At 45.8% G+C, this 121896-nt stretch overlaps 1 protein-coding gene across 2 annotated transcripts; it reads right to left on the bottom strand.

Moving 5' to 3' along the window:
• Positions 1-18311: 18311 nt before the first annotated feature.
• Positions 18312-81393, bottom strand: TMEM198 (transmembrane protein 198). 2 transcript variants are annotated; one of them, XM_089660627.1, is made up of 5 exons: positions 78902-81393; positions 47753-48015; positions 41711-42286; positions 30041-30240; positions 18312-20860 (listed from the first exon to the last, which is right to left on the bottom strand). In XM_089660627.1, the coding sequence occupies exons 2-5, from the start codon at positions 47913-47915 to the stop codon at positions 20717-20719; spliced, it is 1083 nt and encodes a 360-aa protein (XP_089516753.1). In that variant the 5' UTR covers positions 47916-48015; positions 78902-81393; the 3' UTR covers positions 18312-20716. The 2 variants fall into 2 exon arrangements, with proteins under 2 accessions (XP_089516753.1, XP_089516754.1); XM_089660628.1 differs by having other exon boundaries at positions 79067-81393.
• Positions 81394-121896: the final 40503 nt, after the last annotated feature.

Raw genomic sequence — 121896 nt, 5'->3', positions numbered from 1 at the left:
TGGCCAATGGCAGAGTGTGGCGATGAAGACAGCAGCAATGGGAGGCCGTTCAGAGACCCATGAGACACTCTGGACCTGGCAGCAGCATGAGGAGGCGGTACTGGGGCCCATGGCAGATTACGGGCCTGGCAGCAGCAATGGGAGGCCCGTAATCTGCCAGCACCCTATGACAAAAAATGGAACACACCAGCAGTGTGAGGAGACCTGAAAGTGGCACATGGCAGAGTGTGGCGATGGAGACAGCAGCAATGGGAGGCCGTACAGGGACCCATGAGAGACTGTGGACCTGGCAGCAGCATGAGGAGGCGGTACTGGGGCCCATGGCAGATTACGGGCCTGGCAGCAGCAATGGGAGGCCCGTAATCTGCCAGCACCCTATGACAAAAAATGGAACACACCAGCAGTGTGAGGAGACCTGAAAGTGGCACATGGCAGAGTGTGGCGATGGAGACAGCAGCAATGGGAGGCCGTACAGGGACCCATGAGACACTCTGGACCTGGCAGCAGCATGAGGAGGCGGTACAGGGGCCCATGGCAGATTACGGTCCTGGCAGCAGCAATGGGAGGCCCGTAATCTGCCAGCACCCTATGACAAAAAATGTAACACACCAGCAGTGTGAGGAGACCTGAAAGTGGCACATGGCAGAGTGTGGCGATGGAGACAGCAGCAATGGGAGGCCGTACAGGGACCCATGAGACACTGTGGACCTGGCAACAGCATGATGAGGCGGTACAGGGGCCCATGGCAGATTACGGGCCTGGCAGCAGCAATGGGAGGCCCGTAATCTGCCAGCACCCTATGACAAAAAATGGAACACACCAGCAGTGTGAGGAGACCTGAAGTGGCACATGGCAGAGTGTGGCGATGGAGACAGCAGCAATGGGAGGCCGTGCAGGGACCCATGAGAGACTCTGGACCTGGCAGCAGCATGAGGAGGCGGTACAGGGGCCCATGGCAGATTACGGGCCTGGCAGCAGCAATGGGAGGCCCGTAATCTGCCAGCACCCTATGACAAAAAATGGAACACACCAGCAGTGTGAGGAGACCTGAAAGTGGCACATGGCAGAGTGTGGCGATGGAGACAGCAGCAATGGGAGGCCGTACAGGGACCCATGAGAGACTCTGGACCTGGCAGCAGCATGAGGAGGCGGTACAGGGGCCCATGGCAGATTACGGGCCTGGCAGCAGCAATGGAAGGCCCGTAATCTGCCAGCACCCTATGACAAAAAATGTAACACACCAGCAGTGTGAGGAGACCTGAAAGTGGCACATGGCAGAGTGTGGCGATGGAGACAGCAGCAATGGGAGGCCGTACAGGGACCCATCAGAGACTGTGGACCTGGCAGCAGCATGAGGAGGCGGTACTGGGGCCCATGGCAGATTACGGGCCTGGCAGCAGCAATTGGAGGCCCGTAATCTGCCAGCACCCTATGACAAAAAATGGAACACACCAGCAGTGTGAGGAGACCTGAAAGTGGCACATGGCAGAGTGTGGCGATGGAGACAGCAGCAATGGGAGGCCGTACAGGGACCCATGAGACACTCTGGACCTGGCAGCAGCATGAGGAGGCGGTACAGGGGCCCATGGCAGATTACGGGCCTGGCAGCAGCAATGGGAGGCCCGTAATCTGCCAGCACCCTATGACAAAAAATGGAACACACCAGCAGTGTGAGGAGACCTGAAAGTGGCACATGGCAGAGTGTGGCGATGGAGACAGCAGCAATGGGAGGCCGTACAGGGACCCATGAGACACTGTGGACCTGGCAGCAGCATGAGGAGGCGGTACTGGGGCCCATGGCAGATTACGGGCCTGGCAGCAGCAATGGGAGGCCCGTAATCTGCCAGCACCCTATGACAAAAAATGTAACACACCAGCAGTGTGAGGAGACCTGAAAGTGGCCAATGGCAGAGTGTGGCGATGAAGACAGCAGCAATGGGAGGCCGTTCAGAGACCCATGAGACACTCTGGACCTGGCAGCAGCATGAGGAGGCGGTACAGGGGCCCATGGCAGATTACGGTCCTGGCAGCAGCAATGGGAGGCCCGTAATCTGCCAGCACCCTATGACAAAAAATGTAACACACCAGCAGTGTGAGGAGACCTGAAAGTGGCACATGGCAGAGTGTGGCGATGGAGACAGCAGCAATGGGAGGCCGTACAGGGACCCATGAGACACTGTGGACCTGGCAACAGCATGAGGAGGCGGTACTGGGGCCCATGGCAGATTACGGGCCTGGCAGCAGCAATGGGAGGCCCGTAATCTGCCAGCACCCTATGACAAAAAATGTAACACACCAGCAGTGTGAGGAGACCTGAAAGTGGCACATGGCAGAGTGTGGCGATGGAGACAGCAGCAATGGGAGGCCGTGCAGGGACCCATGAGAGACTCTGGACCTGGCAGCAGCATGAGGAGGCGGTACAGGGGCCCATGGCAGATTACGGGCCTGGCAGCAGCAATGGGAGGCCCGTAATCTGCCAGCACCCTATGACAAAAAATGGAACACACCAGCAGTGTGAGGAGACCTGAAAGTGGCACATGGCAGAGTGTGGCGATGGAGACAGCAGCAATGGGAGGCCGTACAGGGACCCATGAGAGACTCTGGACCTGGCAGCAGCATGAGGAGGCGGTACAGGGGCCCATGGCAGATTACGGGCCTGGCAGCAGCAATGGAAGGCCCGTAATCTGCCAGCACCCTATGACAAAAAATGTAACACACCAGCAGTGTGAGGAGACCTGAAAGTGGCACATGGCAGAGTGTGGCGATGGAGACAGCAGCAATGGGAGGCCGTACAGGGACCCATCAGAGACTGTGGACCTGGCAGCAGCATGAGGAGGCGGTACTGGGGCCCATGGCAGATTACGGGCCTGGCAGCAGCAATTGGAGGCCCGTAATCTGCCAGCACCCTATGACAAAAAATGGAACACACCAGCAGTGTGAGGAGACCTGAAAGTGGCACATGGCAGAGTGTGGCGATGGAGACAGCAGCAATGGGAGGCCGTACAGGGACCCATGAGACACTCTGGACCTGGCAGCAGCATGAGGAGGCGGTACAGGGGCCCATGGCAGATTACGGGCCTGGCAGCAGCAATGGGAGGCCCGTAATCTGCCAGCACCCTATGACAAAAAATGGAACACACCAGCAGTGTGAGGAGACCTGAAAGTGGCACATGGCAGAGTGTGGCGATGGAGACAGCAGCAATGGGAGGCCGTACAGGGACCCATGAGACACTGTGGACCTGGCAGCAGCATGAGGAGGCGGTACTGGGGCCCATGGCAGATTACGGGCCTGGCAGCAGCAATGGGAGGCCCGTAATCTGCCAGCACCCTATGACAAAAAATGTAACACACCAGCAGTGTGAGGAGACCTGAAAGTGGCCAATGGCAGAGTGTGGCGATGAAGACAGCAGCAATGGGAGGCCGTTCAGAGACCCATGAGACACTCTGGACCTGGCAGCAGCATGAGGAGGCGGTACTGGGGCCCATGGCAGATTACGGGCCTGGCAGCAGCAATGGGAGGCCCGTAATCTGCCAGCACCCTATGACAAAAAATGGAACACACCAGCAGTGTGAGGAGACCTGAAAGTGGCACATGGCAGAGTGTGGCGATGGAGACAGCAGCAATGGGAGGCCGTACAGGGACCCATGAGAGACTGTGGACCTGGCAGCAGCATGAGGAGGCGGTACTGGGGCCCATGGCAGATTACGGGCCTGGCAGCAGCAATGGGAGGCCCGTAATCTGCCAGCACCCTATGACAAAAAATGGAACACACCAGCAGTGTGAGGAGACCTGAAAGTGGCACATGGCAGAGTGTGGCGATGGAGACAGCAGCAATGGGAGGCCGTACAGGGACCCATGAGACACTGTGGACCTGGCAGCAGCATGAGGAGGCGGTACAGGGGCCCATGGCAGATTACGGTCCTGGCAGCAGCAATGGGAGGCCCGTAATCTGCCAGCACCCTATGACAAAAAATGTAACACACCAGCAGTGTGAGGAGACCTGAAAGTGGCACATGGCAGAGTGTGGCGATGGAGACAGCAGCAATGGGAGGCCGTACAGGGACCCATGAGACACTGTGGACCTGGCAACAGCATGAGGAGGCGGTACTGGGGCCCATGGCAGATTACGGGCCTGGCAGCAGCAATGGGAGGCCCGTAATCTGCCAGCACCCTATGACAAAAAATGGAACACACCAGCAGTGTGAGGAGACCTGAAGTGGCACATGGCAGAGTGTGGCGATGGAGACAGCAGCAATGGGAGGCCGTGCAGGGACCCATGAGAGACTCTGGACCTGGCAGCAGCATGAGGAGGCGGTACAGGGGCCCATGGCAGATTACGGGCCTGGCAGCAGCAATGGGAGGCCCGTAATCTGCCAGCACCCTATGACAAAAAATGGAACACACCAGCAGTGTGAGGAGACCTGAAAGTGGCACATGGCAGAGTGTGGCGATGGAGACAGCAGCAATGGGAGGCCGTACAGGGACCCATGAGAGACTCTGGACCTGGCAGCAGCATGAGGAGGCGGTACAGGGGCCCATGGCAGATTACGGGCCTGGCAGCAGCAATGGAAGGCCCGTAATCTGCCAGCACCCTATGACAAAAAATGTAACACACCAGCAGTGTGAGGAGACCTGAAAGTGGCACATGGCAGAGTGTGGCGATGGAGACAGCAGCAATGGGAGGCCGTACAGGGACCCATCAGAGACTGTGGACCTGGCAGCAGCATGAGGAGGCGGTACTGGGGCCCATGGCAGATTACGGGCCTGGCAGCAGCAATTGGAGGCCCGTAATCTGCCAGCACCCTATGACAAAAAATGGAACACACCAGCAGTGTGAGGAGACCTGAAAGTGGCACATGGCAGAGTGTGGCGATGGAGACAGCAGCAATGGGAGGCCGTACAGGGACCCATGAGACACTCTGGACCTGGCAGCAGCATGAGGAGGCGGTACAGGGGCCCATGGCAGATTACGGGCCTGGCAGCAGCAATGGGAGGCCCGTAATCTGCCAGCACCCTATGACAAAAAATGGAACACACCAGCAGTGTGAGGAGACCTGAAAGTGGCACATGGCAGAGTGTGGCGATGGAGACAGCAGCAATGGGAGGCCGTACAGGGACCCATGAGACACTGTGGACCTGGCAGCAGCATGAGGAGGCGGTACTGGGGCCCATGGCAGATTACGGGCCTGGCAGCAGCAATGGGAGGCCCGTAATCTGCCAGCACCCTATGACAAAAAATGTAACACACCAGCAGTGTGAGGAGACCTGAAAGTGGCACATGGCAGAGTGTGGCGATGGAGACAGCAGCAATGGGAGGCCGTACAGGGACCCATGAGATACTCTGGACCTGGCAGCAGCATGAGGAGGCGGTACTGGGGCCCATGGCAGATTACGGGCCTGGCAGCAGCAATGGGAGGCCCGTAATCTGCCAGCACCCTATGACAAAAAATGTAACACACCAGCAGTGTGAGGAGACCTGAAAGTGGCACATGGCAGAGTGTGGCGATGGAGACAGCAGCAATGGGAGGCCGTACAGGGACCCATGAGAGACTGTGGACCTGGCAGCAGCATGAGGAGGCGGTACTGGGGCCCATGGCAGATTACGGGCCTGGCAGCAGCAATGGGAGGCCCGTAATCTGCCAGCACCCTATGACAAAAAATAGAACACACCAGCAGTGTGAGGAGACCTGAAAGTGGCACATGGCAGAGTGTGGCGATGGAGACAGCAGCAATGGGAGGCCGTACAGAGACCCATGAGAGACTGTGGACCTGGCAGCAGCATGAGGAGGCGGTACTGGGGCCCATGACAGATTACGGACCTGGCAGCAGCAATGGGAGGCCCGTAATCTGCAGCACCCTATGACAAAAAATGGAACACACCAGCAGTGTGAGGAGACCTGAAAGTGGCACATGGCAGAGTGTGGCGATGGAGACAGCAGCAATGGGAGGCCGTTCAGAGACCCATGAGAGACTGTGGACCTGGCAGCAGCATGAGGAGGCAGTACTGGGGCCCATGGCAGATTACGGGCCTGGCAGCAGCAATGGGAGGCCCGTAATCTGCCAGCACCCTATGACAAAAAATGGAACACACCAGCAGTGTGAGGAGACCTGAAAGTGGCACATGGCAGAGTGTGGCGATGGAGACAGCAGCAATGGGAGGCCGTACAGGGACCCATGAGACACTCTGGACCTGGCAGCAGCATGAGGAGGCGGTACTGGGGCCCATGGCAGATTACGGGCCTGGCAGCAGCAATGGGAGGCCCGTAATCTGCCAGCACCCTATGACAAAAAATGGAACACACCAGCAGTGTGAGGAGACCTGAAAGTGGCACATGGCAGAGTGTGGCGATGGAGACAGCAGCAATGGGAGGCCGTACAGGGACCCATGAGAGACTCTGGACCTGGCAGCAGCATGAGGAGGCGGTACAGGGGCCCATGGCAGATTACGGGCCTGGCAGCAGCAATGGGAGGCCCGTAATCTGCCAGCACCCTATGACAAAAAATGGAACACACCAGCAGTGTGAGGAGACCTGAAAGTGGCACATGGCAGAGTGTGGCGATGGAGACAGCAGCAATGGGAGGCCGTACAGGGACCCATGAGACACTGTGGACCTGGCAGCAGCATGAGGAGGCGGTACAGGGGCCCATGGCAGATTACGGGCCTGGCAGCAGCAATGGGAGGCCCGTAATCTGCCAGCACCCTATGACAAAAAATGGAACACACCAGCAGTGTGAGGAGACCTGAAAGTGGCAAATGTTTGGGGCATGGTTCATGGCGGATTTAGTCAGTTGTGTCAGGAACTGGTGGTTTGAAATCCAGACTAATCCACGCCTGATTCATTTTCACAAACGTGAGTCTCTCCACACTTTGGGTGGACAGTCGTGTCCTCCGCGGAGTTACAATACCTCCTGCCGCACTAAACACGTGCTCCGATGCCACGCTACTGGCCGGGCATGACAGCCTTTCAAGGGCAAATTCAGCTAGTTGGGGCCAAAGGTCAAGTTTCGTTGCCCAGTAGTCAAGGGGATTGTCTACCTCGGTTGGCAGGGTGCTGTCCAAGTAGGCCCAAGCCTGTTTTTGAGGTCCTGCTCCAGGTCCACCTGATGCTGCTGCTGCTGCGGCTGGTTAGTAGTTTCCTCACTGCGTTGGTGAAGAAAGCTACTCATCATCGACTGCAGACTGAGGCAGCCGCTGCTGGTGGAGCTGCCACTGCTCCTACCACCCCACCCCACCCCTCCCCTGCTGCCATGGCAGCGGAACGCGAGCGCACAGGGCCCACAGTGTCTGAGGATGGACGTTGGCGCAGAAAGGCAGAGACCAACTGACTACATAGGTGGTTTTTATAGTACGTTATTTTGGCCTCCCTCTCAGCAGGTGTGAAAAAGGCCACCATTTTTGAACGGTAGCGAGGGTCCAACAAGGTGGACAGCCAAAAGTCATCCCTCTGTCTGATGGTTATTATTCGGCTGTCGCTACGCAAGCAAGCGAGCATGCTATGGGCCATTTGTGCCAAGGAATGCGAGGGACTCCCTGCCTCCATCTCCACAGCATACTGCCACGGTGCGTCTGGGTCCTCTGTCTCCTCCTCCTCCTCCTCCTCTACCAGATGCTCCTGCTCCTCCACTCCTGTCCGCTGAGTGGAAAAACCACCCATTTCACTCAATAATTCCTGAGCACCAATGTCCTCCTCTACCTCCTCCTCTTCTTCCTGTCCTGCCCCCACAGGGGTCATGTGGCGTTGAGATCTGTGCGCCACGTCTACCGCACCCTCACCAGCCATTGTTAACAGCATTTGTTCCAGGACGTGCAACAGAGGAATGACGTCGTTCATCCCATAGTCCTGCCGACTCACGAATAGCGTGGCCTCCTCAAAGGGCCTGAGCAAGCGGCAGGTGTCACGCATGAGCTGCCAATGGCTGACATCGAAGTTACACAGGGGAGTACCTTTATCCGCTTGTAACATCAGGAAATCGGTGATGGCCTTTCGCTGTTCGTAAAGGCGGTCTAACATGTGTAGGGTTGAATTCCACCTTGTTGCAACGTCGCAGATCAGGCGATGCTGTGGAATTCCGTTCTGCCGCTGCAGCTCAAGGAGGGTGTGCTTTGCGGTGTAGGAATAGCTGAAATGCATGCAAAGTTTACGTGACATTTTAAGGATGTCTTGCAGTGGGATGGTGGATTTTAGGAACCGCTTGACAACCAGATTGAACACGTGAGCCATGCATGGCGCATGGCACAACCTTCCTTGACGCAGAGCAGACACCATGTTCTTTCCGTTGTCGGTCAACATGGTTCTGATTTTCAGTTTGCGCGGAGACAGCCATCTGTCGATTTCTCTGTTCATTACACTCAGAAGTTCCTCCCCTGTGTGACTACGTTCGCCAAGGCATACCAGGTGCAGCACAGCGTGACACCGTTGCGCCCTGCACATGTGATATGCCGGTCGGGTAATGGGACTTGGCACGGGGGTGGCGGCTGAGGACACGGCGGAAGAAGAGGTGGTAGAGGCGGACATCTTTTGTGGACCAAGGACGTGCAAACGTGGAGGCAAAAGCGGCGTGACCTGTCCAAGTTGCTGGTGCGGCTGTGCCGGCACCACGTTCACCCAGTGGGCCGTAAATGACATGTACTGTCCCTGACCGTAGTTACAGCTCCACACGTCGGCACTGCCGTGCACTTTGGCAGAGACCGACATGCTCAAAGACTGGCCCACCATCTCTTCTACATGTGAATGCAGGGCTGGCACTGCCTTTTTGGCGAAGAAATGACGGCTTGGCACTCTCCACCGCGGCGCGGCACAAGCCATCATTTCTCTGAAAGGTGCTGAGTCCACCACTTGGAAAGGGAGGGACTGCAGCACCAGCAACTTGGACAGGAGGACGTTCAGCTTTTGCACCGTCGGGTGCGTGCTCGCAAACTGTTGTCTCTTGGAAACGGATTCCAAGAAAGACTGCTGACGGAATCCGTGAAGAGGAGTAGCAGGAGAAGGAGCATCTGAACGAGCGGAAGATGCCAACGAGCGACAACTCCCCTCAGCAGAGGTGTTGGAGCCTTGACTGGCTGATAGAGGGCGATTGACGTCGGGTGACGGAGCAAGTAACGGAGCGGGTGATGGAGCGGGGGCTGGGGCAGGCAGAACCGCCGTATCTTTATCACGGTTTTCCCAGGCCACCAAATGGCGACGCTGCATATGCTGACGCAACGCTGTAGTCCCAACATTGGCCCCCTGGCCACGCTTGACTTTCTGGCCACATAGTCGACATACGGCTACGTTTACTTCCTCGGGCGGCTTGACGAAAAATTGCCACACCGCAGAGTAGGAAACTTTGCCCCCGATACTCCTCACTGGCTGACTGCTACTTCCTCCGTGCACACCGGCACCACTACTGGCCGTGGTGGTAGGCTGCAGTGGAGCTGGTGCTCTACTCCGTGGCCGTTTGCCTCCACTGACACTGCTGCGACCCTGCTGCCTCCTGGGCAACCCACCGACTGTTTTGCTCGCTGCCAAGCTGCCACCCTCTTCTCCTGATGATGCGGAAGCAATAGCCTGATGACGACGAGGCTGCCAAGTGCGATCAGCCTCATCATCATCAATTAGGGTCTCTGCCTCACTACTAGCCCCCTCGGCTGCGTGTGGGTCAGGAGACAGACTTGTCTCTAGACCGGCTACCGAGCCACTCTCCTCGCCACTACTTCTTCGCCTGGCTGCTGAAGAGGCGGATGTCTCCCCCCGTTCCTGACCGCCCTCTGTTAGCTCTTCCTCACTGTACAGTGGGGCTGAGCCCACAGCATGCGATACTTCGCTTGGTGAGGGAACACCAAAGGACAGGGGCAGGTAGAGGACACGTGATTTCAGTGGGCTTGCTCCCGGGCCATGCCAACTAACGGTTGTGTCTGACGTACCCACCGACCGTTGGCTGTAGGTGTCAGAGGTGACCTGGGAAGAGGAAGACGACCGAGCCAACCAATCGATGACGGCAGGGTTGTCGGTGGAGACACGACCGCTGGATGACACCGGGAGCACTGGCCTCTGGCTGCGACTAGTGCTGCCTCGACCCCTTCCTCTGCTGCCACGTCTGCTCGCTCCTAAGACATTGCCTCCTCTGCCACTCCTCTGCATGTTGTCTGACATACTCTTTAATTCAATGATTATGTGTCCCTGAGTAACAATTCTGTGTCCCTGAGTAACAATTCTGTGTCTGTCCCTGAGTAACAATTCTGTGTCCCTGAGTAACAATTCTGTGTCTGTCCCTGAGTAACAATTCTGTGTCTGTCCCTGAGTAACAATTCTGTTTCCCTCAGTAACAATTCTGTGTCCCTCAGTAACAATTCTGTGTCCCTCAGTAACAATTCTGTGTCTGTCCCTGAGTAACAATTCTGTGTCCCTCAGTAACAATTCTGTGTCCCTCAGTAACAATTCTGTGTCTGTCCCTGAGTAACAATTCTGTGTCTGTCCCTGAGTAACAATTCTGTGTCCCTCAGTAACAATTCTGTGTCCCTCAGTAACAATTCTGTGTCCCTGAGTAACAATTCTGTGTCTGTCCCTGAGTAACAATTCTGTGTCCCTCAGTAACAATTCTGTGTCCCTCAGTAACAATTCTGTGTCTGTCCCTGAGTAACAATTCTGTGTCCCTCAGTAACAATTCTGTGTCCCTCAGTAACAATTCTGTGTCTGTCCCTGAGTAACAATTCTGTGTCTGTCCCTGAGTAACAATTCTGTGTCCCTCAGTAACAATTCTGTGTCCCTGAGTAACAATTCTGTGTCTGTCCCTGAGTAACAATTCTGTGTCCCTGAGTAACAATTCTGTGTCCCTCAGTAACAATTCTGTGTCCCTGAGTAACAATTCTGTGTCCCTCAGTAACAATTCTGTGTCTGTCCCTGAGTAACAATTCTGTGTCCCTGAGTAACAATTCTGTGTCCCTCAGTAACAATTCTGTGTCCCTCAGTAACAATTCTGTGTCTCTCAGTAACAATTCTGTGTCTGTCCCTGAGTAACAATTCTGTGTCCCTGAGTAACAATTCTGTGTCCCTCAGTAACAATTCTGTGTCCCTCAGTAACAATTCTGTGTCTGTCCCTGAGTAACAATTCTGTGTCTGTCCCTGAGTAACAATTCTGTGTCCCTGAGTAACAATTCTGTGTCCCTCAGTAACAATTCTGTGTCCCTCAGTAACAATTCTGTGTCCCTCAGTAACAATTCTGTGTCTGTCCCTGAGTAACAATTCTGTGTCTGTCCCTGAGTAACAATTCTGTGTCTGTCCCTGAGTAACAATTCAGTGTCTGTCCCTGAGTAACAATCCTATGTCTGTCCCTGAGTAACAATTCTGTGTCTGTCCCTGAGTAACAATTCTGTGTCCCTCAGTAACAATTCTGTGTCCCTCAGTAACAATTCTGTGTCTGTCCCTGAGTAACAATTCTGTGTCCCTAAGTAACGTTTCTGTGGCCCTAAGTAACGGTTCTGTGTCCCTAAGTAACGATTCTGTGGCCCTAAGTAACGTTTCTGTGGCCCTAAGTAACGATTCTGTGGCCCTAAGTAACGTTTCTGTGGCTCTAAGTAACGTTTCTGTGTCCCTCAGTAACAATTCTGTGTTCCTCAGTAACAATTCTGTGTCTGTCCCTGAGTGACAATTCTGTGTCTGTCCCTGAGTAACAATTCTGTGTCCCTCAGTAACAATTCTGTGTCTGTCCCTGAGTAACAATTCTGTGTCCCTCAGTAACAATTCTGTGTCTGTCCCTGAGTAACAATTCTGTGTCTGTCCCTGAGTAACAATTCTGTGTCTGTCCCTGAGTAACAATTCTGTGTCCCTCAGTAACAATTCTGTGTCCCTCAGTAACAATTCTGTGTCTGTCCCTGAGTAACAATTCTGTGTCTGTCCCTGAGTAACAATTCTGTGTCTGTCCCTGAGTAACAATTCTGTGTCCCTCAGTAACAATTCTGTGTCCCTCAGTAACAATTCTGTGTCCCTCAGTAACAATTCTGTGTTTGTCCCTCAGTAACAATTCTGTGTCCCTCAGTAACAATTCTGTGTCCCTGAGTAACAATTCTGTGTCCCTCAGTAACAATTCTGTGTCCCTCAGTAACAATTCTGTGTCTGTCCCTGAGTAACAATTCTGTGTCTGTCCCTGAGTAACAATTCAGTGTCTGTCCCTGAGTAACAATTCTGTGTCTGTCCCTGAGTAACAATTCTGTGTCCCTCAGTAACAATTCTGTGTCCCTCAGTAACAATTCTGTGTCTGTCCCTGAGTAACAATTCTGTGTCCCTAAGTAACGTTTCTGTGGCCCTAAGTAACGGTTCTGTGGCCCTAAGTAACGATTCTGTGGCCCTAAGTAACGTTTCTGTGGCCCTAAGTAACGTTTCTGTGGACCTAAGTAACGTTTCTGTGGCCCTAAGTAACGTTTCTGTGTCCCTAAGTAACGATTCTGTGGCCCTAAGTAACGTTTCTGTGGCCCTAAGTAACGTTTCTGTGGCCCTAAGTAACGTTTCTCTGGCCCTAAGTAACGTTTCTGTGTCCCTAACTCTCTCCCTCAATACAGCCAGGTCTGCCTCTCTTGAATGACTGGAGGCAAATGGAGAATTCTAAAATGGCCGCCATTTATAGCTCGACCATTACACAGTGCTAGCTGGCTGGCTGCTGATTGGTTAATGCGATCACATGTCATGAATGAATGCATTATGGGTTAGCGCGCCTTGTCTGCGCGCCTTCCCAGACATCCCCGCTCCGTCGCCGCACATGTCGCCGCCATTTTAGGAAAAATTTCGATTCGCGCATCTGAAGTCTGCTAATTTTCGGATTCGTCGCGAATCGAAATTTTCCTAATATTCGAAACGAATTCCACTTCGCTGGGTTCGATTCACTCATCTCTAGTGGACATCTCTACTGGCTTCTCCTTCTCTCTGCTGTGCAAGAAACAAAATGTTGGCTTCCAACTATGAACCAACTCTACCCTAAGGGATGGGTAGGAAAAGTAATTTTGTTCAATGATTATAATCTAAATAGTTAGTTCATATTTGGAAAAGGTTTTGTAACCAATGACAAAGGATAACTGTGTTTTAATTGGTTGCTTTGGGCAACAAAAATGGACCATCCTTCAGGACATTTGATAAAGTAAGTCCAGGGACCTATGAGACCTTCATTTATAACATAGGCAATTTTTTTTTAATAAATACATTGTCAACCATCACAAAAGTGAAAAAGAGACAAAGAAACGGGACGCATCAGAGAAGAGCTGAAATAAATTACTTTAACAATGAAGAACAGGGTCATATTTACAAAGGTCCCAGGGTTTGGCACAGATAAAAATATTTGAAACAAGAGAAAAGGTCACCCTCCCCAAACAGAACGTTACCGATCACCTTCTCACAAGCAAGCCAAAGGCCTCTCATCCGCAGACACAGCAACACAGCCCGCTTATCCTACCAATGCCTTGGCCTTTCACAGCACAATGGTAATGACAGCAGCCATTTTGTGAGTTGGGCAAAGGCTTATGAAATAACGGAAACCTCTCTAGATATATCGTACTTAACCGGTCATCATAATAAAGTCCAAATGGAAGATGAACCCATCACAGCACATGACCTTTTAATAATCGGTTGGTGCTCAAAGTGATTGTTATGGATAGAGCCATTCCAAAACCAAATAGGAAGATACGAAGCCATCAGCACTCCAAAAAATTATGATTCAAATATTTATTGTAAAGATTGGGTCACACAAGTCATAAGAAACCAACATTTTGTATCTTTGCATGGTCCCTCCCTCATAGTGTCACCTTGAGGAAGGGACCCTGTGAGGCCCTAAAAGGTTGGGTTCTCATGACTTATGCAATGCTGTCTTCAGAATATGTGAAACGCATTTATTTGGAGTTCCGGTGAAGTCGTGTCATCATGACTTCAATATAAATTGTGTGTTTGCATGGTATTTTTTCATGGATGTTTTATCTATGGATTGGAAGCTATGGAGCAATACAGGCCTGTCAGTTTCTTACACATATTAAAATGTTATAATTGAAACCAGGGGCGGACTGACCATTTGGAGACTCGGGCACTACCCGAGGGCCCGGGGTCTGTAAGGGGCCCCATGAGATGCCCCTGGTACCTTTTTCATAGGCTTTTTTGAGTTTGGGCAAGGACACAGGGGCACCATGATCCCCTATTGCCCGGGGGCCCCATGAGTTGTCAGTCCGCCCCTGATTGAAACCGTTTATGTGAGGAATTCTTTGGGCAAGACCTGTAACTGGGAAGACTTATCTATGCTAATTGTTTGAATTATCCATCTTGTTTATATTAGTTAACTCACAAAATGGCTTCTTACCTCATATGTAGGCAACACATACTATTTTTGTAAGTATGCTCACCAATAGTAAGAGCCGCCATTTTGTAGGCTACAAAAATACTTTTTTTTTTTATGTGCAAGCAACAGCGCACCACTTTGTGCGCCAATCCTCCTGTCTTCTCACCAAGATCTCTTTAACCAAAATATGTTCTGTACCATAGAATCTCTCTGTCTCCTTTGATCTTCCAGTGTCCCAGAGAACACATTAAATTCGTAAACCGAGGTACACCTGTATGTATCTTTTATGATCGCTGAGAATCAGGGGCGGACTGACAACTCATGGGGCCCCCGGGCAATAGGGGATCATGGGGCCCCTCTGTCCTTGCCCAAACTCAAAAAAGCCTATGAAAAAGGTACCAGGGGCATCTCATGGGGCCCCCTACTGACCCCAGGCCCTCGGGCAGTGCCCGAGTTTCCAAATGGTCAGTCCGCCCCTGCTGAGAATTCATGAAGAAGCGGGGAGGAGATTGAGCACGTTGATTGCATGATTTTGAAAAGGCTTGACAAGACATGCAGGGTAAGGTGCATGCCTGAAGGGGAAGGGATCGAGCACGTTTGATTTGCTTCGCACACAGGTGATGGATGGAGCATGGTCACGTGTACTTTGGATGCTATTCACAGTTACCCCTGGTTCACATATATGTGGCCGTGCGGGCCGTGTTTTGTGCGGACATGAGAGCCCATTCATTTGAATGGATTCCCGTGCCCCGTGACACGCAGAGAAGAAGTTCCTGCACTTCTTCTGAAAACGTAGCCCGCACGGGAACCTCGGTCCCCAGTAGGGTTGCTTTTTCCAGTGCGGGCGGCGTGCCATTAAAAATAATGGCACCCACCCACTGGTCCACATTCCTCTGTGCAGGTGGTGCGGCTGCATGGATTTTCATGTGGATCCACAGCGTCACCACCCGCACATATGTGAACCAAGGCTAAAAGAGTGAAATGCACATTTTCACCCTAAGAGGGTAAGAGTATTTAGGGGAAGTGTGGTGGACACTTTTGTATATTGCATATTACTCATTGCACACAGGTGCACATATAGCAAATTTGTATAAGAAATACTACACTATACCAGTTTTTTTCTTTTGGAGATTTGGATCAGTACACTGGAAGTAGGGGCAGACTGACCATTTGGAAACCCCGGCACTGCCCAAGGGCCCGGGGTCAGTAGGGGGCTCCATGAGATGCCCCTGGTACCTTTTTCATAGGCTTTTTTGAGTTTGGGCAAGGACACAGGGGCCCCATGATCCCCTATTGCCCGGGGGCCCCATGAGTTGTCAGTCCACCCCTGACTGGAAGAGCAAAGGAGAGAGATATATTCTATAGTATACAACATATTCATGTTAAAGAGATCTTGGTGAGAAGGCAGGAAGATTGGCACACAAAGTGATGCGCTGTTGTTTGCATATAAAGACTTTTTTTTACCCAGGGGGGTATTGGTATCAGCTGCACTTTTGTTTATGTTGTATTTTGTGGCACTTTATATAATTTCAAATACAACAATACTTATCCTAGTACTGACTACTGAAATAAAAGTCAATGGTACCCAATTGTCCTGTTGACCGTAACCAACCACTTGTACTGTGCCCAGTACGTCATTGCTGTCATACTCTATTTTCAAATTCCATGGTCCAACGTTCCTCATGGTTTTCCATTTACAAAATGGCTGCACTAAATGTGAATCAAATAAGGCCTATTCAATAAAAGGTGCAAGAAGCCAAGGACAGGAACCTATAATGACCAATTGGAGTTTACTTCACACCAATACAGGATTGGTTGCCAATGGTACTGGCAGGGGCGGACTGACCATTTGGAAACTCAGGCACTGCCCGAGGGCCCGGGGTCGGTAGGGGGCCCCATGAGATGCCCCTGGTACCTTTTTCATAGGCTTTTTGGAGTTTGGGCAAGGGCACATGGGCCCCATGATCCCCTATTGCCCGGGGGGTCCCATGAGTTGTCAGTCCGCCCCTGGGTACTGGATTTTCTTCTTGAACCGTTAAATTGAATAAGATGGATTCTAATGATTCTAATGAAATCCCAAGAAGAGGAAAACAGTCTTCGTATATAAAACAAGTCCTAGCTTGTTGATATCTTACCTGTCATATACTGTAGGGTACATGTTATGAGGACAATATGCAGGTCTGTGGTTTGTGCATATCTGGATGAAGGTACCACATGTCAACTACTATGGATATATGGGGTAGAGCCCTGTAACAACTGTTTGGGGACCATATAAAATTACGAGGTACAAAATATGCATTTTTGAAGAGGTATCCATGTTTTTTTTTCTTTTCTATTTTTTGCATAATTTTATTTGTCTCACTGGGCATAGTATACAGATCTGAATCCTGAAACTGGCTTCACATCTGTGCGTTGCAGTAACGCAAATTTGCAATTTACTGCGTGATAGCGCAACGTAGAGTAACGCATGATCAGCTGTGTAGTACATTGTGGTGCAAACACATTCAACGCACTTGCTTCACATTGTAGGGAATCATCTGTGCATTGGAAAAAAGGGGACCTGTCGGTTTTTCATGTGCTGTGGTGCATTTTTGCAGTATTTTCACCCTTTTTTTTAATTCCCGTTTGGCATCTCAGTGCTGCCAATCACTTCCAGACTCTTTTGGTCACTTTCTAAGTGCAATTGCTCCAGTGACGGCAGCTCATCATTGCTCGTGACCGGCTTGCTGAGGAATGTGTGTTGGCACAGCTGCTTGTAATCTCCACAAGGGGCACTTGTGACAGGGTGATAACACAGAAGCACAATCAACAGACAGTTGTCACTCCTTAACAGGAAGTGCCTGAAGACCCTCACAGCAGGATCACCAGATAATATTTAACGACAATGGCTTTTGAAATGACATCAACTTATATAAGATTTCAGCAATTGGGTTCAGATCTCTATTAAGCTGGCTACACACGTTACAATATGACGGATTAGTAAGGACATTCTTCTGCAATAGGAGAAATATGGTGCTGTCTGTAGCAAAAAAAAAAAAGACAGCACACTGGATTAGGAGTGAGCACTATTGCCTTGGAGCCCTCAGTTTGAATCCTGATCAGAATGCTTTCTGCATGGAGTTTGCATGTTCTCCCTGGGCTTTTGTGGGTTCCCTCCCACACTCCAAAGACATGCTGGTAGGTAATTGGCAGCTGTTTAAATGAAACCTAGTAGACTATACATTCCCTGGCAGCAGGGATTTATGTGAATGTACGGTATATAACATATTTCATAAATTGACAGCACTGAATAAATATCTGAAACAATAAATGGAGTTGGGGGCTGCTTTGCAAAATGAACTGCGCTTGGTTCTATAATATATACGATTGTACAGTTTATTAACAATCGCCTTTTAATCTGAACTCCGGGATAAGCAAAAATTGTCTAAATCCATTCATCATGTTTCTTCTTCTTGAATCTCGGTGTACTTTGTGTATTTCTTCCAGATATGTTCAGTGATCCAGTGTGAGACGTTCCCTCTGTGCGGGAGCTTCCTGTAATAAAGACCGCCCCCTGCTGCCCTCTCTGCTTGTGCAGGGTGACTGGTCTTGTCTCCGCCCCCTCCTGTAATTGTCTACAGGCAGCTTGTAGTGAGTGGAGCCTGCAGAGCCCCTCCCACAGTTCTGCTCTCTGCACAGGATATGCGCAGCACTATGATGATGTCACTGCTGCTTTTACAAGGTAATTTCTGGGTTTGCAAAGGCATTTGGTGCACATAAAAGTGGATTTACATTCTTTGTGGCTATCGGGAAAATGTTTAAATGGAAAATCTGATGCCTGGAGTTCAGTTTTAAATTTAATAACAACCTTAGATTGTACACCCCTTGAGGGTTAGGGACTGATGTGAATGTACAATATATATGTAAAGAGCTGTGTAAATTGATGGCTCTATGTCAGTACCTGAAATAAATGTATTTATTTATTTCAGGTACTTATATAGCGCCGTCAATTTACGCAGCACTTTACATATATATTGTACATTCACATCAGTCCCTAACCCTCAAGGGGCGTACAATCTAAGGTCCCTAACTCACATTCATACATACACATACTAGGGACAATTTAGACAGGAGCCAATTAACCTACCAGCATGTCTTTGGAGTGTGGGAGGAAACCAGAGTACTCGGAGGAAACCCACACAGGCACAGGGAGAACATGAAAACTCCAGGCAGGTGATGCCGTGGTTGGGATTACGAACCAACGACCCTAGTACTGCCAGGTGGACGTGCTAACCATTTAGCCACTGTGCTGCCCAATAAATAAATAACTTTTAAGTGGGAAGACCAATCCAAACAATCCACTTGATATACATCCAATCTGCTAGGTCAGCGGCCTCCAAACTTTTCAAACAAAAGGCCAGTTTACTGTCCTTTAGACTTAAGGGGGGCCGGATTGTGGTCAGTGGGAGTAGAAAATGGCCTGGTGTAAGTGGGAACAAATAATGCCCCTTTGGCAATGATTTGTGTCCCATCATTGGTGTCATTGAGAGGAATAATGCCCCATCCCTGGGAGGTCAGTGGGAGGAATTATTTTTGGTGTCACTGGATGGAATAGTGCCCCAAGGGCTGGATAAAAAAAAGCAAAGGGCTGCATCCAGCCCCAGGGCCGCAGTTTGGAGATCAATGCGCTAGACCCTCACCCTGTCTTGTGTTGATAATAAATCTAATAAAGTCTGTACAATCTCATTGTAACATGTGTGGCCAGCTTTAGTCTCAGAGAAATAGATCAGACATCAGCATTCAACAGATTTGCATTGTCTAATAAAAGCTAATATTTGCATGGTACCCAAAGATGGCCATAGATGGACCGAATCTCTGCCGATTCAGTAGGGACTGGATGAGTATCGATCCATCAATGGGCAGGCTGATTGTACCCAAGTGGGTCCATCGATCGACTTTGGTATAACCAGCCTGTTTGATTTTTCACATGTGATTACTGCCGGCGGTTATAGCCACTAGTAGTAATCGAGTTCTGTCAGCTGGGAAGGCTCCCACCAGGCAGAACACAATGGCGCTTGGTGGAAGGAAAGAAAATCGCATAATCTTTGGGCTGCTTAACTAGACCCACATTCATCAAAGTGTCTGAAAACAACCTTCCACACTGCCAGCTTTTTCATTTCTTTCTCTTCCATGCTGAACTGCAATGGTTATCCATAGGCGTTAAAGCCAGTTCCTCTTCCGGTTGTTTGATAAATAAAGCTGAGCTATACACTAGTAGAATTTAAAAAGAAAATTCTCAGTAGTTGGCTTGGTGAACGTCCTTTGAAAGCTCAAAATTTAGTTCACTGTTAATATACAATTTGGAATGGACTTTACTGAATGAAAACCACATATACTGTTAAAAATGTGTTCATTCGAGAAAATTTTCCAGCCTGGTCCTCCAAATTTTCTCCTATTGTCAAAAACATAAGTCAAATTGACTCTACTAACATTGAACAAATATTAAAATGAAAAATTTCATACAAAATTCTATTAGTGTATGGCCAACGTAAGCAGTATATACCACAACATGCACCTTTCCTTGCAGCATGTACTTATTCCCAGATTTATACGCCATCGAGCCATTTCCAAAGCAGACCTCCATTTTGTGCTGCATATCGTAAAATATGAGTAAACTTCCTATATGAGGTCAATGAATGAATTACATGGGACTGGTAAACTGTGTCTGCGTCTTTTTTTGGGTGATGTCCCCACGTCAACAACCACACCGCAACACGCATCTGAAACATGCCACGTTCTGCTACCCTCCCCACCCATAACAATAATTTAAAAATCATCCATTGAAAAGCTCCAGAAAAGTCAAATACACCCGACCAAATCAGTCTTGTGGCTTTTTTTTCCTGAAATGAAGATTTTCGTCTCTCCTGTTAGATCCTTCTAGTTCTGAGTCTCCTTATAACTTGAATATACATGACGTACACGAGTCTGTTTTGTACACTGAAATAAAAACATGCCCCGGAGTTGCTATACTTGGCCAGCAGATGACATTATAATAGGCTCAGGAAAGCAGAAGCTTGGAGACGAAGGTCGATGAGGGTGTAGGCACAAAAGAGTACTGCCTGGCTGGGTCATCCAGTGGATTCAGTCTCAAAGACAGGGGGGTTTGGAGAAGGCCCACATAGGGAGAGATCTTGAAGTAGCAGTGCAGGGAGGTAGGTAGGAATGGCTATGTGATGAGTGACTGTAGAGAGGTAGGTGGGGGTCAATGCAGAGTGGGCGCAGTTTATGGAGTGTCCTGAAGCTCCTCCTTGTGCCGGCACAGTTGTCGGAATGTCGGGATGGGTGATGGATCTCCCTGATGGAGTTCCTACAGCGCAATGCCTGAGTGTCAGACTGACCACCATTTTTTTTCTTCCTGCCCTTCCTCCCCGCTTTCTTCATTCTGTGCTATACACGGACAGCCGATGCCGCTCCCGCAGTCAGCGGCACACGAGATCCACAGTCATAGTCCAGGTCCACCACTGTGTGAGCTCCAGTGATCCGGCCCCGAGAAGAACCTGACTGCTGGTCTCGGAAACTCTGAATGTAGCTCTGCAGAGGAAGAGAGAGATTTGTTAGAAATAATAAAATATGTTTTTAACCTCCCTAGCGGTCTGATTATGTCAGTATTTCTGTGCTTAAAGCGGTACATTTTTTTGCATGTAAATATGTCATTTTTTTTATTGTAGGCCTGTAATTTTTAGGAATAACTTACTGAAATCTGTCCGAACAAGAGTCTAGTAAACATCCCGGGTATGATAAAACTTGAAACACAAAATCATAAATTATAATTTAATAAGTAATCATAAAAAATAATAATATAATAATACATTTAATTCAATAATTAAATCAAACCAAAAACACTGAAATTTGAACTATAGCGCCAAGTTCGCACATGACTGAGCAAAGTCGCAAAATCGTTTTCAGTGTCTGATGATGAATTTCCCCCACGAATCATTATCACTCAATTCTGCAAGTGGTTCTGATTTACTATCGCTGTTCTCTAGCCGGTCTAAAACCGATTTTGACCTAAAGGGACGCTTTTTGGACGCCATGGACGTTTCTCAGTTTCCAGGCAGAAAGAACAGTAAAAATGCAGGCAGGGCGCAGGACAAAGCACTCGGGACAAAATGTATGTGAAATGATTTGATACAGGAATGTTATACTATGTGACTTTAGTGATTTTAGTGAATGTCACTTTTTGTCATTTTCAAATTTCCCGCCATTCCGTCCCCGTACGTCCCGACGTCACAGTGGACGGAACCCAGAAGACAGATGCCGGCATCCGCCGGATTACATTGGCGGGGACACTGCAGGAGGGACATCGCGGGAGCGCAGGACAAGGTAAGAGATCAAGGGATCCCGGAGCAGCGCCGTAAGATAAGCCCGAGTGTAGCTCGAGGTTACCACTTGTGGTACTGAAACTTTACCCCGAGCTACACTCAGGAAAACCGCCAGGGAGGTTAATCCCTGCTAAGTACTCGCTCATCAAAAGAATGTTCTTTAATGTATATTAATCCATCCCAGCTGATGGGACCTGGCCCTTGAAAAGTTCATACTGTTGAAGGCATTACATGGGCTTCTCAGTCATGTGGTCACTGTAATTGGCTTTCACAGTCATCACATAAATGGGAGACCATCCTACTGACTCTTGATTGAGAATAGTGACCGGGAGATGTTGATGACAGTGACTTGCAGCGCTGGGAGCCACCGTGACCAGTTAGAAGTCGTTGCAGCACCCTTTTAACAACAGGGCCAGTTCCAGCATGGTCTAGGAGAAGAACATATTTCTTGCCATTACATGACTAGGAGGCTGGCTGTGTTGTATATACACTCACCGGCCACTTTATTAGGTACACCTTGCTAGTGCCAAGAAAATCTTCCCCGCACCATTCCACCACCACCACCAGCCTGGACCATTGTTACAAGGCAGGATGGATCCATGCTTTCATGTTGTTTATGCCAAATTCTGACCCTACCATCTGAATGTCGCAGCAACCAGTCTGCCCGTTCTCCTCTGACCTCTGACATCAACAAGGCATTTTCATCCACACAACTGCCACTCACTGGATATTTTCTCTCTTTCGGACCATTCTCTGTAAACCCTAGAGATGGTTGTGTGTGAAAATCCCAGTAGATCAGTCAGCAGTTTTTGAAATACTCAGACCAGCCCGTCTGGCACCAACAACAGTGCCACGTTCAAAGACACTTAAAGTGTTACTAAACCCACAGCAGTAAAATCAGTCTGTATATGCAGTGTAGCATGCTTGATCTACTCACTGTGGAACCTAAGAGGTTAATCCTCTGCGTTGTTGAAAAATGCTATTTCATCCTGACTTCTTTTATCCTCCCCTTCTTCCAGTGTCCCCCTCTTATCTCCCGATAAGACATATCATGTAGAGTCACTCTGCACATGATCAGTTTGGTGTGTATTGCTAGAGAGGTTTTTTTTTTCCTTAGGAGAGTGCATGTGATCAGCACAGGCCAATCAGTATTGTTGAAACAAAGGTCAGGGGTTCTCCATCCTCCTGGAGCAGAAATAAAACTCCTACAAGCTTTAACCAGTGCTCTGCTGGACACTGATAGAAGTCACAAGACTGCTATATACAGCTGATGAGAAAAGGTATTTAGCAGTTTATATTTACTAAAATAATTGCATTTCCATGTTCTGTGTACTGTGGGAGACCAGATATAATGAATGCAGGGTCCAGGGTTTAGTAACACTTTAAATCCCCTTTCTTCCCCATTCTGATGCTCAGTTTGAACTTCAACAAGTCATCTTCACCGTGTCTAGATGCCTAAATGCATTGAGTTGCTGCCTTGTGATTGGCTGATTAGCAATTTGTGTTACCAGGCAATTGAACAGGTGTACCTATTAAAGTGAGCTAGTGAGTGTATATTGCAGCATGGTGATGAAGCTCACTGCTGTGCTGTCATATATGCACATGGCTGGCGGGGAAGCAGATAAAGAATAACTGGCTCCTTTAACTTTCTGGTCTCTGGGAACCCCTACTAATGATTACTACCGTATATACTCGAGTATAAGCCGACCCGAATATAAGCCGAGGTACCTAATTTTACCACAAAAAACTGGGAAAAACTATTGACTCGAGTATAAGCCGAGGGTGGGAACACCAGTGGGAGGAATAGTGCCCCATCATTGGTATCAGTGGGAAGAATCGTGCCTCATCATTGGTGTCAGTGGGAGGAATAGTGCCCCATCATTGGTGTCAGTGGGAGGAATAGTGCCCCACCATTGGTGTCAGTGGGAGGAATAGTGCCCCATCATTGGTGTCAGTGGGAGGAATAGCGCCCCATCATTGGTATCAGTGGGAGGAATAGTGCCCCATCATTGGTGTTAGTGGGAGGAATAGTGCCCCATCATTGGTGTTAGTGGGAGGAATAGTGCCCCATCATTGGTATCAGTGGGAGGAATAGTGCCCCATCATTGGTGTCAGTGGGAGGAATAGTGCCCCATCATTGGTATCAGTGGGAAGAATCGTGCCTCATCATTGGTGTCAGTGGGAGGAATAGTGCCCCATCATTGGTGTCAGTGGGAGGAATAGTGCCCCATCATTGGTGTCAGTGGGAGGAATAGCGCCCCATCATTGGTATCAGTGGGAGGAATAGTGCCCCATCATTGGTATCAGTGGCAGGAATAGTGCCCCATCATTAGTATCAGTGGGGGGAATAGCACCCCATTATTGGTGTCAGTGGAATAGTGCCCCATCTTTGGTGTCAGTGGGAGGAATAGTGCCCCATCATTGGTGTCAGTGGGAGGAATAGTGCCCCATCATTGGTATCAGTGGGAGGAATAGTGCCCCATCATTGGTATCAGTGGGAGGAATAGCGCCCCATCATTGGTGTCAGTGGGAGGAATAGCGCCCCATCATTGGTGTCAGTGGGAGGAATAGTGCCCCATCATTGGTATCAGTGGCAGGAATAGTGCCCCATCATTAGTATCAGTGGGGGGAATAGCACCCCATTATTGGTGTCAGTGGAATAGTGCCCCATCTTTGGTGTCAGTGGGAGGAATAGTGTCCCATCATTGGTGTCAGTGGGAGGAATAGTGTCCCAACATTGGTGTCAGTGGGAAAAATAGTATCCCATCATTGGTGTCAGTGGGGGGGGTGGAGGAATAGTGCCCCATCGTTGGTGTCAGTGGGGGGGAGGAAAAGTGCCCCATCGTTGGTGTCAGTGGGGGGGAGGAATAGTATCCCATGATTGGTGTCAGTGGGGGGTGGAATAGTGCTCCATGATTGGTGTCAGTGGGGGGTGGAATAGTGCCCCATCATTGGCGTCAGTGGGGGGGGAGGAATAGTGCCCAATCGTTGGTGTCAGTGGGGGGGAGGAAAAGTGCCCCATCGTTGGTGTCAGTGGGAGGAATAATGCCCCATCATTGGTATCAGTGACACCAATGATGGGGCACTATTCCTCCCACTGACACTTGCTGACCCCTGTTCCAGTATGGTGCTGCTGCAGCCAGCATATGTGGTTGCAGCAGCACCTAAGCACGGCACACTTACCTGCATCTCCTTCACTCGATTTTCGCGGGGCCGCTCAGCTCCGCCTCCTCGCCGGTGATTGGCCGCCTGTGTGCCTTTCCTGAGCTACAGTTCTGGCGGCCAAGCAGCCGCGCAAACATCCAGTGGACGAACCGAATGAAGGAGCAGCCGCGCTTCCTGGACCGGATCATCGTGGGACCGGAGCCAGGTAAGAGACAGCAGCCCCCTGCAGACGTTGACTCGAGTATAAGCCGAGGGGGCCGTTTTTCAGCACAAAAAATGTGCTGAAAAACTCGGCTTATACTCGAGTATATACGGTATATCTACAGCTCATGGTACATTAGTACGATGGTCAGTGGGAAGAATGCTTCTTACATTGGTGGTCATTGGGAAGAATGCTTCTTACATTGGTGGTCATTGGGAAGAATGTCTCTTACATTGGTGGTCATTGGGAAGAATGGTTCTTACATTGGTGGTCATTGGGAAGAATGTCTCTTACATTGGTGGTCAGTGGGAAGAATGTCTCTTACATTGGTGGTCATTGGGAAGAATGTCTCTTACATAGGTGGTCAGTGGGAAGAATGTCTCTTACATTGGTGATCAGTGGGAAGAATGTCTCTTACATTGGTGATCAGTGGGAAGAATGCTTCTTACATTGGTGGTCAGTGGGAAAAATGTTCTTTAATCTGCCCAAAGATGGTTCGAAATTTGGTCAGTTCAGTAGGGATCAGACGAAATTCGATTGCATCTGTGGGCAGGTTGTTTGTACTGAAGTCAATCCATCGATTGGTTTCAGTACAACCAGCCTGTTTGGTTTCTTTTGTTCGATCACTGCCGGCGTTATAGCAAAAAACTAAAAACAAACGTCAGGAGGCTGCAGGATTGCCTCCTAAATCCCTGTCTGCTGCACCACCCTCTGGAAAGCAATCAAGTGCGGATCACTTTTTAGAGGACATTTTGTCATGTTACAACCAAAAACGTAAATGTCTTTTTATTGGGATTTTATGTGATAGACCAACACAAAGTAGCACATAATTGTGAAGTAGAAGGAAAATGATAAATGGTTTTCAAAATTTTTTAGAAATAAATATCTGAAACGTGTGGTGTGCATTTGTATTCAGCCCCTTTACTCTAATATTCCTTACTAAAATCTATTGAAACCGATTGCCTTCAGAAGTCACCTAATTAGTAAATAGAGTCCACCTGTGTGTCATGTAATCTCAGTATAAATACAGCTGTTCTGTGAAGCCCTCAGAGGTTTGTTAGACAACATTAGTGAACAAACAGCATCATGAAGGCCAAGGAACACCCCAGACAGGTCAGGGATAAAGTTGTGAAAACGTTTAAAGCAGGGTTAGGTTATAAAAAATTATCCCAAGCTTTGAACATCTCACGGAGCACTGTTCAATCCATCATCCAAAAATGGAAAGAATATGGCACAACTGCAAACCTACCAGGACATGGCCGTTCACCTAAACTGACAGGCCGGACAAGGAGAGCATTAAGCAGAGAAGCAGACAAATGGTAACTCTGGAGGAGCTGCAGAGATCCACAGCTCAGGTGGGAGAATCTGTCCACAGGACAACTATTACCCGTGCACTCCACAAATCTGCCCTTTATGGAAGAGTGGCAAGAAGAAAGCCATTGTTGAAAGAAACCATAAGAAGTCCCGTTTGCAGTTTGAGAGAAGCCATGTGGGGGACACAGCAAACATGTGGAAGAAGGGGCTCTGGTCAGGTGAGACCAAAATTGAACTTTTTGGCCTAAAAGCAAAACGCTGTATGTGGTGGAAAACTAACACTGCACATCACCCTGAACACACCATCATGTTGTGGAGATGCTTTTCTTCAGCAGGGAGAGGGAAGCTGGTCAGAGTTGATGGGAAGATGGATGGAGCCAAATACAGGGCAATCTTAGAAGAAAACCTGTTGGAGTCTGCAAAAGACTTGAGACCGGGGTGGAGGTTCACCTTCCAGCAGGACAATGACCCGAAACATCCAACCAGAGCTACAATGGAATGGTTTAGATCAAAGCATAATCATGTGTTAGAATGGCCCAGTCACAGTCCAGACCTAAATCCATTTGAGAATCTCTGGCAAGAATTGAAAATTGCTGTTCCCAGACGCTCTCCATCCAATCTGACAGAGCTTGAGCGATTCTGCAAAGAAGAACGGGCAGAAATGTCCATCTCTAGATGTGCAAAGCTGTTAGAGACATCCCCAAAAAGACTTGCAGCTGTAATTGCAGCGAAAGGTGGTTCTACAAAGTTCAGGGGCCTCAATACAAATGCCGCCACACTTTTCACAGATTTATTTGTAAAACATGTTGAAAACCACTTATCCTTTTCCTTCCACTTCACAATGATGTGCCACTTTGTGTTGGTCTATCTCACAAATTCCCAATAAAATACATTGACGTTTTTGGTGGTAACATGACAAAATGGGGAAAATTTCAGGGGATATGAATACTTTTTCAAAGCACTGTATTTTCATTGCAGTTATATAAAGCTTCCCAAACATTACATATATTCATTTATTCCAAATGTATTTGTCAGATGTAATTGCTACCTATTGAAATCACTGTGGGTCCGTCCCGTGCTTCTAGGCCCCATAGCAGTTGCATGGTCTGCTATAGACATAGTTACATCTTTTGAAGGGATTTCATTAGAGAAACTTGGAACTCATCCCCATGATGGTGGGAAAACAGAATTTAGTGCACTGTATACACAGTTATTTTATTTCTTATTTAAAAATGAGCAGATTTGACAGACTGGTCGTCTTCTGCCATCATCCTATGTTCCTATAGATACATATATGGTAAGGCTGAATAAAGACATCAGTCCATGTCTCTACCATTTATGTCTACCATTTATGTCTCTACCATTTTCCATATCCTTGTATATTGCATTCGCTTAGATGCCCATCTAAAACATTTCTTAAGTTATTGGTACGCCCCAGTGACACCACCAATTGTAGAAGGGAGTTCCACATCCTTTTCTTACCACTCTAGCAGTAAAGAACCCCTCCATAGCTTAGGGCTAAACTGCTTCTCATCCAGCTTCACTGAGTGTCCACATGTCTTCTTATAGTCCCTGAGACTGAATAGTTTTCTCCCTATGCTAGAATCACTATTTAGATATTTGAATATTGCAGCCATATCTCCTCTTAAGTGTTTCTTCGCCAGGGAGTAGAAGTTATCTGTTTGCAGCCACTTCTATTAACTGAGGTCCTCCAGACCTCTTATTGCTGCGTTGCTCTTCTCTGGACTCTCTCCAGTTCCAGCAGATCCTTTCTGAGGACTTGTGACCCTTTTTAATGCATGCTAACAGTATTCTAACTTTGCTTGCTGTCAATGCATACTATTGCTAAACCTGTGTTCTACTTGTACTCCCAGATCATTTCCTATCCTGGATTCCCCCAGAGGTTCTTCCCTTAGTGTGTAACTTACATTCATATTTTTAGCCCCGGTTCACACCAATGGGACCCCAAAGTCGCGAGATTGTAAGTATGATAATGCTGTGCGACTGCTTTGCCACTTGCTGCCACTTCAATGATACATCTCAATGCAAGTCACAATGAAGTAGCACAAACAAAGTGCAGGAACCTTTTTTGGAGTTGCTGCAACTTGGGTTGCAGTTATTAGAACAGGGCCATTGAAAGACATGGGATGCAACTTGTCAAGTGAGTCGCAAATCGCATGACATGTCGCATGAACCGGGGCTTAGTCACCAAGTGCATTATCTTACGTTATCTGTATTAAACCTCATTTGCCATGCAGTTGCCCACCCCTTTATTTAATCAAGTCTTCCTGTAAAGTTTCTATATCCCAAACACAAGAGGGGGAGCAAATAGATACATAATAATACAGGATTTATATAGCGCCAACAGTTTGCGCAGCGCTTTACAATGTAAGGGAGACAGTACGATTACAATACATTTCAGTACAGAAGGAATATGAGGGCATGTTACATAGTTACATATTTAGTCTGGCTGAAAAAAGACAAAAGTCCATCCAGTTCAACCAAAAAAAAAAAAAAAGTTATAATCCTACACCCACAGTTGATCCAGAGGAAGGCAAAAAAAAACCCAACAAAGCATGATCCAATTTGCTCCTGCAGGGGAAAAATTCCTTCCCGATTCCCCGAGAGGCAATCTGATTTTCCCTGGATCAACTTTACCTATAAATGTTATATCCAGTTATATTCTGTGTATCTAGGAAAGAATCCAGGAGATACATGGAGATCATATCCCCCCTTATGTATTATACATGGATATCATATCCCCCCTTATGTATTATACATGGTGATCATATCCCCCCTTATGTATTATACATGGTGATCATATCCCCCCTTATGTATTATACATGGAGATCATATCCCCCCCTTATGTATTATACATGGTGATCATATCCCCCCCCTTATGTATTATACATGGAGATCATATATAATACCCCTAATGTATTATACATGGAGATCATACCCCCCTTATGTATCATACGTGGAGATCATATCCCCCCTTATGTATTATACGTGGAGATAATATCCCCCCTTATGTATTATACATGGAGATCATATCCCCCCTTATGTATTATACATGGAGATCATACCCCCCCCCCTTATGTATTATATATGGAGATCATATCCCACCTTATGCATTATACATGGAGATCATATCCCCCTTATGTATTATACATGGAGATCATATCCCCCTTATGTATTATACATGGAGATCCTATCCCCCCTTATGTATTGTACATGGAGATCATATCCCACCTTATGCATTATACATGGAGATCATATCCCCCCCCTTATGTATTATACATGGAGATCATATCCCCCCTTATGTATTATACATGGTGATCATATCCCCCCTTATGTATTATACATGGTGATCATATCCCCCCTTATGTATTATACATGGAGATCATATCCCCCCTTATGTATTATACATGGAGATCATATCCCCCTTATGTATTATACATGGAGATCATATCCCCCCTTATGTATTATACATGGTGATCATATCCCCCCTTATGTATTATACATGGAGATCATACCCCCCCTTATGAATTATACATGGAGATCATATCCCCCCTTATGTATTATACATGGAGATCATATCCCCCCTTATGTATTATACATGGAGATCATATCCCCCCTTATGTATTATACATGGAGATCATATCCCCCCTTAATATCCTCTTCTCAAGAACATAACAGATCACTTACTGGGGAAATGACATCGCCATCAAATCGGCGGATAGGGGTGGGCTTCCTCCGGAAGGCGGGCTCAGGCGGGTGGGGTGTTTTGTGCTGAGGATGAGGATGATGGTGGTGAGGCCTCTTCTTCTTCTTCTTTTTCTCCTTACGCTCCTCTCTCTGTTTTATTTTCATGAGTTGGACCCGGCGCTGCTGCCGGCTAATGATAACTGGTAGGGACAAGGAAAACACATAGGTTATGTTGTGTGCCTTATATGAATATTGTACATCCTTTATAAATACAAGCCCCAACTGTCCCACATTTGGAGGAACTATCCTTCTGTTTAACTAAATCCCTCTGTCCTCCTTTCCCTTTCTTGGCCCTCATTGTGGTCTGATTTATACACCTGTATACACAAAATATCTAAATGTTACAGATGTGCTCAAAAATTGGCATACCCTGGCAGAAATCCTGAAATTTTGGCATTGATATTGAAAATATGACTGATCATGCCAAAAATTGTCTTTTATTTAAGGATATTGATCATATGAAGCTATTGTCACACAGTTGTTTGGCTCCTTTTTAAATCATAATATTATAATCATAAATCAAACAAAATCACCCAAATGGCCCAGATCAAAACTTTCCCTCCCCTGGAATGTTTGGCCTTGGTACAGACACACAAGGTGACACACACGGGTTAAAATGCCAATTAAAGGTTAATTTCCCACATCTGTGGCTTTTTAAATTGCAATTAGTGTCTGTGTATAAATAGTCAATGAGTTTGTTGGCTCTCATGTGAATGCACTGAGCAATCTAGATACTGAGCCATAGGGAGCAGAAAAGAACTGTCAAAAGACCTGTGTAACAAGGTAATGGAAATTTATAAAGATGGAAAAAGGAAATAAAAAGATATCCAAAGCCTTGAACATGCCAGTCAGCACTGTTCAATCACTTACTAAGAAGTGGAAAATATGGGGATCTCTTGATACCAAGCCAAGGTCAGGTAGACCAAAGAAGATTACAGCCACCACTGCCAGAAGAATTGTTCAGGATAGAAAGAAAAAAACACAGGTAACCTCAGGAGAAATAAAGGCTGCTCTGGGAAAATCGGTGTGATTGTTTCAAGGAGTACAACACCACAATATTGAGCTGCATGGTTGAGTTGCCAGAAAGAAGTGTTTACTACACCAATGCCACAAAAAAGCTAGTTACAATATGCCCGACAACACCCTGACACACCTCACAGCTCATGGCACACTGTAATATGGAGAGACAGGACCAAAGTAAAGCTTTATAGTTACAATTATTATTATTATTATACAGTATTTATAAAGCGCCGATAGTTCACTCAGCGCTATACATTACAAAGGGGGACAGAACATGTGACAGAACAATACCAATACAATGCAAAACATGAGGGGATCGAGGGTCCTGCTCTTTCGAGCTTACAATCTAGAAGGGACGGGATAGTGGTACAGGAGGAGATAGCTGTGGGGGATGGAGTGGTAGGAAGAGTGGAGGAGGTCGGTCAAGTTAGCAGGGGGTAGGCTTCCCTGAAGAGATGGGTTTTCAGGGTGCGCCTAAAGGAGAGGAGAGTAGGTGATAATCTGATAATCATAAGTGCTATGCTTGGAGAGGGGTCAACAAGGCCTATAGCGACAAGAATACCATCGCAACCGTGAAGCATGATGGTGGCTCACAGATGCTTTGGGGGGGGGGGAGGTGAGCGCTAAAGGCACAAGGAATCTTTTGAAAATAGATGGCATGATGAATGCAGCATGTTATATACAGTTTTATATATATATATATTTAAAATACTGGCAGACAATTTGAATTCTTCTGCATGAAAGCTACGCATGGGATGCTCTTGGACTTTCCAGCACGACAGCTAGCCTAAGCACAAGGCCAAGTTGACCCTCCAGTGGTTACAGCAGAAAGAGATGAAGGTTCTGCAGTGGCCATCACAGTCCCTTGACCTTAATATCATTGAGCGGCTCTGGATACATCTCAAATGAGTGGTTCATGCAAGACACCCAAAGACTTTGCATGACCTGGAGGCATTTTGCCAAGATGGATGGGCAGCTACACCACCGGCAAGAAGTCAGGGTCTAATAGACAACTTATACAAAAGACTGTAGGCTGTCATCGATGCTAAAGGGGGCAATACACAGAATTATGAACTAAGGGGATGCAGACTTTCAAAGAGGGGGCATTTCGTTTGTTTACTTGCCATGTTTTGTTTTATGATTGGGCCATTCTGTTATGACCTACAGCTGAATATGAATCCCATAGAAAATAAGAGAAATGTGTTTTACCTGCTCAATTATGTTTTCTTTAAAATGGTACATACTGTATAATACCAAGGCCTATAGCGACAAGAATACCATCCCCACCGTGAAGCATGGTGGTAGCTCACTGATGTTTAATGTGTGAGCTCTAAAGGCACGGGGAATCTTGTGAAAATTGATGGCAAGATTAATGCAGCATGTTATATACAGTTATATATATATATATATTTATATATATATATATATATATATATATAGTTAAAATACCGACAGACAATTTGAATTCTTCTGCATGAAGCTGTGCATGGGACGCTCTTGGACTTTCCAGCACAACAGTGACCCTAAGAGATGAAGGTTCTGGAGTGGCCATCACAGTCCCTTGCCCTTAATATCATTGAGCCACTCTGGAGACATCTCAAATGTGCAGTTCATGCAAGACACCCAAAGACTTTGCATGATCAGGAGGAATTTTGCCAAGACAAATGGGCATCTATACCGCCTGCAAGAATTCAGGGCCTCATAGACAACTATTACAAAAGACTACAAGCTGTCATCGATGCTAAAGGGGGTAATACACAGAATTATGAACTAATGGGATGCAGACTTTTGAACAGGGGGGCATTTCATTTATTTACTTGCCATGTTTTGTTTTATGATTGGGCCATTCTGTTACAACCTACAGCTGAATATGAATCCCAAAGAAAATAAGAGAAATGTGTTTTTCCTGCTCAATTATGTTTTCTTTAAAATGGTACATGCTGTATATTACCAGTTCTCTAGGGGTATGCAGACTTGTAAGCACAACTGTATATAGAGCTCAAACATAAAATAGCTCAGAACATGCTCTCACTGAAAATACACAATAGTTCTCCTTGAATGATTGTGAGCGATCACAATGATGGGCACGACATGATCACAATGATGGGCCACGGCTCATTGTACATACAATTGAAAAGCCAAATATTCTCTAGAGAATACCTTCAATTTGTGAATAACATTTGTATGCTCTTTTATGATCCTTTGCCTTCTCGTTTGTTTAGTCTAACCTTCCTCAGATCGGTCAGGACAGTCTTTCCCTTTATGGCCAGTCTTACCGGCCATAGATGAAACAAATCTTGGTCAGTTCAGCAGGGACTGGCCAAGATTTGATCCATCTACGGGCAGGCTGGTTGTACTGAAGTCGATCCAATAATCAATCCAATAATCCAATAATAACTTGAGTACAACCAGCCAGTCGTATTTTTAGCAAGCGATTACTGCCAGTGGCTCTAGCCCATAGCAGTAATCATTGTGTTCCATGGGAGGGATTCCCCCATCAATGACCGTGGAGGAATCAAGTGATTTCTTTCCTGCAAACCGTGATTGCAGGAAAGGTAATTGCATAATCTATGGCTTGCCTTAGCATTTACCGAGTAAGGACTAGATCCCGCTGCACCATTTATCAGCCGCTCCCACAATAGAGCGTGCCCTGACGCCCAATCTTTATCTGAACTGCTGAATTCATGAAAGAGGCCTCTGCATGGTCTGTAATTGACATATCACCGAGTCTCTGATTGCAGCCAATTCAAAAGGCCTTTCATCACGCTAAAGATTAAGAGATTTGTTTCTTAAAGGAAAGGGCCTGGAGGGCGAATCGTTAGTGGTTCCGGAGAGGCTTGGACGTCGTGCCTGGTCATTGATTCTGATTAGATTCAGATCTGAGAGCCATCAGGGCGCTGCAATGTTAACCGAGTCCAGACAAATTAGCCAGCACTGTGCGCAGCTTGTGGACAGCTGGAACAGCGTAAACCTACCAGCGGGTTAAAGCTGAACTTCGGGGAAAGTGAAAATGCTGGGGCTGCCCCTGCACTGCAAGGGTTAAATGCTTGTTTAGGCCTAGGGGACCAGATAAAGCAATTTTAATTAAAGTGGTTGTAAACCTTTATATATACCCAGTGAAGTGACTGACCTCGAGTGATGCAAAGCGGTGAAACAAATTCTCCTACATAAGTTGTACCGTTTTATCTGAAGACTCCTCTTCTCTACATCCATTCAAAGTGCAGAATTTACACAGGATCTCTCAGCTCTGAAAATCAGGGGGTGGAGATCTGACATTGCACTCAGTGAGGAGAGTGCTGAGAGCTGATTGGAGGTAAGGGAAACACCCCCCTTCACACAGCACACAGGAGCAGAGCTGAGGCTGTCAATCACAGGCTGTGTGCTGGAGATCCCTCAGTTTTCCTGACACCAAGAGAAAAATGGGGACAAGGGAGGAACCTCCAGCAGACTGTAAACCTCGGCTCTGTGAGCTGTGTGAAGGGGGGGATCTCTTCCCTCCAATCAGCTCTCAGAGCTCTTCTAACTGAGCTCTGCAGAATGTCAGGTCAGCTTTCCAACCCCTTTTTTTGACAACACTACAAGCTGTATAAATTCAGCACTTTTAAATGATGTAGAGGAGAGAAGACTGCAAATAGATACCACTCCTGGTGTAACACTGCAGACCCCAGATAAATCCTCTTCTTTACCCAGCTGCCTGGAGGAATCCCTGGACAAGGGGATCCAGTGGCTGCTACTTTAAGTTGAATAATCCCAGCTAAGGAGCTAATCAGGTTTCCCACCAGAGTGCTATTTTCCCCTTAGCTGGCCCAGGGAGTGTAGGATTACTCACTCTCTTTTCTTTGAGCTGGTTTAGGTTGGTGGCTGCCTTCAGGCCTTCTGCTAGGATGGCTCCTTTCCTGGCTCCATAGGTAGTCCTCCCTTTAGGGACTGGTGAGGCTGAATGATCCTCTTGTCCAAAACCCAGCCTGTAAGTAGGCCCCTTCCCATTGGGTCCCCTCCCAGGCTCCTGCATCTCTTCCTCTCACTCCATCTTTCACCCAAACGTTCCTGTTGCTGAGCAGGCTCAGTCATACTTAAAGGCTGGCTCCATGCCAACCCTCCTGCTTGGGGATTGACCAAAGTCCTCTGAGTGTGCAGGCCAACCCCTCCTCACCCCTGCCCACTGCTTCTAGAATCTTCTCCAAAATTCTAGAGCAGGGGGAGGCATCAAGGAACTGACCTGCAGATCCTCTCAGCCCTGAGACCATTCTTCAAGCTGCTGCTCAGCCTCTCTATTTAAAAAAATAATCATTTAGCTCCTGCTAGTTAACTAGGACAGTACAGTATTTGTCTGTAAAAAATCAAGTGACCACGCAAAACCAAGACCACGCAGGCTCAGAAACAGACAGGAGACATTACAATACAATACATTACATCACTTCCGAAGTGGTATTCTGTCTTACGAGAATTTTTTTAACTATAGTAACTTCTTCATTTTCGATACGAGACTAGCATGCAAATAAATAAATGGACAATCATTTGTCCGATATTCACATCACCAGGCTTAAGATTGACACAATCACATGTACAGTATAACGAAAACTAGAGAGCCAACAGCTAGATAAGAAGAGTACATAATATTATATGCATGATATTTACTAAATTATTTTTAAAAATTTCAAAAGGTATTAGATTTTTTATTTTAGTCCTGACCATAATAGAGAAATATGGAAAAAAATGTTACTGATACTATATAATGCAGGCTGTAGCTTTAAATTACCTTTTAGCAGGCTTTAGCAAGCTTCAAGCAGCCCTGGAAAATGTTTTTCACTCCCAGCCTGGAGCTGAAAAGTATTTTAATGGCTTTAAGAATGCTTTCGAAAGCTTGTTAAATGCTTTTGTAAATGTTTGTTGAAGCTGCTGCTCTTCAGATCAGTGTTTACAAGCTAATGCCAGCATGATCCAGACATAAGAACTGACTGCTCCCCTTTACGGTACATAAATAATCAAAATAGGTCTAAAGCCTGGATCCCATAGCAAATCCACACTTCGCTAAAGCCAACAACTGTCCTACCTGTAGAATCATTCCTAATGGTTAATGCGATTAGCTCGGTCCTTAATCTAAATGTGAATCGTAATCCGGCCTTTAATCTTGCTCCACCAGCAATGTAGATAATGCACAATTCTACAATTATTCTATCAAATATTTATTTAGCAAATTGTGCTATTATTCATCACAGACATCTCAAAATTTGTTATAAAACTTTTGAGAAGTGTAAATTGATGCAGTACTTTGTAGTCACCTCAAGGTGACGCTCTACACTTCCTGCATTATGGACCATGTTCCACTGACAGCACATACTAGTAAAAATAAAAGCTCTCTTCCAGTAGTTACCATAGCACTACAACCCTCTAAATTAGCCATCCTCAATCTGGTTCTATGGAACCCTAGAGTTCCTCCAGTGGTTCCAAGGGGTTCCTTGAGTTGTGGCTGATTGGACTCCCATCTGCCTGCATGGTTCCAGCTCCAATGCCACTTGGCAGAGGCAGCGGTAGGACACCAGAGAAATTTTTAGCTGTCTGTAAGAGAGAAATAGGACCACGGCTGTTAGGGGGGCATTCTTCCAATTGGCTATCAATGAATGGGTAATTTTTTCACTGACTCCCTCAATAAACTGTTTTTTTCAGGGGTGTCACATACCTGGTTGAGGACGAGCTCACGAGAGGGCTTTCCCTTACACTTCCTGACCTGTTTCTCCTGTAGGTGATGACAGGACCAGGGGCGGACTGACAAATCATGGGGCCCCCGGGCAATAGGGGATCATGGGGCCCCTGGGTCCTTGCCCAAACTCAAAAAAGCCTATCAAAAGGGTACCAGGGGCATCTCATAGGGCCCCCCACTGACCCCGGGCCCTCGGGCAGTGCCCGAGTTTCCAAATGGTCAGTCCGCCCCTGGACAGGACATAACAGCACGGGTGGCACGGGTGCCTTGTAGGAGATCCTGGCTGGAAGATACTTGTAGCAGGCAGACTGGTGAACTGGCAGATGTGAAGACACGGTAGCAGGTGCAGAACAGTAGGCAGCAAGCAAGCTGGCGAGCAAGATCTGAGGTGGTCAGCCCACCAAGAACCGAAGGGAGAGCCAGGCCAGGATCAGTGTCGGGGTGAGCAGAGAAGGTACCAGACCAGCAGACAAGCTGGAGTCAGCAACAGGGCAACAAGCAGGCCAGGTAAACACGGAAGCAAGCACAGAATCAGGTCAAAGGTGGCAGAAGCTGATGACCACTTATAATACTCTGGTCTCTAATGCAGCTTTAAAGTGGTTGTAAAGGCTCAAAGTTTTTAACCTTCATGCATGCTGTGCATGAAGGTAAAAAATCTTCTGTGTGTAGCCCTCTTAATAATTACCTGAGCCCCATCACGATCCAGCAATGTGCACGAGAGCTTTGGCTGTCCTGGGTCGCTGCTTCCTCATTGACTGAGACAGCAAGCAGGAGCCATTGGCCCCCGCTGCTGTCAATCACAGCCAGTCAGCAAATGAGGAGGAAGGGGGGCAAGCTGCGGCTCCATGTGTGAATTGACACACGGTGCAGCGGCTTGGGAACACACCTGCTCGGTTGCCCCCTTACCAAGCTGCTTGCTATGGAGGCACCTGACAGAAAGAAGGAGCCAGGAGAGCCGACATGAGAAGGCTGCTCTGTACTAAACCACTGCACAGAGCAGGTAAGTATAACACGTGTGTTATTTAAAAAAAAATAAAAAATTAACCTTTAGTATCGCTTTACATAGTGAAGTGGACACCAAACACCCACGCTTGCTCAGGCTAATGTGTGTGCACAAGCGCGCGAGTTAGAGCACATCCGGTTTTCACTCCAGAAGTTAGGGCACATCTAGTTGTTACTTGAGTTGTATTATACATATATCTTCTTGCACGATCGCACACATGATTCGCCTGATAAGGGGTAATCTGAGACCTGGAAATAGTTTTAGGGTTCCTCTGGGGTAAAAAGGTTAAGCCCAACCCCCCCCCCCCAAGTCCCAGTCGGCCATTTGTACCCCCAACCCCCCTTACGGCACCCTTAACACCATTAAAAATGTACTATTTTTCCAGGCACTTTTGACCCGGTTGGGTGACGTCACAGGTCCTCTTTGCCCTCTTCTTTCTATGGGCAGATCCCAAATGCTCTGTAAGGATGTGCTCTCTGCACCATTCACCTGCCTTGACACCCCAAGCTCAATAGAAATAACCCAGAAGGTGAGCAGCGCTGGATTGGTGAATGGGTGAGTCTGTAGGGAACTGCAGCAGAATTCAGGTAAGTATACCAATCAGGATGCTTTTCTTCTTCAAGATCCGCTGGGATTGCGTTGCAGTGATGCATGGGGGATATTTACTAAAACTAGTGCACTCAGAATCTGGTGCAGCTGTGCATGGTAGCCAATCAGCTTCTAAATTCAGCTTGTTCAGTTAAGCTTTGGCAATAAAACCTGGAAGCTGATTGGTTTCTATGCAGAGCTGCATCAGATTTTGCACTCTCCAGTTTTAGTAAATAACCCCCATGGCTTACTGTGCATTACTGCATATGTGTGTTTCAGTGCCATTTACTTAGAATGGTACCCCAATGCACATGTACAGTAGTTGGCAACAACCCTGCACTTCAACACACCACAAAACTAAGTTGTTGAATTTCTGGCCGAGACCCTATCCCCAGACCATTAATTTTAGCAAAAATATTCCCATAAGATTATATTGGTATTTAACATATTTTAGGCATGTTATTTATTTGCTGGCAGGGGGTGTAGCTGGAGTAAAAAAAAATGCAAAGCAAAAAAAAATGACCATTTCAAATGGCAGAGGTTGGGGGAGTTGCAGGGAGGAGAACGCCCTTTTCAAGACTTAAGGTCTGCCTAAAGGAACAGCCATGATTTTGGAAGACAGAGGGAAAGGTAACTTTTGACCTAAGAGAAGAATTATGCCTTCACAATGACAATGTCCGGTAATCTATTATTTTCATTCCTGATAAACTGCCACTAATGGATACGGCACATTCCCAACAAACAAGCGGAAAAACAACGTTCTAAAGAAATTCCAGCTTCGTGTCTTGCTGGGAAGTGCAGAGAAGAACAACGACACCACGTGACGTACTTAATTGCACCTGCTACCCGGTAGACGTATCTCTGGAAATAATTATAATTAGCTGGCAATTATGGATTGTACAGAACAATGTATGAAGAGCTGATTATAGTGTCACATATTTTTGTGCTGTATTAAAGACTTCACATTGTTTCAAGATACACTGTCATTTCATAATGCGCCGATTCTTCCTTCTGGGTGAAACCATTGTTATAGTAATACACGACACTGATAGACTGATTCAAATTTCCTTGAAAAAATCCAATTAAAGGTAAAGAGAATTGTTTCCATTTATGTTATGTAATATGTACCAGTGATTATTTTATACTGTATGTTTTCAGTGTAATATTCTCTTGCTCAGGCTTGTTTCTAGTATAGGCCTCGCTTGTTCTTTTTCCTGCCGATCAACTGCTGTGACAACATCAAGACGATCCACCATCCAAATAACGGGACGCACACTGAAGACATTCAACTCCAGCCAAGGTTTATGGCAATGATGGCACATCGCTCTCTGCCACCCAAATCCAAATCCCTATGATTAAGCCGTGCTGTGGGTGGAACATGTTGAAGGCATGGCCTTGGGTGGAAGTGCGTAGTGTGCTGTGACTAAATAAACTTCGGCTGGAGTTGAATGTCTTTGATGTGGATGGTGGATTGCAGTGGGGAAAGAACGGACTCCAGGACCTTGGCACCTGGAGGATTGCAGGCAATCAGATTCAGCCCCCGGTTGTGCCCTCCGCCATGACTTTTCCATCAAGATGAATAATGCAACTATCAGTCCCTCCCTTCAGCTCAGGGTACTATGTATAATCCTAGACTCTGACCTGTCTTTTCAGCCCAAAATCCAATCGCTGTCAAAAGCTTGTAGACTTCATTTTCGAAACATCTCGAAAATACGCCCCTTTTCAACTAATGAAACCATCAAGCTACTCATTCACTTTTTATCTCTCGCCTTGACTATTGCAACTTCCTTCTCATAGGCCTATCTCTCCATAGGCTATGCCTTCTTCAGTCTAGCATTGAATGCTGCTGCCAGACTCATCCTCCTTACCAACCTTCCTCTGCCAATCCCTTCATTGGCTTCCGTTTGCCCAGTGAATACATTGAAAATACTAGCAACAACATGCAAAGCCATCCAAAACTCTGCCTGGAGTTACATCACCAATCTTATATCCAAATATCACCCAAAAGGTCCTCTCTATTCCCTCCAAGACCTCCTGCTCTCAAGCTCTCTTGTCTCCTCCTTTCATGCTCGTCTACAGGACTCCTCCAAAGCCTCTTCTAGGATAAACTCTCTACCTCTCTGTCCACTACTCTGGCTGCCTTTAGGCCAACCCTGAAAACTAATCTCTACAGGGAAGCCTATCATGCCTCAAACTAACTGAACTTTTATCGCTTCCATCAGCTCATCCCCCACAAGGGGATACCACTTGCCCCACCCTATTAGATTGTAAGCTCTTATGAGCAAGGCCCTCCTAACCCTCTTGTATTTTATTGTTTTGTAATTTTACTGTCTCTCTTTATATTGTAAAGTGCAAACTGTTATTGCTATTAAACGTTTGTACAATAATAATGACAACTCAGGCTGGCCTGTAAGTGGTGCAAGGGGTTGGGTTTGTCTAACATCAATACAAGCCACATTAGATAGTTTTAACTCCAATTTCTATGCTACCAATAATGGAACATTTCTGTCCATGCTCAATGATAACCCCACAGCTTTCAGTGAACACTGTATGAATAAAGCCTCTTGAATTGCTTAGTGCTATCATCCTAAAATATTTCAGGCAGCAGGAGCTGGCTGAGGGGTTCTTAGTCAGTACATGATAGGTAGCATGACGATGCTTATTCATAGTCCAGCAAAGAGACTCGAGGAAGGTAGGTGACACATAAGACTACAGTCTTGCTACCAGGGTTGCGTGTATCACAAGACCGGCTGAACAGAACTAGTTCATACAGTTTTCATACAACATATAGTCAAATGTGTCTATCACACCTATATGAGCTTGTTGAACAGCTCAGTTCAAAAACCATGAGCATTAACATGGATTTGTCCTCCTCCTTTGTGGCTATAAAGTCTGCACTCTTCTAGGAAGGCTTACCATAAGATTTTGGAGGATGTACAGGGGCACAGTTATGATGTTACAGATGGTCAGAAGCACACAATTGCCTACAATGTCTTTGGATGCTTTAGTTCCTTACTGGAAACACCTGAACTCAATCATTTGTAGGGGTGTCCACATACCTTTGGTTGTATTGGATGGTCATGTTTCCTCAAACCGTTGGTCACATAGTGTACGTTTGTGTGTTTATCATATACTACACCTTACTTCCTTGCATCTCTGCCATTGGTATAGACAGGAGAAGACCGCCTGGTTACAAAGTAGTTAGTGACACAGAAGTCATCAAATAGTGTGAGAGGAGGCATGGATGTATCGATACAATGCACTTCATAAAGGTTAGCAACTGATGGCATGAGCTTACCTTCTGTGTGTGAGTAGCCCTCTGCTGTGACTTTCCACTGGACGAGCACCCCCAGTAAGCTGAGCACAGGCCAGATCCCAAGGATGACCCAGCTGTACCAGCAGACAGACTGCGGAGGGTCAACCTTCATGCGCTGGTACACGTACTGCACCAGAAGAAAGAGCTCAATGAAGTAATCCACAGTCACAGTCATGATGGCACTGCCAAAGACAGCAGTGGAGAGTGTAGTGAAGAAGCGCTGCCACTGTAAGGTCAACACGGCAAACAGCATGCCAATCCCGAGGAGAAGCGCCACCGGAACCCAGACGGTGCGCGGGTGGTAGAACTGCTCCATGACAATTAACGTGGCTATGGCCAGCAGCAGCCCTAGCAGCAAGCCCACCATGAACAGTCCCACGCTCCTCACAAGCATGGTTACCAGTCCACAAAGGACACCAATGCCCAGGCCAATGCCAACGCTGGCTTCCACGCTCAGCTGTGTGTCCAGAACCCGTTCCTTATAGCAGAGCATGAAGATGACCACCGAGCCAAACATCAGACCTGTCAAGAACATGACAGCCTTGAAGCAGCGGTAACCTGCAAGGGACAATTGGATAACAATCAGAACATCATAATCGTGTCCAGATAATGACATATCATTTCAGATTATCTGTTAGTTTTTAGCAATACTGAATGAATATATTAGAGAGATCTAAAGTATTTATATTTATTAGACACATGTATCAAAAGTCTTCTTCTTAACATGTATTATATATTCATGTAATTCATATATATATATATATATATATATATATATATACACAGTTGTGCTCAAAAGTTTGCACACCTTGGCAGAAATTGTGAAATTTTGGCATTGATCTTGAAAATATGACTGTTCATGCCAAAAAAATGCTCTTTTATTGAAGGATGATGATCATATGAAGCCATTTATTATCACATAGTTGTTTGGCTCCTTTTAAATCATAATGATAAAAGAAATCACCCAAATGGCCCGGATCAAAAGTTTCCCTCCCCTGGAATGTTTGGCCTTGGTACAGACACACAAGGTGACACACACGGGTTAAAATGCCAATTAGAGATTAATGTCCCACATCTGTGGCTTTTTAAATTGCAATTAGTGTCAGTGTATAAATAGTCAATGAGTTTGTTAGCTCTTACATGGAAGCACTGACTAGGCTGACTAGGCTAGATACTGAGCCATGGGGATCAGAAAAGAACTGTCAAAAGTCCTGCGTAACAAGGTAATGAAACTTTATAAAGATGGAAAAGGACATAAAAAGATGTCCAACGCCTTGAATATGCCAGTTATCACTTCCACTAAGAAGTAGAAAATTCAGGGACCTCTTGATACCAAACCAAGTACAGGTAGACCAAGAAAGATTGCAGCCACAACTGCCAGAAGAATTGTTCGGGATACAAAGGGAAACCCATAGGTAACCATAAGAAAAATACAGGCTGCTCTGGAAAAAGACAGTGTGGTTGTTTTGAAGGAGCACAATATGATGACACTTCAACAAAAATGAGCTGCATGGTTGAGGTGCCAGAAAGAAGCCTTTACTGCATCAATGACACAAAAAGGCCCGGTTAGGCATGTCAAGGTGTTGTCAAGCATATTGTAACCGGGCTTTTATGTGGCATTGGTAAAGTAAAAGCTTCTTTCTGGCAGCTCGACCAAACAGCTCATTTTTTTTCAAGTATAACCGTATTGTACTCCTTAAAAACAACCACGCCATCTTTTTCCAGAGCAGTCTGTATTTGTTTTTAGGTTGCCTGTGGGTTTTTCTTTGAATTCCAGACAATTTTTCTGTCAGTTTTGACTGCAATCTTTCTTGGTCTACCTGACCTTGTCTTGGTATCAAGAGATCCCTGAACTTTCCACTTCTTAATAGGTGATTTAACAGTACTGAATGGCATATTCAAGGCTATGCAGTAAAGCATGCTTGTTATGCTCACTGTGGAGCCTAAGGGTTTAATCTTCTGCATTGTGCAAAAAGACTGTTTGATCCTGTCTTCTCTGATCCTCCCTTTCTTTTACAGTCCCCAATCCATCTGCTGATCCTACAGAGCTCTAGCAGTCACTCTGCACATACTCTGTATAGTGTGTATTGCTAGAGAGTTTTTTTTTTTCTTTGGGAGGGTGCATGTGATCAGCATAGGGCCAATCAGCACTGTCCAGACAGATGGCTAGGGGTTATGCAGCTGTCAGAGCCTGGGATTGAACCTGGGCCTTCTGTGGGGAGAGGCAATGTTTCTTCTCACTGAGCCACCTGGAATGCTGGACAGTGCCCTTGACTATTCTTTAGATGATCCTGCCTTGGCCCAGTTTGTCTTGAACCTTGAACTCCTTGCTCCTCCCATGAACTTCCTATGAAAGCCATGTCCATACACTTCCTCCTTGCCAGATTATTGTGCCTTCCCAGCCAATATCCCGCTTACTGTTCCTGCTGCTGTCTACATCTTCGTTATGGACCTTTGGCTTGCTACTGACTACGAATCTGCCTCATCCTATCTACTACCATTTGTGACCGATCCTTGGCTTGTGACTGACTCCGCTTCTGTTTGATCCCTAGTCTGTTTGATCCACTTTTGGTTTCCAGCTTGCTCATTCCCTGGTGGGGTGATCCTGAGATCTGCGACCTGGTATTAGCACGCAGCCAAATCCATCTCCACCATTAGGAGCTCTGGTGAAAACTAGTTAATACTTAGACCCCGCACCTCAGGTGAGCCTGCGTGATTTCCCAGGGTGACCCGCTGGTGTACCTATCCTGCTGGTTTCAGGTAAACCTTACACTGCTGTAGCAACTGGTCTCTGAACCTGACCCAGACCGTGACAGCAGCCTCATAGGACAGTCAGAGGAGAATGAAAACTCCTCCTATAAGCTTTAACCAGTGCTCAGATGATAGAAGTCACAAGACTGCTATATACTACTGACGAGAAAAGATATTTAGCCGTTTATATTTACTATAATAATTGCATTTCCATGTTCTGTGGGAGACCAGATATAGTGAATGCAGGGTCTGGGGAGACCAGATATAGTGAATGCAGGGTCCGGGGAGACCAGATATAGTGAATGCAGGGTCCGGGGAGAGCAGATATAGTGAATTCAGGGTCCGGGGAGAGCAGATATAGTGAATTCAGGGTCCGGGGAGAGCAGATATAGGGAATGCAGGGTCCGGGGAGAGCAGATATAGGGAATGCAGGGTCCGGGGAGAGCAGATATAGTGAATGCAGGGTCCGGGGAGACCGGATATAGGGAATGCAGGGTCCGGGGAGACCGGATATAGGGAATGCAGGGTCCGGGGAGACCGGATATAGGGAATGCAGGGTCCGGGGAGACCGGATATAGTGAATGCAGGGTCCGGGGAGACCGGATATAGTGAATGCAGGGTCCGGGGAGACCGGATATAGTGAATGCAGGGTCCGGGGAGACCGGATATAGTGAATGCAGGGTCCGGGGAGACCGGATATAGTGAATGCAGGGTCCGGGGAGACCAGATATAGGGAATGCAGGGTCCGGGGAGACCAGATATAGTGAATGCAGGGTCCGGGGAGACCAGATATAGTGAATGCAGGGTTGTGGGTTTAGTAACACTTTAACTTTTAACATATATCTTAACTTTAAAAATGTAATACTCAACACACCCCTAAAACGTAATCCTCAGTCTTACTCTAACACCTTAAATTTTTAAATTTGATCTTTAAAACGTATCCTGACCCCCAAACCGTCACCTAACAGGCCCCCCCCCCTTTTACACCCTAACACTAAATTTAACACTAGCACTTGACTTTAGTCCCCTAACCTCTGACTCTAACTTTATCCCTAGACTTCTTTCTTTCAGGCACTTTCACACCTGAGCCCCATCATCTTTCAGACAATTAGGCAATACATGGCTCTTCAATTGCAGTGGAACTACTAGCCCTGTGGCTGGCAGGAAATTCTGGGATTTGATGCTCCATTCCAGCTAGATACTGTCTGTTTCTGTTGAACTTTAAAATGAAGAGCAGATTGCCCAGAGTTGGAAAAAACATACCGTCTCAGTTGAACAAGTCAAACATAAAGTCAACTGGATCTTGATCAACAACAAATTATCAAGTATCTTGAATGATACTCAAGCTAAATTCAACCTAACGTGGCAACTCTGGATACAATACAACTCTGCTGAGTGACTGTAAAAGAGGATTATTGACAATGGGGATCTCTGACATCTCATTTCACGCTTCTTTCCTGTCCCCCCACCACCATTTTTCTCTTTCTTCTTTATCTCCACTTTTATTTGTAAAACCTCATCCCATTATGTTATAGCTGTAGGACAATTATCTTGTCAAGTACTACAGACTACTTGAGCATTGTTTACCTCCATGGTCAGCAAACCGTAGTCTAGGGGCCAAATGTGGCCTCTTGGTTGCCTTTATCTGGCCCTTGAAGCACTATTTCTCTCATTGAGACAAACAAAGAAGCACCATTCCTCCTACAGCCACCAACAATGGGATATCATTCCTTCCACTGACACCAATGATTGGGCACTACTTCTCTCACTGACACCAATGATGGGGCACTATTCCTCTCACTGACACCAACAATGGGACATTATTGCTTTCACTGCCACCAACAATGAAGTACTATTCATCTCACTGACATAAATGGTGGAACACTATTGCGCTCACAGACACTATTCCTCCCACTATTAAAAATGGGGCACTATTCCTTGCACTGATACCAATGATGGGGCACTATTCTTTCCACTGACACCAATGATGGGGCACTATTCCTTCCACTGACACCAATGATGGGGCACTATTCCTTCCACTGACACCAATGATGGGGCACTATTCCTTCCAGTGATACCAATGATGGGGCACTATTCCTTCCACTGATACCAATGATGGGGCACTATTCCTTCCACTGATACCAATGATGGGGCACTATTCCTTCCACTGATACCAATGATGGGGCACTATTCCTTCCACTGACACCAATGATGGGGCACTATTCCTTCCACTGACACCAATGATGGGGCACTATTCCTTCCACTGACACCAGTGATGGGGCACTATTCCTTCCGCTGACACCAATGATGGGGCACTATTCCTCCCACTGATACCAATGATGGGGCACTATTCCTCCCACTGATACCAATGATGGGGCACTATTCCTCCCTCTGATACCAATGACAGGGCACTATTTCTCGCATTTATAACAATGATGGGCCACTAATTCTCCCATTGATACCAATAAAGGGGCACTATTCCTCACATTCATAACAATGATGGGGCACTATTCCTACGAATGATACCAATTATGGGGCACTATTCTTCCCATTGTTAACAATGATGGGACACTATTCCTTTCGCTAATACCAATTATGGGGCACTATTCTTTCCATTATAACAATGAAGGGGCACTCTTCCTTCCCTGATACCAATGATGGGGCACTCTTCCTTACCTGACACCAATGATGGGGCACTCTTCCTTCCACTGATACCAATGATGGGACACTATTCCTTCCACTGATACCAATGATGGGGCACTATTCTTTTCACTGATACCAATGATGGGGCACTATTCCTCACTTTCATAACAATGATGGAGCACTATTCCTTCCACCGATACAAATTTTGGGGCTTTGTTCTTCCTCCTGCTGACCACAGGTGCTATATAATTTTTTCTACTCTTACTGACCACAAAGCCTACGGCATTATTTACTCCCATTGGCCAAAGTCTGGCCCCTCTAAAGTCTGAAGAAGAGTAAACTGGCCCTTTATTTAGAAAGTTTAGAGACCCTGGATTTCCAAACAGTCACCATCATTTAACATTAATGGTGTTTGAAGGGTTCATGGTTGGAAAATACTGGCTATAGTCAACAGAATTACCTGTCCCTTTCTTATGTTCTATAGCTATGTTTAATTATTGAACATGCAAATACTGTTCAGATATAAGCTGCTTGATTGACAATATGTTGAGCTATGTGCGACAATACTTGGTAAACAGTTGAATAAAAATATTGAAAAAGAAAATGAAGGTAGTTTCCAGACGTACTCACCAAAGAAGCAGTAGATGATCCCAAAAAGGCAGCACATGGCACAGACCACAGAGGGCACCACCTGGTACCTCCTCTCTATCTCCTGCTCGCATGGCGGTGGCCAATCCTGCCCCGGCTCTGGAGCGAACTGCTTGAATGGAAGGGTTTGCATAGTGGCGGTCATATCCCCAGGAGGAGATACAGGATTGTATGTACGGGTGTGATTGTTCTTCAAAATTCCTTGTTATGGAACCAATTCCATGTATAAAGCCTTATCGTTGGTCCTATAAAAGGTGACCGAAGACAAAGAAATGATCAGTTAACAAGGCAAAGATAAATAAAGTAGAATAGTGTAACTTCAATACTTCATATGGGGGCCAGTCACAGATGTGAGACGGAGGTCAGAAAACCCAACCAAAAGCCACAGCCAAGAGCAACAAAAATCAAATCCAACTCTTCATTCATTGACCAGCCTATTGTAGTTCACACAGTTTTTGGGTAGCCGATTGTTTCCCAGTCCTGTCATTATTTGCCTAGATCAGGTAGCAATCATCTCATGTGTATGGATTGCCTAAAGCTACAAAAAAAAAATCACACTTTCCAATTACAGTAAGGCTTACTATGCATTGTACAATCTGATTGAACAATTTTCTTTAGATCTCCCATCACTTATGTAGTGCAAGGGTCTGCCTGACTGGCTATAGACTGATTGGATAGATTAGGTAGGTTTTCATATTACATAGTTTTGGTTGATTTGGCTATAGACTGATTGGACAGATTAGGTAGGTTTTCATATTACATAGTTTTGGTTGATTTGGCTATAGACTGATTGGATAGATTAGGTAGGTTTTCATATTACATAGTTTTGGTTGATTATACAAAGAATATAGTGTGTATGGTGACTCTAAGGCAAATCGCTAGCTGCAGGATTGCTAAAAAGTCTGCCTGTCTTACTCCCTCTGTAGCCACATGCAGGGGGATGTCACTCCATTGCTGGCCCAGACACCGCTACATCTTGTTCAAATGACCAGATGCCTGGGCTTTTGTTTGTGTGAGCAGCACCGAAGGGAGCCTGGAGCAGCATTTCCTCCAGGAAGCTAAGTATTTCAGCTCTTGTATTCTTATTTATGCATCATAGCAAGGTGCTGTGCTGTTCTCCTTGGGGTACTGTGGATTATACTTTGGACTACAGCGGCACCATGCAAGAATATGAGAAACCTTTTTGAATTTGCCATAGTCATTATGGACTACGAAATGTGGATTTGTACTCTCCTGGAAGTCCGCTTGCCCTCTATTTGTGCCTCTGGTCCCCATGGTCACCCTACTACAGCTCCTGGGATAGACATCCCCAGGAACCAACAATTTTCAGTACCACAACGTTTAACTTTGAGCTGACCTATAAGCACTTTGCATCTACTCCTGAGGAAGTGGATGGAGTTCCACAAAATGCCTCAAGTTCTTGGATGTAGTTTTATAATAATCATGCGATTTCTATTTGGACTTTATATATGAATTTCTTTTTATAACTACAAATTAATTTATATTGTGATTTATTTATGTAATATATATATATATATATATATATATATATACTCAAAGGCCACTTTGTTAGGTACACCTTGCTAGTGCTGAGAAAATATCCCCCACACATTTATTTATGTATTCAGCTTATATATATATACAGTGGGGATCGAAAGTTTGGGCACCCCAGCTAAAAATTTGTATTAATGTGCATAAAGAAGCCAAGGAAAGATGGAAAAATCTCCAAAAGGCATCAAATTACAGATTAGACATTCTTATAATATGTCAACAAAAGTTAGATTTTATTTCCATCATTTACACTTTCAAAATATCAGAAAACAAAAAAATGGCGTCTGCAAAAGTTTGGGCACCCTGCAGAGTTAATATCTTGTACTGCCCCCTTTGGCAAGTATCACAGCTTGTAAACGCTTTTTGTAGCCAGCCAAGAGTCTTTCAATTCTTGTTTGAGGTATCTTTGCCCATTCTTCCTTACAAAAGTCTTCCAGTTCTTTGAGATTTCTGGGCTGTCTGTTACGCACTGCTCTTTAAAGGTCTATCCATAGATTTTCAATTATGTTGAGGTCAGGAGATTGTGAAGGCCATGGCAAAACCTTCAGTTTACGCCTCTTGATGTAATCCCCCGTGGATTTCGAGGTGTGTTTAGGATCATTATCCATTTGTAGAAGCCATCCTCTCTTTAACTTCAGCTTTTTCACAGATGGCATCAAGTTACCATCCAAAATTTGCTGAAATTTTATTGAATCCATTTTTCCTTCTACTCGTGAGATGTTCCCTGTGCCACTGGCTGCAACACAACCCCAAAGCATGATTGATCCAACCCCATGCTTAACAGTTGGACAGAGGTTCTTTTCATTAAATTCTGTGCCCCTTCTTCTCCAAACTTTGCTTTGCTCATTCCGGCCAAAAAGTTAAATTTTAAGCTCATCGGTCCAGAGAACTTGTTTCCAAAATGCATCAGGCTTGTCTATATGTTCATTTGCAAAGTTCAAATGATGATTTTTGTGGTGAGGACGTAGAAGAGGTTTTCTTCTGATGACTCTTCCATGAAGACCATATTTGTACAAGTATCTCTTTATAGTGGAATAGTGTACCACAACTCCAGTGTCTGCCAGATCTTTCTGGAGGGATCGTGCAGTCAAACGTGGGTTTTGAATTGTTTTTCTCACAATCCTGCGAGCTGTTCTGTCTGATATTTTTCTTGGTCTTCCAGATCTTGCTTTAACTTCCACTGTTCCTGATGACTGCCATTTCTTAATTACATTCCGAACAGAGGATATTGACATCTGAAAATGCTTTGCTATCTTCTTATAGCCTTCTCCAGCTTTGTGAGCGTCAACTATTTTCAGTTTCAGTTTTCTAGACAACTGCTTAGAAGAACCCATGGTGCTGATTGTTGGGGCAAGGTCAGATGAGTCTGGGCTTTTAAAACCTATGAGATTGACATCACCTGGTCTTCCCAGACGATGATTGAGAACAATCCATGACACTGGCAGGTCTCAGCTTGGCAAAGGGGGCAGTGCATGCTATAAATTCTGCAGGGTGCCCAAACTTTTGCAGACGCCATTTTTTTGTTTTCTGTTATTTTGAAAGTGTAAATGATGGAAATAAAATCTAACTTTTGTTGACATATTATAAGAATGTCTAATCTGTAATTTGATGCCTTTTGGAGATTTTTCCATCTTTCCTTGGCTTCTTTATGCACATTAATACAAATTTTTAGCTGGGGTGCCCAAACTTTCGATCCCCACTGTATATATATATATATATATGTCAAGACAAATAGGTGCAGCTCTGAGTCATATTGTGCAACTTAATAAATATATATAGACCACTGTATATTCACATCCTTAATGATACATCAGGTGCACTATATATACTCACCAGGAAAATATCCCCCACACCATTACAGCACCACCACCAGCCTGAAACGTTCATACAAGGCAGGATGGATCCATGCTTTCATGTTTACACCAAATTCTAACCCTACCAAGTGAATGTCGCAGCAACCAGTCTGCCCATTCTCCTCTGACATCAACAAGGCATTTTCGTCCACAAAACGGCCACTCACTGGATATTTTCTCTTTTTCGGACCATTCTCTGTAAACCCTAGAGATGGTTGTGTGTGAAAATCCCAGTAGATCAGCAGTTTTTGAAATACTCAGACCAGCCCATCTGGCAGCAACAACCATGCCACGTTCAAAGTCACTTAAATTCCCTTTCTTCCTCATTCTGAAGCTCGGTTTGAACTTCAGCAAGCTGTTTTCACCACGTCTTGATGCCTAAATGCATTGAGTTTCCACCATGTGATTGGCTGATTAGCAATTTGTGTTACCAAGCAATTGAACAGGTGTACCTAATAAAGTGCTCGGTAAGGATAGATATATATATATATATATATATATATACATACTACAAATCAGCTCAATAATATTATGCTTTCAACTGAACTTTGCTGTGATGAGATTTGTATACATATGGATTAATACATTTGAAATCATGTGTATTGAGCATTTTACTGTTTGAATGTCATGTGCTTCATTTAAAGTCCCAGGGTTAATATATTCAAATTAGTGCCTACAATTGCAAGTTTAAAAAGCCACACAAAAACGCAGATTTCTTATTGCAAATCTTTGTGAGCTTTTGTTTTATCTGGATTTCATATTACCCACATGCCATCTGGTGAGTCTATTCCTCAGTGTTAGTGGGAGGCGATGAATCATTCCCTCTCACAAAAATCTCTGTTATTCTTCACCAGGATCCAAGCATGTACAGTACTTGGGTAGTTCTCTCTTTCCCTGCCTTCTTTTCCTTCATCAGCCACTTGTTAGGCCTCAAACATACTGGGCATTAAGCCCCGGCACATGAGACTCTGACTATAGACAAGTCATTTTTTTTTTTTCATTTGTGAACAAATAAATTGACTCAATTCCCCCATCCATACATTCCATGTGGCTATTGTATTCTGACAGTGGGTAGGCTACCCTGCCATCAGAATAGACTGATCAGCACTGCCAGCAAAAATCCAACAGGGTGAACGTACAGAATTGGATCGGCAGATCGACATTTGTACAACCACTCTGCCCATACATCAATATGTGGTCGGTCCCTGCTGAACCAGATGATTTTCAATCCATGTATGGCAGGCATATAGTTTAACACTGTATTCACCAGGGTGGATAAAAATCAATGATTTTTTTTAAAAAATCAAAAAAATCCAATTTATTTTTTTTTTATTTAAATCTTATTTTTTTTATTTAAATCTGATTTTTTTTTATTTAAATCTGATTTTTTTTAATAAAATGCTTTTTGAGGAAAATATATTACCATCCAAAGGTTATTCCATCATGAAATAAAGATTAGTTTTTTAATTATGTAGAATAAGGCTGTATATGTTTAATTTGTTTGGTAAATAAATTCCATGAATCCATTCACAATGTCATGCTCTTCCAGAGGTTTTTGTAAGATTATTGGGCAGTTTCTCTGCCTACAAGATATTATCACAGACGCTGGTTTACTTTTGCAGTTCTCAAAACTGTATTTGACTCAGCGGAGATCACATGCCTCTTCTTCACAGCAAAAATGTTATAACATGAACAGAGTTAAGAAAAAGACCTTCATCCTAACTTCTACAAACCTATGAATACAGAATCAACCCCTTCACTGCTAAGTTTCAAGAAGTTCAGTGAATAGAATAGAAACAATATTTTTCTGATTGTTTGGAGTGGAATAGATCTGCACAAGAAGAAAGTGAAACTAAGTGTGAGGAGGAAGGGGCTGACAGTCTAAGTTTCTTAAAATATATATATTTTGTTTAGCCAAATTAGTTAAAAAACATGGATGTTTAAGCAAATCACATATGCTGGAATGTTATTGTTTCAGATGAATAAATCTATTTAAATTGTTATTATTAAGGTAATGATTGTTTTTCTCCTTCCTAAGTACAACAGAAAAGTTGTCCAAATATGAATGATTAACCGATTAAACTGGGGATAAAAAAACTAATATGAAAAGTTGTTATTCTAAAAATCTTCATCTACTTGCATATTAAAGTTATACCAGCAAGAATTAGTCTTTATGTAGAAAACTAGGATTTAAATCAAGCCTTACTGACTAGTGATTTAAATCGTGATTTAAATCAGTTTGATTTAAATCAAATCCACCCTGGTACTCACCAAGGGAAGAATGCTCGGAATGCAGGTGGGTTGCGCTCCAAGCATTCACCTCCTGGGCACATACTGCCCTAAACATTAGTAGTCCATCCAGATGCAGCAGTTTTCAACTTCTCATAGAGTTTTGTAGCCTGTGGGTTGGGTGTGTGCCAGTGTCCTCCGCCACCTAAAGGCAGAAGTCTCATGCCCCGATCAACTTCTGTACAACCAGGTTGTCTTTTTCTGGCCAATGATCAATGCTGCCGGCTACAGCTGGCAGTACTGATCAGTGTATTCTGACAGCAGGGAGAAGCAATTCCACAGCGGGACTGATTCCCCCATTCACGAGTGTGTAGATGGGAGAATCTGGTCCATTTTTTCTTTTTTTCTTCAACCCGCTGGTTGAATGAAAAAAAATATTAATGTATAGCCAGCTTAAAAGGGGAGTGTGGAAAGCCTATGATCTCTGAGCTGTGCAGCCTGCAGTGCTCAAACCAAGAGGTCCTACAGAATCTCAGAACCTGCTGCTATGCCTGCTGGAAAACATATTCAAAAAGCCACCCTAAAACGCAGATTTCTAATTATGCATACACTATTTTAACATAATCATTTGCCTACCCCCTTCCTTACCTGGCCAATTTTCAGCTTTCAGCGCTGTTGCACTTTGAATGACAATTGCACGGTCATGCAACATTGTACTCATATGAAATTTTTATAATTTTTTTCTCACAAATAGAGCTTTCTTTTGGTGGTATTTACACGCCTCTGAGTGTTTTATTTTTTGTGCTATAAACAAAAAAAGAGCAAAAAAAAGGAAAAAAAAAATTTCTTTGTTTCTATTATAAAATTTTGCAAACAGGTAATTTTTCTCCTTTTCTGATGTGCGTTGATGAGGCTGCACTGATAGGCAGCACTGATGAACACTGATAGGCAGCACTGATGGGCACTGATAGGTGGCACTGATGGGGCACTGATAGGTGGCACTGATGGGCACTGATAGGTGGCACTGATAGGTGGCACTAATGAGGTGGCACGGATAGGCAGCACTGATAGGCGGCACTGATGAGCTGGCACTGATGTTGGGTACTGATAAGCGGTTTTGCTGGGCACTGACTGGTGGCACTGCTGGGCGGCACTGACTGGAGCACCGTTGGGCTGCACTGATGGGCACCGGTGGGTAGCACTGGTGGGCACTTATGGGCATAGGTGGGTGGCACTGATGGGCACTGATGGGCATAGGTGGGTGGCACTGTTGGGCACAGGTGGGTGGCACTGCTGGGCACCTATCATCAGGGCACTGATCATCAGTGCCCTGATGATCGGTGTCAATCCCTGCTCTGACAACTGCCAGTTCTCGGCAGTATTTCCTCACACGCTGACAGCATGAGGAAAGTGCAGCCGAAAACCGGCAATTGCATTTCCCAGTGATCAGTGTGTCATTGGACACGGCTGATCACATGGTAAAAGGCCCCTGTGATTGGCCTTTTACCACATCACGTGATCAGCTGTGTCTGTAGGACACAGCGATCATGGAGGTCGCCAGGTGCACGCCCCCCCCAGGAGCATCCAGGAGAGCGTATTCTGGGAGGACATCATATGACGGCCTCCCAGAATTGGACGGCCGCAGTACCGTCGTCATTCGGCTATCTGCAGTCGGCAACTAGTTAAGCTAGCTATATAATAAACAATTTTGTTTCCTGCAACCACCAACCAAAATAAACAACAGACTGACTGTACTGAAATCCATCAAGTGATCGGCTTCAGTACAACCAGCCTGCCCATATATGGATCCAGATTCGGCCAGTTCCTGCTGACCCGAACAAATTTTCATTTAATTTACATTTTCAGAGTGTTTGCATTTACCACTTCAATATGAGGACTTTTACCCCCTTCCTGCCCAGGCCAATTTTCAGCTTTCAGCACTCTCACAGTTTGAATGATAATTGCGCAGTCATACAACACTGTACACCAAAATTTTTTTTATCATTTTCTTCACACAACCAGAGCTTTAATTTGGTGGTATTTAATCACCACTGGGGTTTTTATTATTTGTTAACCACTTCCAGACTGGACACTTTTACCCCCTTCCTGACCAGGGCAATTTTCAGCTTTCAGCGCTATCACACTTTGAATGACAATTGCACGGTCATGCAACACTGTACCCAAATGAATTTTTTACCATTTTTTTCAGACAGATAAAGCTTTATTTTGGTGGTATTCATTCACCGCTGGGATTTTTATTTTTTTGCTATGTAAATGAAAAATTCAAAAAATTTAGAAAAAAAGTGTATTTTTTATAAAGTTTTGCAAATAAATAATATTTCATCATAAATCTTTGCCAAAATTTATTCCATTATCTTTTTAGTAAAAAAAAAATCCAAATTGGTTTATAACCAAAAATTATAATTTTTAAACATTTTTTTATTTTTTTACATTTTTATTTTATTTTTTTATATTATTATTATTTATTTATTTTTTTTTTTACATACTGTCACCCTAGCACTACAGTGTCACCATGGTGACACTGTACTACTTGTGGGGGGTGATGAAGATTTTTTTTTTTTTTACACATTGCTTTTACACCCATATAGGGTGTAAAAGCAATCATTTCTCTTTCTCTCTGTCTGCATTCTTCACTCATTGAGAAGTACTGAGTGAGCTGTGATTGGTCACAGCTTGTCACATGGTACAAGGCTGTTGTGAATAGCCTTGTACCATGTGACCTCTGTGATCATTCACAGATTTCACACGTAGTAAGCAATGATGTCACAAGTGACATCTTGCTTACTACTTTGCATGTGATCACTGATTGGCCAATCAGTGATCACATGTTCGGGACCTCGTACAGAGGTCCAGTCTGATGATCGGTGTTTCACTGTGCCCGACCCTGCACTGCCACCGTCCGACCGTTTATATGCAACGGCCGGTCGGGAAGTGGTTAAATAAACGTTAAAAAACTGAAAAATTTTGAAAAATAAACAAGTTTTTCAAATTTAGGCCATGCTGTATTCTGCTACATTTCTTTGGCGAAAATAACCCAAACCAGTGTATATTATTTAGTCTGTAGGAAAGTTATGGAGTCCACAAACTATGGTCTATATCTGAAAATCGATCAATCCTGATATACTGATGGCCTATCTCATTACTTGAGGCCCAATAAATGTCAGAATAGAATGAATTTCCCCCCAATTATCCCTTTTTGAAAGTAAACAGTTGGAGGTGTTTTGTAAGATGCATGGCGAATTTTTTTAAGCTGTAATTTTTTGTCACAACTTTTTGGAAAATAAAGAGCCGAAGAAAAAAATGTTGACTTTTTTTTTAACATGTTGTCACCAGTGCAGTATAGCATCATCATATAACTGGTGTGGTAGTGATTAGGGACACTGACTGGTGACAGAATGAAGAAAAAACATTTTTTTTTCAATTTTTTTATAATTTTTTTTTTTTTATAAAACACTGTGGCCAGAGTAATATAATATTACTAATGTTGTTAGTAACATAATATTACTCTGGGGAAGTGATCAGAATTTTTTTTTACACGTTACGATTGCCTATAACAGTGAATTGCTGCTATAGGCAAGCATTTAACTGAATGAAATCAATTCATTCAGTGGTTTTTGTTGTAATTAGCTGTGATAGACCACAGCTAATCACAATGACACAGATGAGCTGTGATTGGCCCAATCTGTACCATGTGATCCCTGTGATCAATCACAGCTAGCAACACAATTGTATACAATGAATGACATGATAGGAAGCCATCCATTGTTTACAGTTGTCATGTGACCTGCTGTGATTGGTCACATGGTACCAGCAACAGGCCAGTACATGGGCCAGTGAGCTGCGATAAATTGCAGCATGTCTGCATTTTACCACAGCACACTGCAGTGCAGCTCTAGGCAGCGTTGCAATGTGAATGGAACACTTAGTAAACAACTGTTTCCTGCGTGTCCCTGCGGTGACAAATGTTTTACTATGCAGTAGAATGTCTGTCACCGCATATAGTGAATCAGCCCTAAGCAGGGGCGGACTGACCATTTGAAAACTCGGGCACAGCTCGAGGACTCAGGGTCAGTAGGGGGCCCCATGAGATGCCCCTGGTAACTTTTTCATAGGCTTTTTTTGAGTTTTGGCAAGGACACAGGGGCCCCATGATCCCCTATTGCCCAGGGGCCCCATGAGTTGTCAGTCCGCCCCTGGCCCTAAGTTAAACCCCCTGATACATCACAGTATACTATATATCAGGGGTCCTCAAACTACAGCCCGTGGGCCGGATATGGCCCGCCAAAGACATTTATCTGGCCTGCCGGGCCAGCCAGAATGGAAAAAAGAATCAGAAAAAAACGGCAAATAGCTAGGCTGCTTGCTGGGTCCTTGGCCGCTATGACCAAGCGAGCGGCAGCCTGCAAGCTCCGGATTTCACCTGCTACAACCAGAGGAGCAACAGGACAGGAAAGGAGGAGAGCACACCAGGCAGCAGGTACAGTGCATTGCGGTGTCTGGTGTATCAGTGTACAGTACATTTTGTTGTCCAGTGCGTTACAGAGTACAGTGCATTGCGGTGTCCAGTGCGTTACAGAGTACAGTGCATTGCGGTGTCCAGTGTGTTACAGAGTACAGTGCATTGCGGCGTCCAGTGCGTTACAGAGTACAGTGCATTGCGGTGTCCAGTGTGTTACAGAGTACAGTGCATTGCGGCGTCCAGTGCGTTACAGAGTACAGTGCATTGCGGCGTCCAGTGCGTTACAGAATACAGTGCATTGCGGTGTCCAGTGCGTTACAGAATACAGTGCATTGCGGCGTCCAGTGCGTTACAGAGTACAGTGCATTGCGGCGTCCAGTGCGTTACAGAGTACAGTACATTGCAGTGTCCAGTGCATTACAGAGTACAGTACATTGCAGTGTCCATTGCGTTACAGATTACACTGCATTACAGTGTTCAGTGCATTACAGAGTACAGCACATTGCGGTGTCCAGTGTATTACAGTGTACAGTGCATGGCAGTGCCAAGTGTGTTATAGTGTCCAGTGCATTACAAATTACAGTGTGTGGTGGTGTCAGTGCATTGCGGTGTCCAGTGCGTTACAGCGTACAGTGAATATTGTAAATATTGTATTGTTTTTTCCTGTTTTCTGCACTACAAATAAGATATGTGCGGTGTGCATAGGAATTTGTTCACATTTTTTTCAAACTATAGTCCGGCCCCCCAGCAGTGTGAAGGTCTGCGAACTGGCCCCCTGTTTAAAAAGTTAGAGGACCCCCGCTGTATATTATTTATTTATTTATATATATATATATATATATATATATATATATATATATATATATATTTACCTGCTGTGTGCAGTGGTTTTGCACAGAGCAGCCCAAATCCTCTTCTTCTCGGGTCCCCTGCCGGCGCTCCTGGCTCCTCCTTTCTGTCGCGTGCCCCCATAGCAAGCTGTGTATCTATTCACACACGGAGCCACAGCTTGGCCCTGCCCCTCTTTCTCCTCATTGGCTGACTGGCTGTGATTGGCAGCAGTAGGAGCCAATGAGTCCCACTTGCTGTCTCAGCCAATGAGGAGGCAGAGGCCTGGGACAGCCGAGGCTGTTGTGCATATTGCTGGATCTCGTTGATGTTCTAGTATGTATTGAGGGGGCTGGGGGCACTGCTGTACACAGAAGGCTTTTTACCTTCATGCATAGAATACATGAAGATAAAAAACCTTGAGCCTTTATAACCACTTCAACATTGCATAGACACCCACTGCAGATCGCAAGTGCTAGGAATGTGCATGGATCGCGGGTTTCCCGCACCGTATATTGGTGTGAACCGGGGCTAAGTGTCCCTACTGCAGAGAAGGGAAAGGGACATGTGTGACCACATTTATTACTGAATGCTGATTACTGCATAGAAACCAATCAGCTTTCAGGTTTCATAGCCAAAGCTTACTTGAACAATCTGAAGTTAGATGCTGATTGGCTACCATGCACAGCCGCCCAGATTCTGAATGCACCAATTTTAGTAAATCTCCCCCATTGCATCTAACTCTGGTGCCTAACAGCCTGCAAGGCCTTAAGCTGACCACAGATGGTTTGAATCTCAACTGGTTAAGCAGGGACCAGCCAAGATTGGAACCATCTATGGGCAGGCTGATTGTACTCAAGTTATTCCATCGACCAACTTGGGTACAACCAGCATGTCACATTTTTACATACAATTATTGCCAGACACCGGGAGAACCCAATGGCTCTGTGGGAGGGATTCCCCCATCAACACAGTCAGTGTGGGGGAATCGAGCAATTTTCTTTCCTACAACCACCAAGATGTTATCTATGGCCTGCCTTATTTAGACACCGGGTACAGCTACTGTAACAGAAAAGCGGGGTAAAACTAGGAAAATGGAGTTTGTTACTACAATATCCATCTGATAATTACTTCTGTGACTTCATCTCAGCAACAAAAAATTGTTTTAATAAAATATTAACAGAAAGGTTGACTGCAAACTAAAGAGATCCTGTACTTAGCTGAATCAAAGGAGACATCAATTTTTAAAGATGACTGCCCTGATGGTAAGTTTGATCAAATACAAAATGTAAGTAGAACAATGTTTTATATTTCAGGCTTGTTTTAATTACCATTCTGTATGTATTGATATGACAATAATATCCGATACACAACTGATGAGTGACTAAAGTTCCCAGATTGCTGAACACATACAGTGAGTACCTCTCAACACTGTAAGATCAAAAAGGTGGACATCTTTAAAAACAAAAAATGTAGATAAAGGATATACGCTGGCAAGGCCCCCTCTTACTACGGCTATCAAGTTAAATCCACAATTGCTTTTTAACCCCAACTTTTCCTTCATCCAAGTGGTCTCCAAACTGCAGCCTGCAGGCCAGATGCGGCCCTTTTTTTGCCTTTTTTCTGGCCCTTGGGGCACTATTCCTCCCACTGATATGAGGTTCTATTCCTTCCACAGACACCAAGGATGAGCTGCCATTCTTTCCGCTGACACCAAGAGTGGGGTATATACCTCCCACTAACCCCGATAGGACACTATTCTTTCTATTGATACCAATGATTGGGCACTATTCCTTTCAATGATATAAATCAGTGGTTTCCAAACTGCGGCCCTGGCAGTTCTCCCACTGACACCAACAATTAGGTCAGTATTCCTCCCAAAGATATCAATGGTGGGGCACTATTCCTCCCTCTAATACCAAATGTGGCAATGTTTAGTCCCACCAATACCCGGAAAATTTCCATACCCGTTGGCCACAGTCCGGCCCATCTAAAGTCTGAAGGATAATAAACTGGCCCTTTGTTTTGAAAGTTTGGAGATCCCTGATATAAATTATGAAACATTATTCCTCTCTATGACACCAAAGATAGGTTGCTATTCCTCCCACAGACACAGATGGGGCAATATTCCTCCCATCAACAAACCCCATGGTTGGTAACCCTCTGATATCAACGATGGGGCAATATTCCTCCCATTAAAACCAACATCATTATTTATTACAGGTACTTATATAGCGCCATCAATTTATGCAGCACTTTACATGTATATTGTACATTCACATCAGTCCCTAACCCTCAAGGGGCGTACAATCTAAGGTCCCTAACTCACAATTATACATACACATACTAGGGACCATTTAGACAGGAGCCAATTAACCTACCAGCATGTCGTTGGAGTGTGGGAGGAAACCAGAGTACTCGGAGGAAACCCACGCAGGCACAGGGAGAACATGCAAACTCCAGACAGGTGGTGCTGTGGTTGGGATTTGAACTGACAACCCTAGTACTGCCAGGCAGAAGTGCCAACCATTTAGCCACTGTGCTGCCCAACATTGGAGCCCTTTTCCTCCCACTGACACCAATGATGCGACATCATTACTTTCACTGACACCAATGATGCAACACTATTCTTTCCACTGACACTGATGAACCATTATTCCTCCCACTAACACAAGTGGGGTACTATTCCTTCACTGACATCCATGAGGCACTATTCCTCTCACTGACATCAACCATGCGGCATTATTCCTTCCACTGACACCAAAGATGGGGCACTATTCTTTACACTAATATAAATCATAGAACACTATTCCTCTCAGTGACAAAAAGATGGGGCACAATTCCTCCCATTGATATCAACGATGGAGCACTATTCTTCACACTGACACCAAAGATTGGGCACTATTCCTCCCTCTGAAACTAAAGATGGGGCACTATTCCTCCCACTGACACCAATGATGGGGCACTATTCTTTACACTAATATAAATCATAGAACACTATTCCTCCCAGTGACAACAAAGATGGGGCACAATTCCTCCCATTGATATCAACGATGGAGCATTATTCTTTGCACTGACACCAAAGATGGGGCACTATTCCTCCCTCTGAAACCAAAGATGGGGCACTATTCCTCCCACTGACATCAATGATGGGGCACTATTCCTCCCACTGACACTAATGATGGGGCACTATTCCTCCCACTGACACCAATGATGGGGCACTATTCCACTGACACCAATGATGGGGCACTATTCCTCCCACTGATACCAATGATGGGGCACTATTCCTCCCACTGACACCAATGATGGGGCACTATTCCTCCCACTGACACCAATGATGGGGCACTATTCCTCCCACTGACACCAATGATGGGGCACTATTCCTCCCTCTGACACCAGAGATGGGGCACTATTCCTCCCACTGACACCAATGATGGGGCACTATTCCTCCCTCTGACACCAGAGATGGGGCACTATTCCTCCCACTGATATCAACACCAGTATTCCTTCCACGAACATCAAGGAGGCACCATTCCACTGACATCAACAAAAGAGCACTATTCCTCCCACTAATGCCAACTATGAGGTACTATTCTCCCCACCAACACCAATGATGAGACACTATCCCTCCTCCTACGGACAGATGACAAGTAATTATTTTACTCCCATTGATCACCAAGTCCGAGGCATTGTTTTCTTTCACTGATACTGACAATAATTTAGAAGCTGGGAGATGATTTTTGTGTATAACAGTTCGAATAGTTTTAATGTCCATCATAACTAAGAGAGGGACAACTGAAGAGAGAGGTGAGACAGGGGGATTTGGTTCCAAAAGAAGGACAGTGCCTCCAAACAGTTGTTCAGTTGGGACATATGCTAAACAAACAGTAGAATTTTGGGGAGGCTGAAAAAATTCTATAATAATTTAAAAGGACTCTCGTTCTGCTGGACGTGCCATCTTTCAGTAGGGGCAACTGTGAAAAATGATGTACACAAGAGGTAAAAGGCATGGAACCCACTATATGTTTTCTAAACCATGCGAGCATGGTCTGGTGCCACTGTAAACCTATATGTACATCTACAAAAAAGGTGATCTTGTAGACATTAGGGTACAGCCATGATCCAAAAGGTAAGTTGCACAAGTACCACCATACCACCATGGCAAGATCTACAATGTCAAACAGCATGTTGTGGGTATAGCTGTGAACAAACAAGTCGAGAGTAGGATTCTTGCCAAAAGAATCAATATCCTTGTAGAATACATCTGCCCATCCAAGAGAGTTCCCAGCAACGTGTAAAGGAAAACGAGTGAAAGAAAATGGAAGCCAAGGAGAAGGGTTAATTGGGTGCAGTTGATTGGTCAGCCTGCCCAACCAAGCCAAGAGAGGCTTACTTTGCCCAAACATTTGTAAGGGGGTTGAAATGCTGGTTAGTGAGCAGGGGCGGACTGACCATTTGGAAACTCAGGTACAGCTCAAGGGCCCAGGGTCAGTAGGGGGCCCCATGAGATGCCCCTGGTACCTTTTTCATAGGCTTTTTTGAGTTTGGGCAAGGACACAGGGGCCCCATGATCCCCTATTGCCCGGGGGCCCCATGAGTTGTCAGTCCGTCCCTGTTAGTGAGACAGCTGCTGCCCCAGCCGGGAGGGAAACAGTTAACCTGTTTCCCGCATTTTTTGCTGAGCTCTGCCATTTTCCCAGTGCTGATAATAAGGGCTCGTTCACACTTGACTTTATTCCTAACTCTTGCCAAACGCCCCTATAGCGTTGGACAGACGTTAGACAGGCATTTTTGTGAAGTGTTTTTAACGCTCCTAAAACGCCTTATGCGTGGTTTTGAGACAGTTGACAGGCGTTTGCCAAGCATTAAAACCGCACCACAAACTCCTATAATGAAGTTAAATGGTATTAATGCGCCGCAAACGCCTCGCAACCGCACTGCAAACGCCTGCCAGGCATTTGCGGAGCAGCACCATAGACTTGGTTGGGAGGCTTCAACTCCTCCTGACTCGACCCGAGGCGTCAGTTTTGCCACGACGCAATGATAACGCTTCCGTGTGAACAGCACTGTGTGCTGCCATGTGCAGAATTTTAAAAACGCTTCCCAAACGCCTGTCTGACGCCTGCTGACAAAGCTAGTGTGAACGTAGCCTAAAAGGGGGAGGCCACGGCATGTAATCTCCAACCACATAACAGAGCTGCTGCAGCTGTCAGAGAGAGCTAGCCTGCCTCTAGGAACCTTCCAGCGTGTAAGGGGATTGCTGGGACTTGCAGTCCTCCCTGAAGAACCCTGTTCTGGAGATCTGCTACTGTGGATGCTGCTTTGTCTTGACTCTTGCCTGTGCAGGTATTCTGGGGCAGCCACATGCCCAGGGGCAGAGTGACAACTCATGGGGCCCCCGGGCAATATGGGATCATGGGGCCCCTGTGTCCTTGCCCAAACTCAAAAAAGCTTATGAAAAAGGTACCAGGGGGATCTCATGGGGCCCCCTACTGACCCAGGGCCCTCAGGCAGTGCCCTAGTTTCCAAATGGTCCGCCCCTGCACACGCCTGAGTTAGGGAATAGGTTAAGGAAAAACTGTGCACTTTGTTTTGGAGTTTCCAGTAAAGTTTTTGAAACTTTCTCCCACCCTGGTCTGAAGTTACTTAAAGGGGTGCATGATGACGTGGAAGAATAGGACCTGTAATGCACACATGGGGTGAAGTGGTGACATGCTGTTGCTAGGGGCAATGAGTACAAGAGAAGGATGATATGACAGCCAGATAGTGGGAGGAGGATACCGGCAGGGGTCTTATGCATATTGATGGAAGCATTTGGTGTCCCAGCAACCAGGACTGGACCCATGCGGTGGAGACCTTAGGGACCTAGCTGCATGGTACGGGAGAGAAAAGAGTTAATTATGTGTGCATGGGGTCTGCGCTGGTGCCCAGCGGCACTGTCACTGGGTGGGAGGTGGTAGAGTCAAGCTAGACTGGTGGATTGGGACACTGTTCTGTGGTGTCTTCTTCAAAATTTTGCATTCTGAGCAGGTATATGTATCATGGGACCAGGAAGCACCTGTAGGTCAAGTTATGATACAGAGACTCTGGGGTGTATGATTTGCTTCTAAGTCGGGGTATCGTCATAATGTTGATGTCACATGAACTTGGCCCCGTCTGGTCCCAGGCATTAGTGCCCAGACATTAGTGAGCATGTACACTGGAGAGTCCTGAGGAAGGAGAAGAGTGAGAGAAGGTGAAAGGCCCAACGTGCACCGACTGAGTCAGTTTCACCCACACATTTGGAAAAGGACCTGAGCTCCTTGAGACGATTCCAGATGAGCTACCATGCCAAGACTGGCCACATCTACAAAGTCTCACAGCATGCTGGGGGTATAATTGTAAACAAAACAAGTCAAGGGTAAGAGTCTTGCCAAAATATCAATGTCTGTGTAGAGCACATCCACTACTCCAAGAACAGAGACAGTTCCCAGCAGAATGTGAAGGAGGAGGAGAGGAAGAAAAAGGAAGCCTAGGGAAAAGGACATCTGGGTGGAGATGAAGCCAACCAATGCAGCCAAGAGAGGCTCCCTTTGTCCGAACATTTGGAAAGGAACCTGATTTCCTTAGGCCAATTCCATACGAGCTCATGGCCTAAAGTACTGCACTTTCTCAAAAAAATAAAAATGTCACATTATTTAAACCAGTAATATCCTTCAAATATGAAGTACCCCGTGTATCATTTGTAAGTTATTATTAACCAAGTATTATATTGGTTCAACCAGCAAAATGGCTGCCAAAACAGACCTATTTGTTGTTTGGTTCACAGGCAGATACCCTCGGTCTGTGTATGTCTCCCCTCCCCCGTCACATATAGGGATTACTGGTTAAGCTTTGTATCCTCTGCTAGCTGGAAAAGCTTCTTCTACTGGGCACAGCTGTGAGATGAACTGTCATGGAGGAGAGTTAACCTGGCGAGCCTCCTGCCCGCTAATCCTGAGCCTGAACCATAGCAGGTCCGCGGTCCAGGGAGTAATGATATCCTGCCACAGTCCACTGATTCCCTGTATAGGACATCACCCCCTGCCCTGACCTGAAGGCCAGGAGGGATCATTGATGGAATCCATTGCATGTTGCATAACATAGCACCTGATTAGATTTCTGCTTGAAAACTTTACATTATCATTACTTTTCTGCTGCTATAGTTCCTATGAGCCCTGATGTGTGCCTCTCTGATTAACCACCCACTGTCACGTTTGGTGATTTCATGATTAAAACAGAAACCATAGTTGCAGCTTTATATATACTGTGTATATATATATATATCCAAAAAATTAAATGAACACTTTGAAAACACATCAGATCTCAATGGGGGAAAGTATCATGCTGGATCTCTATACTGATATGGACGGGGTAATGTGTTAGGTACATTAGGATGCCCCATCGTTTGATGGAAATAACAATTATCAACCTACAGAAGACTGAATTCAAAGACATCCTGAAAATCAAAGTGAAAAGATGATGCAGCAGGCGAGTCCATTTTGCTGAAATTTCATTGCAGCAACTCAGAATGGTCCTCAGTAGTTTGTATGGCCCCCACGTGCTTGTATGCATGCCTGACAACATTGGGGCATACTCCTAATGAGACGACGGATGGTGTCCTGGGGGATTTCCTCCCAGATCTGGACCAGGGCATCACTGAGCTCCTGGACAGTCTCAGACAGTTCAGATGGACCAAAACATGACATCCCAAGGGTGTTCTATTGGATTTAGGTCAGGTGAGCATGGGGGCCATTCAATGGTATCAATTTCTTCATCCTCCAGGAACTGCCTGCATACTCTCACCACATGAGGCCGGGCATTGTCATGCACCAGGAGGAACCTAGGACCCACTGCACCAGTGTAGGGTCTGACAATGGGTCCAAGGATTTCATCCCGATACCTAATGGCAGTCAGGGTGCCACTGTCTAGCCTGTAGAAGTCTGTGCGTCCCTCCATGGATATGCCTCCCCAGACCATCACTGACCCACCACCAAAACGGTCATGCTGAACAATGTTACAGGCAGCATAGCATTCTCCATGGCTTCTCCAGACCCTTTCGAGTCTGTCACATTTGCTCAGGGTGAAAAGCACAGGGTGCCAGTGGTGGACCTGACAATTCTGGTGTTTAATGGAAAATGCCAATCAAGCTCTATGGTGCCGGGCAGTGAGCACAGGGCCCACTAGAGGACGTCGGGCCCTCAGGCCACCCTCATGAAGTCTGTTTCTGATTGTTTGGTCAGAGACATTCACACCAATGACCTGCTGGAGGGCATTTTGTAGGGCTCTGGCAGTGCTCATCCTTTTCCTCCTTGCACAAAGGAGCAGATACCAGTCCTGCTGATGGGCCATCTATGGCCCTATGCAGCTCTCCTAGAGTAACTGCCTGTCCCCTGGAATCTCCTCCATGCTCTTGAGACTGTGCTGGGAAACACAGCAAACCTTCTGGCAATGGCCCGTATTGATGTGCCATCCTGGAGGAGTTGGACTGCCTGTGCAACCTCTGTAGGGTCCAGGTACCGCCTCATGCTACCAGTAGTAACACTGACCCTAGCCAAATGCAAAACTAGCGAAAAACAGTCAGAAAAGATGAGTAGACAAAAATTGTCAGTGGCATCCACCTGTAAAACCCTTCCTGTTTTGGGGATCGTCTCATTGTTGCCCATTTAGTGCAGCTGTTGTTAATTTCATTAGCACCAAAGCAGCTGAAACTGATTAAAAACCTCCTTCTGCTACTTACTGACCAGATCCATATCCCAGGAGTTTCATTGACTTGATGCTATACTCTGATTAAAAAGTGTTCCTTTAATATTTTTGAGCAATATATATATATCTATATATCTATCTATATATATATATATATATATATATATATATATATATATATATACATAGCTCAGCCACTCATTTTTGGCCTTTAGTGCCCTTCATACCCGTACGATTTGTGAATTGAAATCGCACCTGAAATTGCATCCAATGAATGTAAAAGTCAGGGTCTTAACATGTGTGATTTGCTGCAGCGCGATTTCTAAAGTAGTTTTTGCATTACGTTTTCTGCAGCTTATTGCGATTTCACATACATGGAATATAATGGAAATCGCAAAGCAAATTGCAAGAAATTGTTGAAAATCTTCACAAGTTGCAATAAAGTCTTCAGAAATCGCGCTGAAATCCCACACAAATCGCGCGATCTTAAATCGCAGCGGTATGACCAGTGACTTAAGGCTCGGATCACACTAGTGCAGGTGGAAAGCCACTGCGGGATCCGCACTTCGCCCCACAGTTGCATCCACCCGCACACAAAATGCAAGACCCGCGGGCAGGTGCCATTTGTCCTAATAACACGCCGCCTGCACTAGAAATAGCACCCGCACTGGGAACTGCACTACAGTGAGGGCTGTGATTTCTGGAAAGGTGCAGGTATCTTTTCCCTGATTTTGCAAGGCACAGCAGCCCATTCAAATGAATGGGCTGCCGTGCCATGCCGCAGCGAGCAAAACAGATCTAGCGTCACCGACGGTAAATCCACCCAACTGTTGGGTGGTTTAACTATCCACCACTCACCAAACCTGAAATATCAGTTTTGAATGGGCTGGTCAAATAATGTGAATAATCTTTTCCCGGAGTACTGTGTACTATTATATATACAGTATGTACATTGATCATTACAGGTGGGTTCTGCTTCCTACTGAGTAGTATGGCGCTATGATCTTCCTGTTCTACCTCAATACAAGTTGCTGGTCGAGTGTTTAGTAGACTTGTCTGCAGGGGCAGAATGATCATTCGGAAACTCGGGCACTGCTCGTGGGCCCAGGGTCAGTAAGGGGCCCCATGAGATGCCCCTGGTACCTTTCATAGGCTTTTTTGGGTGTGGTTTGAGTGTGGGCGAGGACACAGGGGCCCCATGATCCCCTATTGCCTGGGGGCCCCATGAGTTGTCAGTCCGCCCCTATTTGTCTGTGTAGACCGGGTTCAGGTTTGTTCACAATTGATGGTTTTTCACTACACAAATGCTTGTATTTGGGTGCAGGGCTGCTTTTCCCTACAACACAGATTTCAGGACCTGCTGCCTTTGAAGCAATGCAAAGCAGGAGCAACACATCCTCCTTAAGGTCATTCAAGCTGCAGGATTCAAATCAATAAAAACTAAATCAATATGGCTAGCAAGCCCATACTCTGAGAAGCGATCTGTGGTGGATTACTTTTCAGGGTGTGGCTAAGCAGTCGCTGCCAGGAATTCAGGAGGCAATCCCACCGTGTCCTGAATGCCCTTGTTTTTTTGATGCCACAATGGGACTAATACACTGCAACTTTGAGCCAAGAGATTGTCTCCCAGTGGCAACGCAGCCCCATTGACTTGAAAGGCTGATTTTGTCGATTTGACACGCTGTGTTAAATGTGACCAGAGGCAGAAAGCATCACAGCCGCTCCATGTGAACAGCCCTCTCTGGTTGTATTTTACAGCCTGGGCCGGATCACATGTAATTTCATCTCTGAAGAGTGATCTGCGTTCAGATCGGTCTTCAGAGAGCATTTGATAGCCAGTGAGGAGGCACTGTATTGCCTTCTCTCTGATTGCTTTAACCCCTTGAAACCCGCACTAGCATGCATTGCACACAGCTATAGGGCGATTGCAAAGTGGCCCCATTCACCTCAATAGGTTGCAACCGGTAGGTGCTACATCCACCGAAATTGACAGGGGGCGTGCTTCCTACTGTGACATGTGTACACCCCTGGCCTCTGCCTCTACAGTTTAAAGGGGGAACGTCTGGGGCGATAAAAACACAGGTTTTACCGCGCCCTAAACCGCTAGTGTGAAAAAGATAACAGGGGCAGTAAAATCTAAAGAAGCTTCAACTGCAGGTCAGCTACAGAAAAAACAAAGCCTGGTAATACTAGCATCTCATTGGCTTTACCTTAAGATATATGTTAAAAGTTAAAGTGTTACTAAACCCCGGACCCTGCATTCACTATATCTGGTCTCCCCAGACCCTGCATTCACTATATCTGGTCTCCCCGGACCCTGCATTCACTATATCTGGTCTCCCCTGACCCTGCATTCACTATATCCGGTCTCCCAGGACCCTGCATTCACTATATCTGGTCTCCCCTGACCCTGCATTCACTATATCTGGTCTCCCCGGACCCTGCATTCACTATATCTGGTCTCCCCTGACCCTGCATTCACTATATCTGGTCTCCCCAGACCCTGCATTCACTATATCTGGTCTCCCCGGACCCTGCATTCACTATATCTGGTCTCCCCTGACCCTGCATTCACTATATCCGGTCTCCCAGGACCCTGCATTCACTATATCTGGTCTCCCCTGACCCTGCATTCACTATATCTGGTCTCCCCGGACCCTGCATTCACTATATCTGCTCTCCCCGGACCCTGCATTCACTATATCTGGTCTCCCCGGACCCTGCATTCACTATATCTGGTCTCCCAGGACCCTGCATCCACTATATCCGCTCTCCCCGGACCCTGCATTCACTATATCTGCTCTCCCCAGACCCCGCATTCACTATATCCGGTCTCCCTGGACCCCGCATTCACTATATCCGGTCTCCCCGGACCCTGCATTCACTATATCCGGTCTCCCCGGACCCTGCATTCACTATATCTGGTCTCCCCGGACCCTGCATTCACTATATCCGGTCTCCCCGGACCCTGCATTCACTATATCTGGGCTCCCCGGACCCTGCATTCACTATATCTGGGCTCCCCGCACCCTGCATTCACTATATCTGGTCTCCCCGCATCCTGCATTCACTATATCTGGTCTCCCCGGACCCTGCATTCACTATATCTGGTCTCCCCAGGCCCTGCATTCACTATATCTGGTCTCCCCGGACCATGCATTCACTATATCTGCTCTCCCAGGACCCTGCATTCACTATATCCGCTCTCCCCGAACCCCGCATTCACTATATCTGGTCTCCCCGCACCCTGCATTCACTATATCTAGTCTCCCCAGACCCTGCATTCACTATATCTGGTCTCCCAGGACCCTGCATTCACTATATCTGGTCTCCCAGGACCCCACATTCACTATATCTGGTCTCCCACAGAACAAGGAAATGCAATTATTTTAGTAAATATAAACTGCTAAATACCTTTTCTCGTCAGCAGTATATAGCAGTCTTGTGACTTCTATCAGTGTCTAGCAGAGCACTGATTAATCTTGTAGGAGGAGTTTTCATTCTCCCCTGATTGTCCTATAAGGCTGCATAACCCCTGACCCTCTGACTGGACAGCACTGATTGGCCCTGTGCTGATCACATGCACTGTCCCAAGAAAAAAACTCTCTAGCAATACACACGAAACTGAACATGTGCAGAGTACCTCCTAGAGCTCTGTACTATCAGCAGATGGATTGGGGACTGTGGAAGAAGGGGAGGATCAGAGAAGACAGGATCAAACAGCCTTTTTACACAATGCAGAGGATTAACCCCTTAGGTTCCACAGCGAGTATAACAAGCATGCTTTACTGCATCTACAGATTGTTGTGGGTTTAGTAACACTTTAACTCTAAGCTTTATTTGAAATCACATGACCAATGCCTTGGCATTTGGTTGCGATATGGACATTGGAGGGAGAATGCAGGAGAAATATGCTCAGGATAGGTGTCTCTTCTCACCCCCAGATTTAGAGCAGCAGAAAGCTTAGTTTTTAAAGGGGTATGAAACTAAAAAATAACAAAAATATATATCGCAGCTCTCCAATTCTAGATATGGTGGCACATTCATTTTCTTTTTTTTTAGGCTTTTTCCTTTATTTTCACCATTTGATCCTGCCAGTAAGTATTTTATCCCTCAACTTCCCGTAACAGACCAAGCTGTCCATACAAGGTGTTAGTTAAAGGGTTGAGACAAACCATTTAACACAGACAAGGGTGCTTACAATGATCAGCTTGTATTCATTTATGTAAAGCCCCATTCACATCTGGGCATTTGCGATCTTGGGCAGAATCGCTGCGATTCTGCCCGCAATCCAAAAATGCGCTGCAAAAATGACAAATGGCACCACACCTGTTCAGGTGCCATTGATTTTCAAAGTGCGGTTGTGCTGTGATTACCACATGATAAATCGCACTGCGATCGCGGCACACCACATCGCGCAAAGCTTGTTGCTCAAAAAGGACCAAGAGCTTCTTTTAGGGGACAAGCTTCACATGATGCAGTTTTCTGCGATTGCTGATGATTTATCGCGCCACAATCATGCCAGAACGTTTTGGTGCCACTAAAATGAATGGAACCCGAACAGGCGTGGTGCGATGTGTTATTTTTGCAGATTTCTCATTTTAGCGATTCTACCAGAGATCGCAAACACCCAGATGTGAACAGAGCCTAAAACCTTTACCCCAAAAGCAAAAAAAAAAAAAATGTTACTGTAATTGCTTATAAAGTCAAGTCCATCCAAATCTGCTAGTACAACCGACACATCCCTCCACCCAGACTGACAATGGTACTGTCCAAGGGTGTCTCCACTGCTCCTTCATCCAGAGTGGAGACACTCTAAGGCTCCATGCACACGGGGCGTTTTAATAACGCTGGTAACGTTAGCTGTGTAAAAAACGTGTTTTTCAGCATTTTTGCATTAGCGTTTAGTGGTGTTTTGCCACATTTGCGTTTTTTAGCTGCTGCTGCAGAGCGGACACACACACAGACCACTGTCCTCTATGGGAGCTCGATAGAAACCAGACCACCTGTCCGTTTACGCAAGTGGATCTGCCTTCTCAGTGGGGGATCTCTCCGCTGATCCCCACTGAGCAAGTGGATGACAGGTCCGTGTCCTCTCCGCTGCTGCAGAGCAGACACACACACAGCCCGCTGTCCTCTATGGGAGCTCGGATAGAAACCAGACCACCTGTCCGTTTCTGCAAGCGGATCTGCCTTCTCAGCGGGGGATCTCTCCGCTGATCCCCGCTGAGCAAGTAGATGACAGGTCCGTGTCCTCTCTGCTGCTGCAGAGCGGACACACACACAGCCCGCTGTCCTATATGGGAGCTCGGATAGAAACCAGACCACCTGTCCGTTTCTGGAAGCGGATCTACCTTCTCAGTGGGGGATCTCTCCGCTGATCCCCGCTGAGCAAGTGGATGACAGGTCCGTGTCCTCTCTGCTGCTGCAGAGCGGACACACGCACAGCCCACTGTCCTCTATGGGAGCTCGGATAGAAACCAGACCACCTGTCCATTTACGCAAGTGGATCTGCCTTCTCAGCGGGGGATCTCTCCGCTGATCCCCGCTGAGCAAGTGGATGACATGTCCGTGTCCTCTCTGCTGCTGCAGAGCAGACACACACACAGCCCACTGTCCTCTATGGGAGCTCGGATAGAATCAGAATCCAGACCACCTGTCCATTTACGCAAGCGGATCTGCCTTCTCAGTGGGGGATCTCTCCGCTGATCCCCGCTGAGCAAGTGGATGACAGGTCCGTGTCCTCTCTGCTGCTGCAGAGCGGACACACACACAGCCAGCTGTCCTCTATGGGAGCTCGGATAGAAACCAGACCACCTGTCCGTTTACGCAAGCGGATCTGCCTTCTCAGCGGGGGATCTCTCCACTGATCCCCACTGAGCAAGTGGATGACATGTCCCTGTCCTCTCCGCTGCTGCAGAGCAGACACACACACAGCCGAATGGAAACGGACTGCCTGTCCATTTCCATCCGAATGCCATCCCATCCGATTCAATGGATGGAAGGGGAATGGATCCCCATCTCTCTCTTTTTGTTGGATCGGATTGGATGTCAGAGAGTATAAACGGACACATGTCTGTTTACAACCGCCACCCCATAGAGAAGAATAGAGGTCCCGATTGGGTCGCCTGAAAAACGGGCAAACGGACCCGATTGGAACATCCGTGTGAAAGGGGTCTTAAAGCTTCTAAAAGTCTATGGACTAGGGGCGGACTGACCATTCGAGCACTCGGGCAGTGCCCGAGGGCCCGGGGTCAGTAGGGGGCCCCATAAAATGCTCCTGGTACCTTTTTATAGTTTTTTTTGGGTGTGTTTTGAGTTTGGGCAAGGAAACAGGGGCCCCATGATCCCCAATTGCCCGGGGGCCCCATGAGTTGTCAGTCCACCCCTGCTATGGACACATAGGATAACAGGCCGTTTGGAAGTAGTACAAAAAAAAAAATTGACCAACATCCCTAATATTGTCTGCAAAAAGTCTCTGTGTGCATGAGGCCATATAGTACACTGATCTGTTCACATCACCACCAAAAAGAGACGCTTACAGCCTAAGCCCACCCACACACGTTACAATCTGATTGATCAATCACCATAAAACTCCTGTATGTAGTGCAAGGGCCTGCATGATTGGGATACAAATCGATTATTTAGACTAGCTAGGTGCTCATATTACATAGTTCTGGTAAATCTAAAATTGATTGTACAAAGATTGTATGGTCACACTGTAATGTGTATGGTGACCCTAAGGCCTCATGCACACTGGACATTATAAACGGACCAGTAGCAACAGCTGTAGAATGCTGCGTTAAAAACTGGAGTTTTGTTGCATTTTTTTACCGTTTTTGCATTTTTAGCAGAACTACACTCACACAAAAACTTAAGGCTCAAAAATGCTCATAAATGCCGGATAGCGTTTTTCGGCGTTAGAGCGTTTTTACAGCTGAAAAACTCCTCTTCAAACGCATTCGTTCTGGGTTTCTCCAGCCTGAACACGCCCTTGCCAAAAAACGCTGATGAAAGCCTCTGTGTGCATGGACACATAGAATAACATGCTGGGGGGTTACTGGCTGTAGAAAAAAACGCCTGTCGCCCAAAACAGTAGCTGTAAAAACGCCCAATGTGAATGAGGCCTAAGGCCTGTTTCAGACGAGCGGACCGATGGGGTCCACCTATCCGTTTATCAAGATGATCGGTTCATCCATAGACTTCTATGAACCGGTGGGTGTCAGTGGACAATAGTCCGCTGACACCCACTGGCATCCAATCCTGTATGACAAAAACAGGCAGATGGGGATCCGTTCCCCATCCATCCAGCGGATCGATGACAATCAGGTGGAAAGGGACAGGCGGTCCGTTTCCATCTGACCGTCCCATTGAAATCAGCAGGCAGTGTCTGTGTCCACCCTGCAGCAGCGGAGCGGACAGAGACCTGTCATCCACCGGCTCAGCGGGGATCAGAAGAAAGATCCCCTGCTGAGCATGCGGATCAAGCTGACGGATCCGCCCCATCTGAAAGGCGCCTAAAAGGTCCACCAAGACATCCAAAGGTCAATTGCAGGTGAAAAAAGCCACCAGTATTCATTTTGTTTTGGACTGTGAGAAAGCGGGGTCATTGGAGGGAACCTACATAAACCTTGGGGACCGTTATCCAACCTGTGATAATTCGACAGACAAGTTAGTAAAAAAAAAATACACAAAATATAAAAAAAATTGTACAGTATTGGGACTTTTACAGGGACCCACAGATGTCAAAAGTAGGATGTCAGCTGTTGCTACACAAATGCGTTTTACATGAGTACTTTCTAAGAGGCATCTTAGTGTTTGTACACAAAAATATCCTATAAACTATACAAATAAATAAAAACTGGAACAAGATGGGAGCTGCAGCCCAGAACAACCAATCAGAGGCTCAGATCTTATTCATCAAAGTGTCATAAATCACATCTGTCTACATGGAAGAAAAATATATTTGAAATATATTTTAAAAATAGTCTTCCCAAATACAGAATATTGACATATATTTGAAATGCTAAAATTTTGGCTATATTCAATATATTTCAATAAATATATATATATACACATATATATATCAGGGGCGGACTGACAACTCATGGGGCCCCCGGGCAATAGGGGATCATGGGGTCCCTGTGTCCTTGCCCAAACTAAAAAAAGCCTATGAAAAAGGTACCAGGGGCATCTCATGGGGCCCCCCACTGACCCTGGGCCCTCGGGCAGTACCCATGTTTCCAAATGGTCAGTCCGCCCCTGATATATATATATATATATATATATATATATATACTGTATGTTGTACTACATTTACAAGTAAGTATATGTAAAAATATGTTAAAATGACTTTTTTATATGTTAAAAAAATCTGAGGAATATATTTTTTAAACATTTTTGTGTATTTACAAATATATGTTAAAAAAAACTGACGAATATATTTAAAAAATATATATATTTTTAAAAATATATATTTTTTAAATGCTGTATATTCTTCAGATTTTTTTTAAATATAAAAAAGTAATTTTAACATATATTTTTACATATATTTGTAAATGTATTCCAAAAATGTAGATTTGTATTTTTTAAAGACATACAGTATTTTTGAAATGTATTTTTAAAAATATTTTTCATATACTTTGTAATAAAAATGCATTTCAACATACTGAAATATATATTTATTGAAATATATTTTGAAATGCATTGAATATGGACAGAATTGTAGCATTTCAAACATATATCAATATATTTGGGAAGAATATTTTTAAAATGTATTTCAAATATATTTTTCTTCCATATGGGGGAGAACATAAATACCCAACCTATGAGCAAAAAGCAACATTAAATGTATAAAATGAGAGTATTTGGTGTTGAAAGAAGGACCTCTGCAGGGACCTACATGTCCTGGGACTGGTGAAGGCTGGCGTTCCCGGTACATATCGAGTTCTGCTGCTTTCGGATGCGCCGTGCTGTCTGTACACATGAATATTATATAACTCCACAAATACAAAAGACTGATCCATGACAGCTGGAAGACGGTGGGAGCCACTGCCCAGAACAGCCATTCGCGTACATTGGTCTCCGTGAACTCGATTGCCCTCAATCGGCCAATCACATTCAAACCTGTGGTGGAATCTTGATCGTGATTGGCTGTCCGCAGACAATGCAGACAGTTCTTTTGATAAATAAGGCTCAAAGTCTGATCTAAAAATAAAGGAACCCAGCAATGGCCAACAGTCCCAATTCTGTTCAGTTTGCACTCTATGTAGGAGTCCTTTGCATGTGTCCCCGTTTGTGCACCTTGCTGGTGTGATACGGTTTATACGTGTACGGTTTTATTTACCACGTATGGTGACCCCTGGCAACCAACCAGAAACCATCTTTCATTAGCATGGCTGCACTCAACTGCTGAATGTTGCTTTTTGCTGGGTTGCTACAGGTCACTGTGCTGGTCTGTTGTAGGATCGCATACAAGGGATAGGGCAGCACACGGGCCAATGAGCATGTGCAAAGTGCAGTAACCCTTGGCAACAATGGCAGTGATCTTAAATGGATAGGTTGCTATGGGTTACTAAAACCTGCACAGCCCCATAGCCGTTTCCACTATCTGAACAACTTGGGCACTTGCCTTGTACACAATTGGCGCTAGACGCACATTTTCATGTTTGTACACAGTCACCATGCATTCTTCCGTAAGGTTGCAGAACATCGTTCCTGTATAGGTCGGCCAATCTCAACCAGGGTTCTGTAGAATGCTTGGGTTCCTCTAGAGGTTGCCAGGGGTTGCTTGAGCTATGGCTAATTGGCCTCCCATTCAATGGTGCCAGCATAGTTCTTGGGCCAATGCCACTTGACAGAGCCAGCAGCAGGACACTCAATCTTTCTTTCTACTGACCGCCAACATAGGGGGCATTCTTCCCAATGACTACCAAGAAGCTTAGACCTTTTTACTAACCACCACTACAAGGGGCATTCTTCCTACTAACCATCAATGTTAGGATCATTCTTTGCACTGACCACCCAAGTAAGAGGCATTCTTCCCACTGACCTCCAATGTAAGGGGCATTGTTGCCAATGATCACCAAAGTAAGAGACATTCTTCCCACTGACTTCCAATGTAAGGGGCATTGTTCCCACTGATCACCAATGTAAGGGGCATTCTTCCCACTGAACACCAATGTAAGGGGCATTGCTCCCATTGATCACCAATATAAGGGGCATTATTCACCACAGGACAACAATGTAAGGGACATTCTTCCCCATGACCACCAATGTAAGGGGCACTCTTCCCACAAGCCAACAATGTAAGGGGCATTTTTCCCACTGGCTAACAATATAAGGGGCATTCTTCCCACTGACTGCCAATATAAGGGGCATTCTTCCCACTGGCCACCAATGCAAGGGGCATTCTTCCCACTGACCACCAATGCAAGGGACATTCTTCCCACAGGCCAACAATGTAAGGGGCATTCCTCCCACTGACCACCAATGTAAGGGACATTCTTCCCACTGACCACCAATGTAAGGAGCATTCTTCCCACGGACCACCAATGTAAGGAGCATTCTTCCCACTGACCACCAATGTAAGGGGTGTTCTTCCTAAAGACCACCAAATCTAAGGGGCATGCTTCCCAATGACCGTCAATGCAAGAAGCATTCTTCCCATTGACCCACAATGTGAGGGGCATACTTCTCATGGACCACCAATGTAAGGGGTGTTCTTCCTAAAGACCACTAAATCTAAGGGGCATGCTTTCCAATGACCGTCAATGCAAGAAGTATTCTTCCCATTGACCCACAATGTGAGGGGCATTCTTCTCATGGACCACCAATGTAAGGAGCATTCTTCCTACTGACCCCCAAAGAATTGTTTTTTACAAGGGTTCCCCTAGACCTGGCAATAATTTAAAGGGTTCCTCTGTGATGGAAATGTTGAGAAATGTTGATACAGATGGTAATATCCTCATTATCACTTTACAAATGGCTCATGCCTTCCTCGATGTACCTGATGCTGACAGATAACTTGGAATTACGGAAATGTGGAAGAGACATAATAGAGCCCCAGGCTATACAAAAGGCAATTCTATTTTCCAGCGACTGAGGCCTGTCCGTGCCGTACACCAACCTCACCAACCCAGCCGGGGTGAAGCGATGCAAACACAGCCCCCCAGTGTGGTTATTTACCACCGATAATCAGTGCCCAGAACTGGCAGCCATGTCGGCTCACCGAGGAGGAGGGTTTTCTTTAACCCACTGCCTGCCAGATCGAGGCCAAGCTGGCACTCACAAATGCCGTGCAATAAGATGTGGGTGATGGTGGGCAGCAATGCGCGGATCGCTCATAAGGAAGCCATGGGGCGATAGGGCTTGGTGGAATTCCTATTGGAGAACTAAGTACGGTGCCTAGGTTTAGAGGGTCATCGGATCAAAGCTTAAAGGGGGAAATGAAAGGAAGAAACTTACATTAGATATCAGCAGTACGTATGAGATTCCTGAACATCTGATGGTTTCCATTATTCGCAGATTGGGGAGGATTGGAGGGGGGGCATGTTTGTAATGAAAATAAGGGAGGTCTCTGCTAATTATGGAGTGTTGGTAACCCAATGTAGGATCAATTAGTGACAGTACCTAGGGTGGGGTGAGTCACATCCGTGGGAGGTGTCCTGAGATGGGGACCATGCATGGAGCCGTCACCCAAGCGCCTCTTTGGTCCTATGGTACAGTCGTCAGCGGTCTTCTTGTGCAAAGGCGATGTTGGCTGTCTCTCTGCCTCTCCTGTGGTCTCTCACTCATCCTCAAGCAGCAACGTTTCTCCAGCTGTCTTGTGAGATTCCCCCCCCCAGGGTCCGACACATAGCGGAAGGGTCTGTCACTTCAGGCTTAGGCTCCCCAGTGGTCTCTTGGACGTGATGCTCAAGTGAGTCTCCCCCATGGCTGGGTTCCTGGCCCCGGGCTCGTCTTACATAGCCATTGTGCTGTTCTCTCCATCACTCTCTTCCTCTCTTTGTCCCCATCTCTGCTCTCTCCTTCCTTCTCCCTCTGCGGTTGGAGGGGCTTTGTGAAAAGAGACCTCCCCCCCTCCTCCCCTCCCTCAATCAGCCTTCCCTCTGTGTCTGCTGTCTCTGCCCTCACACCTCCTGCTTTGCACTTTCCTTGGTGTTTTAACAAGCAGGCTGTGCCCTCAGTTACCCCTGGGTATCCCCACTCCACGCCGTCTGCCCCCTCTCCTCCACCCGCCCCAGTGTCCGCTCTCTCTACAGATCTTCACTCCTTCTACGGGGATCTCTACAGCCTCTCTCTGCTCTCCTCTCTCTCTATTCCTCCCCGTCTCTTCCCACCACCCTCTCTCTTTGTCTCTCTCTTCCTCCTTTTTGTCTGTCACCTCTAAGTCTCTCTCTTTTTATTCCCTTTTTCTACTCTATTCCCAGCTCTCTGTCTGCACTCACTCTCTCCTTTCTCATTGTCTCTCTCTTTTTCTGCCTCTCTCTGCACTCACTCTCTTCCCTGTCCTCTGTAACTATCTCTGCTCTCTCCCTCCTCTTTGTCTCTTGGCAGCACTCTGTCTGCACTCCCTCTCTCACTTTTCTCTGTCTCTTCTCTCTCTCCTTACTGTCTCTTCTCTTTCTGTTGCTCTTTAGCACTCTAGCTGCATGCAAAATTCCCCCCTTTTCTGTCTCTTCCCTCTCTCCCGCACTCTGGCTGCACTCTCTCTTCTCTCCTTTCTGTCTCTCTCCTGCACTCTGGCTGCACCCTCTCTCCCTTGTTTTCCTATTTTCTGTCTCTCCAGCACTCCCCCTCTCCTCTCCCTTTCTCCCCTATTTGCTGTCTCTCTCTCTCTCCCTGATTTTCTGTCTCTGTCTTGCTCCTGTTCTCTGTCTCTCTCTCTCCCTGATTTTCTGTCTCTGTCTTGCTCCTGTTCTCTGTCTCTCTCTCACACACACTCTGGCTGCACTCTCTCTTTCTTTCCTATTTTCTGTCTCTCTCCAGCACTCCAGCACTATTTTCTGTCTCTCTCCAGAGCTGCATGCTCCGCTCTCTTTTCTGTCTCTTTTTTTACCAGCACGTCCCCTCTCCTCTCCCTTTCTCCCCTAGTTTCTGTCTCTCCAGCACTCTAGCTGCACTCTCTCTCTCCCCTATTTGTTGTCTCTCTTTCCGATTTTCTGTCTATTTTTTGCTCCTATTTTTTGTCTTTCTCCCGTCCTCTAGCTGTACTCTCTCTCTCTCTCTCTCCTATTTTCTGTCTCTCTCTATCACTATGGCTGCAAGCTCTACCCCCTCCTTTCTGTCCCTCCCCAGCACTCTAGCTGCACTCTCCTATTTTCTGTCCCTCTGTAGCACTTCCCCTCTCCTCTCCTCTCCCCTCTCCTCTCCTCCCCTCTCCTATTTTCTGTTTCTCCAGCACTCTAACTGCACTCTCCCCATTTTCTTTCTCTCCTACTTTCTGTCTCTCCTCAGCAATCCAGCTGCACTCTCTCTTGCTTTCACGCCTATTTTCTGTCTCTTCCCAGCACTCTGGCTGCACTCATTCTCCTTTCCTTTCTGTCTCTATCCAGATGTCTGGCTGCACTCTGTCTTGTATCTTTTGTCTCTCCAGCACTCTAGTTGCACTCTCTCCCCCGCCCTGTTTTCTGTCTCTCTAGCACTCTGGCTGCACTCTCTAACCCTCCTTTTCGTGTCTTCCCAGCACTCAGGCTGCACCCTCTCTCCTATCTTCTGTCTCTCCAGCCCCCTGGCTGCACTCTTTTATCTCTCTCCCCTATTTTTTCTCTCCTATTTTTTGTTGCTCCAGCACTCTAGCTGCAATTTCTCTCCCCCCTATTTTCTATTTCTCTGTAGCCCTGTGGCTGGACTCTTTACCCCTTCCTTTATGCCTCTTCATAGCACTCTGGCTGCACTCTCTCTCTCTCTGACCTTTCTTTTCTGTCTCTCCCCAGCACTCTATGTGCACTCTTTCCCTCTCCCCCCCCCCCACTCTTTCCCTCTTCCTCTCCTCTCTCCCAAGCACTCTTTCCCCCTTCCTCTTCTCTCCCTCTCCACAGCACTCGTCCTCTGTCTCTCCGCAGCAATCTATGTGCACTCTCTCACTTTCTTTTCCCTTCCCCCAGCACTCTATCTCTTACTCTCCTCTCTCTCTCTCCCCAGCACTCTTTCCCTCTTCCTCTTCTCTCTCTCACCACAGCACTCTTCCTCTGTCTCTCCCTCTTCTCTCTCTCACCACAGCACTCTTCCTCTGTCTCTCCCTCTTCTCTCTCTCCCCAGCACTCTTCCTCTGTCTTTCCCCTGCACTCTTCCTCTGTCTCTCCCCAGCATTTTCTTCTTCTGTCTCTCCCCAGCACTCTCTTCTTCTGTCTCTCCCCAGCACTCTCTTCTTCTGTCTCTCCCCAGCACTCTCTTCTTCTTTTCTTCTTCTCCCTAGTGCTCTCCCTGTCCTCAGAACTCTCTTCTTCTTCCTCTCCCTAGTGCTCTCCCTCTTCCTCTCCCCAGCACTCTATTCTTCTCCTTCCCCTTGTCACTCTCTCCGTCTCCTTCCCCCCAGCACTCTCTTCTTCTTCCTCTCCCTAGTGCTCTCCCTCTCTCTTCCTCTCCCCAGCACTCCCTTCTTCTTCCTCTCCCCAGCACTCTCTTCTTCTTCCTCTCCCCAGCACTCTCTTCTTCTTCCTCTCCCTACTGCTCTCCCTCTTCCTCTCCCCAGCACTCTCTTCTTCTTCCTCTCCCTTGTGCTCTCCCTCTTCCTCTCCCCAGCACTCTCTTCTTCTTCCTATCCCCAGCACTCTCTTCTTCTTCCTCTCCCCAGCACTCTCTTCTTCTCCCCAGCACTCTTTTCTTCTTCCTCTCCCTAGTGCTCTCCCTCTTCCTCTCCCCAGCACTCTCTTCTTCTTTCTCTCCCCTTGTCACTCTCTCCTTCTCCTTCCCCCCAGCACTCTCTCCTTCTCCTCCCCCCCCCCCCCCGGCACTCTCCCTTTTCCTCTCCCCAGCACTCTCTCTTTCTCCCCAGCACTCTCTCCTTCTCCCCCCCCCCCAGCACTCTCTCCTTCTCCTTCCCCCCCCAGCACTCTCTCCTTCTCCTTCCCCCAGCACTCTCCCTCTTCCTCTCCCCAGCACTCTCTCCTTCTCTTTCTCCCCAGCACTCTCCCTCTTCCTCTCCCCAGCACTCTCCCTCTCCCCAGCACTCTCCCTCTTCCTCTCCCCTGTGTTCAGCCAGCACCGCCCTTCCTCCAGGATCCCCCCTGTCCCCTCTTTGTTGTCTCCCTTGTACTCCTCTGGCCCCTCTATTATCTCCCTGCAGCTCCCAGCACCCCTCCTTCTCCCCTCCTGATGCTGCTGGACAGCTCCTAGACTAGAAGCAGCAGGCGGGACAAACCAAGAGCTGACAGGCAGGGGAGGGGGTGAGCCCAGATGGACTGTACCACTTCCCCAGCACAGCAGTGTGACTTGCAGGCTGCAGCCTTTGCTTAGGACAGCTCATCACTAATCTGCACTTCATAGAACAATAAATAGGGAAAGTCCTGGGGGGGTCAGAGAGCCCCGACACCTCCATTCAGCCTCTTCCCAGGTCCTCCCAGTATGCAGGCCTGACAGCAGAAGCTGATTCACAGTAAACACAGCCCTCCCACATATGTGTATTTTTATCATAGACTGGGGGGGGGGCATGCGCCTCGTTCTAATTGGATAAATAGTGCATATCTATATAATTATCAGCCCCGCCATGGAAGTGTACATTATACAATATATAGTGTCAGCGTAAACTGCCATTACAACAGGTACGGAGGCCGACGACTCATTGTAATCTCTGTATATAGTCACAAACCTCTCTATTCCAGGTTCACCCTGGGCGTTATGTGCGTGCGCATTTCTGCGCACGCTCGCGGGTACAGCAACGCGTTCATTTGAATGGCCTGCTATACCCGAACGAAAAAAAAAAAAATGTGCGGAGGTCCTGATGTGCGTGGGTGCCATTAAGGGCTCATTTACACCAGAAACTGCATTTACTGTTTTTGTATGCGCAGTGATGTGCGTTTGATGTGCGTTTCTACACATGCGCACGCATTCTCAATATATTTTTCCTAATCTTGCGTTTCTTTTGAAGTCACCCCCTTCTTCTTTGGGCTTTTATTTCAGGTACTTATATAGCGCCATCAATTTACGCAGCGCTTTACATATATTTTGTACATTCACATCAGTCCCTAACCCTCAAGGGGCGTACAATCTAAGGTCCCTAACTCACATTCATACATACACATACTAGGGGCCAATTCAGAGAGGAGATAATCAACCTACCAGCATGTCTTTGGAGTGTGGGAGGAAACTGAAACTCACGCAGACACAGGGAGAACATGCAAACTCCAGGCAGGTGGTGCCGTGGTTGGGATTCGAAGCAACGACCCCAGTACTGCCAGGCGGAAGTGCTAACCACTTAGCTACTATGCTGCCCCTATTTTTATACACACTGCACTGCGTTGCCGTGTATTTTGTTGCATTTACATGCACTTGCTTGCATTTATGTGCATTTGAATTGTGGAAAAAATGAAGCTTGCTGTACTTTTTTTCACTGCACTGCGCTGTAATGGTGTGAACTATGCCCACTGGATAACCTGGATTTTGGATTGTCTATGTGCAGACAAAAACGCATCAAACTGCATCCAACCGCATCTGGTGTGAATGGGCCCCCAAGAGTTAATGGCACCCCCGCACGTCTGCTAATTGCGTGTGTTCCCAACCTGCACATACAGTATGTGAACCTAGAGACTATGCACAGTTACCTGCGTTTTCCATACTGAATGAATGCAGGTCACAACAATGACACATAAAAAACAACAGTTTTCTATACAGCATGTTCATACTAGAACGTTGCATTTATATGCGGTCCAGTAATGTGCGTTAAAGTGCATAGGAACGCACATAAACGAGTGTAAATGAGCGTAAAGACACTGCAATGCACCTCTTACCCACAACAATAAGGCCTCCTTCCGGTTGGTTGCATTCACCGTATTCCAGTGGCCGATGCTTGCAGTTGAAATGACCGGGGCGTATGAATAGCAGCGGCCACTCGGACAAGATTGACAGGCCGACAGTGGCCACCACTGTTCACATGTAGCCACACACCAAACATCTACCTGTGGATGTCCGAGCCTGGAGGCAGCTGACTGCATGCAGGCTCAGACATCCATCCCTAAGGCAGATTGCGTTTGAATCGTTTCTGCATTGCATTTTGCGGTGCGTTTGACATTTTTGTACTTGCATTTTTGCGGCGTTTTGCATTTTTTTTTTGGTTGTTAGGCAGATTTAAAATACAAAATGCAGCAAAAACGCAGCAAAAACACAATACATGCTTTTCTGCAGTGTTTCCATTGAAGCCTTTAGAACCAAAAACATAACTTTTTTGCGTTCAAAAAAGTCCCTGACCCTTACCAAAAAATGCACGGGGGGGGACACACAGATGTGAAAATGTCCCATAGGAAATCATGTTAAATGGACTGTACTGCATTTCTGCAAAATGCTGCAGAAAACGCTTAGGTGTGAACTGAGGGTACCCTATACCTATCCCTAACCACACCCAACGGCGTCAGCCGGTCATTAGTGTACATAGGCTGAGTGGCTGCTGCTATTCCCATACCCTAGTCATGCCGACAGCAAGAATTCACTGATTCTTGCCACTGGAATCTGGTGGATGCATTAACACGACTGTGTGAAAGAGGTCTTAGGTCAGAGGAAACCTACCTTTGAATAAAAAAAAAAAAAAGAACCATGCATAAAAAAGCACACATATGCAGAAATGCGCAGAAAGGCAACGTGACTGCAGGCCAAGAGAGAAGTGTTTATTAGTGATATGTTGTAGTTGTCATTATGATAATACATTTAGTGTAGCGCTTTATAAAATAAGCCCCCATTCACGCCTAATATGAGTGTAGCACAGGGGCGGACTGACCATTTGGAAACTCGGGCACTGCCCGAGGGCCCGGGGTCAGTAGGGGGCCCCATGAGATGCCCCTGGTACCTTTTTCATAGGCTTTTTTGAGTTTGGGCAAGGACACAGGGGCCCCATGATCCCCTATTGCCCAGGGGCCCCATGAGTTATCAGTCCGCCCCTGGTGTAGCACTACCCCCTTAGTGGCTGCTGAGTTTGTTTTGGGTCCCCTTAAGCTCTGCACAGCCAGGCAACATGCATGTTCCATATTTTGAATCAGTAAACAGTCCTTGAGCTGGTTTTTAGTTATTTTTATAAAGGGGTTAAAAACGTGGATGGGGTCTAGGGGTATATGGGATGCCCAAGGAACTGTAAAACTTGAGCACGAATTTCTTAGGAACAAATACTGTACAAAATTGTGGATCAGAAAAAATAGCGCCGTCTCTTTAAGGAGCACTGAAATCCTCTTGATGTACCTACTTGGACACCAGATGAATCCTCCTCTTCACCCAACTGCCCTGAATGTATCCCTGGGCAAGGGGTCCCAAGAGCTAACAATGAAGTAGTCCTGGATGAGAACTAGTGGGGTCTTGCACCTGACCGCCCTCTCCCTTTATCTGTCCCAGGGGGTGTAGGAGTACTCACACTGTCCTGTCCTGTTAGTGTGGTGGGTTGAAGCTGCTTTCAGGCCTTTCGCTGGGCTGGCTACTCTCCTGCTGACAGGTTGTCTAGGAGATGGTGGGACAGTGGAGATCATCCCTTCCAGCAACCTGCCTGAAGGTAGGCTCCCCTCCCTGGGGCACTCTCCCAGGCTCCACACTACAGCCTTCCTCTCAGTCCATCTTCCACCCAACCCTGCACACTGCTCCCCAGGCTCTTTTATATTTAAGGTTTGTACGTGGTCACCATGCCCAGCCTCCTGCCAGGGTATTGGCAAGGTCCCTCAAACATGCATATCTGGGCCCCCTCCTACACCCCTCATCCAGAAAGTTCTTTAAGTTTCTGGAAAGGCAGGAGAGCTCCAGAAGCCCTCCCAGCCAGCCTGTTGAATTCCTGCCTCACTCCCATGCTGACTCATCCACAGGCTGCTATCCAGCCTCTGACTAACAAAAATCCTATCTTGTTTACCTAGAGGGCGTTACATGAGAATTTTTCAGATGATTCTGAAGCATGTGTAGGCGCTCACATTTGAAGTGTTGAAGATTTTTTGCTCATATAAGTAAGCTCAGGCGTGAATAGAAAGCTATATAATCTGTGACATCATGTGGTCGTCTTCCAGTATCTTCTCCCTACTTTGTGTTAAAACCCATTGCATAATGGCTCCCACAGACATGGTGGTTTAATAAAGAATGTTGTTCCTTCACATGACAAATGTTGGTGTGAGCAGGGGCGGACTGCCCATTTGGAAACTCTGGCACTGCCTGAGGGCCCGGGGTCAGTAGGGGGCCCCATGAGATGCCCCTGGTACCTTTTTCATTGGCTTTTTTGAGTTTGGGCAAGGACACAGGGGTCCCATGATCCCCTATTGCCCAGGGGCCCCATGAGTTTTCAGTCCGCCCCTGGGTGTGAGTGGCAGTTTTGTATACCAGTCAGGAAGAGGTGGGTGGGGGGGCACTGAGGTTGAGATGTCCCTTTATCCTGAGTCTGTCAGGGCAGGAGCTGAGGAACGAACAGGCAGGCTTAATAACAATGTAACGCACTGGCTGACGACAACCAACACCCACAGACCAAAGTCCTTCAGGGCGCGGAGTCTAAGTCCCAGGCTGCCCTTCACCAGGGCCCCTGATGGTGGGGATGGACTTGACGCAGCCAGGAACCAGGTCGCGGCCCCCGAGACACCCCAGTTGCGGTAATGGCCGCCGCCAATGGCATGTAGCTGGTGGAAAGGACAATAGAGTAGTTGGGCAGTGTGACGAATTGTCCCTTTGTGATACCATTTTGCCCTTTCTGTTTTGGTTTTTATCCCCTTTGTAAAGCTGGACATGTTTCACAGACATTCTACACTGTTTGTTTAGGGAAATGTGACCTTGTAGTCTTTCACTTCTATAGAGTTCCTAGGTATTGTTGTACCCATTCCCCCTGCACCTCGTCCACAACCAGTGGTGCCCACTCTGGTCACCCGAGAATGCCTCAGACCACCCACACCTTATGACCCAAAGCGGTCTGGCCCACGCTGTTATGGCTGCAACCAAACAGGGCACATCCGCATTCATTGCCCACGGAATCCACCAAGACTCCAGAGCAGCCAACCCCCTTGGGGCACTTCCAACCGACCTACCACTCCCTATGGCCGAGCCTCTGCCTACTCTCTACAGAACCACCCGAGTGACACCGCCTCTTCATGGAGGAATTTTACCACCGAGGATGAGGACATCGGGGTCTTTCATGAGGCTAACCCTCTCCAGGCTGCCACCCCGGACAATCGCCGACACCACCAACAGGTTGTCCATGTTAACGGCCGTCAGGCCCAAGGATTACGGGACACTGGAGCCACACTCACCCTAGTCCAACCTCAACTGGTACCAGACTGGGCCAAGACCGGGCAATCTGTGGCGTTACGGGTAGCGGGAGGCCATGTCTACCGGATTCCTACCGCAAGGCTTCATCTGGATTGGGGGGCCGGGGTCAGGGACGTTGAAATTGGAGTAATGCAGAACTTGCCAGCTGAGGTTCTCCTTGGAAATGATCTGGGAGTCCTGGTCTCCACTTTTTGGCACCGAGACCCCTGCTGAAGCTCAACCAGTACCGATCGGGGAAGCAAAACGCCAATGCAGATGGGTTGTCCCGGCAAGCCGAGTTGGAGAAGTGAACCTCTGAACCGACCAGCCCCAAGCGGACCTGTTTGAAGGTCTCGCCGGGTCTGGCGGGTGTTACACAACGGGGGAGCCTTGTGACGAATTGTCCCTTTGTGATACCATTTTGCCCTTTCTGTTTTGGTTTTTATCCCCTTTGTAAAGCTGGACATGTTTCACAGACATTCTACACTGTTTGTTTAGGGAAATGTGACCTTGTAGTCTTTCACTTCTATAGAGTTCCTAGGTATTGTTGTATTGTATGGTTTGTTGTGGGTGGGGAAAACCTGGTGCCAGTTTGTCTGGTGGGGGTGGGGTGAAGTTGTATATACTGAGCCGTATTTAATAAAGATTGTCAGTTTCACCCTACACGAAGTTCTGACTCGTGTTTTTAGCTATAATACCTGCCTTGGGAGAATGCTGGAAGACTTGCCGGAAATGAGGACCATTGGGTGAGACGCACTGCTCCGCACGAGGAAGCCCAGGCGGAACGGTTCCGCCACAGGCAGGCTGGGTCAACAACAACGGGACAAAACAGTACAGGACAGCAGACAAGAATCACAGGTCACGGGCCGGGTTCAGCAACGGAGGGTCAGATCAAAGGAGAACACAAAGAATGGTCAAGTCACAAGCCGAGTCAGAACAGAGCTACCAAGACACAAGTGCAAAGATCATGTGCGGACCACAGGCTTATATGTAATCAGCCACACCCCTTTGGGGGATGGACCTCAGAGACCTGAAGGCATAAAAGATTCCCACCATGCTCTGCAGAAATCCAAGATAGATGCCAGCACATGGAGTAACATAACCTCTGGGAAAAGGTAGGACCTTGACAGAGTTCTCATGAAGGTAGAATCTGTTTGGCTCCCCGAAACATGTTGCCTTTTTTCTGCTATGAACCAATTTTATAAATTAAAGCTTTGGACTCTTGGATGTTTGGCTCTCTCTTGGACTGTACAAATGGAAATTTTCACCTCCTGGGTTTTCCTCTGTTTTTAAGAGTTGTCCCCATTTTGTGGCTTGCTGCCAAAGTTAGTGTGCCGAGCATTAAGTTGACTGACCAATGGAAAATCTGTATCCAACACTTCATTTTTGCTTTTCATGGAATGTTAACCTCTTCCTGGCCTGATTGTCATAACTGATGCCTAATTCTTTCAGGCAATGTAGGTGACCCTTAAAGTGAACCTGTACATTGCCCAAGACTAAGGCTGGCCATACGTTATACAAATATCTTGAGATTTATGGTTTAGATTTACCAAAAACCAGATAATAGGAGGTCAAACCTAACAACAATTTCAATTGTATCCAGTTAGGCAGGCCCTTGCACTACATAGTTGAAGGTAAATCTAAAGGAAATTGGACAGAAATTGGATAGAAAATTGTATAGTGTATGGCCAGCCTTAGTGACTGATTCACCTTAACCTAGCCCCCGGGAGGGTCTCAGAAGCCCACACATTCCTTTCACACCAACGCCCCTCCATTCAGCCACCAGGAGTAAAGTGCTGATATGGTAATTGGTGGAATGATAGTTAATACAGGGCTATAGGCTCCCTGTGTGTCTATGTTGATTGGTTCAGCCATACTTGGAAATACAAGGCATCCTCCTCTGGCTCCCAGAGCTGAACAAAGCAGTGGAATAGCAAAGGAAATGCCGCTAGGGATGAACAGGGAAGGCACAGGTTAGCATTCAGCTAACCGTACACAGATGATATCTACCAAACTCTAATGTTGGCCATACACAGAAAATCGTTATTAAAAAAATGGTCGATTTATAAAGATCTGTTAAACGTGCATGCCATAACGCCACCATTGTATTTAAATTTTTACTACAATAGTCGACATATTATTGATCGTTAACAACATAAATGGCACATTTTTTGGCAATGGGTGAAAATGATGTAAAGATTTGTGAACCCTCCTACTCGCCAACTGTATTTAAAAGAAAGATCTTTCTTTTCGTTGCTTGCAACTTCCATTGTTACAGTTTAACACATGCATGTGCTGTAGATTTTTTCAAACTGTTTTCGATCAATTCCACTACTAATGTATAGACAATCAGTCATTTTGGCTCCAAGAATCTGATATGACAGTTTGTTTTTTCCCCATTAAACTTTGCATTTTGATAATTAAAATCGCCCACTAAAGTTTCAAAAGTTGAATGATCGAAGATATTGAAGGCTTTTTCAAATGATTTTCTTACCGTGTATGGCCAGCTTAAAGTCGTTCTAAAGCTTTAAGGTTTTTCACTTTAATGCATTCTATACATTACGGTGAAAAACCTTCTGTATTGCAGCTCCTCCCCAGCCCCTCCTTTTTCTTAGCTGAGCCTTATCAGAACCAGCGATGTGCACAAAAGCAGCGACTCTAGCTTCTGTCTCTCTCCTCGTTGGGCAGATTGATAGCAGTGGGAGCCATTGGCTCCCACTACTATAAATCAAATGCTGTGATATGGGTGCATGGGGCAGGGCTAAGCTGCTCACTCTGTGTAAATGGATGCAGACAGGGTGGCTCAGGAGCGAGCCTGCACAGGTGCCCCCCATGGAAATCGGCCAATGAGGAGGGGCAAGGAGCACAGGCGAGAAACTCTAGAATAGGAGGATCAGATGCTCTGTGCAACAGCATTGCACAGAACATGTAAGTATAGAAATGCTTGTTATTTTCATTAAAAAAAAAAAAAAAAAAGTTTAATATCACTTTAAGTCCCAGTAATCTGTTCTGCACTAACACCTCATTTGGTAGAAGTTTCAATGTGAAGTGCTCAGTATACAGTGACACCAAAATACCAACATACCCAGTTCCAGTTTAAATGTTTACTGGAGTTCTATAAAGATCTGTGTGACATTTTAGGGACACAATAGCCCCCTTTCTCAAGGTATAATACAGAACAATGTTACTTTGAGGAAGGGAGTCATGGTGTCCCCCAAAACTTCACATTGTTTCTTTTTTATGAAACTCCAATAAACCTTGTAAACTGAAACCGGGTGTGCTTTTATCTACATAAATGACTTGCAGTCTCAGGGAACCCCTGCTGAAAATTTCTATATCTACAACTCATGATAGATTAGTGTGATGGCCTGTGAGAAGAATGTTCCTTACATTTGTAGTCGTTGGAAAGAATTACCGCCTTACAGAAAGCTAAAAAGATCAATGGCATCAGTGGGAATAGGCAGAAATTGCTCATAGCTCAAGGGACCCTTAACAACCTCTGGAGGAGCCCTAGGATTCCATGGAACCCTGGTTGAGAAACCCTGGGCTACAAGCTACAAAACCCTGCCAGGTCAGGTGACAATTTCATCCACCAAGTGACTGCTGTTGTGGGGAGCAATTGAGTGGAAGAGTTAGAAGGTTACTGTGCCATCCACTTATCTTGCAGTAAAAAAACAAAACTGACATTTCCAGCCTTCTAAAGCCACAGCTATAATGCTTGTCTTCTGGCTTCAACACTACAATTTTGAAGGCCTACAGTTCTAGCTTCATTAGCTGCATGTTTTATACCATGTCAATGACTTGCTACGTAAGGAACTGAAGGGTCTGAAGGGTCATTATGACAGTCAAGGAGGTAGAATTGTCAAAAGGAGTCGAAAAGTAGAGGTTTTCCTCTCATGGCAGCTTCTCTTTGAAATGTTATTTTAGCCTACAGGTGCGTTATGCTCCTTGATCAGTTTACTTACTATCTCTTGTATTATATCAAATTCAACAAAGAAAAGGAGAAGGGGCCAGCACCTTGCTAAAGAATTTGCAAATGAGGTTTTGATTTAATTTAGATTCGCTATCTAAAATCAGTGGGATGTGTCAGTCATGACTGGCTTACCATATCAGGCAATGAGCAAACATTTGGATAATAGATAGAGGAGACATAGACATCAGATGAGGAGACATCAACATAATGTAATAGATGGAGAAGACACAGACATCCTATAATGGAGGAGACGTAGACATCAAAAATGAGGTGGATGGTGCATAGACATTTTATAGATGGAGAAGACACAGATATCCTATAGTAGATGGAGGAGAGATTGACATATAATAATAAATTGAGAGGACACTGGCAACCTATAATAGATAGAGGAGACAGACTTCCTACAGATGAAGGAGACATAGACATAATTTAATAGATGGAGAAGACACAGACATCTAATATTAGATAGAGGAGACATAGACATCCTAGAGATAGAGGGCACATACAGTGGGGATCGAAAGTTTGGGCACCCCAGCTAAAAATTTGTATTAATGTGCATAAAGAAGCCAAGGAAAGATGGAAAAATTTCCAAAAGGCATCAAATTACAGATTAGACATTCTTATAATATGTCAACAAAAGTTAGATTTTATTTCCATCATTTACACTTTCAAAATAACAGAAAACAAAATAATGGCGTCTGCAAAAGTTTGGGCACCCTGCAGAATTTATAGCATGCACTGCCCCCTTTGCCAAGCTGAGACCTGCCAGTGTCATGGATTGTTCTCAATCATCGTCTGGGAAGACCAGGTGATGTCAATCTCTAAGGTTTAAATGCCCAGACTCATCTGACCTTGCCCCAACAATCAGCACCATGGGTTCTTCTAAGCAGTTGTCTAGAAAACTGAAACTGAAAATAGTTGACGCTCACAAAGCTGGAGAAGGCTATAAGAAGATAGCAAAGCGTTTTCAGATGTCAATATCCTCTGTTCGGAATGTAATTAAGAAATGGCAGTCATCAGGAACAGTGGAAGGTAAAGCAAGATCTGGAAGACCAAGAAAAATATCAGACAGAACAGCTCGCAGGATTGTGAGAAAAACAATTCAAAACCCACGTTTGACTGCACGATCCCTCCAGAAAGATCTGGCAGACACTGGAGTTGTGGTACACTATTCCACTATAAAGAGATACTTGTACAAATATGGTCTTCATGGAAGAGTCATCAGAAGAAAACCTCTTCTACGTCCTCACCACAAAAATCATCGTTTGAACTTTGCAAATGAACATATAGACAAGCCTGATGCATTTTGGAAACAAGTTCTGTGGACCGATGAGGTTAAAATTGAACTTTTTGGCCGGAAGGAGCAAAGGTACGTTTGGAGAAGAAGGGGCACAGAATTTAATGAAAAGAACCTCTGTCCAACTGTTAAGCATGGGGTTGGATCAATCATGCTTTGGGGTTGTGTTGCAGCCAGTGGCACAGGGAACATCTCACGAGTAGAAGGAAAAATGGATTCAATAAAATTTCAGCAAATTTTCGATGGTAAGTTGATGCCATCTGTGAAAAAGCTGAAGTTAGAGAGAGGATGGCTTCTACAAATGGATAATGATCCTAAACACACCTCGAAATCCACGGGGGATTACATCAAGAGGCGTAAACTGAAGGTTTTGCCATGGCCTTCACAATTTCCTGACCTCAACATAATTGAAAATCTATGGATAGACCTTAAAAGAGCAGTGCGTGACAGACAGCCCAGAAATCTCAAAGAACTGGAAGACTTTTGTAAGGAAGAATGGGCAAAGATACCTCGAACAAGAATTAAAAGACTCTTGGCTGGCTACAAAAAGCGTTTACAAGCTGTGATACTTGCCAAAGGGGGCCGTACAAGATATTAACTCTGCAGGGTGCCCAAACTTTTGCAGACGCCATTTTTTTGTTTTCTGTTATTTTGAAAGTGTAAATGATGGAAATAAAAGCTAACTTTTGTTGACATATTATAAGAATGTCTAATCTGTAATTTGATGTCTTTTGGAGATTTTTCCATCTTTCCTTGGCTTCTTTATGCACATTAATACAAATTTTTAGCTGGGGTGCCCAAACTTTCGATCCCCACTGTAAACTAGGTACAGTGTGAGTTTTTTTTTTCATTCAACTAGTGGGCTGAATGAAAAAAACTAACAGATTACTATTGGCTGTAGTGGCTTATCGGATGCAGGTTTTCCAGCAGTCTAATGATTGGCTTCTTTCAGACAGGGAGCACTACAAACAGATGGAAATTTGGCTGGTTCCTGTTGACCTGGCCACATTTTGATTTGTGTGTCCCAAGCGTTAGCTATCCCTATAGATGGAGGAGACATACTGTAGACAACATACAGTTAGGTCCATATATAATTGGACACAGGCACAATTTTCATACTTTTGGCACTGTATGCCACCAGAATAAATTAAAATGAAACAATCCAAATGAATTTGAAGTGCGGACTTTCAGCTTTAATTCAAGGGGTTGAACATAAATATGAAGTACAAATTTTAGGAACTGCAACCATTTATATACACAGTCTCTCCATTTTCAGGGGCTCAAATGTAATTGGACAAATTAATATAATCATAAATAAATAGTTCATTTTTAATATTTTGTTGAGAATCCTTTACTGGCAATGATTGCCTGAAGTCTGGAACCCATGGACATTACCAAAGACTGGGTTTCCTCCTTTCTGATGTTTTGCAAGGCTCTAACTTCAGCTGTCTTCAGTTGTTCTTTGTTTGTGGGTCTTTCTGCCTTTAGTTTTGCCTTCAGCAAGTGAAATGCATGCTCAACTGGGTTGAGATCAGGTGATTGGCTCAGCCATTGCAGAATATTCCACTTCTTTTCCTTCAAAAGCTCCTGGGTTGCTTTTGCAATGTGTTTTGGATCATTGTCCATCTGTACTGTGAAGCACCGTCCAATCAACTTTGCTGCATTTGGCTGAACCTGGGCTGACAGTATATCTCTAAACACTGCAGAATTCATCCGGCTGCTTCTGTCACATCATCAATAAACACCAATGACCCAGTGCCACTGGGAGCCATACATGCGCATGCCATCACACTGCCTCCACCATGTTTTACAGATGACGTTGTGTACTTTGGATCATGAGCTGTTCCAAGCCTTCTCCATGCTTTTTTCTTCCCGACATTCTGGTACAGATGAATCTTAGTTACATCCATCCAAAGAATGCTTTTCCAGAACTGGTCTGGCTTCTTTAGATGTTTTTTGGCAAAGTCTAATCTAGCTTTTCTATTCTTCAGACTTATGAATGGTTTGCACCTTGTGATGAACCCTCTGTATTTGCTTTCATGAAGTTTTCTCTTGATTGTAGACTGACAATGATACGCCCACCTCCTGGAGAGTGTCCTTCACTTGTCTGGATGTTGTGAATGGGTTTTTCTTTACCATAGAGAGGATCCTGCGATCATCCACTACTGTTGTCTTCTGTGGACGTCCATGCCTTTTTATGTTGCTGAACTCACCAGTGCATTCTTCTTTCCTCAGAATGTACCAAACTTTTGATTTGGCCACTCCTAATGTTGCTGCGATCTCTGATGGATTTGTTTCATTTTTGAAGCCTTACAATGGTCTGTTTCACTTGCATGGACAGCTCCTTTGAACGCTACTCTTAAGAGTTGTCATTCCTAAACCCTTCCTCCAATTTAGATGTACATACCCTCAAATTAAATCTGAGAGTGTGCACTTTCAGCCCACATCCATTATATAACTATAGCTTTAAAATATTTTATACCTGAAAAAAAAACTAAAATTGTGCCTGTGTCCAAATATCCATTAATATTATTAATATTATACAGGATTTATATAGCGCCAACAGTTTGCGCAGCGCTTTACAGAATGAAGGAAGACATTACAGTTACAATACAATTTGGTACAAGAGGAAACAGAGGGCCCTGCTCGTTAGAGGTTATAGTCTAGGAGGAAGGGTTGAGTGATACAAAAGGTAATAGCTGTGGGGAGATGAGCTGATGGAGGAAATAAATGGCAGTTTACTAGGTAGAAGCAGGATAGGCTTCTTTAAAGAGAAAGATTTTCAGGGATCATCTAAAGGTGGATAGATTAGGAAATAGCCGGACAGATTGGGGTAGGGAGTTCCATAGGATGGGAGAAGTCCTGGAGGTGAGCATGGGAGGAGGTGACACGGGAACTAGAGAGCATTAGGTCTTGGGAGGATTGAAGAGAGCGGTTTGGTTAATAGTTTGAGACCAGGTTGGTGCTGTAGCTGGGGGAAGAGTTGTAGATGGCTTTGTAAGTTGTTGTTAGTATTTTGAATTTTTATTCATTGGGCGAATGGAAGCCAGTGGAGGGTTTGGCAGAGAGGGGTAGCAAACACTGAACGGTTGGAAAGGTGGATGAGCCTGGCAGCAGTATTCATGATGGACTGGAGGGGGGATAGCCTATGTAAAGGTAAGCCAATGAGGAAGGAGTTGCAGTAGTCAAGGCGAAAGATAACCAGGGAGTGAATTAGGAGCTTTGTGGTATCATTGGTTAAAAAGGGGCATATTCTGGAGATGTTGTGGAGGTTGAGGCAACATGATTTGGAAAGGGATTGGGTGTGGGACTGAAAGGATAGTTCAGAATCCACGTTTACACCTAGCACCCTGGCATGCAGGGATAGGTTGATAGTGGTGCTATTGATCCTGACTGAGAGATCAGGGGAAGAGGCACGTGGGGGAGGAAATATTACGAGCTCAGTTTTGGATAAATTGAGTATTAGGAAGTGGTATGACATCCAGTCTGATATGTCTGTTAGTAAATCGGTAATACGTGAGGAAACTGATGGGGTGAGCTGAGGAGTAGAGAGATAGATTTGTGTGTCATCAGCATAGAAATGGTATTGGAAACCATGGGAAGCTGATCAGCTGACCCAAGGAAGAAGTGTAGATTGAGAATTGGAGAGGTCTAAGTGCAGAACCTTGGGGGCCCCTGACAGTAAGAGTAGGAGAGGAGGAAGTAGAGTTGTAAGTGACACTGAAGGTGTGGTGAGATAGATTTGAACCAACGGAGAGTACAATCATGGAGACCAAGTAAATAGAGTTTTTTGAGGAGGAGGGTGTGGTCAACTGTGTCAAAGGCAGCGGAGAGGTCCAAGAGTAAGAGTATGGAATAGTGACCATTGGTTAGTGGTTAGTAAGTCATTTGTGAATTTTAGGAGAGGCGAAATCCAGACTAAAGGGGATTGAGAAGGTTATTCGCAGTAAGGTGGCAGCTCAGCTGGTTGTAGACTAGACTTTCAAGGAATTTGGAGGCAAAAGGGAATAAGGAGATGGGTTGTAGGTTGCTAAGATTGGTGGGGTCCAGTGAGACCTTTTTAAGTATGGGGGTGACTAGCGCATGTTTTAGAGAGTTGGGGAAGATGCCAGTAGAAAGGGAGAGATTGAAGATATGAGTTAAAGAATGAAGAATAGAGCCAGAGGGTAACCATAGTATTTGTGAGGGAACAGGGTCCAGAGGACAGGTGGTTAGGTGGGCTTTAGAAAAACGCTTACTAACCTCCTCTGCAGTAGCTGGGTTAAACAGAGGAAGTATAGATTGTGCAGGTGGACAAGGAGTGTAGGGTGAGGGAGATATCTGTACAGTGGAGATCTCGTCACAAATTGTATCAATCTTATTTTTGAAGTGATTAGTGATCTCCTGGGCAGTGAGCGAGTTAGTGGGTGGAGGTAAAGAAGGGCAAAGTAGAGAGTTAAAGATAGAAAAGAATTGACAGGGATTGCGTGAGAGGGTATTAATGAGAGTGATAAAATAGGTCTGTTTGGCAGAGTGGAGACAAGAATTGTTTGATTTATATTGGTCAAAGTCTTGCTGGGTCTTAGTCTTACGCCATAAATGCTCAAGAGCATGTCTACATTTTTTGAGGCATCTGGTATTGTCTGTTTGCCAGGGCTGTAGACGTCGGGGCCTAATTCTGTGTGTAGTGAGGGGTGCCAGTGTGTCCACGGTGGATGACAGTGAACTGTTGTATACAGACGTGGCCAGGATGGGGCAGGACAGGGCTGAGATTTTGCCATAGAGACAATCTATTGCTGAAAAAAGAAGAAAAGGTTTGGAGGTAGCAGGAGTGTTAAGATTAACAGGGATGTTGAAATCACCAACAATGATTGTGGGAATTTCAGAAGAGAGAAAGTAAGGTAGTCAGGCAGAGAAGTCATCAAGGAAACTTGATACATGTCCAGGAGGCCGATAGATCACAGCAATTCTGAAAAACTGGAGAGAATAAACAAATAGAGTACACTTCAAATGAGGAGAGAGACAGAGAAGGAGGTGAATGAAGGACCTGAAAAGTGCTTTGAGAGGATAGGAGTATTCCAATCCACCTCCTTTCTGTCCACTAGGCCTGGGAGAGGGAGTCCAGTGGAGACCACCATGGGACAGAGTAGCAGGAGAGGGAAAGTCAGATTCATGAAGCCAGATTTTCATAATTGCAAAAGCCTGCACAAATTGTAGCCTCTGTTTAGTGGTCTTAGCTGACAGGAGTGGCACCCGGTGTGGTCTTCTGCTGCTGAACCCCATCTGCTTCAAGGTTCGACGTGTTGTACATTAGAAGATGGTATTCTTCATACATTGGTTGTAATGAGTGGTTAATTGAGTATCTGTTGCATTTCTATAATCTTGAACCAGTCTGCCCTTCTCCTCTGTCCTCTGACATCAACAAGGCATTTTTGTCCACACAATTGCCACTCACTTTCTCTTTTTGGAACATTCTCTGTCAACCCTAGAGATGGTTGTGTGTGAAAATCCTAGTAGATCAGCCCATCTGGCACAAGCAACCATGCCATGTTCAAAGTCACAAAGTTGTGTTACCAAGCAATTGAACAGGTATACACGATAAAGTGGTTGGTGAGTGTAGATGAGACATAGACATTCTCTGTAAACCTTAGAGATGGCTGTGCGTGAAAATCCCAGTAGATCAGCACTTTTTTAAAATACTCAGACCAGCCTGTCTGGCACCAACAACCATGCCATGATCAAAGTTACTTAAATCCCCCTTTCTTCATCATTCTGATGCTCGGTTTGAACTTCAGCAAGTCATCTTCACCATGTCTAGATGCCTAATTGCATTGAGTTGCTGCCATGTGATTGGCTGATTAGCAATGTGTGTTACCAAGCAATTGAACAGGTGGACCTAATAAAGTGGCCAGTGAGCGTAGATGAGACATAGACATCTAATAGTAGATGGTGAGTACACAGACATCCTATAGATGGAGGGCAAAAAGACATCCCTATAGATCAGCGGTTCTCAACCTGGGGGTCACGACCCCTTTGGGGGTCGAACGACCATTTCCCAGGGGTCGCCTAAGACCATCGGAAAACATATTTCCGATGGTCTTAGGAACCGAGACACCGCTGCTCTGTCTCGCGATCTGTGGGCGGGATGATATGCTGCCCCTGTAACCTGGCCACACCTCCGGGATCACTCAACAGCTCCGCCTCCTCGCCGCTGATTGGCCACCGGAACTGTAGCTCAGGAGAGGCACACAGGCGGCCAATCACCGGCGAGGAGGTGGAGCTTGGAGAGGAGGAGCCGAGCGGCAGAGCGCGCAGATCGAAGAAGATCGTGGGAGCTGCAGGACCGAGTGAAGAGGAGAGAGGCCAGAGAAGGAAGACAGCTGACAGGTAAGTGGAAATTTTGCTTCTGCAGGCTGTAGATGGGAGAGGGAGAGAGCGAGCCCAGGCTGGAGCAGGGGTCAGCAAGGTAAGTATCATTGGTGTCAGTGGGAGGAATAGTGCCCCAACATTTGTGTCACTAATACCAACGATGGGGCACTATTCCTCCCCCCACTGACACCAACGATGGGGCACTATTCCTCCCCCCACTGACACCAATGATAGGCACTATTCCTCCCCCCACTGACACCAACGATGGGGCACTATTCCTCCCACTGACACCAACGATGGGGCACTATTCCTCCCACTGACACCAACGATGGGGCACTATTCCTCCCCCCACTGACACCAACGATGGGGCACTATTCCTCCCCCCACTGACACCAACGATGGGGCACTATTCCTCCACCCACTGACACCAATGGTAGGCACTATTCCTCCCCCCACTGACACCAACGATGGGGCACTATTCCTCCCACTGACACCAACGATGGGGCACAATTCCTCCCCCCACTGACACCAACGATGGGGCACTATTCCTCCCCCCACTGACACCAACGATGGGGCACTATTCCTCCACCCACTGACACCAACGATGGGGCACTATTCCTCCACCCACTGACACCAACGATGGGGCACTATTCCTCCACCCACTGACACCAATGATAGGCACTATTCCTCCCCCCACTGACACCAACGATGGGGCACTATTCCTCCCACTGACACCAACGATGGGGCACTATTCCTCCCCCCACTGACACCAACGATGGGGCACTATTCCTCCCCCCACTGACACCAACGATGGGGCACTATTCCTCCCCCCACTGACACCAACGATGGGGCACTATTCCTCCCCCCACTGACACCAACGATGGGGCACTATTCCTCCCCCCACTGACACCAACGATGGGGCACTATTCCTCCCCCCACTGACACCAACGATGGGGCACTATTCCTCCCCCCACTGACACCAACGATGGGGCACTATTCCTCCCCCCACTGACACCAACGATGGGGCACTATTCCTCCCCCCACTGACACCAACGATGGGGCACTATTCCTCCCCCCACTGACACCAATGATAGGCACTATTCCTCCCACTGACACCAATGATAGGCACTATTCCTCCCACTGACACCAATGATGGGGCACTATTCCTCCCACTGATACCAATGATGAGGCACTATTCCTCCCACTGATACCAATGATGGGGCACTATTCCTCCCACTGACACCAATGATGGGGCACTATTCCTCTCACTGATACCAATGATGGGGCACTATTCCTCCCACTGACACCAATGATGGGGCACTATTCCTCCCACTGACACCAATGATGGGACACTATTCCTCCCACTGACACCAATGATGGGACACTATTCCTCCCACTGATACCAATGATGGGGCACTATTCCTCCCACTGACACCAATGATGGGACACTATTCCTCCCACTGACACCAATGATGGAGCACTATTCCTCCCACTGACACCAATGATGGGCCACTATTCCTCCCACTGACATCAGTGATGGGGCGCTATTCCTCCCACTGATACCAATGATGGGGCACTATTCCTCCCACTGATACCAATGATGGGGCACTATTCCTCCCACTGATACCAATGATGGGGCACTATTCCTCCCACTGACACCAATGATGGGCACTATTCCCCTCACTGATACCAATGATGGGGCACTATTCCTCCCACTGATACCAATGATGGGGCACTATTCCTCCCACTGATACCAATGATGGGGCACTATTCCTCCCACTGACACCAATGGCGGGACACTATTCCTCCCACTGATACCAACGATGGGACACTATTCCTCCCACTGACATCAGTGATGGGGCACTATTCCTCCCACTGATACCAACGATGGGACACTATTCCTCCCACTGATACCAATGATGGGGCGCTAGTCCTCCCACTGATACCAATGATGGGGCACTATTCCTCCCACTGCAAAATTACAGTTCTGAAGTAGCAACGAAAATAATTTTATGGTTGGGGGTCACCACAACATGAGGAACTGTATTAAGGGGTCGCGGCATTAGAAAGGTTGAGAACCACTGCTATAGATGGAAAAGACATAGATAACATATAATAGATGGAGACATAGACATCCTATTGTTGGAGGACACATAGTCATCCCTATGGATGGAGGAGACAGAGATAATTTATAATAGATGGAGGAGACACAGACATCTAATAATAAACAGAGGGTACACAGATATCCTATTGATGGAGAATACATAGTCATTCCTATGGATGAAGGAGACTGAGATGACCTATAATAGATGGAGGAGACACAGACATCTAAAATAGACAGAGGATACACAGACATCCTATTGTTGGAGGACACATAGTCATCCCTATGGATGGAGGAGACAGAGATAATTTATAATAGATGGAGGAGACATAGACATCTAATAATAAACAGAGGGTACACAGATATCCTATTGATGGAGAACACATAGTCATTCCTATGGATGAAGGAGACAGAGATAACCTATATTAGATGGAGGAGACACAGACATCTAAAATAGACAGAGGATACACAGACATCCTATTGATGGAGAACACATAGTCATTCCTACGGAGGAAGGAGACAGGGATAACCTATAATAGATGGAGGAGACACAGACATCTAAAATAGACAGAGGATACACAGACATCCTATTGACGGGGGACACATAGTCATCCCTATGGATGGAGGAGAAGTAGACATGTAATAACAGATGGAGGGTGCACAGACATCCTATTGATGGAGGACACAATCATCCCTATGGATGGAGATGTAGACATGTAAAAACAGATGGAGGGTGCACAGGCGTAACTAATAAAGTGGCCGGTGAGTCTATGTTGATATGGCCAAATGTAATCTCCATTGGAAACCAGTGTAACAGGGTGACAACACAGAAGAAAAATTTGTAAACATGGACAGAGTGTTGTCACCCTATACCAAGATGTGCCTATGCAAGGCCCTTGGGTGGCAGGATCAGCAGGTTTTATGTTAATGAAAGCTGCAGATCAAAAAAAAAATAGAAAATGGCTTTTGAAGTTACTTTAGCTTAGTAAAGCTTATATGAGATTTTAGTGATTGGGTTTACATCTTATAAAACCCCATCCCATCCACCCCAGTGTCCCTTTAAACAGTTCTGAATGCCAGAGGGGCAGTAAGGATCGGCGATCATATGACCACAGTCACAATGGTCACATGATCGAAAGCCAGTTCAGCCAGCTACCAATCTTTAGTTGGACCAAGAACTGTCTTTGCAGCTCGGTCGCTGTGCTGGGAGCACACAGTAAGCATGCTGTCAGCACATAAACATCAGCGGCCTAGTGATGCAAATGTGCAGCGTATGGGCGTTAAAGCACATATGCATTGGGTGGTAAAGGGTTAATTCAGTGTATAAGTATAGGACGTAGTGCACAGCACAGATTCATGCTATAGTCTTACAACACCCAAATCAAGTAAGATATGTTTACATTTACTGTATATACAAATCACAAAATGTAAATCAGTATTCAACCCAAAAGCAGACATTTATTATATTGCAGGTTACCAGTGCTTAGATGTGATGGCTACATTAGTTTCCTTTTTAAGCCTTTCTTTCTTCTATTTTCACCTGATGATCCGGCCAGCAAGTCTGTTGTTCTTAACAGAAAAGCCCGGTTGCAGTTACAGGGAGAAACAGACCATTTACCACTGGCAGGGGTGCTTAAAACGATCAGCTTTTATTTACGTAAAACCTTTATGCCAAAATGAAACAAAACTGTTTGCTGTAACTGATTACAAAGAATTAGCTGGAGTTCGGCTTCAATTTGTTAGTGTATCTAAATATGCTAGTACATCGAACACTCACCTCCCCCCAAACTGACAATGCGTCTGTCCAAATCTGACCCTTGCCAACTACTACAATGATTCTTCACTTTCACAGGAGTCCCAAAGGTCCACGGTGGAACTAAGCAGTAAAAGCCATACCTGGAGCTCAGCTTTAACATTTTAGAAAAAAAAATGTTTTTTAGTGAAATGATAAAATTGAAGTGGAAGCACTCATGTATGATGGACTGCACTTCTATGAACCACATATACTCTTTAGATGTCACACCACCAGGATGCCATATGCCTGTATCATGGTGTCCCTGACATCCCTCCCTACATGTTTCATCTCCAGGACTTTGACAGGTGATTTCTAAGGATATTTTTTGTTATTGAAAAGTTTAAAACACCTGTATGGTTTTATTGCTGCTTGTGACCCTGTAGGATACATCCTCATCCCACCCCCTCCCATTTTTTTTGCTGTCCCGGGCTGCAGTTGTTGTACTGTGACACAGGGAGTCACTAGTGCAGAAAGTGAAGATAAAATCTTATAGAGGGAACACAGACAGCAATAAAAACCTGCCAGGTACTCTAACCCTTCCCCACTTTATCCAAAGCTGGAAAAACCGTGCATGGCCATCGTAACTCCACATCTCTCTGTATTTCACCCAGACCAGAAGCAGAGACTATTAAGCAAGTATTCCTATAGTCTGATTTTATCTGCGTTTATCTGCAGCTGCCCATAGCTTCTTCAGAGAGTGTATCTCAATCATTGTGACAAATGTATCTCTGTCTATTGTTATTATCTCACATGCACACTGCAAGATAGCTAGGTTTGTTCTATAGTACAGTATGTGTGTAGTGGCCACCTTCCAATACATTAGTAGGTGAACGTGTTTATTTCAATATATCAGGGGCGGACTGACAACTCATGGGGCCCCTGGGCAATGGGGGATCATGGGGCCCCTGTGTCCTTGCCCAAACTCAAAAAAGCCTATGAAAAAGGTACCAGGGGCATCTCATGGGGCCCCCTACTGATCCCGGGCCCTCGGGCAGTGCCCGAGTTTCCAAATGGTCAGTCCGCCCCTGGTTTATATGCAGCTCCTGTTCAGTTAACCCTATCTTTTCTAGTCTGCGATTCTATGGCTAATTTTAGCTCAGGTTTTGCCTCCAACGACCACTTGGTAGTTAGAGGTCACGTTGCATGACAGATTAGAAACTGAGCACAGAGTAGATAGGCTGAATCTGAGTTCCAATGCCACACCACACTTTCTGCTGGTGAGAAGCTCTGTTCCAGGCTGGTTGAACAGTGACTGAAGGATCTCCCCACCACCATTGATCTTGCCTTCAGGAGCCCCTGCAACTGAACTTTACTGCAACATTCATCTGGAGGTATCTTTATTAATAACTAACTATGCAATATATACCAGAGTATACAGTATATGAACAATTCCACCAGGACTATTATGCCGTTTGCTAATAATACTTGTTTGTACATTGGATGTATACACTTTTTTTAAAGCGGTAGTAAACTCTGTTGTAAACATTTGATTTTGGGGCCCCCCAGGTGAGTTATGCCATAATGTGCTAGTATGCATGGCATATTAGTACATTATGGCAGACTTACCTGTCAAATGGTGCCCTCCAGCGCTGTGGTGGGATCGATCTAAAGAGCCCCCAGAGCTTCCATCTTTGCCCGGTCTTCCTTCCAGGTCCCGTGCCTTCAGCCTTGTGATAGGCTGGACTACAATGACTTCACTCCTGCGCATGCACACAGGAGTCACAGATCAGGGCCGTAAATATTCACTGAGCTGCGCATGCGCAGCTCAGTGTACATGACAGCTGACAGGCAGGAAGATGTATTTATGATAGAAGAGACCAATAGGGTCTCTTCTGTCATAAATATCCTCCATGTCAGCAACGTTTAAATAATTGACTTTACTTCTACTTTACTCTTTTCTTATATAAAGCTTGTATCATTTCTATCCTGGTTTACATCTATATGCATGTGGTTGATGCTCTATGCTGGTTGCAGTAGTTCTTCTTCTTCTTCCAATTACTTTTAGATTACTGATTAACCGCTTCCCGTCTGCCCTATAGCATATATACTGCCACAGGGCAATATGGGTGTGCAAAATCACGTATATATACCCTACCCATACATTTACCTATACCTTACCTGATTACGCACCGGCGCCCGGTGATTGCCGAGCATCTCCGAAGGGGGGGGGGGGGGGGACTGTGAGTAAACAAAACAGTTCTCCTCCCTGTCAGCTTGTGCACACTGCATTGCATGGCTATGCATAGCACAGCCATGCAAAGCAGTGTGCTTACAGTGAAGCATCAACACAGGACATGATGTATAACAGCACACAGTTAACCCTTTGATCGCCCCACATGTTAACCCTTCCTGCCCAGTGCCATTAGTACAGTGTCAGTGCTTTTTATTAGCACTGATCACTGTATTGGTGTCACTGGGCATGTCAGTGACACCACGTCATTTCCTCCCCCCCCCCCCAGTGTCAGAATGCCCACCGCTGTCCTGCAGTCCCACTATAAGTCGCTTATCGCCACTATTACTAGTAAAAATGAAAAAAAATCAGTGTATATATATATATACCACACTATAACTTTCATGTAAACCCATTAATTTACACGTATTGGGATTGTTTTTAGCAAAGACATGGAGCAGAATACATTTTGGCCTAAATTGATGACGAAATTTGTTTTTAAAATTTTTTTTTAATAGCAAAAAGTCAAAGATAGTGTTTGTTTCTCAAAAAAAAAAAAACCGCACAGGCGATCAAATACCACAGAAAGAAAGCTCAATTTGTGGGAAAAAAAAGGACGTAAATTTCATTCGGGTTCAGCGTTGCATGACCGCGCAATTGTCAGTTAAAGTAACGCAGCGCTGTATCGCAAACAATTCCCTGGTCAGGAAGGGGGGTAAATCTTCTGGAGGGCAAGTGGTTCATTTCCCAGGAAGAGAATCCCCTCTGATCACACAGGCCCTGTCCTGGGTGGTGGCACTGCCAACTTTACCATCAAGCCCACTTTTCCACTTAGTGAAGGTTCTGGTTTTCTTATCTACAGGTTTAGCGCAGTATCCTATTTGGGGAGGTGTATTTCTCACCCCAACCCCCCCATCCCCCCCCCCAAAAGAGGGCTACGCATACCATCGATAATATCCTGAGCACCAGGAATCCCATGTATATGGGTGCCAATGGCAAAGCTGTGAAATATTCCAATGTTTCCTGACTGATCTTGATCGGTTTTGCTTGTAGAATTTAATGAAGTGCTCAGGAAAAACATATTCAACATCTGGCGGGATCTGTCTACAGTGCTGACACAGCCTTGTATCTATCCTGGCATTTCACTGTCCTTTATAGACGGAGGAAAACGGCTGACAGCAAATCTCCAGCATTTCCCATTCAGCATACCTGACACTCCAACAGCCAGAGCAGGAATTACAGAACAAGACAGGTGATAAATACCGCTGGAAGGGCTGATTATCTCCCTGTCCTGCCTATCAATATTAACTAGAGCAGAGAGAAGTGGAGTTACAATGGCCATGCACAGGTTATCCAGTTTTTGGATAAAGTGGGGAAGGGTTAGAGTCCCTGGCAGGTTTTTATTGCTGTCTGTGTTCCCTCTATAAGATTTTATCTTCACTTTCTGCACTAGTGACTCCCTGTGTCACAGTACGACAACTGCAGCCCGGGACATCAAAAAAAATGGGAGGGGGTGGGATGAGGATGTAACCTACAGAGTCACAGGCAGCAATAAAACCATACAGGTGTTTTATCCTTTCCAATAACAAAAAATATCCTTAGAAATCACCTGTCAAAGTCCTGGAGATGAAACATGTAGGAAGGGATGTCAGGGACACCATGATACAGGCATACGGCATCCTGGTGGTGTGACATCTAAAGAGTATATGTGGTTCATAAAAGTGCAGTCCATTATACATGAGGGCCATGCACAGGTTTTCCAGTTTTTGTGGGGAAGGGTTAGAGTCCCTGGCAGGTTTTTATTGCTGTCTGTGTCCCCAAGAGGAGATTTTATCTTCACTTCCTGCACTAGTGACTCCCTGTGTCAGGGTGCAACAACTGGAGCCACGAACAGCAAAAAAAAATATAGGGGGGGGAGGATCTATCCTATATTGTCCCATGCAGCAATAAACCTTTCCAACGCAGAAGAATTCCTTAGAAATAGCCTGATATCCACTTCAAGTCCGAACACTTTCACCCCCTTCCTGTCCAGGCCAATTTTCAGCTTTCAGCGCTATCACACTTTGAATGACAATTGCACGGTCATGCAACACTGTTTTTTTTACTATATAAATGAAAAAGTCCAAACATTTTATAAAAAAAGTGTTTTTCTTATAAAATTTAGCAAATAAATAATCTTTCTTCATAAATCTTGGCCAAAATGTATTCATCTATCTTTTTAGTAAAAAAAATAAATAACCCAAATCAGTTTATAACCAAAAATTATAATTTTTCAAAAATGTTTTTTACATTTTGTTTTTTATATTATTATTATTATTTGCTTTTTTTTACATACTGTCACCCTAACAGTACAATGCCACTATAGTGACACTGTACTACTTGTAGGGGGTGATGAAGATTTTGGTTTTTTTTTTTACACTGATTACCCATCAAGGCTGTAAAAGCAATCCTTTCTCCTTCTCTCTGGCTGCATTCTTGAAATACTGTGTGAGCTGTGATTGGTCACAGCTTGTCACATGGCACAAGGCTGTTGTGAATAGCCTTGTACCATGTGATCTCTGTGATCATTCACAGATTTCACACGCAGTAAGCAATGATGTCAAAAATTACATCTTGCTTACTACTCTTCATGTGATCCCTGATTGGCCAATCAGTGATCATATGATCGGGACCTCACACAACGGGCTCCGGACACAGTGGGCACCGATTGCGGTGCCGCAGGCTCCCAGGGAGCGCGCACAGGCAGGCAAGTGGGGAGCATGTTTAAAAAAGGCCACCCGCTTCTGCACTGCTCCCGTCCGGTCGTTTATATACATGGGCCAGACGGGAAGTGGTTAACCTCTATGGAGGTCTAACTAATCAATATTTTTGAATATCAAAGCGTTACATTGTTTTGCATGGAAAATTGTTGTTTTATATTGTAGTCCTGTAATTCTTAGGAATAACTCACTGAAATCTGTCCGAACAAGAGTCTAGTAAACCACACGGGTATGATAAAATTTGAAACACGAAATCATATATTATAATATAATAAATAATCAGAAAAAATAATAATATAATAATACATTTAATTCAATAATATAATCAAACCAAAAACACTGAAATTTGAAATAGAGCGCCAAGTTCGCACATCACTGAGCAAAGTCGCAGAATCATTTTCAGCGTCTGATGACGAATTTCCCCCACGAATCATTATCACTCAATTCTGCAAATTGTTCTGATTTACTATCACTGTTCTCTAGCCGGTCTAAAACCGCTTTTGACCTAAAGGGACGCTTTTTGGATTTCATGGACGTTCTCCAGGCAGAAAGAACTGTAAAAGTGCAGGCAGGGCGCAGGACAAAGCACTCGGGACCAAATTTAGGTGAAAGGGTTTGATACAGGAATGTAAGACTAAGAGATTACAATGTATTGTGTGTATGTCGTGTTTTTACTTTTTTTGAATCTCCCGCCAATTCCGCTCCCCTGCATCCCGACGCTTGCAGGGAACGGAACCCGGATGCCGGCATCAGCCGGAGGACACGGCCAGAGGACACAGCCAGAGGACACGGTGGAAGGACATCGGGGGATTGCAGGCAAGGTAAGGATCGCAGGACAAGCACTGCGGTGTAATCCCGAGTGTGGCTCGGGGTTACCTCTTTTGGTACTGTAAATGAACCCCGAGCGACACTCAGGATTATCGCCAGAGAGGTTAAAGTCCTTAAGATGAAGCATGTAGGGAGGGATGTCATTGTTGGTTATGTGTTATAGAAGACACTGGTAGTGATGAGGCAGAACTATGACTTTACTTGTGTGGCTTAAGTTACAAACATACAGAGCACATTTCAGCAGACTGTATAACAGCAGACATATTACTTCCTGAAGAGATGATAGACAAAAAGAGAGAACCAACAAGTTTTCAGATATACACAACTAGTAACCTTTAGTGTATAGTGCCATCTACTGGTCAAGTGATATTAACACACAATACTATATATAGTACATTATAGTACATGCTGTTGTATTCCCAACACCCCTTCTCAACGGCATGTGCATAATTATATGACATTTAGTCTCTTTTGTAGAAAATAATGACGTTCCCTTGGCAAAGGTTTGGTGAGTGCATCTGCAGTCATCTCCTCTGATGGGCAGTACTGGATGTCGATAACCCCTTGTTCTTGCATGTCTCTGAGCAGATGATATCTTACATCAATGTGCTTGGTTCTTGGGTTAATCTTCTCAGAGTGTGTAAGCTTTATGCATCCCTGATTGTCTTCAAAGATGGGTGTGGGTTGTGATATATTCAGTCCCATGTCTAGTAGAAGTTGACGAATCCAAATGGCTTCTTGACATGCATGTGCTGCTGCTATGTATTCCGCTTCAGTTGAAGAGAGTGCAACAGTCACTTGTTTCCGATGGTTTTACGACCAGGAGGGAGTTCTGTTAGTGACCAAGTTTTATTTTCTTGAAGTGATTTTATTTCTTCTTCAGCTGCTTTTCTCCACTGATCGGCTTCCCTTCTCGGCAAAGTTTCTATGTCTTCCCAGGATGTTGGCTCCTGTGTTTGATGTGTTTTAGCAGCGTATGATAACCTGCGGGGTAGTATCCCTTTTGTCATTCGAGAGGATCTTCTGATTTCTTGTTGTTCAGTGGATTCTATTGGCTCGTTGATTGTAAGTTCCACTTCTTGTTCTGGCTCTTGTCCTGCTTCGCATAAATCAGTGTCTCTTGCCGATTCAGTGTGTAAATCCTCTCCACATTTTTCAAGAATTGTATTATCTGGTGCTTCACTTTCATCAAAATAAACACTGCGGCTTACTGTGACCTTGTTGGTCTTTGGACAAAGGATTCTATATCCCTTACTCTGCTCACTGTAGCCAACCAGAATGCCTTCTATGGCTTTGTTCTCCAACTTGGAGCGTTTCTGACTTGGAATGTGGGCATATGCTTTACAGCCAAATACTCTGATATGTCCTATGTTGGGTTTTGATCCATTCCACATTTCATATGGTGTACTCTCAATAGCTTTTGATGGGAGCCTGTTTTGTAGGTATGTTGCAGTCATTATTGCTTCTCCCCAGTATTTGTTAGGTAAGGCAGCGTCCGAAATCATACATCTTGTCATTTCTACAAGAGTGCGATTCTTTCTTTCCGCTACGCCGTTTTGCTCAGGAGTGTATGATACAGTTGTTTGGTGTATAATACCTTGTTTCTTTAGGTATGATTCCATCTCTTTATTCATATATTCCCCTCCATTGTCCCCTCCAACCTCCATTCCAGGTTTCCTTTGAAACTTGTTGCTTGTCATAGCTACAAACTCTTGAAGTTTTTCTAATGTCTCACTTTTGTGCTTCATTAGATACGTTATTGTGTACCTGGAATAATCATCAATGAAAGTCAGTAAATATCTGTTCCCGCCAGGTGTGATGGTTTTCATTGGTCCGCACACATCACTGTGTATCAGTTCCATGGGTTTAATGGTTTTACTCTGACTGGTCTGTGGAAGAGGGGTTCGGGTGGCCTTTGCTTTGATGCAACACGTGCACTTGCTGAGTGTGTGGCAAGGCAATATTTTCATGTCTTCTGATAGACCTCTCTTTGCAAAGTCCTTTATAGCTTCTGGGTTTCGATGCCCCAATCTTCTATGCCACAGGTGGATGCACTTGTCATGTGGGTTATGAGTTGCCGCATTAGCCTTCTCACTTTCAGTGACGAGTTTGTACAGATGTTCATTTAATCTTCCTCTTGCTAAAATTTGCTTTCCATTTTGAATTGTGCATTCATTACCTCTGAACTGGACAGTGAGTCCATTGCTTGCAAGGGTTTTAACTGATAGGAGGCTTCCTTCTAGGCTTGGAACATATAGAACATTCTTTACAAGGATGCTCTGCTTGCCCCCTGATGGCGTTTTGCAGTTCAGAAATCCCTGACCATTACCTTCCGCTGTAATACTTTTCCCATTTGCTAGGAAGACTTTATCTTTTACACTAAAATCAATTTCTGTGAAGAATGTCTCGTCGCTTGTCATGTGACTTGTTGCCCCTGAATCAATGTACCATCCATGTAAGGTACTATTCTGAGTCACTTTAAAAGTACCACTCCATGATGCACTTTCATTTTCTTTCATGACTGCTTTAGCTCTTTCTCTTGTGGGTAGCTCCCGCTTTCGCTGCTCAGCTTTCCAGATTGAACAGTTCTTTTTCAGGTGACCGGCCTTTTTGCAGCGAAAACATACCCTGGTTTCTTTACTTTGTCTTATGCCTTCATGCACCTTCAGAGCTGCCTCTGGTCTCTCGTTCTCTTCACTATGCAAATTTTCCTTCCTTCTGCTGTATTCATCAATTAATTTTCCCTTAACATATTCTAGCGTCAGTTCAGTTTCTGGTCTAGTTTCTAGAGCATTTATAAGGGCACTGTATGATTCTGGAAGGCTGCACAGAAGTAGCGCCACAACATGGTTGCCTTTTATTTCTTCACCTATTGCACCCAGCTGGTCCACAATTTCTAGCATAGCATTTACATGTTCACCCATTTCCTGCCCTTTTTCCAGCCTCATCTTATACAGTTTGCGTAGCAGATATAGTTTACTGTTTAGGTTTGCACGTTCATGCAGTTTTTGTAATGCAGTCCACATACCTTTAGCTGTGTTTTCTTTCCTTATATGAATGAGTTGATCGTCCTCCACTAACAGGATTATGACTGCTTTTGCTTGCCTGTTTTTTCTGTCCCATTCTTCCGGGTTGTCATTGGGTCTGTGTGTATCTAGTACCTGCCACAAGTCATCTTTGGATAACAGCATTTCAAGCTTAAACTTCCATAGCTGGTAGTTGGTGTTGTTGAGCTTTGCTATTGTAGACTTCATATCTGAAGCACTTGCCATCTTTCAGTGAATTGGATTGTAAATGCAGCACTTACTTGCTTGTAGTTTTCCTTTTTCCAGTGTCTGGAGCTGGGCCCATAACCTGTTGGTTATGTGTTATAGAAGACACTGGTAGTGATGAGGCAGAACTATGACTTTACTTGTGTGGCTTAAGTTACAAACATACAGAGCACATTGCAGCAGACTGTATAACAGCAGACATATTACTTCCTGAAGAGATGATAGAGAAAAAGAGAGAACCAACAAGTTTTCAGATATACACAACTGGTAACCTTTAGTGTACAGTGCCATCTACTGGTCAAGTGATATTAACATACAATACTATATAGTATATTATAGTACATGCTGTTGTATTCCCAACAGTCATGACTATCTTGGATGGAGTTATAGGATGACTATAACTATATTCCCATCGCACCCATTCCTGGAAGTACGGCAAATCAATAGCGGGTGTTGTAGCGACAACCTGCTGGGACTGGAAACATCATAGGCAAACGTACACATTCGCCAGCACACCACGGATCTTGATATGGTCCAAAAAGGTTTTTATATCAAAAAGATCACATCACAAAGGAAAGTGCAAGGTTTTGAGGCCACGCAGAACCCCTTTCGTCAGGCATGTGAGGGACACCATGATGACGTCGCATCCTGGAGGTGTGGCTTCTAAAGAGTATGGTTCATAGCAGTGAAGTCTGCGCACCATCATATGTGAGTGCTACTACTTACATTTTAGCATTTCAGCAACAAAAAACCTTTAAAAAAAAAAAAGCTGAGGTAGTTCCTCCTTGGACCAATGTAAGTACCTTTAGGACTGTTCTGTCCTTGCTACATGTTTCCCTGTGTGTATTTTGACATGCAGCTAAACCCTCCTATTCTGCAACAAGCCAGACTGAATGTATTCTTGAAGCTTTATTAACAAAACAGGGTGGGTGTAAAAAAAACTATGAGAAATACATATAATCAATGTAAGAACATACAGAAAACACAATGAAGAGTTAGGCTATAGATGGCAATAAGTGATTCTCACCAGCGATGCTGCGTTTAGGGGATGCCAATCTTAGTCAAACATGTGCTCTAATGGCTGGCTCCTTCCATCCCAGTTTCTTAGATGGAGTCTGAGCTCCCAGCATGCATCTCTTTCCTTTCTCTCAGAATTATGGGGAATTTTATTGACTCTTATATAAACAGTCTTTAGTTTCTGTAAAACAGTAAATTTATTACCAGCTCCATCTAGTGGTCATAGTTACATAATTAGTCTGCCTGAAAAAAGACAAAAGTCCATCCAGTTCAAAAATAAAAATACAAGTTATAATCCTACACCCACAGTTGATCCAGAGGAAGGCAAAAAAAACCCAGCAAAGCATAATCTAATTTGCTCCTGCAGGGAAAGAAAATTCCTTCCTGATCCCCCGAGAGGCAATCGGATATTCCCTGGATCAACTTTACCTATAAATGTTATATCCAGTTATATTCTGTGTATCTAGGAAAGAATCCAGGACTTTTTTAAAGCAATCCACTGAGCTGGCCTGAACCAACTTTATTCCACATTTTCACAGCTCTCACTGTGAAGAAACCTTTCCGTGTTTGGAGATTAAATTTCTTTTCCTCCAGACGTAAAGAGTGCCCCCTTGTCCTCTGTGATGACCCCAGGGGAAATAACTCTACACCGAGTTCACTATATGAACCACTAATGTATTTATACATGGAGATCATATCCCCCCTTATGTATTATACATGGAGATCATATCCCCCCTTATGTATTATACATGGAGATCATATCCCCCTTATGTATTATACATGGAGATCATATCCCCCTTATGTATTATACATGGTGATCATATCCCCCCCTTATGTATTATACATGGAGATCATATCCCCCCCTTATGTATTATACATGGTGATCATATCCCCCCCTTATGTATTATACATGGAGATCATATCCCCCCTTATTTATTATACATGGAGATCATATCCCCCTTAAGTATAATACATGGAGATCATATCCCCCTTATGTATTATACATGGAGATCATATCCCCCTTATGTATTATACATGGAGATCATATCCCCCTCATGTATTATACATGGAGATCATATCCCCCATATGTATTATACATGGAGATCATATCCCCCCTTATGTATTATACATGGAGATCATATCCCCCTTATGTATTATACATGGTGATCATATCCCCCTTATGTATTATACATGGTGATCATATCCCCCCTTATGTATTATACATGGAGATCATATCCCCCTTATGTATTATACATGGTGATCATATCCCCCCTTATGTATTATACATGGAGATCATATCCCCCCTTATGTATTATACATGGAGATCATATCCCCCTTATGTATTATACATGGTGATCATATCCCCCCTTATGTATTATACATGGTGATCATATCCCCCCTTATGTATTATACATGGAGATCATATCCCCCCTTATGTATTATACATGGAGATCATATCCCCCTCATGTATTATACATGGAGATCATATCCTCCTTATGTATTATACATGGAGATCATATCCACCCTTATGTATTATACATGGAGATCATATCCCCCCTTATGTATTATACATGGAGATCATATCCCCCCTTATGTATTATACATGGAGATCATATCCCCCCTTATGTATAATACATGGAGATCATATCCCCCTTATGTATTATACATGGAGATCATATCCCCCTCATGTATTATACATGGAGATCATATCCCCCTTATGTATTATACATGGAGATCATATCCCCCTCATGTATTATACATGGAGATCATATCCCCCTTATGTATTATACATGGAGATCATATCCCCCCTTATGTATTATACATGGTGATCATATCCCCCCTTATGTATTATACATGGAGAGCATATCCCCCCTTATGTATTATACATGGAGATCATACCCCCCTTATGTATTATACATGGTGATCATATCCCCCCTTATGTATTATACATGGTGATCATATCCCCCCTTATGTATTATACATGGTGATCATATCCCCCCTTATGTATTATACATGGAGATCATATCCCCCCTTATGTATTATACATGGAGATTAGAGATGAGTGAATTATTCAAAAATTCGGTTCGGCTGATTCGCCGAATTCGCCGATTAAATTTGCTTTATGCCGAATATATTCGCTGCGAATTTAACTTATAAAAAGGGTGTTTCTAGGCTTCAGAGAGCCTTTATATTAGTGCAGAACACTGTACCTTTAATTTAAATGCCCTTGGAGTCTGCTGGGGAAGAGAAATAATACTGTCAGTCAGTATGACATGCAGATGAGTGCCGTCGATCTTAGAATCACCGCACACTTCACTCATTTGGGCAGTCACGGGGCCAAAACCAGAGTGTGGAGCCACAGTGTGGCGGTGGAGGCAGCAGCAATGGGAGGCCATACAGCACCCTATGACAAAATGGAACCCACCAGCAGTGTGAGGAGACCTGAAAGTGGCACATGGCAGAGTGTGGCGATGGAGACAGCAGCAATGGGAGGCCGTACAGGGACCCATGACACACTCTGGACCTGGCAGCAGCATGAGGAGGCGGTACAGGGGCCCATGACAGATTACGGGCCTGGCAGCAGCATGAGGAGTCGGTACGGGGGCCCATGGCAGATTACGGGCCTGGCAGCAGCATGAGGAGGCGGTAAAGGGGCCCATGGCAGAGTGGCGGAGCGTAAGCAGCTAAAATTGAAGGCCATACAGAGGCCTATGTTAAAAAGTCCCCCCAGCAGCAGCGTGGGGAGACGACTATCAAGAGTCCAATGGCAGAGTGGCGAAGCAGAAGCAGCTTCAATTGAAGGCCATACACAGGCCTAGGTTAAAAAGCGGAAGCCGTCAGCAGCGTGAGCAGATGACAGAGACACATGGCGCAGGGTGGCGGTGGATGCAGCAGTATTCGGAAGCCATACACAGGCCTAGGTTAAAAAGCGGAAGCCGTCAGCAGCGTGAGCAGATGACAGAGACACATGGCGCAGGGTGGCGGTGGATGCAGCAGTATTCGGAAGCCAAACACAGGCCTCGGTTAAAAAGCGGAAGCCGTCAGCAGCGTGAGCAGACGACAGAGGCACATGGCGCAGGGTGGCGGTGGAGGCAGCAGCAATGGAAGGCCATACAGCACCCTATCACAAAATGGAACCCACCAACAGTGTAAGGAGACCTGAAAGTGGCACATGGCGCAGGGTGGCGGTGGAGGCAGCAGTATTCGGAAGACATACACAGGACTAGTTTAAAAAGCGGAAGCCGTCAGCAGCGTGAGCAGACGACAGAGGCACATGGCGGAGGGTGGCGGTGGAGGCAGCAGTATTCGGAAGCCATACACAGGCCTAGGTTTAAAACTGGAACCCAGCAGCGTGAGCAGACGATAAAGACGCACATGGCAGAGGATGGATCTGGCAGCAGTATGAGAAGGCGGTATAGGGGCCCGTGGCACAGTGTGGTGATGGGGGCTACAGCAACTGGATGCCAGAAAGTGGCCGATAGGGCTATATACTGCATGACTACATAGGTGGTTTTTATAGTACTTTATTTTGGCCTCCCTCTCAGCAGGTGTGAAAAAGGCCACCATTTTTGAACGGTAGCGAGGGTCCAACAAGGTGGACAGCCAAAAGTCATCCCTCTGTCTGATGGTTATTATTCGGCTGTCGCTACGCAAGCAACCGAGCATGCTATGGGCCATTTGTGCCAAGGAATGCGAGGGACTCCCTGCCTCCATCTCCACAGCATACTGCCACGGTGCGTCTGGGTCCTCTGTCTCCTCCTCCTCCTCTACCAGATGCTCCTGCTCCTCCACTCCTGTCCGCTGAGTGGAAAAACCACCCATTTCACTCAATAATTCCTGAGCACCAATGTCCTCCTCTACCTCCTCCTCTTCTTCCTTCCCTGCCCCCACAGGGGTCATGTGGCGTTGAGATCTGTGCGCCACGTCTACCGCACCCTGACCAGCCATTGTTAACAGCATTTGTTCCAGGACGTGCAACAGAGGAATGACGTCGTTCATCCCATAGTCCTGCCGACTCACGAATAGCGTGGCCTCCTCAAAGGGCCTGAGCAAGCAGCAGGTGTCACGCATGAGCTGCCAATGGCTGACATCTAAGTTACACAGGGGAGTACCTTTATCCGCTTGTAACATCAGGAAATCGGTGATGGCCTTTCGCTGTTCGTAAAGGCGGTCTAACATATGTAGGGTTGAATTCCACCTTGTTGCAACGTCGCAGATCAGGCGATGCTGTGGAATTCCGTTCTGCCGCTGCAGCTCAAGGAGGGTGTGCTTTGCGGTGTAGGAATGGCTGAAATGCATGCAAAGTTTACGTGACATTTTAAGGATGTCTTGCAGTGGGATGGTGGATTTTAGGAACCGCTTGACAACCAGATTGAACACGTGAGCCATGCATGGCGCATGGCACAACCTTCCTTGACGCAGAGCAGACACCATGTTCTTTCCGTTGTCGGTCAACATGGTTCCGATTTTCAGTTTGCGCGGAGACAGCCATCTGTCGATTTCTCTGTTCATTACACTCAGAAGTTCCTCCCCTGTGTGACTACGTTCGCCAAGGCATACCAGGTGCAGCACAGCGTGACACCGTTGCGCCCTGCACATGTGATATGCCGGTCGGGTAATGGGACTTGGCACGGGGTGGCGGCTGAGGACACAGCGGAAGAAGAGGTGGTAGAGGCGGACATCTTTGCTGGACCAAGGACGTGCAAACGTGGAGGCAAAAGCGGCGTGACCTGTCCAAGTTGCTGGTGCGGCTGTGCCGGCACCACGTTCACCCAGTGGGCCGTAAATTACATGTACTGTCCCTGACCGTAGTTACAGCTCCACACGTCGGCGCTGCCGTGCACTTTGGCAGAGACCGACATGCTCAAAGACTGGCCCACCATCTCTTCTACATGTGAATGCAGGGCTGGCACTGCCTTTTTGGCGAAGAAATGCCGGCTTGGCACTCTCCACCGCGGCTCGGCACAAGCCATCATTTCTCGGAAAGGTGCTGAGTCCACCACTTGGAAAGGGAGGGACTGCAGCACCAGCAACTTGGACAGGAGGACGTTCAGCTTCTGCACCGTCGGGTGCGTGCTCGCAAACTGTTGTCTCTTGGAAACGGATTCCAAGAAAGACTGCTGACGGAATCCGTGAAGAGGAGTAGCAGGAGAAGGAGCATCTGAACGAGCGGAAGATGCCAACGAGCGACCACTCCCCTCAGCAGAGGTGTTGGAGCCTTGACTGGCTGATAGAGGGCGATTGACGTCGGGTGACGGAGCAAGTAACGGAGCGGGTGATGGAGCGGGGGCTGGGGCAGGCAGAACCGCCGTATCTTTATCACGGTTTTCCCAGGCCACCGAATGGCGACGCTGCATATGCTGACGCAACGCTGTAGTCCCAACATTGGCCCCCTGGCCACGCTTGACTTTCTGGCCACATAGTCGACATACGGCTACATTTACTTCCTCGGGCGGCGTGACGAAAAATTGCCACACCGCCGAGTAGGAAACTTTGCCCCCGCTACTCCTCACTGGCTGACTGCTACTTCCTCCGTGCACACCGGCACCACTACTGGCCGTGGTGGTAGGCTGCAGTGGAGCTGGTGCTCTACTCCGTGGCCATTTGGCTCCACTGACACTGCTGCGACCCTGCTGCCTCCTGGGCAACCCACCGACTGTTTTGCTCGCTGGCAAGCTGGCACCCTCTTCTCCTGATGATGCGGAAGCAATAGCCTGATGACGACGAGGCTGCCAAGTGTGATCAGCCTCATCATCATCAATTAGGGTCTCCGCGTCACTACTAGCCCCCTCGGCTGCGTGTGGGTCAGGAGACAGACCTGTCTCTAGACCGGCTACCGAGCCACTCTCCTCGCCAGTACTTCTTCGCCTGGCTGCTGAAGAGGCGGATGTCTCCCCCCGTTCCTGACCGCCCTCTGTTAGCTCTTCCTCACTGTACAGTGGGGCTGAGCCCACAGCATGCGATACTTCGCTTGGTGAGGGAACACCAAAGGACAGGGGCAGGTCGAGGACACGTGATTTCAGTGGGCTTGCTCCCGGGCCATGCCAACTAATGGTTGTGTCTGACGTACCCACCGACCGTTGGCTGTAGGTGTCAGAGGTGACCTGGGAAGAGGAAGACGACCGAGTCAACCAATCGATGACGGCAGGGTTGTCGGTGGAGACACGACCGCTGGATGACACCGGGAGCACTGGCCTCTGGCTGCGACTAGTGCTGCCTCGACCCCTTCCTCTGCTGCCACGTCTGCTCGCTCCTGAAACATTGCCTCCTCTGCCACTCCTCTGCGTGTTGTCTGACATACTCTTTAATTCAATAAGCACCCCAAAAATAAAAGCGGATTTAACTCTTTGAACGTACAATAGTGGTTGTGAAGCAGAAAGTCAGTTTATTTAGCACAATCGGTCAATTGCAGCTTGCCGTTGGCTGTAAACTGTACGTTTATGTCACTGGAATGCACTAATCACCCAAAAAATATTACCTCCACCCGGCGTGTAAATGGATCTAACTCTTTGAACATACAATAGTGGTTGTGAAGCAGAAAGTCAGTTTATTGTACACAATCGGTCAATTGCAGCTTGCCGTTGGCTGGAAACTGTACGTTTATGTCACTGGAATGCACTAATCACCCAAAAAATATTACTGCCACCCGGCGTGTATATGGATTTAACTCTTTGAACGTACAATAGTGGTTGTGAAGCAGAAAGTCAGTTTATTTAGCACAATCGGTCAATTGCAGCTTGCCGTTGGCTGTAAACTGTACGTTTATGTCACTGGAATGCACTAATCACCCAAAAAATATTACCGCCACCCGGCGTGTAAATGGATCTAACTCTTTGAACGTACAATGGTGGTTGTGAATCAGAAAGTCAGTTTATTGTATACAATCGGTCAATTGCAGCTTGCCGTTGGCTGGAAACTGTACGTTTCTGTCACTGGAATGCACTAATCACCCAAAAAATATTACCGCCAGCCGGCGTGTAAATGTATTTAACTCTTTGAACGTACAATAGTGGTTGTGAAGCAGAAAGTCAGTGTATTTAGCACAATCGGTCAATTGCAGCTTGCCGTTGGCTGGAAACTGTACGTTTATGTCACTGGAATGCACTAATCACCCAAAAAATATTACCGCCACCCGGCGTGTAAATGGATCTAACTCTTTGAACGTACAATAATGGTTGTGAAGCAGAAAGTCAGTTTATTGTACACAATCGGTCAATTGCAGCTTGCCGTTGGCTGGAAACTGTACGTTTGTGCACTAATCACCCAAAAAATATTACCGCCAGCCGGCGTGTATATGGATTTAACTCTTTGAACGTACAATAGTGGTTGTGAAGCAGAAAGTCAGTTTATTTTGCACAATCGGCAAACTGCAGCACCAACTGTGCACGACAGCCACCAAAAAAAAAAAGGGTGTATGTCACTTTAAATTTTCAATTCTTTGATAGCTGTGGCCCTGAGTAACGATTCTGTGTCCCTGAGTAACGATTCTGTGTCCCTGAGTAACGATTCTGTGTCCCTGAATAACGATTCTGTGTCCCTGAGTAACGATTCTGTGTCCCTGAGTAACGATTCTGTGTCCCTGAGTAACAATTCTGTGTCCCTGAGTAACGAATCTGTGTCCCTGAGTAACAATTCTGTGTCCCTGAGTAACGATTCTGTGTCCCTGAGTAACGATTCTGTGTCCCTGAGTAACGATTCTGTGTCCCTGAGTAACGATTCTGTGGCCCTAAAGTCTCTGTGGCCCTAACTCTGTCCCTTAATACAGACAGGTCTGTCTCTCTTGAATGACCGGAGGCTAATGGAGAATTCTAAGATGGCCGCGATTTATAGCTCCACCATTACACAGTGCTGGCTGGCTGCTGATTGGCTAATGCGATCACATGTCATGATTCATGACTCATGAATGCATTATGGGTCAGCGCGCCTTGTCTGCGCGTCTTCCCAGAGATCCCCGCCCCATCTTCTCTGTTCATTTTCTCCTGTCGCCACACATGTCGCCGCCATTTTTGGGAAAATTCGATTCGTGCATCCGAAGTTTGCTAATCTTCGGATTCGTCGCGAATCGAATTTTTACAAATCTTCGGAACGAATTCCACTTCGTCATGTTCGATTCGCTCATCTCTAATGGAGATCATACCCCCCCTTATGTATTATACATGGAGATCATATCCCCCTTATGTATTATACATGGAGATCATATCCCCCCTTATGTATTATACATGGAGATCATATCCCCCCTTATGTATTATACATGGTGATCATATCCCCCCTTATGTATTGTACATGGAGATCATATCCCCCTTATATATTATACATGGAGATCATATCCCCCCTTATGTATTATACATGGAGATCATATCCCCCTCATGTATTATACATGGAGATCATATCCCCCCTTATGTATTATACATGGAGATCATATCCCCCCCTTATGTATTATACATGGAGATCATATCCCCCTTATGTATTATACATGGAGATCATATCCCCCCTTA

Source organism: Staurois parvus, unplaced genomic scaffold (assembly GCF_062004578.1).
Source record: "Staurois parvus isolate SC_StPar_1 unplaced genomic scaffold, SC_StPar_1.0 ptg001255l, whole genome shotgun sequence".
In the NCBI taxonomy this organism is placed as follows: domain Eukaryota; kingdom Metazoa; phylum Chordata; class Amphibia; order Anura; family Ranidae; genus Staurois; species Staurois parvus.
This window is presented reverse-complemented; position numbering and strand designations above follow the sequence as displayed.

Bases quoted from the DNA above. Each gene is read 5' to 3' on its own strand.
- TMEM198 (XM_089660627.1), bottom strand. From the start codon at position 47,915: ATGACCGCCACTATGCAAACCCTTCCATTCAAGCAGTTCGCTCCAGAG. The intron at 42,287-47,752 runs GTGAGTACGTCT...TGTCCCTTGCAG, and splicing joins GATCATCTACTGCTTCTTTG to GTTACCGCTGCTTCAAGGCT. The intron at 30,241-41,710 runs GTAAGCTCATGC...TGTCCCTACCAG, and splicing joins GGGCTACTCACACACAGAAG to TTATCATTAGCCGGCAGCAG.